Raw genomic sequence first — 144,179 nt, forward strand, 5'->3', positions numbered from 1 at the left:
TCTGTCTGTGCAGAATGTATTGACAGTTTGTTTGTGCACTAACAAGTGGTGTGAGTTTTTGTGTATGGCTATGCTGGTGGTAGTACATAGACACAAACTTAAACTACTCGATTACAAGAAAAAGGGAGTTTCCAACACATGAGAGACTAACTGAATACGACTCCACTTAGTGGGGACAACTATGATAATGAACTACAGATAATGAAATAACTGTGGAGAATGGGTATGACACAAACATTATAGGCAACTTGAATTACAAAAGTAAAACAAAAATGAATGGGACACACAAAAACAAGCAGATCACTACCATCATATGACCACAGCAACACAGAACACAAATCCACAGAAAACCTACACAAAACTACATGGACAAGAAGCATCCACAACAACAAGCAAACTTATAATAACAAAGCAGTTCACAAGATAGGTAACACATTCACCAAAAAAGGATTGAAAGTAACCTACAGAACAGATAACATAATACAATGAGAACTAAGGACAACCAATACCAACACAGACAAAGACAACATGCCTGGTATTTATAAAATGACATGTCAAGACTGCAATTCAATCTACAGTGCACAGAAATGCAGAAACTTCAGTGTTAGGTACACAGAGAGCTTTAAAAGGAACATCTGTCACTCTACACTCGCAAACAACATATGGATATGGACCACAGGCCAACAGGTATCAACATGGCCTAAAAATTCTAAACTACTCTAACAGCCCCCGCCCCCCTCCCCCAACAACAGCCAAATGCAGAAAGTCATTGCTGAAGGAAAAGGAATATACCTGCATACACCTACACACACAGTGTCAGATACAACTCTCCTCTCAAAGCTTAATATCAATACAAGATTCAAAAATTGCTGCACAGAACAGATTCAGCTGCTCGCCATCTTGTTTGCATAGCTTGTAAACAGTGACACAGTGCAAGTTTAAAAGCGCAGTTTCGCATTGAGGGTAGTGTTGAAACATATACAAGTAAGTGGAAATATGCATAAGAAACACAAACTTTCGTATCCACAGACACACATTTCTTACACATAGAATGAAATAATGTTAACGACAGCAAGCTAACATTTTCAGTTGTAAATTTTTGAAGCAAATAACTTTCTGCATTTTGTTGTCTATGGCTGCAAATAACAAGCTGTGAGGTAAATACAGTTATAGCCCAAAATACGAAAGGCCACAAAAGCCATACCATGTGCTAACAAGGTATATATAACAAAATTTTGTGTGGTTGCATATTTGTGAATACTTTACTTAAAAGCTGCAAGTCTATATTTACAAACGGTACAGATCAGTTTTCCCATTATTTAATAGGGAGAAAATAAAAAGAAATGCACATATGATGCTGTAAGTTCGGCGAAACATATATGGGTAAAAATGAGAAAAGATTGTGTTTGCTCAAGGTGGAATGTATTTAAAAACTCTATTTGTAAAGAAACATGGATATAAGAGTCAGCTTCAACTTTACTATGAATATACACTAAATCTATGTAGTTCTCTCCAATTATCCTGACTGGAAGACTTTAAAGTCCCATCAAACAACTACCAACAATGTCTGCATATATTTTAATGGAAAAACAGTATTGATGAGACGACTGGGTAGTCGAACAGCTATACTTTTACCTCGACTCAAGTTGCATCTGGAAGTTCTGGATTTTACCTCTCATTGGTGTCATATCTTTCATACAGTGCACTATAAGTAAGAAATTAGATGACATCCTATGTTGTTGGTGGGGTCACTAGAAGAATGTTACTGTTGCAGGGCAGTCTATAGTAGATAAGTCTTGTACAAGCTGTAGATAGTATAAATAAGTGGACAAAACTGTCGAAAAGGACCGATCTACTGAGAAAACTGCCGGATCACAGTGGGGCAGCCAAGTTGAAACCATCCGAATTTCTGCTACTCTGCTGCAGAGTATGCCTGTCTTGTTTGGCATAAGTCAACACTTGCCAGACAGGCGTATATTGCTCCAAACGGCACATGCAGAATTATAGCAGGCTGCTTGGAATCAACTCCAGTCTAATGGCTTTAGCACCTTGCAGGAATTGCACCACCTCCCATTCGAAGAGAAATAGCAGCAAACAGGGAAAGAACGAAACTGGAGCAGAAAAAAATGCATCCCACGCATGGGCAACAATCCTACCCACAACGATTAAGGTCAAGGAAAAGTTTCCTCAGAACAACAGAGAAGCTAAGTACCACTAATGAAGAATTCAGGCTGCAACTATGGAGGGGCTGAGATAACCCACCTTCCTGGTTGGAAAAGACTGTCAGTATCTTTACCCTCTGACCATGATGAGAATTTGCCAGTCTGGAAGTCGTTGAATAGGCTGAGGTGAGGAGTGGGCAGATCATGGGCTAACCTGGCAAAATGGGATATATTGAAGAAAACAAAATCCAATGTGACTGCAGGGAAAAGCAGACTCTTTAACATATGCTTCAGTGTCGACTGTGTCCAGCCGCCTGCATAGAAGAAGACCTTCACCAGGCAAAGGAAAATGCACTGGAAGTGGCCAAATTTTGGTCAAAATTTATATAAATTGTGTTGATCTGTCGAAAACGATATAAACTGTTTTTTATGTATGTTTCTGACACGAGAGTAATAATAAAAACGTAGACACAACAGCTTCTCCTATAGTTGTCTTCCAATTTCCTATGAAATACATCCACCTAGTGCTGACTGTAGTGCTTTGATCCTTTACTTTGCTTTGATCCTTTACTTTTTTGTTTCATAGAAACGCAGTTTTACATTTCTGAAAATTTATAGATAGTAGACAATCTTTGCACTACTTTTAAAGCTTAACTAGATCTGACCGAAAATGTGTGCATCTTCTTCTTTCAGACAGTATTTCATTACAGAAAACTGCATTATGCTCGAAAAATCTCTGGTTACTATTAATTTTATATACAAGGTCATTAACATGTAACATGAACAGCAAGGGCTCTAACACTTTTCCCTGGGGCACACCTGAAGTTACTTCTACATCTATAGATGACTCTCCATGCAAATACTCTGCCCTCCTCACCAAGAAATCCTCAGTCCAGTCAGAAATGTCGCTTGATACATCATATGATCATACTTTCGATAACAAACCTGTCCATGTGGTGATAAGTCAAATGCCTTTGGAAGTCAAGAAACATTACAGGTATCTGGCCATCTTGATGTATGGCTTTCAGGATGTCATGTGAGAAAAGGGATACTGCATTTCACATGATCAATAGTTTCATAACCCTTGATGGTTAGCTTGGAGGACTTCATTTTGTTCGAGATACCTACATCTACATCTACATCTACATGATTACTCTGCAATTCACATTTAAGTGCTTGGCAGAGGGTTCATCGAGCCACAATCATACTCTCTCTCTACCATTCAACTCCCGAACAGCGCGCGAGAAAAACGGACACTTAAACCTTTCTGTTCGAGCTCTGATTTCTCTTAATTTATTTTAATGATCATTCCTACCTATGTAGGTTGGGCTAAACAAAATATTTTCGCATTCGGAAGAGAAAGTTGGTGACTGAAATTTCGTAAATAGATCTCGCTGCGACGAAAAACGTCTTTGCTTTAATGACTTCCATCCCAACTCGCGTATCATATCTGCCACACTCTCTCCCCTATTACGTGATAATACAAAACGAGCTGCTCTTTTTTGCACCCTTTCGATGTCCTCTGTCAATCCCACCTGGTAAGGATCCCACACCGCGCAGCAATATTCTAATGGAGGACGAACGAGTGTAGTGTAAGCTGTCTAGTGGACTTGCTTCATCTTCTAAGTGTCCTGCCAATGAAACGCAACCTTTGGCTCGCCTTCCCGATAATATTATCTATGTGGTCTTTCCAACTGAAGTTGTTCGTAATTTAAACACCCAGGTACTTGTTTAATTGATAGCCTTGAGAATTGTACTGTTTATCGAGTAATCGAATTCCAATATTACATTTGAGCTAAAACATGTTTTATGGCTTTACAGCAAATGTATGTCAAAGAAATCGGGTGGTAGGTTTGTGGATCATTTCTGCTGCCCTTCTTGTAGATGGGTGTAACCAGTGGGTACAGGTTTTTCTCCGTATTGACCATAACTTTTAGTATTTGACACATTTATTTGGGAAGTGGGTGTGACGACTGCGACCCAGGTTAAGGTGCTATCTATGCATATTAACCAACAATATGCCAGGAACATGTAAGGATTAAGCTGCATTATTGTCCATAATTGTTTTTATTTGTACTGATTTTGCTAGTTTCCCATCAACGTCTACCACAATTGTTGCATCTCCATAAATAAGAATCTTCTTCTCAGACACATAGACCAACCACTGCTTGTGCTTTACCGAAGATCCACACGTATGGGACGCCCTTCAGCTTCATCCTAACCACCTTTGGTTTACTGTTCTGCAATCTGTAGAAGTACTTTGCCTGTCTCCTCGCCCCGTATGTGTGACATTGTGAGGTTCATGTTAAAAGTACAGGCGATTTCATCAGCTGAATCAGCTGTCTTCGATTTATTGAGGGTGACATAATAATCATTGTCGATGTGGTGGCACTGTTTACAATTATGCCTAGCAAAGAACCTTTGCACCTCAGTTCTTTTTAAGTGATGTAGCCGAGCTATTTAGGCAAACACTTTGTAACCTCCCCGCAAATATAAAAGTCAATGTTAATGTAAATGTGCCAAATGTTAACTCCCCACAAAATATCGTTAAGGAATGAAGATTGATCATAAACCAACAACAATATTAATTAAATAGTGGACCATGACCCAAATGGAACCTCTCAGCAGAAATAATAATATCTGGTAAATTTTATAAGGGCAGCAGCGCTGACCTTCGGCCCTGTGAAATAATTAAACCTGATAAATTTTATAAGGACAGCAGCGCTGACCTTCGGCCCTGTATTCTGAATAACAAAAGCAAAATTCTTACCTCAATAAACTGCATCTATATCTGTTCTTATCTATCGATACAGCTTCGTGCAATGCTGGCGTATATTTAATTTTGATTCTTGGAGGAAATGATTAGGAAATATTCTTTAAATTGAAATGAATGTTTTTCTTTAAAAGAGTTACTTTATAGAAAATTATTATTGGGGCATTTCTTATTTGAACAAATTAAATTACAGTTAACATACATTATTAGATTTGCGCAATGCTGCGTCTTTACCTTCTACAACAATACATATCGTCCCGAATCGTGACCAGAGTCGCGAGAAGAGCACGCCGCCGACGCATGCCGACTTCTGCTCGGTACAACTGTCCACTCGCTACTACTGTCGACTGACTACTCCCTCAGCCGACTCGCTACACACTAGCACTGTCGTCTCGCGCGGTCAAGCGCAGACTAGCAACGATAAATAACTCTCTGGTCGAAGATTCTGTTATGCTTCGCCCATCGCCGGCGAAGCATACGCCTTACATAACTCTCCACTGTGGGGGGCAAAAATTTGGCAGCGATGGTGAGTCAATTGGACTTGCCATGAGCAACAAATTTTTCATAATTAATTAAGTTTACAATCACAGAATATATACAGATATATAGGTGCAGAACATGAAGTAAATATAGTGCACATGCACTGAGTACAGAACATATCAGGCAATGACAAAATATATATACAATGAGTACGAAACATATTCACAAATGGCAAAACTGCACACTCACAGTAGTACAGAACATATCAGCAAATCACAAAAAATGTATATGCAATGAGTAGAAATCATGTTAACAAAATGACAAAAGTGCACATGCACTGTAGTTCAGAACATATCAGCAAATCACAAAATGTATAGGCCATGAATGATAACAAAATGATTTTTACTATGTTACAAGAATTAAGATAGGAAAGGGAAGTATTGCATCATGGTTGTAGCACTTTAGGTTGCACGCAGCTGCACTGAAATTCCATATCCTTCTGCAGAAGCACAACACCAAGTGAGACAATCTGAAGTTCTTTTCCCAGAAGTATTAATCAGTGTAGCCAAGACACTGAAATGTCGTAGTAATATTCCATGTTATCATTTTGGTAGTACATTAGGTACACCAAACAGTGGCACCATAATAACATCTCCATCGCTTACGGTGGTGGACAGCATGTAGTGTCAACACCACGTTCTTGTCTGGTACACCAACGTAGAGTTAGTGCAAAAACCAAATATAGTGCTCCATGATCATGATGATATACAGGACAAACAGATATTGCAGTAATTCCAGGTAATTAGGTTAGAAGATGAAGGACATTAAGTCACATACTAGTCTTCATTGAGAATTACACTAGTAATGGGTGGCACTCATTGCCCAGTTATTGAACATTTCTGTACCATGTATGTAGTATTACAGAATAATGTTCATGAGTCGTTTTACAGAGAACATTGGCACTCATTGCCTAATTACAAACCATCAGAAGTCATCATTGAAAACAGGAGCTAATAAATGACATAGTAATACAGAATAATGTCCATGAATTGTTTTTACAGAGAATATTGGCACTCATTGCCTAATTACAAATCATCAGAAGGCATCATTGAAAACAGGAGCTAATAAATGACATAGTATTACATAATAATATTCATGATACGTTTTACAGAGAACATTGGCATTCATTGCCTAATTACAAACCATCAGAAGTCATCATTGAAAACAGGAGCTAATAAATGACATAGTGTTACATAATAACATTCACGAGACGTTTTACAGAGAACATTGGCACTCATTGCCTAATTACAAACCATCAGAAGTCATCATTGAAAACAGGAGTTAATAAGTGACATAGTATTATATAATAATATTCATGAGACGTTTTACAGAGAACATTGGCACTCATTGCCTAATTACAAACCATCAGAAGTCATCATTGAAAACAGGAGTTAACAAATGACATAGTATTACATAATAATATTCATGAGACATTTTATAGAGAACATTGGCACTCATTGCCTAATTGTAAACCATCAGAAGTCATCATTGAAAACAGGAGTTAATAAGTGACATAGTATTATATAATAATATTCATGAGACATTTTACAGAGAACATTGGCACTCATTGCCTAATTGTAAACCATCCGAAGTCATCATTGAAAACAGGAGTTAACAAATGACATAGTATTACATAATAATATTCATGAGACGTTTTACAGAGAACATTGGCATTCATTGCCTAATTGCAAACCATCAGAAGTCATCATTCAAAACAGGAGCTAATAAATGACATATTATTACAGAATAATGTACATAAATCGTTTTACAGAGAACATTGGCACTCATTGCCTAGCTACAAACCATCAGAAGTCATCATTCAAAACAGCAGCTAATAAGTGGCATAGTATTACAGAATAATATTCATGAGACGTTTTACAGAGAACATTGCCACTCATTGCCTAATTACAAACCATCAGAAGTCATCATTGAAAACAGGAGCTAATAAATGACATAGTATTACATAATAATATTCATGAGACGTTTTACAGAGAACATTGGCATTCATTGCCTAATTGCAAACCATCAGAAGTCATCATTCAAAACAGGAGCTAATAAATGACATATTATTACAGAATAATGTACATAATGAATCTAATTATAGTAATCATTGGCAGACATTGGCCAGTTACAAAGCATTATATTTTCTTTTTTTTTGCTAGCAATGCATTGCGTTGGGTAATTACTGGGGAATGAAAATATTTGCTTTTCAGTTATTGCTGTAAATGAAGATGTGTAACGTCATTTGTCATGAGTCAGCTGTAGCAAGATTATGAAACAAGTAGAGTATATGTGATCACATTCATAAATGACATGGGTTTAATGAACAACTGCTTATAGCACATTAATTTCATAAATAATTTCTCCTGCAAAATATACAAAAATGGATTATTAAACTGAAAGAAGAAACGCATTTTATGCTGAAAACTAGTGAACTTTGAATTAACAGTTAGTGAAATGTGTATAAAAAAATATATGTGTTCCCTAGCTGTCCTTTCCAAAACCTTCAGTCATCATACTATGCAATATAACACATACTGTCAAAACAAACTGCAACAAATACTTAAATAACTACATAGCATAAATACATAAACTTCAACATCATCCTCATCTGTAAAGAAAAAACTTCATTATCCATATTATCATAATTCCATTATTATCAACACCTGTAAAGAGAAACTTCATTATCCATAGTAGCATATTCTTCAACATTATTCATCACCATTCATTATCACCTGCAAAAAAAAAATCACTTCATTATTCATTACACAACTATTCCTTATTTCTAGCATATTTCCTCACTAAAACTAAAATGTGTAGTTCTGTCTGACAGCCTGCATCAATCGCCTTGTATTCTGAAAGAAAAAATTAGTTAAGACTGCTATTCTACGATGTGTATAGTATATTCTTGTTAATGCTTGTTAATTCTGATCCATTTACTCTTTCTTCATGAGGTATTGCATTTTCTTTATTTCTTTCCGAAGGTAAATTCCCATTTCTGTTTAATTTATTTGATTTACACGTTATTTCTTTCTGAAAATGATGAACGAAGATTAATGTCTTGCATTTAATTCATATACCCATTAAATGAAAACTGGTTTACAGTAACATAATTCAGCATACAGCATAGCATGACAGAAAACGTAATATGTGAAAAACATAGACAGTGTTCAGAGGCAAAAATGTACCCAGTGTATCACAATGTAGCAGCAAAAAAAAAAAAAAAAAAAAAAAAAGTAAAATGTAAAATAGTCACGATGTTGAGATATCATAAGGCAAAAATGTCGAAGTCAACTGGCGTTTGCTATATCTTAACTATTTCATAGTGCATACAAACAAAACATGAAACAATCGTACATACATAAAAAATGATGACAAAAAATGTGACCTTCTTTGTGTTGAGCTTGTATGTTGTGTAGTTAATAGAGGCGAGAATTAAAGACTTTAATCGAGAGAGAATTTAATAAAATTATTATATCACTAGATAAAATTGCATAATTATTCATAAGATACGTAAATTTATCTGGAAAAATGTGCACGGTCTGATAAGTAACGGCAAGAAGAGCGACCTGCTAACCTTACCTTGCCGGGCACTTGCCAAGAAAAATACGACAATCTTCACTAAGTATTCATGTGAATATAATTGCATAAGTGGTCATAAAATTAGGAAATGGCACTACAGCATGTTAAATCATAAAGTATCTTCATTCAATAAAAGGTTTAATATTCGATATGTGGTGGTTTCCTTTGGATTTTCTGGTTCTCAAAGTTTCGACGTGTACAACATTGGGGTGAGGAATGTTGCGAATCCGATATGGACCTGCGTATAGAAGTTCAAATTTACTGCACCTACCTTTTATTCTGTTGGATAAATAGTGTGTACGTACTAATATCTTCTGTCCAATGTGAAAGTCACGGCGTGTACAAACCTGTTTTTGCTGTCTTCTCCGGCGCTCTGCGGCACGTTTGATGTTGTTCAGCGCAATGTCAATTATTTCATGGTGTCGTAGTCGACGAGATGTAGGAAAGTTTACTAATTCTTTAATTTTGTTAGGTGGTTCAACATTTTTCAGTATAACAGACGGAGATAGCATAGTAGATTCATTTGGTATGGAATTAATTGCATCCTGGAATGAGAGTATGTGTGTGTCCCAATCAATATGTCTTTTATGGCAGTATATTCTACACAGTTTACCAATTTCTTTCATTAATCGTTCACAAGGGTTCGAAGAAGCATGGTACCTGGATATATAGATCGGAGATATGTTTCTAGCTCGTAACATACGTGTCCATATAGCAGATCGAAACTGTGATCCATTGTCGGAAATTACTTTCAACACATGCCCTACATGAAATAGAAAATGTTTTATAAATGCTCTCGAAACGGTTTTAGCAGTAGCTTTGCGTAACGGAGTAAAGGTAACAAATTTGAAGTGAGTTCAACAGCGACAAAATGTAGCAAAAACCTCTATTAGTTCTGGGAATCGGACCAAAAATGTCTACAGCGGCCATATGTCTCAATTTAACAGGTACAATGGGATGTAATGGAGGAATATGTGAAGTCGTATTTGATTTAGCTTTCTGGCAGATTTTACATGACGCTAAAACTCGTCGAATACGTTTCTCCATGTTCGTAAAATAACAGTTCTGTCTCAGTATAAGAAAACATTTTCTGTCTCCGTAATGTGCGTAACTTAAATGAGTATACCAGATTAATTTGTTAACAAGTTCGTCAGGAATGCATAATAACCAATTGTTGCTGTCAGGATGAGAGCGGCGAAACAGAATGTTATTGCGTACAGTGTAATGGTTTCTAATGGTAACATTATTCCTATCTTGCCAAAGGTGTTTAATTTCTTTCCACACGTTGTCTTTACTTTGCTCTTGTGCTATGTCCTGTAATGACGACGAAATGAAATTTTCAAATGCGACTTGTTGAATGTACATGACGCTGAAATTTGCTTTGCAGAAGTTGGTTGCGATGTCTTGCTGCTTGTTACTGATAGAACGGGATAGTGCATCTGCTACAATATTTTGTGTGCCGGGAATGTGAACAATTGTGAAATTAAATTCCTGCAAATAAAGTTTCCATCTACTTAATCTGTCGTGAGTAAATTTAGCTGAAAGTAAAAATTGTATCGCTCTATGGTCTGTGTAAACGGTGGTATGTCTTCCATAAAGAAAATGCCTAAATCTCGTAAATGCCCAAACAACACATAATGTTTCAAGTTAAGTAACAGAATAATTTCGTTCAGCAGGTGACAGAATGCGACTTGCAAATGCGATGTTTTTAATTACTGTACAACCATCTTCTTCAATTTCCTGAAAAATGTGTACGCCTAAAGTGGTGTTAGAACTGTCGGTGGCAATGGAAAAATTTCTAGTAAGATCTCGGTGCGATAAAAGTGGTGCATTCAACAAAGCATGTTTCAGGTTCATAAATTCAGAATGTGCTTGCTTATCCCAGGACCAAATAGTGTTTTTACCTGTCAATTGACATAATCTGGGGGTATCTAAAGCAGAGTAATGAATAAATTTACGAAAAAAGTTAATTAAACCCAAAAAACTGCGTAGTTGTTTCTTCGTCGTAGGACCAGTAATATCACGTAGAGCTTGAAGTTTTTCCGGGTCAGGCGTAATGCCTTCTGCTGAAATTACATGTCCAAGCAATTTTATAGAAGTTTTACCAAAGTGCGATTTACTTAGATTAACTGTAAGTCCTTGTGCACGAAAAGTTTGCAACAGTTGTTCAAGAATCAAATTGTGTTCAGACCAGTTAGCTTCTGCAATAAGAATGTCGTCTACGTACGTTGTAATTCTGTCTTTAAGTTCTGTCGGAAGTATTGTATTCAAACCGCGAATAAAAGCTGCTGCAGAAATGGTTAAGCCGAACGGTAATTTACAAAATTGATAACAGTCACCAAAACAGCGAAATGCTGTGTACTTTCTGCAGTTAGGATGGAGCTGAATTTGCCAAAATCCCGATTTCAAATCTAATGTGGAATAAATAGCAGTACCATGAAATTTCTGTAGAAGTTCTTCTAGTGTCTGTGGCCGATCTGTTTCATTAATAATAATGGCATTGACGTGACGCGAATTAAGTACGAGGCGAAGTGAACCATTCTTTTTCTTAACAATATGGAGCGGGTTTATGTACGGACTAACTGCCGATTCAATAATTCCTTGGTCAAGCATAGCTTGGAATTCCTTCTTAACCTGTTCTCTGTGAATATACGGAATGGGATAATGCTTGGCTTTAAATGTGTCGTGCTGTTTAACTTGAAATTCATACATGAAACCGGACATAGTACCAGGAACGTTGTCAAAAACTGGAGCTTGCTGTAAAAGAACCTTGTGTAATTGCGTGCGTTCGTCGTCTGCATTTGCACTACTCTGTTTAACTTTATCAGAAATCATTTGCATAACGTTGTAGTCAGCTTCGTCTGGAGTATTATAGATATGTACGTACGTATCTGTGAACAATGTGGGATTACAGTCTATGTTACGCGATACGGAAATGACCTCTGTGCGATTAATTGTCTGTTCTTCCGCAGATAAAGAATGCTGAAATTCTAAAGCCAATTGTACATTTTCATCCTTTAACATTAAATAGGAATTTTGAAAATCAATAACTGCGTCATGTTGTACCAGAAAATTCGTACCTAAAATAACGTCTGTTGTCAATAAGCAAACAATCCAAAAATTTGAGTGAAAAGTATGACCTGCAATACAAAATGATAAATGTGTCTGTAATTTAACATCTACTCCTTTACTCGATACTGCTCCTTTCACTTTCGTTTTGCCTAATGGTAACGTAGGATAGGTATTCTCTTTGTTACACTCGTTGAAAGTTTCTTCATTTATAACTGACATAGGTGATCCAGAATCGATTACTGCCGAAAATTTCGATGATCCAATTTCAATTTCGATGACAGGGTGTGAAATGTTTTTTTGAACAATTGGTCTTTCCTGCAAAAGAGTGTCTCGGATGTCGTCAAAAGTAATAACATTTTCGTGAACAACATTCTGCGTGTCTAAAGTAGTGCTTGTGTTACTGGAAGATGCGACCTGTACAGTATCTAGTCAAATTCTATCTGACGTATTATTATTATCAGGAGGATTCTGTGGCATTTCTACTATTTCAACTGTTGTGTTATTTCTTCCAGACGTATTACGTTCTGGATGATACCTACTGTCTGGTTCATTCATGAGAATATGTTGTTGCTGATCATTTTGCTGCTGGTAAGACCAACTGTTATTAAACGTATGTTGATAATTGTGCTCATTGTTTTTATGTCTGTCGTGATAGTCATTTCTATACGGTGCATTGCGATAGGAATTAAAATACTGTGTTTTCTGTACGTAGTTATTTCCTTGCTGCCGTGCGTTACTATTTGTTGGAGCTGAGACTATACATGCACGCGGCGAAACATTAAAGCTTGGCTGACCTTGCACACTGCATTGTTGATTAGGTATGCTAACCGGCTGGCTTTCATGCTGTTGCGGAGAAAAACCTCTATTGTTACCAAAATGTGTTTGCTGTTGCTAATAATTTTGACGATACTGATAATTAAAATTTTGCCTGTTATTAAAGTTCTGGTGGTTGGCGTTCCTAAAGCGTCTATTACCTTTGCTATTGAAATTGCGTGGCTGATCGTAATTACTGTAAGTTTGTTGGCCTTGGTTATTATATGAAAAATTTTTGTTTACAAAGGAATAATCCGATTGCTGCAGTTCCAAAAGCTGTAACAGATCTCTGAATGCCGAAATGTTTTCCTTCTGCTGACCCGTTAAAAGTGACACTCTTAATGACCGTGGTAATTTAGAAATGCATAATTGTATAAGTGCAGATTCACTGTATGGTTCACTTAAGTACTGATTTTGTTGGACCATGTGCTCAAAAAATTGCGTGACACTGGGAAAATTTGAGTTCTCATAATTCGGCAAACTAATTAGTTGATCCTTAATTCCGCGCTGTGTCGTCTTCGACCAATATGCTGACAGAAAAGCATGCTGAAACTCTTCTACCGAACAGCATTGCCTCGCGATCGGTCTCATACGAGTTGCCGGTTCGCCTTCCAAAAAACTGCAAATAAATTCAAGTCTGTGTGTTACTGGCCAAGTCGGTGGAAAAGCAAAGCTAAGTTGTTGTATCCAATCCAAGGGGTGAATCTGTGTTCTGTCATTTTTAAATACTTTAAATTTTCTCATTGATAGAAAATGTTAGTAATCAAAATTATCGTCTCTGTACGTCGGAACAGGTTCAGGATTGTATGAGAATCTATTTGTCTGTGACTGTTCGGAATCTAAGTCGCGTACTCTCTGTAAATTACCCAAATTATACACGCTGCGTGAATCTGGCAAATGTTCGCAAAGTGGCGTCTGCTGTGATGTGTTAAACGCTGAACCATTTTTCCATCTCTGTTACTTCTTGCTGTAAACTTGACAATTTTCTACGTAATGTATTATTAGACTAATCTATCTCACTGATTGTCTGCTGTAGATTTTGGAATTCAGGTGTTTGGTTAAACGAAATCGGTGAAGTATCGTCTGATTTGCTGTCATTATTATTTTCAATAACGTCAATACGACTGGCCAATTCATATTTTTCAGTCAGTATTTTTACCTGATCATCGTTTTTAGTGTCTGAAGCATTAATTTGTTTTTGTATTTTACGTGTGGTTTCGTTCAGTTTCTTAACGTCAGCCTTGATGACATCGGAATCCTGTGTAAGTTCTAATTGTTCGAGTCTTTCGGTCACTGTTTGAAAATCTACTGTGTGTGTATCTGTTTTTGATTTAAGATCGGAAATTTCATCACGCAATTCGGTGTTCAACTGTTCGATGGTATTAATTTTGTCCGATACTGTAGCAATATTGTTGTCTACGTATGTTTTTGCTTTCGCAAACAATTTACGTTTATCTTCCTGTCTCTGTGCAGTAATTGTTTCCATTACTTGTCGCTTTACTTTATTCTGTTCCTGTATAAATGTACAGAAACGCGTATCACTATTTTGTAGGTGTTGATTAAAACGTTCGTCAATTTGACTGTTCTGTTGTTCGAATTTCGCGTCTATCTTTGCATCCATTGTGCGCGAAAGTTCTGCTGTCATTACTTTAAACTCGTCGCGTAACTGTGTTGCTTTTTCAGAGCACTGTTTACCGACTGCACTAATTTCGTCTCTAAGTGATTCTGTTGTAGCTGTTTGCATATCTCTTAATTCTTACGCAACAGATCTAATTTCTTCACTACTTTTCCTAGCACAAGCCTCAATTTCCTCACGTAATTGTTCTTTAGTATCATGACACTGCGCGGCAACGGCTGTAATCTGTTCACAAGCTGTGTGGAATTGGTGTCTAATTTTTCATTCAACTGTTTGGAATTGTTATCTAATTTTTCATTAAAGTGTTGTTTGAGATTTTCATTATTTTCATTAAGTTGTTGTTTGTTCTGTTCACTAAGTTGTCTGAAATTTTCACTAAATTGTTGTTTGAGATTCTCGTTTTGTTTTTCATTCTGTTGTTTGAAATTTTCATTAAGTTGTTGTAGCAATATTGCCATAATTTGATCCAAGCCAAAATTAGCATTTCTATTCTCTGTGATGTTTGATGGTGTACCTGCAATTGTCACGTTTTGTGTATCCATTTGGATATTCTGTGATTCTTGAAAAGGTTTGTTAATCGGATGTGCACTGTTAATCACTACACCGGAATTAAATAAATCTGTCGTATTCTGATTACACTGTTCATTTTCGTTAAAAAAATCTGTCCGTTCGTCACGTAAATCCTGCAAACCGGGTGTTTCAAGCTGGGCAGCGCTCATTGCAGCAGAACGCCCCCCCCCCCCCCCCCCCGTCATCAATTGTCGTTAAATTAACAGAGGACACAATTGAATTCGTCTGTTCATCACTAGGATCAAAATCATTACAAGTGGTCGGTACGCACTGATTGTCAGTAAACGGAGGATTGTCATCATTACACTGTGTGTTACATGTACTATCGTTCAAATTATTAGAATCGGCTATTTAATTCATTACACATCGCGATGTACTGTTAACACTTTTTCACGGCATTTTTCTCAAAACAAATTAATCACAAATGAAATAAGCACAATGCAAAAAGCAACAAACACAAATACACTAAGAGCAACAAATTGCCGATGATCTGTGGAAGAAAGATTGACAAATTAGAAAATGCGTTGCGCCAAATGCTAATTATATTAAGTAAATAAGAGCAGATATATGACTACTTCTCTGAAGATTCACAGAGAAATACGATCCTGGTCCGGATGTCGCCAAGTGTAACCTCCCCGCAAATATAAAAGTCAATGTTAATGTAAATGTGCCAAATGTTAACTCCCCACAAAATATCGTTAAGGAGTGAAGATTGATCATAAACCAACAACAATATTAATTAAATAGTGGACCATGACCCAAATGGAACCTCTCAGCAGAAATAATAATATCTGGTAAATTTTATAAGGGCAGCAGCGCTGACCTCCGGCCCTGTGAAATAATTAAACCTGATAAATTTTATAAGGACAGCAGCGCTGACCTTCGGCCTTGTATTCTGAATAACAAAAGCAAAATTCTTACCTCAATAAACTGCATCTATATCTGTTCTTATCTATCGATACAGCTTCGTGCAATGCTGGCGTGTATTTAATTTTGATTCTTGGAGGAAATGCATAGGAAATATTCTTTAAATTGAAATGAATGTTTTTCTTTAAAAGAGTTACTTTATAGAAAATTATTATTGGGGCATTTCTTATTTGAACAAATTAAATTACAATTAACATACATTATTAGATTTGCGCAATGCTGCGTCTTTACCTTCTACAACTTCCGCTTGGTACAACTGTCCACTCGCTACTACTGTCGACTGACTACTCCCTCAGCCGACTCGCTACACACTAGCACTATCGACTCGTGCGGTCAAGCACAGACTAGCAACGATAAATAACTCTCTGGTCAAAGATTCTGTCATGCTTCGCCCATCGCCGGCGAATGTCTGCTTATTTTCTGTACAACAGATCAGATGGACAGCGCCGCGACGGAAAAACCGTTACCTACAGCTCTTTATGGAGAATTTCGGTGATATTGCCTTAGATCATGCGCTATTAAAGCCTAGTTGTTTCCTCTGGTACGTCGGAGACATATTCGTCATTTGGACCCACAGACATGAAAACTTGACGAGTTCTTGGGCACATCAATAGCGTTAACAGCAACATCTAGTTCACCATGGAAGTAGAAAAAGACAATGAATACCTCTTCCTCGACGTCCTCATTCGCCGCGAACGCAATAAATGCCTTGCCCATAACAGTTACAGAAAAACTACTCAAACCGATCTTTACTTCCACACCATGAGCCATCACCAAATGGCACAGTACGGCCCCGTGTTACAAACATTGGCGCAACGTGCAAGAATGATAGATGTCGATAACCTGCTCCATGAGCTGAGCCACTCACACAAGCTCGTCAGGAAAAACGGCTAAAACGTTCACTAAGTAAAAGAAATGATCTCAAGCAAGAATCACATTAAGACCATCGAATAGGAGCAGAAAAAGAAACTTTTTTTCCGTTCTGTGGCTTTGTGTTGGGCAAGATAAGATACAAAATCAAACCAGTCTTAAGGCCTTTGACAAAAATCTGACAATTGCTGAGATCAGTTAAAGAAGCAGTAGGTCTCAGAACACTTGGTGTGAGCATGGACACCTTTTGTCGGAAAAGCAGTGTGCACTACACAGGGTGATTTTTCCCCACCGTGTACAAACTCTAGGGATTGATCGATGAGAGGATACAGAATAAAAAAGGTCTAATGAACTTATGTCCAGAAATGCATGTTTCCGTGCTAGAGGCTGTTTATTCAATAATATTTTGTTACAGAGACTGCTGTCTGATTTCCACTGCACTATGCAGCCACAGTTCCAGTATGCATGGTTTCTTCCTAGAGAGTGGTACTGTTTAAATGGTTCAAATGGCTCTGAGCACTTGCGACTTACCATCTGAGGTCATGTCCCCTAGAACTTAGAACTACTTAAACGTAACTAACCTAAGGACATCACACACATCCATGCCTGAGGCAGGATTCGAACCTGCGACCGTAGCGGTCGCGCGGTTCCAGACTGAAGCGCCTAGAAACGCTCGGCCACATCGGACGGCAGTGGTACTGTTCCTCACATGTCATGCCCTAGCGCTCTCTCCTGTCGTAGTAATTGGAATGTTGTGTCCAATTCATTTCTCTTGCAAAAAATGGCTCCGAGCACTATGGGACTTAACATCTATGGTCATCAATCCCCTAGAACTTAGAACTACTTAAACCTAACTAACCTAAGGACAGCACACAACACCCAGTCATCATGAGGCAGAGAAAATCCCCGACCCCGCCGGGAATCGAACCAGGGAACCCGGGCATTTCTCTTGCAGACTCATCTGGTAGGGATGTGATACATCGTTGTACACGATGGTTCCATATTCGAATCGAGAGCTTGGTGACATGTGTTTATTTATGGAAATTCAAATGGCAATAAGCGGCAGCCAGCGAGGTTGTATCAGGAGACCTATCGCCACTGACAACAACCACAGCATTCAATGTTTGGAACAGTGTTTCGCCGTTTGCCTGCGACAGGGTCGTTTCAGGAAGCAGGAAATCATGAAGGATGTACCCGAACTGTTTGGTCCGCAAACTTGGACGAAAATGTGATTACTTCTGTGGAATGCAATTGGCGTGTCAGTACCAGGCTGTTGACCCATCAGTACAGGGTAAGCCAGACAACTGTGTGGAACATTCTTCATGACAATTTTCACTATTCTTATCGCTTACAGCGTGTGCAAGGCTTACTAATGAGAGACGTTCCACATTGGGAGCAGTTATGTGGCTGGTTTCTTCATCAGGCAACCACAATTGTGGCATTTGTGTCAGCCATCCTATTCACAGATGAGGCCAATCTTACGTGGAGTGGTATCTTCAACTTTCATAACAGTCATGTGTGGAATAGTATGCAGAACCCTCATGGTATGGTGACAGCGAATCATCAGCATTGGTGCAGCCAGAATGGGTGGGCAGGGATAACTGACGACCATTTTTTGGGACCAGTCTTCCTTCATGTCGCCTAACAGGCTGGAGCTATCGGCGATTCTTTCAGGTGAGTTTTCCTCTCCTGCTGCCATTGATGATTCGAAAAGTTATGTGGCTGCCATGTGATGGTGCTCCAGCCCACTTCGCCGTTAACGTCTGGATGCATCTCAGTCGTGTCTTCCCTGATCTATGGATTGGAAGAAGGGGTCGAGTTGAATGGCCTGCTCGTTCACTGGATCTCATCCCGTGCAATTTCTGGTTATGAGGCCACCTCAAAAGTATCCCATTCCAGATTTGAAGTCACTGGAGCAGCTGTCTTTGACACTGTTTGGACGCAGTCTGGCCAATATGTATATGTGAGAAGGAACATGCTACAGCACATACACACATGCATTGAGGCACATGGAAACCATTTTCAACAGATATTGTAACTGTGGCTGCATTGTACAGCGTGTATTATATTGAAGCCTCTGTAACAATATATTATTGAACAATGGTCTATAACATGGAAACCATGCATTTCTGGATGTACATTCATCAGACCTTTTTTGTTCCACATCCTCCCATCGATCAGTCCCTAGAGTTTGTACAGGGTGGAAAAAAATACACTGTAGAACAATACAGCACCAAGCGAGGTGGCGCAGTGGTTAGCACACTGGACTCGCATTCGGATGGACGACGGTTCAATCCCGCGTCCGGCCATATTGATTTAGGTTTTCCGTGATTTCCCTAAATCGCTCCAGGCAAATGCCGGGATGGTTCCTTTGAAAGGGCACGGCCGACTTCCTTCCCCATCCTTCCCTAACCCTATGAGACCGATAACCTCGCTGTTTGGTCTCTTCCCCCAAACAACCAACCAACCAACAATACAGCAAGGAGCATGAGTGATTTTAACACCTTCATTACCCCGAGAAATTCGTTTGAGCTGAGGATGCTTGTAACCTCCCCACAGAAATCTTAAATGTTAAATGGTTATGGAGCCACAATAATATTAATTAAATAATGAACCATGAACCAAATGTAACCTCTCAACAGAAATAATAATATCTGGTAAATTTTGTAAGGACAGCAGCGTTGACCTTCGGCCCTGTATTCTGAATAAAACAAGCTAAAATTCTTACCTCAATAAAACTGCAATTATATATCTGCTCTTATGTATACATTCTTCGACACAGCTTCGTGCAATGCTGGCGTATATATTTTTTGGATTCTTGGAAGCAATGATAATGCATTGGAAAAATTCTTTAAATTGAAATGAATACTTTTCTTTTAAAAAAAAGGTTACTTTATATTGTAAAAATTATTATTGGGGCATTTTTTTTTAAAAATTAAATTACAATTAACATACATTATTAATTATGCGCAAGGCTGCTTCTTTACCTTCTACAACAATACTCATCCTCCAGAGTCCTGACCAGAGTCGCGAGCAGAGCACACAGCCTACGCATGCCGACTCCCGCCGACTACTACCGTCCACTCGCTACTAAAGCCGACTGACTACTACTGTATCTGACTGACTACTACTGCAGACTCGCGCAGACAAGCGCAGACTGACTTCTACTGTCGACTCGCGCAGACTAGCTCAGACTCGCGACAAGCAACAACTAACAATAAACTACTCTCTGGTCAGAGATTCTGTCATGCCTCGCCCATCGCCGGCGAAGCATACACCTTACATACTCTATTACAGGACTGACCAACATTCGCACTCTTGGAGGACGCCCGCACTCCATGAGTGCATCTGAGTCCGATGAGTGCTCAAGCTCCCCACACTAATGCGCTATTCTGATCAGGTGCATGAGTGAGATGGCTATATGCTGAAGGCTACAAACACAGTAAGCGTAGGGAGTCCTGTTTGCAAACACAGTGCAACTGTTTCTAAGAAACAAATATTTCAGTATACTGTTATAAGCAGGTGTTTACCACACATGTCAATTTTCAGCTTTTTATTTTTCCACCAAAGCAATCAATTTTATTACCTGATTAAATAAATACATTAAATAGTACTAATATTGCGAATTGAACTACAAAAAGGTATTACATACAGGCATTTAACGTTACGACGTGAGGTTTATAAACTTAAAAACAGTTTGATTTTAGAACATACAATATATCTGAAACTATGGTTCATGTTGTGAAACACACTGAGTTATGTAGATTTATGTCTGCTAAACCCGAACATTGGCGGGACGTCTTCAATTTCATAAGAGAAGGAAAAGTCTGCACACATTCTTGAATCCAATATTGAAATAAATTCAACTGCTTGTCTGCTTTTGGGGTGATATTTTATTGAAGTCTTGTAAATTCTTAGCTTGGGCTAAAAGGTACTTCAGCTGGGAGCTACACTGTACATGTATCATCTCAAGTTAGAAGTAATGATGTATATTACCAGCGAAAAGCGAAATTGTCTGACAAATAAATCGAAATCCATCTTCAGTCAAGCAGTGTCTTGGAATCAGAGAACTCATGACGCAACATTTCAATTACTGAAAGGTGTATGGTCATGTCTGATCCAGAAGTGATTGCCGTGAGTTATGGGAAATGTTTCATGTCATGAACTTGAAGCTGATTTTTCTATAGGATTAATTTTTTAAAAAGAATCAATCTTGTCCACACATTTGTTAGAAAATGATTCTCCCCTTGCATTAAGACACTTAATGAATGCAAATAATTTGTGATGTCAAGAGTAAAAGATTTTTTCACCATTCTACTTACCCTGAAATCAGTTTTATTGCCTATGGCCACCTTCAGTTCACCCAGCATTCACCATCGGTCATAAGAATTAATGTTAAGTGAATAATTTGTAAACTTAGTTGTAGTAATTGGGGAGCCAAGATGTTTGTACAAAAAACTCCTCCAAAGTGCTTAGTATACCCTCTAGGGGGTACTCCTTTTGTTTGGTAGAAGTCGGTTCATAAAGGCAGGTAGATATTGTCTTTAATGGAACCCTAAAAATAGTTACTGGACACATGAAACAAACACCTGTGAAGACGGTCTGCTGTCTGATAAGGATAGCTCATCAGAAGATTGTCTCTGATCTTGAAAGAAAGGAAGTTGTAGAATAAAATGTATCCTCAACATGCGTATAAAATAACAACAAGAATATTGAAGTCCAAATATAGATTCCTCGACTCGTCGACACCGAATATCCAACTACAAAAAATCGCAGAAGAAATTCCGGAATTAAGACTAAAATCATTTGTAACAGATGTTGATCAATTTACCCATGCCCTATAACAGTTTAAAAGTAGGTGTAAACAGAAACTGATTTTCTCCACTGAGCAAGCATTTTAATAGTAGAGTTTCATTACTCGTTTTGTACAGTTGACATGAAAGATCATTTGCTATTCAGTATAAATAACTACTGTTAGTGATTCTTTTGTTCATTGGTAAACTGTTGACACAAGTAATTATTTCAATCAGCAAGTGTTCCATCTCAAGAGAAAATAAATATGTGAAGGAAACACACTCTGTAAAATGAAATTCACTTGGAATTCAGTATTCAGCTAAGTAACACGAAATGTTTCAGAAGCATTCGTGATAAGCTCATAAACTATGGAAAGAGAACGCCATCAACCAACTTTCAGATGCTGTAGTATGGACCAAAACAAGAACAGATGCCCAGTAAACATGGGCTCTAAAATCAGTACCTTAACAGCTACGAGCACTTGCACATCTTCAATAAGTCACATCTCTATTACTGGAATGTCTTTGCCTTCTGTCTTATGGGAGGAGGTATTATGGACCAAAACAAAAAACAAATGTCAAGTAAACATGAGCTCTAAAATGCATGTCAATACCCTAAGAGCTATGAGCACTTGTTCATTAGAAGAGATGTGCTTCGCAGTAGTAAAGAAGAGGAAGCTCTTTAAGATACAGACTTGGAGCCCATATTTACAAGAACATCTGTTATTGTTTTGGTCCATACTACTACCTCTGAGTATATGAAAGCAAAGAATTTCTATAGGAGAGATGTTTCTCACAGCAGCAAAGATGAACAAGTGCTCATAGCTCATAAGGTATGTATTTTAGGTCCCATGTTTAGTAGAGATTTGGTTTTTGTTTTTTTCCATAAAACTGGATCTGAAAGTTTGTTGGTGAAGTTCTAGTTCCCCCAGTATACCTACTGTCCTTGAACCAATCGATACTGAAAGGGTTACTCACTAAATATTTTAAGAATTTGGATACTGTAAAAGGTAATGCAACCATCAACACATAACCGGATTTGAACATGACGATGTTTTACTGTGCTCGGCCCTATTTAATAACTATGGTTAATCTAAACATAACCTAAAAATTTATTTATCCACAAAGATATGAAAGAAATCCAGAGTTTAATGTTGAATAACCAAGCAGTAGCTTGTAATTTTCGTACACATAAAGTATTGTTGTGATGAAAGTTATGATTGGTATCAGTGAAAAAAAACTGAAGATCCAACGTCCAACTTTTGGATTTGTAATATGGCTCAAGCAGAGTCATCACATTACATAGTTAACATTGTCATCTTTTTTACTTTGCTTTACAAAGTAGGAAATATGGTAGAAAGATTATGTTTATCATCTTGTTGACACTGAGATCATCAGAGACAGAGTACAAGATCAGAATGTCTCAAGGACTGGGAAGGAAATCAGCCATAATCTTTTCAGAGGATCCACACCAGAATCCAGAGCAATTTAGGGAAATCATGAACAACCTAAATCAGAATGACCAAATGTAGATTTGAACCATCGTCCACCCATATGCAAGTCCTGTGTAATAGCAGCTGCACCACCTTGCTTGGAATGAAGTAGTCTACTTAATGCCTATTATGCCCCACATCTGTTATGTTATCTGTAAGGGTCTTTCATCAGATTTAAATCAATTATTTTGCTTGATTCACAGCATTTTGCAACAATTCTCTGTAGATATGCATTCAGTTTATTCATTACTTCTTCCTGATTTTCTTGTGTTCTACAAAAGCATTACGAAGCAAAGAAATTCAACTGTATTAATGCTGAATCAGCCAAATATGGAGAAACATTTATTCATTATAGACATATAATTGTTTACACTATATGTTTGAAACATAAAGTGATTTTATGTCAACAATCTTTGCAATATCTGTTTTCAATTTCTATGGCAAGTTACATGCTAGAATGTAATCAGCCACAGAATGTTTGCTTATAGAGGAACAAATGGGTTCTAGGAAAGGAAGTGCCACTTGCAGTGAGATACCTGATTTGTGGTGCCCCTGTATTGCGAAGCAGCCGTATGTTCGAGAAAACAATTAGCTTTCAATGACTTTGACGCCTCCTTCAATTTCATGATTTCTGTATCCCACACCATGCTGAGCTGCAGGCCACTGCCTCTATTAAAGAGTATTATTGGTGATTTTTGTTTCGATGCTTCTTTAATTACAGAGTCCCATTGTGAACCACGACGTAAGTTTGGTCAAATTTTATCCAGTGAGCATTTTCTAAAGCAGCCTGGCCAAACAGCGCTCTGTGAGGGCGAGCACTTTGGCCGTTCTCTTTCGTAGCGCTCCGAGCACAGTGGCGAGTGGGGCTGAGAGACAAGGAGGAAGAAGACAATGAAGGCTGCAACCAGACACCGCTAGATCTGCACAGTCGCCTTGTCAGATGCCAAGCAGTTTGTTGATAGTACTGCTTGCTTTAAAACTGATTTACATACTGCATTGCATATTTGTCCAAAAAAGAAAAACTGAAGAAGCCACTTGCTCAATGTCAAATGGGAAGTACTTTGTTTTTCATAACATTTAGAGGCCAAGCAAAGAGCTAATATGCTATCGCACTATTATGAGCTGTAAAAACATTTATTGGAACGTCATAACGTCAGCCACAATTATGATATGATGCCTTGGATTTGGCTTTGTGGAAGGTAATATCAAGATGTTTTGATGTAAATATATATTCTAATATAGTACGTAACCAATTTACGTCAAGCTACTAGTGTCATTTGTTGTGGAAGGCCCGAGAAGCTTTTTTCTTCTCTTTCAGCATTCTTCCTTTTTACCAGAACAAGGTCATTGCTATTAGGAAACTTCAACAGCTTCATCCTATGTTGGCCACTCCATATTACAAAATACCACTATATTATTGCACTGAATTAATGGTGCTTGTAGAAAACTGAAATCTACAAAAAGTACACAATGCAAAATTCAGAAGGATATACGAACTTAATTAACAGGTTTCAAATAAAATAGTTTTGGAATGGAAATAGGAAACGGAAAAAATGTCAAGAAGTTGGTAATTCATCACATTTCTTATCAATGTGTAAAACATATACAAATATAAAGTACTTGCCTCTCTTTTTTACAAGATAGGCATTCACACAATAGAATAACACTTCAGTCAAGATACCACAAACAGCATAAGTAGTAAGTCAGAAAATATACTTCCAGTCTTTCTGGAAACACTGCACTATACACAGGAGACACTGGTTAAGTTTTTCATTGAGCAACTCTGTTACATCAGTGAAATAATCGAAGAGAAAGTCTCCAGAAGCGTACCTAGATGATGAAGGGGTGAAGAGGGACTCAGAAACGAGGAGTGGGCAGGGAGAAGCAGGCCCATGAGAGTTTACAACTGACTAAGGTTAATTATACTAGCATAGTATTTTTTTTTGTCACTGTGAATGGAATCGGTAATTAAGTCATTAGCAGTTGCAGTCTGGATCTCTTTCATAAAATATGTCAACTATTATGAAATCTATAAATACGATCTTATGAAATTCGTTTTATCTTGTGTCAACTGCAAATTGTTGTCCTGATTTAACTTCTCATCTCAGACAGCATCTAGCTTGCTTTGGACTTTTGGGGTTAACTGTATGATGGTTTTGTTGGTTGCTAATGTCAGTTAACAAATTTCCATTATTTGTTTTCTGGACAAAGTGTTTCAGGAAACATTAAGGACATTTTTCTATGTAGAGGACAACAAGAAATTCATAAGTAAATTTCGTATCCAAATACGACATTACATGTACAAAAGATGCATCAGTACTTACAAACCTGCCCTTTCATGCATTACAGTAAAAGTACCAGAATGATGCAGCAGCTCACACATCACAAACATCGTGCATAAATATGGAATAACACGCAAAAAATGCACTTGATAGTGGAAACTATTGTCCGAAATGATCGCCCAGAAAATCAATAAAAGAAAATTGTGACTATAAAGCAGATTTTCTAACAAACGTAGTTTTTACCTTCGCTTGCTTACATCGACCATTTGTAAAGGATAAAATAAAATGAGCTGCACGAAATACGCATCCAGTTCAATACTTTGCCTAGCTTTTTTTGTGAGGGAGGGAGTGTGTGTGGGGGGGGGGGGGCGTCGGGCAGGGTAGTAGAGAAAATCGAGTCCTACAACTTCCTCCGGCATCCAGTGGATGGACGCGATCCTGCGTCATGGCAGTTATGCAGAGGCCATCAGGACTGCAGCGGCCGGCAGACCCTCCTGGCCTTGGCGCGGCATCCGCAGGAGAGGGCATCGCGCACATGCTGCGAGGCGGCGCAGCAGAGCAGCGGCCGCAGCGCAGGCAAAGTGTGGTGTAGCATGGCGAGTGCCAACGTGGCCAGTGGCTGCGGGCCCGCAGCCAGCGGCGGCGCGCTGAAGGCGACGGCTGGTGCCAGAGCCGCGGGTGTCGCCAGCAGCGCGCGCACCGCCGCCAGCGCAGGCCGCGCCAGCCCGAGCGCCAGCTGCGCCACCGCTAGTACGAGCGCCAGCCGCAGGCGCGCCGCAGTCGCAGCGCTCTCGCCTTCCGCATCGCCCTCGCCATCCGCGCCAGCCCCCTGGCGCTGGCGTCCGCGGCGCAGCGAGACCAGACGCACGGCCGCCGCCAGGCTGCACGCCAGCAGCAGCAGTGCCGGCAGCGCCACGCGCACCACGCCCACTAATAACTGTGCCAGCTCCTGCAACAGCCACATCAATTGGAGGTCGATTAACATTTGTCACACTTGACAGGATGGAATGGAGCGTCAGTACATCCACACTGTATCTCTAATGTTAGCATTCACACATGTCCTCAACAGAATAGAAGTGGGAAGCAACTTTAAGTTTTTTTAGGAAGAAAGTTTATATGCTGATATTAGTGAGATGTGATCATGGAGGTAGATGGCGCTATAGCCTTACGCTGTACGTTGTTTTGAAGCCAGTTGGCGCGGATTGCCGCCGTCTTGGATCCCCCAAATCATTAGCAGACGAGTCTTTACAATTCATTCTCGTTCGTTATTTCTGTCATGTGCACGCGATATTTGTTTTATACAGTAAATGTTACACTGTTTTAGTGAACAACACAGCATAAGGAACGCAACTTCAAACATTTCTCTGGTCTTAAATGTGTATTCGATACAGTAATACGACACGAAAATACGACGCTTCTGGCCTCAGTACTGTAATTCCTTTTTGTTTAAACACTTCGAATAACCGAGAAGAGAAGTATGTGCTATGAAAAGCATGCTTTCGTAATCTATTTCTATTCACTTTCATTGTGTTTGTGTCGATAACTGATAAAGCCAGAACTCCAAAGCGCAATAGTTCAGAGGTACCGATTTGTATTCATTGCATTTTCAAGTCAAATGCAAATTTTAAATGTTGAGGTTTGCAAGAAACTTGCCTTATTTCCTTTGGTGTCCCATAGATGTATGCAGTGATGATTTAAACAAGCCAGCTGTCATGTCAACAATGTGAAAGATTCGTTAAATTACGAAGGGAAAGAACGGAATTTAAGAATGTTAGGCCCATTGTAGTTTACACATCTGCTTTGTTTTTAAATTGTACCTACCAAGTGACATTCAGTGTGGCAAATAACAGCAGTTTACAGGGTAACACGACAACATAGTGATTCATGTAATGATCTAAATAGCCTGGACATAGATAGGGAACTTTGCTTTAACAAATATGTAACCCTTTAAGTACTGTACTTATAATTTAACCACTGTAACAGGTTACTGAAGATTTAATTAACTACGTGTAGTTACATTACTTTCACATTAAATTATCGCATTTTAAAACATTAGTCCCCATATCCAGGATATTTCTTGCCAGGACTTTTCAGTTACTTGGGAATAACCAAACAATGAAAACCAAGTGTATTGCTCACCTCCAGAGAGCTCTTCGCGTTGGACTGATAGAAAATCTAAAGTCTAATCACAGAAATAAAACCATACTGTACAACTTTACAGTGCATCAGAATTTCAAGTATATACAAGAAAATAGCGCTTAAATAAGTCCACTTACGAAGGAAATGTGGTTTGTTTAAACTTTACACTACAATCAGAACGATTAGTGCACAAGTAAGTGAGGCAAGCTGGCATTTTTGTATCAAAACACTTCACGACTACACGGAATAAAACTACCAGAAGCGAATGTTTTGGGGTAGCTAACATGGCGGATCTTCACTTGGGTCGGCTTCAAGTTTGTGACGTCATGACATCTCCTCTTATTTTTACCTCCATGGATGTGATGCTGTTATCTGCTAACACTGAAAATTGACCCATTGCCACCACACTTACATTTTGTGTTTCTGTTTCTTCTTATCGTTTATTTTATTATTTACTATGTTTCGTGACATACTGCAAATGTTCCATGATGACAACGACTTTTTTTCACGACTTTTCTTCCAAAAAGGAGGCCAGATATTTGAAATATGCGATACCTTCGTTATCTGGCCACACGGAAGAGATAAACTGTCAGACTTCCACACACATCTCAACTCCAGACACGAGAATAGTGAGTTCACCATGGAGATCGAAACGGATGGGATGCTCCCTTTCCTAGATGGTTTGATTAGAAGACGAGCTGACGGCACTTTGGGCCACAGCGTGTATAGGAAGAAGACGCACATTGTTTTGTAGCTACATACTGATAGCTGCCACCACCCAGCACAAAAGAATGGCGTGCTCAAAACTCTTGCACACAAAGCTCACACCAGGGACAGTCTCCAACAAGAATTCGACCATCTGAAGACCGTGTTTCGGAGGAACGGTTACAAGGAAGGGCAAATTTGGAAGGCTCTACATCCCACACCTGCAGCACCGGCGGAAACTGAGGATGAACCTCAGGAGGAGGCGGCCTTGGCTATTGTTCCGTTTTGTGGGGCCTTATCTGGAAAAATTGCACGCATTTTACGTAAACACCAAGTGAAAAGCATCTTCCGTCCTCCAAGCAAAACCAAGAGCCCTCTTGGTAGTGTCAAGGACAACTTGGGTCTACGTAAATCAGAGGTTTATCAGATACCTTGCCAATGCAGTAGTGTATATAGAGGTCAAACCATTCGTACCGTTGAGGACCGATGCCGAGAACATCAACGGCACACTAGACTGCAACGGCTCAGTAAGTCGGCAATCGCTGAGCATTGCCTGTCGGAACTCTAAATATTTTAGGCCTTGTAGCTACAAACAGGCCTAATATTATCAACAGTGTCAGAATAGAGACAGGAATCATGATGTCATCATAGCGATGATGATTACTAAAGTTAATATATCCATCAAGAAGGCCAGGAGAGTATTTTTGCCGGAAAGAGCGGAGAAGCAGTAGTTCGCTGCTCACTTAGAAAATTAAAGGACGTCATTTAATTCCAGTATGATAGTGGTAGAGGAAATTAAGGGGCAAAAATTGAACACATTGTAAATCGCACTATGGAGAAGTATGTGCCGAGCAAATGTATTAAGGACGGAAAAGACCCACCGTGGTTTAATGATAAAATTCAGGAAATTCTGAGGGAGCAACGAATGTTGCATTCTCAGTTCAAAAGACGACAAGCAAAATTTTATAGACATTCGTGTGGCTGTGCTATGATCGATGCGCGAAGCATACAACCATCAGCGCCATACCTTACAAGGGAGTCAGCGCAAGCTGCGTTCGCAATTGCAACAAAGTTTAGTTTGTGTGTAAGACTTTTACATGTACATCACAAATACGCGCAAAATATTTGCCATCGACAGTTTCACTGCACCTGACAATCATTTACATGTTCAGTCACTGAGTTCAAAACATGGGTTGTTGGTAGCTGTTGGCAAGAGATTACTGTGGTATCGATAGCTACGATGCCACAACGTAGTCCGCTCTGCTAGGTTGGCACTACGAGAGACACCGACGACAGCGCCCTCTAGCCGGTGCTATCGAGGTCTACGAGCTCCGCGACTGCTTCCGCCCATTTGATCAGGTGCAGACAGCCAGGACACTTCGCTTCAACTTCGCACCACCTTGCAAGTTATGTAATATGTTTGCATATGTCTATCCACTAGTAAAGGTGCCTTAACTGTATCTGCAGTACCGAGAGATTAGTACCTTTTCCTGTTCCTGTTCCTTACCCACGCGCCGCTTCCCAGGCGGGATACAAAAATTACGATTATGAACATGACCACAGAGTACAAAGTGCCGGAAATGCAGTATTCTGTGTCACACTGCGTTTGAACTCCAAAAATACGTTCGGACGGTGTTTGAAACATCTCTGGTCTGCGAAGACTGGAGAACTGATTGTGTAGAATACATATCATTTACGAAATTGAATTCTTCGACGACTGCGAGAACCAGCGCCGGCTTTAGGGTGGGGCGACTCGGGCGGTCGCCCAGGGCGCCGGGGCCCAAGGGGCGCAACGTACTAAACGCATGTAAAAAAAAATTACAATTTACAATCACCCATTTCGCGAAACTAAAATATTATTCAGTCTCATTCAACATACGTCGCTAATCTCACGAATGCGCGATGAATTCGGGGTAGCAGAAGAGAAATCATGCTGAATGCAATCTTCGTATTGTCTGCAACCATCCATGTTTGACGCGGGCTAGCACGGGCTCTACCAAAGCGCCTCTCTTATTTGTTTCAAGAACTGCAACAAGGAAGAGCCCATGCAGCCGCACCATCTCTCGTTTACAACAGAAACTACCGGTCGCACCAAATAAAAGAAAATACAGACTGTGAAATATACATTACATTATGATTTAATTAATACGAATGTATTTATATCGAATATTTGTGACTTAATGACTCATGTACATTAATTAATAGAACATGCAATGCGTGCACTGCATTCATAGAGAATTCTCCCCTAACTTACTGAAATAATACAGCGCCACACAATGTTTGTTAGACTGCATATGTTGGCAGCGCTACGATTTGCACCCGCATGTCAGTAACTGTCAGTAAGAGTCGGAGGCAGCGGTCATGTTTTCGTGGCTGAATAATTGTGAGTGAAACGAGTGTCGTGACTGTGTCAACATTTTAATTTTCTGGTAGGTGCGAAAAACATTTTTATCTTTCAGTTCAGGTTTTTTTCTAGTTACGTCTACTGGTAGGTGAATTTCTTTATTTGTTATAGATCGAATATTGTGGTCGCGAAATAGAGCAGTGTCCAAGCAATAATTTGTCAAATTATTAAATCATGCCAGAAGAGAAGGAAATGATTAAAAAAAAGCTTTCTGGTTCAGAAAATCGGAAAAGAAAAGCTGAAAAACAAAAAGTTCTTGAAGAAACTAAAAAGCACATGAATATTTATAAGTACCTTAAAGGAAATTCTAAAGCAAATACTTCAGATATTGAATCAAAAGTCCATGTATCAGCAAATATTTCTTCAGACTGTGAACAATTATACACAAAAAATATACAATCACCTTTTGAAGGTGATCAAATTGACCAGCGCAGTACATCTTTGCATGAATCCTCTGATATTTCTCCAAGTCAAAATCAACACATGACATCTGTGGTCGATGAAAGTATCAACGTTCTTGCAATAAAAGAATACAATGTTTCTGATGTAGGTACGTGGCCAAAAGTACTTAATGCTAGAGATATACACTCCTGGAAATTGAAATAAGAACACCGTGAATTCATTGTCCCAGGAAGGGGAAACTTTATTGACACATTCCTGGGGTCAGATACATCACATGATCACACTGACAGAACCACAGACACATAGACACAGGCAACAGAGCATGCACAATGTCAGCACTAGTACAGTGTATATCCACCTTTCGCAGCAATGCAGGCTGCTATTCTCCCATGGAGACGATCGTAGAGATGCTGGATGTAGTCCTGTGGAACGGCTTGCCATGCCATTTCCACCTGGCGCCTCAGTTGGACCAGCGTTCGTGCCGGACGTGCAGACCGCGTGAGACGACGCTTCATCCAGTCCCAAACATGCTCAATGGGGGACAGATCCGGAGATCTTGCTGGCCAGGGTAGTTGACTTACACCTTCTAGAGCACGTTGGGTGGCACGGGATACATGCGGACGTGCATTGTCCTGTTGGAACAGCAAGTTCCCTTGCCGGTCTAGGAATGGTAGAACGATGGGTTCGATGACGGTTTGGATGTACCGTGCACTATTCAGTGTCCCCTCAACGATCACCAGTGGTGTACGGCCAGTGTAGGAGATCGCTCCCCACACCATGATGCCGGGTGTTGGCCCTGTGTGCCTCGGTCATATGCAGCCCTGATTGTGGCGCTCACCTGCACGGCGCCAAACACGCATACGACCATCATTGGCACCAAGGCAGAAGCGACTCTCACCGCTGAAGACGACACGTCTCCATTCGTCCCTCCATTCACGCCTGTCGCGACACCACTGGAGGCGGGCTGCACGATGTTGGGGCGTGAGTGGAAGACGGCCTAACGGTGTGCGGGACCGTAGCCCAGCTTCATGGAGACGGTTGCGAATGGTCCTCGCCGATACCCCAGGAGCAACAGTGTCCCTAATTTGCTGGGAAGTGGCGGTGCGGTCCCCTACGGCACTGCGTAGGATCCTACGGTCTTGGCGTGCATCCGTGCGTCGCTGCGGTCCGGTCCCAGGTCGACGGGCACGTGCACCTTCCGCCGACCACTGGCGACAACATCGATGTACTGTGGAGACCTCACGCCCCACGTGTTGAGCAATTCGGCGGTACGTCCACCCGGCCTCCCGCATGCCCACTATACGCCCTCGCTCAAAGTCCGTCAACTGCACATACGGTTCACGTCCACGCTGTCGCGGCATGCTACCAGTGTTAAAGACTGCGATGGAGCTCCGTATGCCACGGCAAACTGGCTGACACTGACGGCGGCGGTGCACAAATGCTGCGCAGCTAGCGCCATTCGACGGCCAACACCGCGGTTCCTGGTGTGTCCGCTGTGCCGTGCGTGTGATCATTGCTTGTACAGCCCTCTCGCAGTGTCCGGAGCAAGTATGGTGGGTCTGACACACCGGTGTCAATGTGTTCTTTTTTCCATTTCCAGGAGTGTAGATCGCATTATAATATGTGGACCCTCACAAGTATGTCTAAATAACTTTCCAAAAGATGAAAATGGGCGTCATTTCTCTTCAACTCATTACACAAGAAAACTATCAAACGAAGAAACTATCAGACGACGGTGGCTAGTTTATTCTGTATCAAACGACAGTGTCTTTTGCTTTTGTTGTCGACTGTTTGATTTAAAGTCAACTACTAATTTGACTACCACTGTGGGTTTCAGAAATTGAAAACATTTAAGTGAAGCTCTGAAACTGCATGAAAATAGTCCTAACCACAAAAAAGCGTTTACTCAATGGACTGAAGCTGAAATCAGGTTTAAAGCTGGATTAACTATTGACAAGAAAGAACAAAAGCTAATTTCTAAAGAAAGTTTACGATGGAGCAATGTGCTTCAAAGATTGATGCACATTACTTTGTATTTGGCTGAAAATAATATGGCATTCAGAGGGTTATCACATAAATTATTTACCCCAAATAATGGAAAATTCTTAGGTCTTGTACAGTTATTGGCAAAGTTTGATCCAATCATGGAAGAGCACGTCAGACTGGCATTGAATGGTGATTTGGCTGACCATTATTGCGGCAAAAATATACAAAATGAATTAATAGAACTCATGGCATCACACGTTATGTCTACAATCGTAGACCTCCTATATATAAAAATCAATTGTTGTGTGTTAGTCTCACCAAAACAATGAAATGGCTTGACCAATTTGAATAATTTTTGTTTTGTTTTGTTCGCTTTAGTACAGGGGTGCTTCAGAAAAGAAAAGAAATATTTGGGATATACGAGCCTGTTTCAACCACATTTTACGCATCTTTTCTTTGTTTGGAACACGCAAAAACAATTTTCTGGAGTTGTTGTAGATGTACAGTGCAGTACTACGCAATATTTTTAGACAATTTCCCAAAACGTGAATGCCCAAACAATATATCACTGCTATACTGACTGTTACGGCAGCGACAGCAGCATGCTGGACTGACGTCACAGGCTACACAAGACTCACATGGAGCGTCTTAGCGGGCTTTCAGATTATTTGGATTTCATTTCCATTTAAAAAAAATAAAATACTCAAATTTACGATGGAAAAAACCATGTTATGATCATAAGATGACGCCATTAACCACTTAAGACGATTTCTAGAAAACAGTCAAATACCGTGTTGCAAAGCACTGCCAGGTTCGCTATTTATAAAATAAAGGGCGCCAACTGGACGACTCGCCCGGGGCACCTGGATGGCTAAGGCCGGCCCTGGCGAGAACACATAGTCGATAAGGATACTGTGATCTTCAATCCTCTTCAGCAACCCCTTGAACTGTCGGAAGAATAGCACGATAAGTGGGTGAACGTAAGGGGTGCACCCACGAAGGATGGTCTTGATTGTTTAAACCATGTTTTGCCTTCGGATAGCATCGATGCGAATCCTGTCACGACACGTCTCAAGCGAATCAACCAGAAGAAGAAACTCCTTCGCGCCATATAGGATTTGTTTCGTTATTAGGCCGGACTTCAAGGCAAGATGAATCAGATTTTGCGGTTTCGGCATGAGTTACACTGCCGGCCGCTGTGGCCGAGTGGTTCTAGGCGCTTCAGTTCAGAACCGCGCTGTTGCTACGGTCGCAGGTTCGAATACTGCCTCGGGCATGGATGTGTGTGATGTCCTTAGGTTAGTTAGGTTTAAGTAGTTCTAAGTCTAGGGGACTGATGACCTCAGATGGTCCCATAGTTCTTAGAGCCATTTGAACCATGAGTTACACTATTCGCATTCCATACTGGCACCTAGGTTCCTGGTAAATTACCAGTATCTTTGGAAGCACGTATCCATTTGCCGACGTAACGGGTTGGATTGTGTAAGAACGAGTTGTTGCATGATCACTCCACATCAACTTCTTATCGACTTCTATCCATTTAAACTGCAGAGTTCGTGATGTATGAAGTTCAGTCCATATACCACTTTGATTCGTATTATAAATGTGTAATACGTTCCATGGTGTTAATTAAGGGCAGTACCTCCTTATGAAACTCGTCACATCTTTCATTCAAGTCACCACCTGTATTCCAGGCTGTAGTGATTACACATTTTGTTATCACGCATGAGCCAAGATGGTGTCTCAGTTTAAACATCACAACCAATCAATAAATAGATTCAGTGAGTCTAGTCAGTCTTATTTCTCGGGCCTTTTTCAAATCACAAGCGCGAATATCCCAGTCATGAACATAAGCCTTTGAATAATTTTCGCCAATCTGACCTTTTTAGCTACATAATCGTCAAGCACATTAAGTTTCGAGCGCTGTCTTTCCTCCCCTTTCTCTAGCATATGATGAAAATATCGCAGATGACGTATGTCTTGCACCATACGATATCGTTTCTATACTATTTGGAAGCTTAATCTTTTAGTTTTCCCAGAATCCTGGAATTCAGTTATCTCCTTTGCCTTTTGAAAATATACATCACCTGACTTCCTCCTGATGGCTTGAGCTTGACAGATGAGGACGACTTGTTTCCATCACTTTGTAACAACGCTTCGTCACTATCAGGTTCAGGATCATCCATAAGTTTTTCACAATCAGACGAGTCTTCTTCTGCATATTCATATTTTTCTATGTATTTTATTTTCGTGATGTACATTATTATCATTGATTGCTACTGCTTCATCTACCACATTTATTATGAATGCAGCTGCATTTCTCTCCTTGATCGTAAATCCTGTACGAGTAGATCTTCTTCTTCTTTGTTAGCATTGTCGCTGTAGAATGTTTGACGTTGTTGGCGGAGCCACAATATCATCACTGTCAAAGTATAGTTCTCGAAGGTGTTCTTTAGCTTTTGGAAACAGATGGAAATCCGCTAGGACCAAGTATGGAAGATGATCGAGGGCAGTGAACCCAAGACGTCGGACTGTTGAAGATGTCAGAGCACTCGCCTGTTGTCTGGAACTGTCATGCTGATGGAGAGGCTGCTCCATGTGTGGACGGAGTCTTAGAATTCGAAACACGATTGCATTAAGCTCTTTCTTATGCACCGACAATTATGTTACACACCGCCATGCTACAATCTACAATTGGGAGCCCTCTAGTGGCAGAGGGCTGAAAATATGTAGGCATGAAGAATAAAGATGTAGAATATTGATAACGCTCGCTTTATTTAAAAATGCTTAAGAGTTTTCACATAAAGAATTCGGAGGCATTACTTCTCAGCTCATCTTCAGAGATTATACACATATAAGGTGAACATTAAAAAACCGATAAACAGCAGGGACAGATTCCTGACTGTAAATGGAGGAAAGAAGAGCCTATGAACATGTGTCCGGAAATGAATCGGTTCCGCGGTAGATGGCGCGGACGAATGAAATTTCCTCTGACCATGTCCGTGTGTTGTTTGTGTTTGCTGGCTATGTGACTGACGCAGCATACCGAAGCAGCAGAAAGATCTGGTATTCATGTCGGGAAGAAGCCGAGATGGTTTTTGTGTATGATCAAGCAGATGAAAACGGTCGAGAGGCAGAACCTGGACTTCGAAATCTAGTGTACGCACAGTCCACCGCCTCCCTGCACGTTCGTCTGTCTGAAAGGACTCATGGTCACACAAATGCCCAAAAAGGGCTTGAAATGTTGTGGTTGGTGTCTGTAAGGGTACTTGTTTTGATATAGCCGTCCTGTCTCTATATAGCAAAGCAACGAAACCAGAACAGAACACAATGGCACCTCCTACTTTACATAACACCTGTCAGATTCAAATATCTTCAATGTTTGTTGACACTGGAGAACAGTGTTCTGTTTTCTACTTTCCAAACATGGAGTGAAACACTGCTGAAACTTTCCCCTAATTCTGTAATGGTCAAACTTACATGAAGTATTACTTGGTCTTCACAGTCAAATGCTTTTGTTAAACCAAAGAAACGTGTGCTGTCCTCAACCTATATTTTAGCCCTGATAATGCCTCACGCACAAAAGAATACACTGCGTTATCTATGGGTACTTCTTTCCAGAAGCAAAACTGCGAGTATGACGGTAAAGTGTGAGCACTGAGTTATGCCACCACTCTCGTATATACTAACTTTTCAAAAAACTTTTGAGATCATTGTTAGCCAGTATCCGTCACATGATGTACAACTGATGTTTGTAACTGGCCTGTATCACAAGCCCAGTCTATACCAAGACTATTCCGAGCCCCTCTCGCTATCCTCTTTAGGGAAGTCCTTATATACAGTTCCTATCTGTTCTGTCACCTTATTGACCCCAGCACTTAGTTTAAAAATACTGGTGGACCTATACTGCACCTGTGACTGCTACCTAGTAGTAGAATCCTCTTTGTCTTAATGCTTGTTAGGCTTCCTAGCAACTTTGAGCGTCTGCTGCATCTTACCTGCCTACAACTACTGGAGGCTCCTCTCCACATGACTCTGACTGTTGGCTAAGCCTATTCTCAACATTCAAATTGAAACTGTCAGAGCGTGTTTTCTTCCTAATAGCTTTCCTGATAACTGCCAGTTCCCACTTCTTCACCTGCAGTCTTTTCACTTTTTGTCTGACATCCTCTAACAGTGCCAGAAGGGCACATATTCTCACTGCCAACTCCACTGTTAATCTGGTCATTCTGTGTGTCCTGTAGCTTCAAGAGAGTAACTCATTAAATTCCTCACTAGCTTTCTTACTACATTCACACAGTTGAAACCACTTGCTATAAAACTCACCATGTGCCCCACAGCTCACTAATTTATGACAACTGATGAACTTTTCACTCATAGTCAAATTTTATAATATCTTTTAACAAATACAGTGAAATAATGTGAACGTCACCAAGTCAATTCTAAAGCATCCACTGGACACCGACTAGCACAGTGCTGCAAAATGGCATCAAGAAAGCACTGACCTGTGCACCAATGGAAAGAGCAGGTAGTGCCACACCTCCAGGAAGACAGAGTTCAGCACGGCTGTCAATGCTGATTTAACCAACTGCCCATCAATGGTCAGGGCCAGTTCAGTCACAGACATTGAGAGCATCAGTACTGAGTAATAGGAAGACGTTACTTAGCCTGCATTCTTTAATGGTGGACATAGGAGGCACAAGAAATTGTTTGTTTTCTTTCTAGAAATAAAGTGTTATATTAGTCAGAATGTGATATATACAGATCATTTTGGATTCCTGCTACTGGCCATTGCAACTTCTCTCCTTACTTGTTTGTGTCCATGCTGACTCCCACAGTAGCCGACACAATATTAACCACCCATTAACTATGTACATTATCTTACTAAAATACAAAAGCTACATAAGAGCCACAGTTACAGGCTGACAAATGTAAACTATATGAGCACTAGGTATCCCAGAGAGAGAGAGAAAGAGAGTAAAGAAAGATATTTCCTCAGTGCCATTCTACCAAGTAGAGAAATTCAAATGAAAGGACTTCTGACATTTATCTGTTCTCAACGAAACCACTAAACACTTGAAACCACACAGGCCAAAGTAAATACACTTACACAGATATGCACTTGTTATGTCACTCCTATCCCACAGAAGAAGGAAATTGTATTAAAACTGATACCAGAATACTTCTGTTAAGAATGTCACACAGACAGTGTATGAAACAACCAACAAAATATCACAATTAATGACAATAACATGAGTGTTCTGGATACTGAGCAACAGTTGATGATATCAAATCAAATATTCCCGAGAGCTGATGTTAGAATACAACCCTGTGTTAACATAGATTTTGGGAGAAACTATTTATTTTAAATAGAAAATATTATTTGAAATTGATAAACATGAACTTTTTATATACATATTTAATATCTTAGTTCAGTATTGGCCTTTAATGAAAAGAAATTTTGTAGAGCTGGTTAATTACACTATACTAATGCAAATAACAGGAAGAAAACATTTGCTCTAAATTGAAATTAGTATTTGGAAATTAACAATATTTAATTTTTTTAGCTCTGTTTACTATACTATTTCAATATTTGCTTTGAATTTTAAGAAAATTTATAGAATTAGTTAATAACATTAACACTATATTGATAAAATATCAGTGGGAAGTGCTTATTTTAACCAGAAAATAATTTTTGGAAAAACAACAGGAGCAAATTTTAAAAGTTCTGTTTAGTATCTTAGTTTGATATTGGCTGTTATGTAGAGAAGATTTAAAGAGGTGTTTAATTAAATCATATTTAATTAAATCATAATACTAGGGAGAACACAGTTCCTCTAAATTGAAATTGTATTTGGAAGAAGTCCTAAATTTAAATTTTTCTAATGTTCTATTTATTATCTTAGTTCAATATTTGATTTCAGTTTGAAGGGAATTGGTAGTCCTGATTATGTATGCCAAACTGATGGAAATATCAGGGAAGAAATAATTATTATGAACTGAAAATAGTATTGGAAAATCAGTGATGTATACATGTTTTAAAAATGTATTTATTATCTGAGTTCAGTAGCGGAGTTTGATGTGAACAAAATTTATAGAGCTTAGATTGAATTAATAGTGATATCAGAGAGAAAATAAGGATTCTAAATTAAAAATCATATGGAAATGATCAACAGCAACATAAAGTTACATTTAGAATTAGAATTCAGAGTTGCCTTTCAGTTTAAAGAATCAGTATGGTATGAATGAAAAAATTATTATTCTAAACTGAAATTATATGGAAATGGACAACATTAACTTTTATTGAATTTTTTAATTTCTATTTATTTCTATTTAGTGTCCTTTTCATTTTTGTTGTTGTTGAAGTTATAGTCAGAGTCTTGATTCAGCATTGGATTTTAATTTAAAGAAAACTTATGGAGTTAGTTAAATATACTAACCTTACAATACTACAGACATTAGTGAGGAAATTATTATTATTATGAACTGAAACTAGTATTTAAAATTTGGAGAATTAATCTCTTTTAAACTTCTATTTCTTTTTACAATGGTATTGACCAACTAGGATCACCTTAACAACTTCAGTTCCTCTTCTTCCTTTGTTGTTGTTTCCTATTTTTCCAGTATTCCCTCATTTTCTCCCCATGAAGTCTCTTCCTTTCTTCTTATACATGTTGTTCCCGATTTTTTATTTCTTCTGCTTTGAAAGCCTTCCAAATTTAGTATTTTGTTTTTAAAATGGTTTCTTTCTGCTATTTCTGATTCTTTGGTGTTGTTTCTTTCAAGATCTTTTCTTACTTCTGTAATCCATGCTATTGTCGATTTCATCTTCCAGAAATATAGGAGTATTTGTTTTGTTAGTCTATTTCCATCCATTCCGTAGAGATGTCCAACAAAGGTTAATCTTCGTTTGGCCATTACTTCAGATATTTTCTCTATATTTTTGTATATCTCCTCATTACTTCTTATTTTCTTTTTGTTTCTTTCTTTATCTTTTAATTTTCTATTTTTGAAATTTCTGTTTAGTGTCTTTATCCAGTACTGGGTGTAAATTTAAAGAAAACTTACAGGGCTTGTTAGGTGTACTAAAGTTACAGTAATACAGATATCAGTGAGGAAATAATCATTATGAGCTGAAATAGTATTTGGAAGTTACAAGAATATATTTTATAAAAAATTCTATTTATTTTTTTAATTATTTCCCATTTATTTTCCTAGTTATTTCTAATTAGTATTCTATGATTTTTCTGTTTTTTATCTGTTTAGCATCTTATTTAATTTTGGATTTCATCATCATCATCATTTAAGACTGATTATGCCTTTCAGCGTTCAGTCTGGAGCATAGCCCCCTTATAAAATTCCTCCATGATCCCCTATTCAGTGCTAACATTGGTGCCTCTTCTGATGTTAAAACTATTACTTCAAAATCATTCTTAACCGAATCCAGGTACCTTCTCCTTGGTCTGTCCCGACTCCTCCTGCCCTCTACTGCTGAACCCATGAGTCTCTTGGGTAACCTTGCTTCTCCCATGCGTGTAACATGACCCCAGCATCTAAGCCTGTTCGCCCTGACTGTTACATCTATAGAGTTCATTCCCAGTTTTTCTTTGATTTCCTCATTGTGGACACCCTCCTGCCATTGTTCCCATCTACTAGTACCTGCAATCATCCTAGCTACTTTCATATCCGTAACCTCAACCTTGTTGATAAGGTAACCTGAATCCACCCAGCTTTCGCTCCCATACAACAAAGTTGGTCGAAAGATTGAACGGTGCACAGATAACTTGGTACTGACTTCCTTCTTGCGGAGGAGAGTAGATCGTAGCTGAGCGCTCACTGCATTAGCTTTGCTACACCTCGCTTCCAGTTCTTTCACTATGTTGCCATCCTGTGAGAATATGCATCCTAAGTACGTGAAACCGTCCACCTGTTCTAACTTTGTTCCTCCTATTTGGCACTCAATCCGTTTATATTTCTTTCCCACTGCCATTACTTTCGTTTTGGAGATGCTAATCTTCATACCATAGTCCTTACATTTCTGATCTAGCTCTGAAATATTACTTTGCAAAGTTTCAATCGAATCTGCCATCGCATCTAAGTCATCAGCATACGCAGGACTGCTTGTGTTCACATATCTTAATTTCACCCAGCCAGTCTATTGTTTTCAACATATGATGCGTAAATAATATTAACAACAGTTGAGACAGGTTGCAGCGTTTTTTTACTCCTGAAACTACTCTGAACCATGAACTCAATTTACTGTCAACTCTAACTGCTGCCTGGCTTTCAATGTAAAGAAAATTTATAGCCCGAGGAAATAATTATTATGAAATGAAACTAGTATTTGGAAATAAGGAAATGTATTTTTTTTCAGTTTCTGTTTATTTTTTCTATTATTTTTCTGATTCTTATCTGTTTAGTTGTATTAATTTTGTATTACCTTACTGTTGTTCCTGTTATTTTTAAGTTCTGTTCAGTAGTTTAGTTCAGCGTTGGTGCAGACGAATGGCATTTAGAAGCGGCCTCCGTGTGTACAGAGGTGTCAGCCAGACGGACAGATAGACAGACAGTGGCTTAGTACCTGGGGCGGCTGCAGGGAGCAGGCGAGCAGCCCAGGCCTGGGGGCGACGGCCTTCGCCTGCCATGCTAGCGGCGCCGCCAGCGACGCGGCCAGCAGCCAGGCGGCGGCGGCGGGCAGCGCGCCCACGCTGTTGTCCGCGGCCGGGCCGAGCAGCGCGTGCGCGCACACGCACGTCACCAGGTAGGCCGCCGCCGCGCCGAGCAGCGCCTCGCCGCCCACGAACGCCGAGCACCACGCCTGCAACCACAAAACGCGTGCGCTACAGCTGGCGCGCCTTTGAGCTTCAACAGAGGGCGCCGCAGGTCTACCGCATATAGAGAGCCTGTATACAGAGAGAGTGGCCATAGGTGAAGTTGCCCGTGATTGGTTGATTAGCTTTGGCAGAAAAATGGCGCCAAACGTCTCTCGTGCTTCCTATGTTCGCCGTGCTTTTGAGTTGAATTGAAGTTCAGAGGACTTTTCGAAACGATTAAAAGGTATTTGGATTATTGGCAGACTTGTTATGCGACAGCCAGGGGTCACGCATCGAGACGTGGAGCTAGAGAGCCTGTATACAGAGAGAGTGGCCATATGTGAAGTTGCCCGTGATTGGTTGATTAGCTTTGGCACAAAAATGGCGCCAAACGTCTCTCGTGCTTCCTATGTTCGCCGTGCTTTTGAGTTGAATTGAAGTTCAGAGGACTCTTCGAAACGATTAAAAGGTATTTGGATTATTGGCAGACTTGTTATGCGACAGCCAGGGGTCACGCGTCGAGACGTGGAGCTAGAGAGCCTGTATACAGAGAGAGTGGCCATATGTGAAGTTGCCCGTGATTGGTTGATTAGCTTTGGCACAAAAATGGCGCCAAACGTCTCTCGTGCTTCCTATGTTCGCCGTGCTTTTGAGTTGAATTGAAGTTCAGAGGACTTTTCGAAACGATTAAAAGGTATTTGGATTATTGGCAGACTTGTTATGCGACAGCCAGGGGTCACGCGTCGAGAGGTGGAGCTAAAGAGCCTGTATACAGAGAGAGTGGCCATAGGTGAAGTTGCCCGTGATTGGTTGATTAGCTTTGGCAGAAAAATGGCGCCAAACGTCTCTCGCGCTTCCTATGTTCGCCGTGCTTTTGAGTTGAATTGAAGTTCAGAGGACTTTTGGAAACGATTAAAAGGTATTTGGATTATTGAGAGACTTGTTATGCGACGGCCAGGGTTCACGCGTCGAGACGTGGAGCTAGAGAGCCTGTATACAGAGAGAGTGGCCATAGGTGAAGTTGCCCGTGATTGGTTGATTAGCTTTGGCCGAAAAATGGCGCCAAACGTCCCTAGCACTTCCTATGTTCGCCGTGCTTTTGAGTTGAATTGAAGTTCAGAGGACTTTTGGAAACGATTAAAAGGTATTTGAATTATTTAGAGACTTGTTATGCGTTGTGCATGCCCGTTCGATTTAGTACGTAATTATCGTTTGCGATCTTAAGTACGAGTTGAAATAATGAAGCGTTTTGAGATGAAGTCGGTAGGCCTATAAGTTTGAAGTAAACACGTTAGTAATTGTACAATATTGATCTTACATCTGTAATTCGTTCTGCAGACGTTCGTAAACGATGCCAGGTTGTGCTGCATTTGGTTGTTCCAATAGAGGGGAAGGTGGATTTCGCATGTTAGCATTTCCAAGAAGGACGAAAGCAGTGGGCAGTCGCAGTCAACAGGGCTGACATAAATCAAACAGGAGCCTTGTGGAAACCAACCAAGTACTCTTATCTATGCGAAGTAAGTCGTTTTTGCTTTTTAATACGTATAAAACAACTTGCAATATACGTAGTTAAATTTGAAAACAGACCTGTAAATTGGCTGTGTGGAAATTATTATAACACATTATTCTTATAACGAATGATTTCGCCATATTGTCTTGTGCTTTTGATTCGGTGAGTTTGTACTCCATTACTCTACTACTGACCATTCAAAAGTCCCGCCCGAAGTTTGGCAGAAAAATGGCCGCCGTATCGTTCGGTTGGCCACCCTCTCCCTATACAGGCTCTCTAACCGCATAGAGTAAATATCTCTGGGTTGAGCATTCACATGCGCAGAATACGTTTTGTGTTGTCATCATACACTGCCGGCCTGATCTCGTGTTCTCGGGACGACGTGTGTTTGTCCGTATAGCGCCCTGTATATTTAGAATGTCACTACATCCCTAGTACAGTCGGATTCTTTTCGTATGTGTCGTGCATTATTTATACAGGGTGATAAGTATTTAAACCGACAAACTCTGGGAGGATGTAGGGGACATCAAAACAAATATTTTCCCCTAATGTCATTTTTTCCTATTAGGATTCACACAACGAACCATTGTCTCGAAATTTGGTAGAAAATCCGAAGAAATTCTGGTCGTATGTAAAGTACGCAAGCGGCAAGACGCAGTCAATACCTTCACTGCGCAGTGCCGACGGTACTGTTACCGACGACTGTGCCGCTAAAGCGGAGTTATTGAACGCACTTTCCCGAAATTCCTTCACCAGGGAAGACGAATGGAATATTCCAGAATTTGAAACACGAACAGCTGCTAGCATGAGTTTCTTAGAAGTAGATACCTTAGGGGTTGCAAAGCAACTCAAATCGCTTGATACGGGCAAGTCTTCAGGTCCAGATTGTATACCGATTAGGTTCCTTTCAGATTACGCTGATATAATAGCTCCCTACTTAGCAATCATATACAACCGCTCGCTCACCGATGGATCTGTACCTACAGATTGGAAAATTGCGCAGGTCGCACCAGTGTTTAAGAAGGATAGTAGGTGTAATCCATCAAACTACGGACCTATATCATTGACGTCGGTTTGCAGTAGGGTTTTGGAGCATATACTGTATTCAAACATTATGAATCACCTCGAAGGGAACGCTCTATTGATACGTAATCAGCATGGTTTCAGAAAACATCGTTCTTGTTCAACGCAGCTAGCTCTTCGTTCGCACGAAGTAATGGCGTATTTCTAGGTTTCCGGAAGGCTTTTGACACCGTTCCTCACAAGCGACTTCTAATCAAGCTGCGGGCCTATGGGATATCGTCTCAGTTGTGCGACTGGATTCGTGATTTCCTGTCAGGAAGGTCGCAGTTCGTAGTAATAGACGGCAAATCATCGAGTAAAACTGAAGTGATATCAGGTGTTCCACAGGGAAGCGTCCTGGGACCTCTGCTGTTCCTGATCTACACTCCTGGAAATTGAAATAAGAACACCGTGAATTCATTGTCCCAGGAAGGGGAAACTTTATTGACACATTCCTGGGGTCAGATACATCACATGAGCACACTGACAGAACCACAGGCACATAGACACAGGCAACAGAGCATGCACAATGTCGGCACTAGTACAGTGTATATCCACCTTTCGCAGCAATGCAGGCTGCTATTCTCCCATGGAGACGATCGTAGAGATGCTGGATGTAGTCCTGTGGAACGGCTTGCCATGCCATTTCCACCTGGCGCCTCAGTTGGACCAGCGTTCGTGCTGGACGTGCAGACCGCGTGAGACGACGCTTCATCCAGTCCCAAACATGCTCAATGGGGGACAGATCCGGAGATCTTGCTGGCCAGGGTAGTTGACTTACACCTTCTAGAGCACGTTGGGTGGCACGGGATACATACGGACGTGCATTGTCCTGTTGGAACAGCAAGTTCCCTTGCCGGTCTAGGAATGGTAGAACGATGGGTTCGATGACGGTTTGGATGTACCGTGCACTATTCAGTGTCCCTTCGACGATCACCAGTGGTGTACGGCCAGTGTAGGAGATCGCTCCCCACACCATGATGCCGGGTGTTGGCCCTGTGTGCCTCGGTCGTATGCAGTCCTGATTGTGGCGCTCACCTGCACGGCGCCAAACACGCATACGACCATCATTGGCACCAAGGCAGAAGCGACTCTCATCGCTGAAGACGACACGTCTCCATTCGTCCCTCCATTCACGCCTGTCGCGACACCACTGGAGGCGGGCTGCACGATGTTGGGGCGTGAGCGGAAGACGGCCTAACGGTGTGCGGGACCGTAGCCCAGCTTCATGGAGACGGTTGCGAATGGTCCTCGCCGATACCCCAGGAGCAACAGTGTCCCTAATTTGCCGGGAAGTGGCGGTGCGGTCCCCTACGGCACTGCGTAGGATCCTACGGTCTTGGCGTGCATCCGTGCGTCGCTGCGGTCCGGTCCCAGGTCGACGGGAACGTGCACCTTCCGCCGACCACTGGCGACAACATCGATGTACTGTGGAGACCTCACGCCCCATGTGTTGAGCAATTCGGCGGTACGTCCACCCGGCCTCCCGCATGCCCACTATACGCCCTCGCTCAAAGTCCGTCAACTGCACATACGGTTCACGTCCACGCTGTCGCGGCATGCTACCAGTGTTAAAGACTGCGATGGAGCTCCGTATGCCACGGCAAACTGGCTGACACTGACGGCGGCGGTGCACAAATGCTGCGCAGCTAGCGCCATTCGACGGCCAACACCGCGGGTCCTGGTGTGTCCGCTGTGCCGTGCGTGTGATCATTGCTTGTACAGCCCTCTCGCAGTGTCCGGAGCAAGTATGGTGGGTCTGACACACCGGTGTCAATGTGTTCTTTTTTCCATTTCCAGGAGTGTATATAAATGACCTGGGCGACAATCTGAGCAGTTCTCTTAGGTTTTTCGCAGATGATGCTGTAATTTACCGTCTAGTAAGGTCATCCGAAGACCAGTATCAGTTGCAAAGCGATTTAGAAAAGATTGCTGTATGGTGTGGCAGTTGACGCTAAATAACGAAAAGTGTGAGGTGATCCAAGTGAGTTCCAAAAGAAATCCGTTGGAATTCGATTACTCGATAAATAGTACAATTCTCAAGGCTGTCAATTCAACTATGTACCTGAGTGTAAAAATTACGAACAACTTCAGTTGGAAAGACCACATAGATAATATGTGGGGAAGGCGAGCCAAAGGTTGCGTTTCATTGGCAGGACACTTAGAAGATGCAAAAAGTCCACTAAAGAGACAGCTTACACTACACTCGTTCGTCCTCTGTTAGAATATTGCTGTGCGGTGTGGGATCCTTACCAGGTGGGATTGACGGAGGACATGAAAGGGTGCAAAAAAGGGCAGCTCGTTTTGTATTATCACGTAATAGGGAGCGAGTGTGGCATGATACGCGAGTTGGGATGGAAGTCATCAAAGCAAAGACGTTTTTCGTCGCGGCGAGATCTATTTACGAAATTTCAGTCACCAACTTTCTCTTCCGAATGTGAAAATATTTTGTTGAGCCCAACCTACATAGGTAGGAATGATCATCAAAATAAAATAAGAGAAATCAGAGCTCGAACAGAAAGGTTTAGGTGTTCGTTTTTCCCGCGCGCTGTTCGGGAGTGGAATGGTAGAGAGATAGTATGATTGTGGTTTGATGAACCCTCTGCCAAGCACTTAAATGTGAATTGCAGAGTAATCATGTAGATGTAGATGAAGATGTAGATGTAGATTATTTAAACCGGTGGAGGCCATACCGGGGAGGGACACTATGAACATAGTATGGGACAATAAGTTGGGAATGTGGATCTCACGGGAGGCGTGCCAGAGATGAGTCCCTGCAGTCGCACTATCCCTTGTGTCCTCGGTGGCTCAGCAGGATAGAGCGTCTGCCACGTAAGCAGGAGATCCCGGGTTCGAGTCCCGGTCGGCGCACGCAGAGGTCGTATTACCGCATTGTCTCTGTTTGCTAATGGAGCGATACACCTGGAGTGAGTACACTGATATGGTTGGTGCGTACTACGTAGCGCACCACAACGGACGAGCTGCACAGCGGATTTATCAACAACAATATCCTAATCGCCGTATCCCGCATCATACGACCTTTGCTGCTGTGTCTTTGTGAGACCGGGTCATTTAGCAGATTACCTGGACAGGACGCCGTCGCACGGTAAGAACGTTGCAATTTGAGGAAGCTGTCTTGCAGCATGTGGAGCGGGATCCATCAATCAGCACTCGTGCAATTGCACTAACATGGGGACAAATCAGACGAATGTGATAACAGTCCTTTGAGAGCAATTGTTACGTCTATTTCACTTACAGCGTGCCCACAACCTGGAATCAGCTGATTATCCACCCAGAGCACAGTTTTCGCAGTGGTACCTGGAACAGTGTGAAATGTATCCTACATTTCCATCCTCTGTGTTGTTTACCGATGAAGCAACGTTCGGGCGTGATGGAGTCTTCAACATTCACAATTCGCATGTTTGGAATGGGGATAACCCACATGCCACAGTTACTAGCGCTCATCAAGTGGCGTTCTTCGGTAATGTGTGGGTCGGTGTTGTTGGGGACTGTTTAATTGGGCCATATCTGCTACCTAGGCCATTGAATGGCAGGCACTATTACAATTTTCTCGCCAGAGCACTGCCAGAATTTCTGGAAGACGTCCCGCTCCCTACAAGACAACGCATGTGGTTCCAACATGACGGGGCGCCGGCACATTTCAGCCGTCGTGTGCTTCGATTCCTGGACCGACGGTTCCCAGAACCGTGGATTGCCAGAGGTGGTCCTGTACTATGGCCTGCTCGATCCCCAGATATGTCTCCTCTGGACTTTTTCGTGTGGGGACAGATGCGAAACCTTGTTTACGCAACTCCTGTTGTATTAGAATGCAACGCAGGAAATTCATATCCTTCTATTTCCATGTATTGTACTATAGATTTTTCCTTATTTTGTTACCTGAAGATATGACATTTCTGTGTCTTTATATATATTAATTGTTTTACTATTTGTATATATACATACACTCCTGGAAATTGAAATAAGAACACCGTGAATTCATTGTCCCAGGAAGGGAAAACTTTATCGACACATTCCTGGGGTCAAATACATCACATGATCACACTGACAGAACCACAGGCACATAGACACAGGCAACAGAGCAGGCACAATGTCGGCACTACTACAGTGTATATCCACCTTTCGCAGCAATGCAGGCTGCTATTCTCCCATGGAGACGATCGTAGAGATGCTGGATGTAGTCCTGTGGAACGGCTTGCCATGCCATTTCCACCTGGCGCCTCAGTTGGACCAGCGTTCGTGCTGGACGTGCAGACCGCGTGAGACGACGCTTCATCCAGTCCCAAACATGCTCAATGGGGGACAGATCCGATCTTGCTGGCCAGGGTAGTTGAATTACACCTCCTAGAGCACGTTGGGTGGCACGGGATACATGCGGACGTGCATTGTCCTGTTGGAACAGCAAGTTCCCTTGCCGGTCTAGGAATGGTAGAACGATGGGTTCGATGACGGTTTGGATGTACCGTGCACTATTCAGTGTCCCCTCGACGATCACCAGTGGTGTACGGCCAGTGTAGGAGATCGCTCCCCACACCATGATGACGGGTGTTGGCCCTGTGTGCCTCGGTCGTATGCAGTCCTGATTGTGGCGCTCACCTGCACGGCGCCAAACACGCATACGACCATCATTGGCACCAAGGCAGAAGCGACTCTCATCGCTGAAGACGACACGTCTCCATTCATCCCTCCATTCACGCCTGTCGCGACACCACTGGAGGCGGGCTGCACGATGTTGGGGCGTGAGCGGAAGACGGCCTAACGGTGTGCGGGACCGTAGCCCAGCTTCATGGAGACGGTTGCGAATGGTCCTCGCCGATACCCCAGGAGCAACACTGTCCCTAATTTGCTGGGAAGTGGCGGTGCGGTCCCCTACGGCACTGCGTAGGATCCTACGGTCTTGGCGTGCATCCGTGCGTCGCTGCGGTCCGGTCCCAGGTCGACGGGCACGTGCACCTTCCGCCGACCACTGGCGACAACATCGATGTACTGTGGAGACCTCACGCCCCACGTGTTGAGCAATTCGGCGGTACGTCCACCCGGCCTCCCGCATGCCCACTATACGCCCTCGCTCAAAGTCCGTCAACTGCACATACGGTTCACGTCCACGCTGTCGCGGCATGCTACCAGTGTTAAAGACTGCGATGGAGCTCCGTATGCCACGGCAAACTGGCTGACACTGACGGCGGCGGTGCACAAATGCTGCGCAGCTAGCGCCATTCGACGGCCAACACCGCGGTTCCTGGTGTGTCCGCTGTGCCGTGCGTGTGATCATTGCTTGTACAGCCCTCTCGCAGTGTCCGGAGCAAGTATGGTGGGTCTGACACACCGGTGTCAATGTGTTCTTTTTTCCATTTCCAGGAGTGTATATTTATGCATTTATGTCGGTGTATAATTGGTTTGTTTCGTAAATACTATTTGTATTTTTACGCTGGGTCTTGCCTAGGGAAAACTATGCTATGGAACGAATACATCGATAGGTCGTGTGGAGAACCAAAGTGTTTAGGATCTTTGGTAGTGTTAACTCTGCCACGTGGAGCGCGGTTCAAAAATGGCTCTGAGCGCTATGGGACTCAACTGCTGTGGTCATCAGTCCCCTAGAACATAGAACAACTTAAACATAACTAACCCAAGGACATCACACACAGCCAAGCCCGAGGCAGGATTCGAACCTGCGACCGTAGCAGTCGCACGGTTCCGGACTGCGCGCCTAGAACCGCGAGACCACCGCGGCCGGCGTGGAGCGCGGGCAGAGCAGACAGAGTCTGGCTGGATGAGGGCGGTCGAGCAGGTGTGCTGAGTGACGCTCCCGCGAGCTGCCGCGCTTTCGGGGTTTGGCAGCATGTAATTGCGCTCGACTTGCTATGTCGACACGGTGTCGCGGACGGGAAGCATTAGCTGGCGCACATCAAGAGCCCGTTTCGGCTTGAGACCGTGTCGAGAAGAAGGCGCGCCAACATCCAGCTTCTGCAACAGCGACGGCCGACAATGAGTGACTGTCGCCACCTCCTCGATCGACGACTTCAAACCTTCAATCAACCAACAAGGAAGACTGGTAGCACGTAAAGTTTTAGAACTGTATGGCAGACCTCAGCTTTTCAAACTGTTAAATTTTTCTCACTAAATTACAGCAACGTAGCATGAACCTTTGTTGCTCATTGTCCCAATTGCATTACCAAGCAGGGTCCCTTCCTTTTCCGGAATGAACCCGAGTGTCGTTAAAATTCAAACGCCAGCATTAAAGTGATATCATTCGATTTCACTGCTTTAATTTCAAAGTTCAGTTAAGGTATTCATAGCTGGCTACAATATTTAGATTACACAAGCACAAATTAAGAGTGCGAGTTTTGTTACCGTATTTTAGCTTACCTGTGACTGCAGCTCAGCTTGGTACATACTAAATTTTACTATTGTTAATTGTTCAGAATCATTTAATTCATGTTCAAAGTTAAATCTCTTATTTCTAAATTGCGTAGATTCAAGTAGCTTTTGAAATGATTGTTGAGGTAGCCCAAGACTAACCGTATTTTACTGAATTTCGATGTGCTTCCGAAACAAAGCTCACTATTAATTTCAGTCACTAAATTAACTTTCAATTTTCCGGTTTTATTAATTCTTTTGCTAAATTAAGTCAGAGTGTAGAGAAATTTATTACTTCTGACAAACTTTCAGTTTTCACACTACACGTGTCAACCTTCAGTTGCCACGCTTCTAGTGCTAATTATATGTATAATAACTTTTCTTTTTCAGTTACTATAGTAATTGTCCATAGGACTGGCGACCGTAATTTCCCCCAAACCTCAAATATCTAATTACCACTAGTTAATTGTTAACGCAACGGCCGCACATTTACTTTCTTTATTAACTTTACCCCTTTTCAAAATTAATTTCCACCAGTTTAATTTGCATTTTTCCTTTCATTTAGATGTAACCCTTTCCTCCCTCTTTACCGACAGATTAACTTTGGTGACGATTGCTTTTCCCAAATTTCCATTAAGTACACGCGGTTTAATTTTTCACTGTCATTAAGGTCGATAAGTGAGGAGGAGGTTACAAGAAGAGGATCTGGTTGTTCAGATAGTAGCAGCAGCAGGAACAATTCAGGATACTCCTAGGGTTTTTGCCCGTGTCAGACAGAACATGATCCGACGGTGTAACCTTTGTTACTGTGTCATTGGAGGCATTTTTAAAATCTACTGTAATTGAAACTGGGTTGTGTTAATCTGTTGTCTCTTGGTCATAAAAAATGGAAAAGTGTTTGTTGGTTTAATTGATTTGCCGCCAGAGAAATCTTCCTCTACTGGTTTAAATACTTCTCATAGGAAAAAATGACATTAGGGAAAAATATTTGTTTTGATGTCCCCTACAACCTCCAAGAGTTTGTCGGTTTAAATACTTTTCACCCTGTATATGTTGCGCAGACATTTTAACAGTATCCATTTGATACCGGGAATAAACCAGCTACGTAACTTCTAAGGGTAAGTGATACTGCATTCTGCTTCTTTGCGATAGCTGTCACTGTTCAGATACACTCGATTTTTGGTAGTTTTCGGTATGATACGGCACTTTATAGTATTAAAGAGCCTGACGTACATTTTTGCAGTGATAGTCTTGCAAAACGACTTGACAGTACGCTAGTACTTTTGCAAGTGTCCGAAAAACACCGAATTTGCCACACCTTAGCGATTATATCCCTGCTAATTCGTCCTTTTTTTCTGCTACTTCTGCATATTTATTTTCTCGTTTTTGCGACCTAAAGCACAATTTTTCTTACTGGTGACACTTTTAAGTGTTTATTTAACGCATTTTACGTACTTGCTCCCAGTTTATTAAATAAATAGTAGACTGAGTAATAAGGGGGGAAAAAGGCGATCGGAGAATAAATGTACTGTAAAGCAAATAAGTTGGTCATGTAACAGTCAACCCATATAACACCATTGAGGGAAGTGGAAAGTCGCACAAATGAAAGAGTTTGGGGACATGTTTACTAATATTTTACGCTTCTTAATCAAATGGTGAAGAAAACAAATTGAAGGTAAAATACACCAAAGAAGATGAATGTGTACTTTGATTAGCTACACTATTGTGTTTTTTATTTGATTTGTGCAGAAAATATATTTAAGCTGAATGCAGAAATTTCACACAACACAACATACAATATCTACAAATTCCAATCACTCATAATCATTCTCCATGTCCTAGACACACTTAACATGGTCTCCTACTGTAACTTTATAGCAAACAAAAAGGTTTGGACACACATATTATACGAAGACAATTACAGACTCCCACTCTATTGAATTTATGTGTCTCTCGTCTTTCAAATCTATATACATAATCGAAAAGTCACTGATAAATGCATGGAGGATAGTATTTGCTTAAACAACTAACCATTCCCTTTCCTGCTCCACTAGCAAATTTACGAGAGGAAGCGATTGTTTGTAAGCTTTTGTACGAGCCGTAGTATCTATTATACAGTCATAAAATCGTAGAAAAATAGGTCTACAGAATCAAGCCTTAGTTATAATGCGTCTCGAAATTTTTGAACATATACTGTGTCTCTTACTAATATGATAACTATAATTAGAGCTACATGGTATGTACCCATGAAAAGTTACTATCCATCCTTTCACATATTTTTCTTTACATCCGTAGCAACAACAGTAATTCACCATAGCTATTACACTATCAACAAACGGTGAAAACACAACAAAAACTCTTGATATTATAAACTTCAAACTCTGCGGAAAGCACACACGCACAGCGAAGTCCCGAAAACACGTGACAATTCTGGTTTAATGTTGACAACATGCGCAGAATGCAATGCTCACTCCAGAGATACTTACTCTATGGTTTACCGTCCAAGCAGTTTTTCTCGGAAACGATGCATTTAAACTTTTTCCGCGGAAATGCATTTTCGGCACACTGATATGGCCAAACAGACTGCAGAAAATTGCAGTGTCTGGAAATTGCTAGAAAATGGAGAAAACGAAGTCAACTTCAGATTTTCAAGTGAAACATAGGACAAAGTTACAACTTGGCCACTGAAAAATGTCACTTCAAGGTCATTCAGCAAGTGCAGCTTAAATACGCATATTTAAGAATTTAGTTTGAAAGGTCTCTGTTGGATTCCTTTCATGTTTAATTTCTTAAATCTGTTGTCATTTACGGCATAAATTCCTCTTCTAAATTTACTGTGGCGTTTCTGACTATCTGGGAGGAGACTGAGTAGTGGAACGTGTTACTTTTACACATAAACAAGAACGATCTGTCACACTACTACACTTTAAAACACAGTTTATATGCAATTCATGTCACACAGTCTCATACGGAACCTACATCCGCTTTGTTTTATATACTGTATATGATAAGATACTGTCATCCCCCTTCCCTTCTGTGTGAGAGGATGAATGAGCAAATGTATTTCTAGTTGCATGCTTGAGGGTAGCAGACAAGGCTGTCTGCTAGAGAACAGTAGGACCAACGTCGGAACAGGTAGCTACGCTTTCTAAAAGCAAAGAGGTTTCTATCCTTAGTATGGTCCTGTCCGTCCGTTGTCATGTTGGTATAGGAAGCTGCCCCTCTGGCCACTTCCGTTTGTATTTGTGAGCCACCCCTCAGGAAGGGACCAGGCAGTCTGTCCGTGGCGAGCGTCTGAAGTGGTAAGATCTCCGGCTAAACGCGTGTCTGCTAAGTCCGTAGGACAATGGATTTCTTAAGTTCAGCCTAACTGAAAATTTAATCACCTTTATTTCAGGTTTAGCTCTAAAATACCTAATGTTATCTTAAATTGCAGCGCAGTGTAATTCTCGTGTGAAGTTCAGAATATATTCCGGTAGTTGCTTTGTCACTACTTTGTGAGTAAAGTGGAACCACGTGTTGATCAGTAACTGTAACTAAGTTCATCAATCTTAAATGCGAATGTGCGTGAGATTATAACGTCTCGTCTTGACAATAATTTTCAATATAGCAACTTTTCTTTATGTTCAACCCACGTGGGGTGTACTTTGTGAAACCAGTACCACGTGCTTATACAATTGTTTGACCCATCAGGTTAATAGTAAGACGATAGTAACCAGTTCGAGGTTTTTCTTTTTGTAAATTGCTTTTCGATCTAATTTATTTTAATTATCAAAATTATTGTGGAGTTATACGCTTTGTGTAAACCAAGTTGACCACGCGAAGCATGTGGTGTAATCATCAAAGTAGCCCTCAGCTATTCTTTTTGGGAAGATTTCACAGAGAGTTAGTATGAATTTAGTATACCAGTGTGTGGTAATTACATGACGGACAGGATTGTGCTACGAACGTAATTTCTTTGGGTGAAAATTGAATCGGTTGGTAGTGGTTAATTTTCTGTTGCATATGTTTCAACGTTCTTTGTGTGTTGTTTTATGAATGCAGTGTTGTATGCAGTCTCCCAATCTTGGCTCCATATTTGATGTGTTCCGTAAGATTACAATCTCACATTTTCACAATCCTAAATAAGGCACCAGTTTAGTTAGGAATCAAGTTTAATATGCTGAGATTTCAATGATCAATGTTAAAATAAATTTCCAAACATAAACTGATTTATTTCTTTTTATTTAAATTCTCTTTTATATATATATATATATATATATATATATATATATATATATATATATATATATATATATATATACGACAACTATATATATATATATATATATATATATATATATCACCGGTTGTCGTATGACTATTAAAAGATTATAATTAATGTTAGTCTGGTTGGGAATTTGGTAAGCTAGAGTGGATACCTGGTGAAACAGTTGCGCAGTAATGCTAGGTTAACTTCCCCACATAGCTCACAGCTTTTAACCCACTTTTATGGTCTTGTCTATCAGTTCCGCATACACCACAAATTAAAGTAACAACGTTACAAGTTAAAGCGTACCTCTTAAATAATTCATACTACAAAGTCAAGGATAATTTATGTAATACAGAGTAGGGAGCGATAAGAAGTTAATATCATTTAATAATAAACAGTTGCTACTCTACAGTACACTGTCACAGCTTAATGATTATTACTGTAAAATCCTATTCTCAGGATTTGTAAGTACAGTTTTAACATTAGCTCGACATCGCATTGACTGTGGTGAGTTGCTGACTCAGATGGGCCAAGGAGACAACACAAGAAAATCAATAGCACGGCGAAAGTATCAACCGCTCCTGATGCCATCCATATACAGTGAAGAGCCAAAGAAACTGGTACACCTGCCTAATATCGTGTAAAGTCCCCGCGAGCACGCAGAAGTGCCGCAAGAAGACGTGGCATGGACTCGACCAATGTCTGAATTAGTGCTGGAGGGAACTGACAACATGAACCCTGCAGGACTGTCCATAAATCCTTAAATGTATGAGGGGGTGGAAAGCTCTTCTGAACATCGCATTGCAAGGCATCCCAAATATGCTCAATAATGTTCATGTCTGGGGAGTTCGGTGGCCAGAGGAAGTGTTCAGATTCAGAAGAGTGTTCCTGGAGCGACTCTGTAGCAATTCTGGACGTGTGGGGTGTCGCAGTGTCCTGCTGGAATTGATCAAGTCCACCGGAATGCACAATCGACATGAATGGATGCATATGATCAGACAGGATGCTTCCGTACGTGTCACCTGTCAGAGTCGTATCTAGACGTATCAGAAGTCGCTTATCACTCCACCTGCACACGCCCCACACCACTACAGAGCCTCCACCAGTTTGCACAGCCCCTGCTGACATGCAGGGTCCATGGATTCACGAAGTTGCCTCCATACCCGTACGTGTCCATACGCTCGATACATCCGACCAGGAAACATGTTTCCAGTCATCAACATCCAATGTCGGTGTTGGCGAGCACAGGCGAGGCGTAAAGCTTTGAGTTGTGCTGTCATCAAGGGTACACGAATGGGCCTTCGGCTCCGAAAGCCCAAATCGATGAAGTTTCGTTGAATGTTTCGTAAGCTTACACTTGTTGATGGCTCAGAATTGAAATCTGCAGCAATTTGCTGAAGGATTGCACTTCTGTCTCGTTGAACACTTCTCTTCAGTCGTCGTTAGTCCCGTTCTTGCAGGATCTTTTTCTGGCCGCAGCGATGTCGGAGATTTCGTGTTTTAGCGGATTCCCGATATTCACGGTACACTCGTCAAATGGTCGTACGGTCAAATGCTCATTTCACGGCTACCTGGGAGATGCTGTGTCCCATCGCTTGTGCGCCGACTGTAATACAACGTTCAGACTCACTCAAATCTTGATAACTTACCATTGTAGCAACAGTAACCGATCTAACAACTGCACCAGATACTTGTTGTCTTACATAGGCGTTGCCGACTGCAGCGCCGTATTCTGCTTGTTTAGTGTGTGTGTGTGTGTGTGTGTGTGTGTGTGTGTGTGTGTGTGTGTGTGTGTGTGTGTTTGTGTCTGTGTGTGTATGTATGTGTGTGTTTGTGTCTGTGTGTGTATGTATGTGTGTTCGTGCAGTGCAGCGTGTATTTGTGTGTAAAGTAGGCAGTGACCAGTGATGTGACACAAGTGAATAACGGAAAAGAAATTTTTTCGTGAAAAATAATGGTCCGTGCACGACAATGCATGGTTCTAATAAGTATCAAAAATTGCATGCGCTAAAATGCGATTTTTCACAGGGTCATATCTCGGATTCTATTGATGACAGAGAAGAGTCGTTTGTTTTGGATAGTCCTTGGCCTAGCGACCATTTGTATACCGGTCAGAAGAACGGGCATATTGAAGCTATCCTACAGTCAAAGTAAAAATTTAAACATTATGCACTTCTTCCACCCCAGGTACATTGCACAAATCCCTTAGTTACTTCATATTCATGTGATCTGTAGAGAACCTTAGATGGCTTATGGCCGGTTCCTAGGAAAACCGGAAAAACCATCATTTTTGTTTACCAAACGTACCAATTGTGGAGATGGCCACTTCTATAACTTCTGTTTACGATAAGTCGTCAAAATTTTTACTATATGTTCTTATGCCGATGGTCTTGGGGAACTTCGAAACTGTTTTCGGTATCACTACCCGTTATCGAGATCTAGAGTTCAAAGTTACCATAAATATGCGGAAAACCGCAAAAATATGTTCTTAAGATATTTATTTAGAAGCGCCATTTTCCAGATTTCGAAAATCTTTACTCGTCATCAATATACTCCCAAAAAACGTTGATTTTTGGGTACCAAAAATACCAGTTGTGGGATAGCCACTCCTATAATTCCTAAGCATGGCAAATCGTCGAAATTTTTACCTCATATGGTCTTAAGATGACGTTTTCCGGGAACCTTGAAAACTTTTCCCATCCTATTAGCCGGCACCGATATACAGAGGTTCAAAGTTACCTTACTTATGCACGAAAAATATGCACAAAACACCCGGTCAGAGGCGTAAATATAGTTTTACTTGACGTAGTGAATATATGGCAAGGGCTCTGGGATTATCGAAAGGGTTTTGAGGTCACCAAACTATGTTTTTAATCGCCATTTTTTCACCAATAAAACCTCATAAAGTGCTGTCTCTTTATGATGGACACTTCACACTTATACAAGCTATAGGTGTGATTATTCGATGGTGTCACTTGACGGCGTAAGCACCTAACAGAAAATTATTTTGTAAAGCGAAATTCTTTGTACCTGCAGATCAGACACCACATTTTGTGGTACACTGTAGATGCATTTTTATGTAACGTAGTGCAAAGCGGAATTTCACTGGATGTGAGACAATTTTGTGTTAACCTTACATTATGCATACTTAGTTCACCTGTTTGTTGTTTATTTGTGTCAAAGTATGTAAATATGTCGAAGTGTACAAAGTGTCGAAACTTTACTGACCTAAAGAATTTGATTTATTAAAGCAGCACACCACGCTGTAACAGGGAAAAGAAGGGAATCAGCTGAAAAATGCTACTGTCGCACCACAAAAAAGGCGAATATGCCCGTCTTTAAAAGACTCTCACAGAAAAGTGTGGAAAACAGCGAGAGAAAGATGGATGGAGATAGTCTCAGTGGCAGCAAAAGAGAGAGAAGACACTGCAAAAGAAAAAGAGACATGAGTGGAGACCATACATAGGCTTGGGAGGTCTGGAACTCCTCGCCTCTCAGAAGACCTGCCAATTTTAACACGAAAGATATTCAAACTTTCCCCCAGTTTCTTGTAGCAACATGTTCAAATATCCCGGTCTATGGTTCAAAACCTGAGCAAAGCATCCCCAAGGACGTGTGGACAGGAGACAATGATGGTTGAAGAGAAAGATAGCAGACTGTAAACATGAAAGAAAGAGACAGTGGCAGTGGCAGAGAAAAAGAATGGGACAAAGACAATGAATGTTGGATACAGAGAAAGTGAATTTGGCAGAGAAGGAGACAGTGGTAAGGCAGAACGAGAGAAAAGAATAAAGACAGCGATAGTGTGATAGATAGACAGGAGTAAGTGCCAGTGAGAGAAAAAGGAGACAGTAAGAAAGAGAGATACAGATAGTGGCAGTGACAAGGAGACGTTGAGTTTGAACGGTCCATTACAAAGAGAGACTTAGTAAAAGGATTTAGAATGTTTGGTGTTACCTTTTTAAGTTAAAATGGCGTGTCCGATACGACTTTGTAAACGATCTACGGATCCAACACTAATCTTCACTTTTTCAGCTTCATTCATTTCTGTGGAAAGCGAAGCAGTATAGACAGGTGATGTGCTCTAGTATCTGACTCTCTCCAAACTGGAAGATTCTCACGAACCAGCGGCACATCAGTGGTGGTAGGAAGCTGCTATCCTCAAGGTCGCCGGCGCCTGTTAAGAAGTGCCCATAGCAAAAGCTTCGGAGATGACTCAGCTGCACCGCTCGCTGCAAGGTGACCACATCCCTGCGGCTGCCGCCGCACGAAGATTCTCGTGTTACGCTGTGAGTCATACAGACGGAAGGCAGCCGAACTACCCGATAACGCGTACGACTGTGGACAGGCCGTTTTTGTCTCCCTAGTCGCCCCAGCTTGTCAATCGAGAAGAAGAGGATGACAGATGAGAGCTTTCTGTATGAGAATCTGTTGGCGTCTATACTAAAACGGAGACACATGAAAGTGAACAGGCACACATTAATTTGCGAATATTCTGTTGGAACTGGAAAATTTAATAAACAGTGAGTACACGAAAAAAAGTGAACTCTTCTGCGTTATTCTTGCTTGATATTTAATCTGTCTCAACAAATTACAGTAAATTCAGCATGCAGGGCAGTAATCCAGAGTTATGACATCTACCTTTCGAATTTTTAAAAAGTAAGAAAAAATGTCAAAAAGAAATACTATGTTATAAATACACTGATGTCCAAAATTAGAGCAACAAACGGAAATTTTGCAAGATTGCGTTTATTCTCCCACAAAACAATAGAAACAGGTGATAGTAAACTGGAAATATCGTTCTTGTGCAACACAGCTTGCTCTTTATTCCCATGAAGTACTGAGTGCTGTTGACAAGGGATCTCAGATCGATTCCATATTCTTAGATTTCCAGAAGGCTTTTGATACCGTTCCTCACAAGCGACTATTAATCATATTGCGTGCATGTGGAGTATCGTCTCAGTTGTGTGAGTGGATTCGTGATTTCCTCTCAGAGAGGTCAGGTTTGTAGTGATAAACGGTAAATCATCGAGTAGAACAGAAGTGACATCTGGCGTTCCGCAAGGTAGTGTCAGAGGCCCTCTGCTGTTCCTGATTTACATAAATGATCTAGGTGATAATCTGAGCAGCCCCCTTAGATTGTTTGCAGATGACGCTGTAATTTACCGTCCACTAAAATTATCAGACGATCAATTCCAAATACAAAATGATCTAGAGAGAATTTCTGTATGGTCCGAAAAGTGGCAATTGGCACTACACAAAGAAAAGTGCGAGATCATCCACACGGGTACTAACAGAAATCCGATAAATTTTGGGTATACGATAAATCGCACAAATCTAAGGGCAGTCAATTCGACTAAATACCTAGGAATTACAATTACGAGCAACTTAAATTGAAAATACCTCATAGATAATATTGTAGGGAAGGAGAAACAAAGACTGCACTTTGTTGGCAGAACACTTAGAAGATGTGCCAAACCCACTAAAGTGACAGCCTACATTACACTTGTCCGTCCTCTGCTGGAATATTGCTGCGCGTATGGGATCCTTACCAGGTAGGATTGACGGAGGACATCGAAAAAGTGCAAAGAAGGGCAGCTAGTTTTGTGCTATCACGCAATATGGGTAAGAGTGTCACTGACATGATACGCGGGTTGGGGTGGCAGTCATTGAAACAAAGGCCGTCTTCTTTGCGGCGAGATTTATTTACGAAATTTCAATCACCAACTTTCCCTTCCGAATGCGAAAATATTTTGTTGACACGCACCTACGGAGGGAGAAATGATCATCGTAATAAAATAAGAGAAATCAGAGCTCGAACGGAAAGATTTAGGTGTTCCTTTTTCCCATGCGCCATTCGAGATTGGAATGGTAGAGTGTTATGAAAATGGTTCGATGAAGCCTCTGCCAGGCACTTAAGTGTGAATTGCAGAGTAAATATGTAGATGTAGACGTAGAAATAATGTAAAGAATACAGAACGTAATGAGTAGGTGGCAGCGCAATGCACCTAACATGAAAATGTATCTAGCGGTTCTAGGCGCTTCAGTCAGGAACCGCACGAACGCTACGGTCGCAGGTTCGAATCCTGCCTCGGGCATGGATGCGTGTGATGTCCTTAGGTTATTTAGGTTTAAGTAGTCCTAAGTTCGAGGGGACTGATGACCTAAGATGGTAAGTCCCATAGTGCTCAGAGCCATTTGCACATTTGGAAAATGTATGTTTTTGTGGGTGCCCGGATGCTTTTGATCACATAGTGTATGTGTCACTCAAGCTGGGTTCGACTCGATGCACATCCGGGTTGGAGCCGCTGCTGCTCACAGAGATGGCAGGTCCGTGTCCTGAATTTCGCACGATTCGAAATCACCTAGATATTTAATCATCTTGCTGTACTTCACACATCAACGAAAACGTTGCATCACGTGATATGTGATGCAGGTGCGGTGCTATTGTGACTTCTCCAGTACCGCTCGAAAAGTCACCCCTTACAGTGTTTCTAATATACCCACACACCATTTGGTGTTCTTCTTGGTGTTGAAGTTGTAATGGATAGAAGTGAATTTTTGGAGCTTACAAGCATCGGAACCCTTACGGGGGTAGATTTTCTCATTAAGGAAACCGTTCGACGAGCATCACTTTAAAGATGTCGCAGTTGCTCGCTTTTCAGCTGGCTGTAAGTGCAAACGTCTAAACCACTCGTAAGGCTAGAAGAGCTCAGCAATGCCGCGTGCTTCTATTTGATACTGCCCGGCTAGTCTCGGGATATCTCGGTACCAGATGGACCTGTGCCTAAGCTGGAAAGCTGGAACAGTGCACGAGGCGCCACGAGACTGCACCTGCCAGCTGCGTATCTGTACGCTGCCGCTGTGCTAGAGATCGACAAAGTCGTTCATCCTTGGGAACTAGTTCACTGGTGATCGCTCTTTTTTGAGAACCGTTCATTTTTACTCATTCACCGTTCATTGTTCTTGGAATATGGTTCTTATGAAAAATTGAAAATTAGTAGCATAGGTGACTGAAGATGGAAGGCGCCAAGAGGGGGCACTTGCCTTCCCCCTTGCGTACAGAGTTTCTATTCATAACAGAATTCTCACACACTTGTAATTTTCGTGATTCTGCAAAACTTCTCGTTCACCCAACTGCAGCGTTATGTGGCTGATCGCAGGGAAATAATATAAGGTGGCGCACAAAAAACCGCTCCCGAGTACAGATTGCTAGCCAATTACGGACGATTTGTTGACCGCTACGAGCAAGATAGATAAACATGTAATAATTAGGCAGTGAAGAAATAACAAATAAGGTAATGCAAACAAGTCTGAAACAACAGATGACGGTTGGTAAGCGACAATGAGCAGTCTAATACTCGGGGCCGATTTTTCGTGCGCCACCCTATACCACTGAAGTAATATCGTAGGTGTTATCATATTCTCTTTATAAAATGCGACACTATGCACTCGATTACGAAGCGCGGGCTTCACTCGGTTGTAAGTCGGTCTGCATTCCATAACATTGGACATGCTCTTTTACCTTGGATCAAAAAAAGACGGAAAATACCCACTCATGTGTGCCGTGCCGACGCCCTTTTCATGTGTAACAACAAAAAATCTTGCCTTTTATTTCTTCTGCTGTTTATCGAAATAGTGAAGTAAGCTGATTCGCCGTTTTGTTACCTGTAAAGATGTATGTACGAGGGCGGTTCAGAAAGTAACCTCCGATTGGTCACAGTGCGGGTTGTGGGGGGAGTAGCGACGCCATCTGTGCGTTCACGCACTCAACAGGTCAGTCGGCATCAAGCCGTGGTCGAGTGAACGTCGTACCTGCACTAGTTTAGTTTTTGTGGCAGTTTGAAATGTGTGCTGAAATAGAAAACCCCGCCAAATGTGAAGTGCGTGCTGTCATAAGGTTTTTTACAGCCAAAGGATATTCTGCAGCAGCTATTCATCGTGAGCTTTGTGCCGTGTACGGACCAAGAGTTATGAGTGAAGGAGTTGTCTGTGAATGGGTACGTTTATTTAAAAGTGGACGAGAAAACGTCCATGATGAAGAGAGGAGTGGTAGACCATCATTGGTGACTGACGAACTCGTTCAGACAGTTGATGCAAAAGTTCGTGAAAATCGACGTTTCTCAATGTCGGAGTTGTCTACTGGTTTTCCACAGATTTCTAAGACTCTCTTGTACGAGATAGTGACAGCAAGATTGGGTTACCGTAAGTTCTGTGCACGATGGGTGCCCAAAATTCTTACCGACCACCACAAAACTCAAAGAATGGCCTCTGCATTAGACTTTCTGTCAATTTATGAGGACAAAGGAGAACCATTATTAAACAGAATCGTGACCGGTGACGAAACCTGGATTAAGTACGTGAACCCTGAGACAAAAGAACAATCAAAGATGTGGGCACATTCAAATTCGCCTACCAAACCAAGAAAAGCCTCGCAAGATTTTTCTGCCAGACAACTGATGGCAACGGTGTTTTGGGATGCCAAAGGGGTGTTGTTGGTTGAATTCATGGAACGTGGTACGACCATTAATCAAGACGTGTACTGTGAAACAATAAAAAAGTTACGACGGGCTATACAGAACAAACGCCGTGGTATGCTGACTTCCGGTATCGTTTTTTTGCACGATAACGCCCGTCCTCACTCTGCTCGCAGAACAACGGCCCTTCAAGTGGGACGTTATCAACCATCCACCTTACAGGCCAGACCTGGCGCCAAGTGATTATCACCTCTTCATGCATTTGAAGCAATGGCTCGGGTCACAGCGGTTTGATGACGACGAAGAGCTCAAAGATGCGGTCACAGGCTGGCTCCAGGCACAAGCGGGTGATTTTTATGCAGAAGGAATTTCAAAGCTTGTGAAGAGATACGATAAGTGCCTCAATCGCTATGGAGACTATGTAGAAAAATAGTGCAAAGATGTAGTTGTAAGATGTATATATTAAAATATTTTTATTTAACTTGGTGTATTTTTTTAAATCAACCGGAGGTTACTTTCTGAACGGCCCTCGTATTACATACCACGTAATTTTTATGTAATTTACATAATTATAAAATACATTTTAATTACCGGTCGAAAAGAACTAGAAGTTCAGAGTTCAAAATAGGTTTGAAACAGATCTAGAATGGGCGTGCGAAGCGAACGAAACGAACAACTCTATACTGAACTAACTATGAGCAGTCGGCAGTGGAACTGCGACGAGTGGCCACGCGAAGAAAGACGAGTCCGGCCGAGCGAGAACGAGAACGGGAGCGGGACCGAGGCTGGAACGAGACAGGCCGAGGTGCCATTCGGGAACGAGACCGGCCGTTTCCCGTTAGAAAGCCGCGACCGAAGTGAACTATGAAAGATCGTTCCTTAGAATTCGTTCCTCGCTCGTTCCGTTCATCTTGGTGAACCGTTCCTTTGGACCCGTTAGTTCGCGAACGACCCATCTCTACGCTGTGCAGTAGACGATGAGTATCTGTTCCTTCCTTGGACCGCAGGTACCAGCGGTGGCACACATTCTCACATCACGTCTACTTTATACAGAACTCGTAACTATCGCGAAAGGGGCACTTGGTGTATGGTACCGATCGTGGGAAAGCTCGCACATGACCACAGGCCAAAAGTTATCAGGGATTCACCCATTCATTCCCGAAATACTTTCAGAGTGACGTACAACATCAATAATAACAATGAGAAATGGAAACGGGTGTTATCCTGTAGACCTCAACAGAATCAACCTCTCCATATTACAGAGTTCTTCCTTCAGAAATGCCAGATATGAACCGCCTACTGTGCTACGCCACTCGGCAGACCAAACTCTATAAGAAAATCATCAAACCGGGAATATCCCTATCCTACAGCCAAACACCGATGTCCACATCGCAGGACTCTTGCAAGACACGGGCATTCATCTTTAAATGTCGAGGTGTGAACAGACTGAGCACAGGAACCGCGCTACGTCATGGACTCCACAGGTGTACACCATTAACTAATACCAGAACAGTAATACATATGCACACATTTCGATAACTGATTATCTGTGTACACTGCTGATCTCCAGTCCTATTAAATATTTATTTTCAACGATGAACTACATGAAACTTAAACAATGAATGAAAACGACTGCCAGTTGTTATCATTCTCAGCATACGAATAAGAAAGTTTGTATGTTTATGTTAAGTCGAATGATAATATGTAATTAAAAATGCAAAATTGTTGAGGCTTTCGTGGCCACTTGTTGACAAACTGCCTATTGGCTTCTGTCTCGGGTTCTTCGGCCGACGTTCATCTAATGATTTTTCTGACGTTTCGCCAGCACGAGTGGCTGGCATTGTCAAAGCTTCACCCTCCATTGCCGGTGGTGAACTGGAGCCGAGCTCGCGGGCGCAGACTATATGTACCTGGCACGCCAACGTCCGAGGGCTTCTCCGCGGTCATTTCCGGTGCGGTTCTCCTCTTGCTACCTGCGACGGTCGTTCGCTGCAGTACGGGAAGCCAGGATCCGTTGACCTTAAGGCTTTCCTCTTTCTTGTTCAAACTGTTCGCGTGTTTTTGTATTTCTACAGCTTCTCTGAACAAGCGCGTGTGATAGTGGTTCTCTACAGCCAGAACTTCCGTGTCGGCGAATTTTATAACGTGGTCGGTCTCATTCAGTGCGTGTTCTGCCACGGCCGATTTCTCCACCTGCCCCAACCTGCAATGTCGCTTATGCTCCTTGATCCTGGTGTTAATGGATCGTCCAGTCATCATTAGATGAACGTCGGCCGAAGAACCCGAGACAGAAGCCAATAGGCAGTTTGTAATTAAAAATGATTTGTATTGAAAACTCAGCGCAAATATAACAAATGAACATGTAATTGTAGACATATTAAATAATGACGTAACTGGCTAAACAGCTGGGCAGCTACAGCCCAAATAAATACAATTATAAAGAAACATCACGTCCGAAGTGTTGCGAACATTCTGACTCTTGCAGACGCGTGAAATGTCCTCGCTGAAATTAAATTAATTGCGCAAATTGTGCTCGTCAACGCTGTCCCGGCACGCACACGGTGTTAACTTACCGAGGATGACACTCGAAACGCCGTCATGGGAAATAAAGTTATTATCTGTTCTGTGTTTTCTCTTAACTGCTCTTACGTACTCGACGTACATACGGTGTTTACCCTTAAATGTCTCTATTTTTGATTTTCGTCGACCATATCTTTGCTGTTAAACCTTGCCAGTTTTAATAGATTCTCGTTTTTAACGAACGTTTAACCAAGGTGATGTAGAGGAACATAATCACATCTGTGTCTCGCTGCCCTTTCGAGTACATTTGATTTACAAATGCAAGTAAATATACTTGTATTTGCGATCCTATTTGGAACCAATTTTTTAAGTTGAAAATGAAATTGTACATATTTTCACAATGTAGACAAATTTCATTTTAAAATCTAGTTATCACATTCAAGGCTAACTGGTGGGTTATTTATACACTGGCTAGATTAACACAAAGGGAGAAGGCATTACATGCAAACTACGCCGTATTTCCAAAGACAGCTAAAAAAAGAGTAATTACTGAAAATATATCGTTCTGAAACATAATTCTATGATTTTGTTATTATTAAGAATCACAGTCATGTAGAACTATTTAAATGATAATGCTTTCGCACTTGATTGTTTTTTCGTTGCTTCTGTATACACTTTCTTAATTTCGGTTTCGGAGCCATTGTCAAGTGGTCCATTATTGGACGTTTCTAAATGTGTTCATCATTTCACCATACTGACTGTGTATTGATGGCACTTAAGTCAGACTACAAATTGAGAGTGACATGTTGTTGTTGTGGTCTTCAGTCCAGAGACTGGTATCATGCAGCTCTCCATGCTACTCTATCCTGTGCAAGCTTCTTCATCTCCCAGTACTTACTGCAACCTACATCCTTCTGAATCTGTTTAGTGTATTCATCTCTTGGTCTCCCTCTAAGATTTTTACCCTCCACGCTGCCCTCCAATACTAAATCGGTGATCCCTTGATGCCTCAGAATATGCCCTACCAACCGATCCCTTCTTCTAGTCAAGCTCTGCCACAAATTTCTCTTCTCTCCAATTCTATTCAATACCTCCTCATTAGTTATGTGATCTACCCATCTAATCTTAAGCATTCTCCTGTAGCACCACATTTCGAAAGCTTCTATTCTCTTCTCGTCTAAACTATTTATCGTCCACGCTTCACTTCCATACATGGCTACACTCCATACAAATACTTTCAGAAACGATTTCCTGACACTTAAATCTATACTCGATGTTAACAAATTTCTCTTCTTGAGAAACACTTTCCTTGCCATCGCAAGTCTACATTTTCTATCCTCTCTACTTCGACCATCATCAGTTATTTTGCTCCGCAAATAGCAAAACTTATTTACTACTTTAAGCGTCTCATTTCCTAATCTAATTCCCGCAGCATCACCCGATTTAATTCGACTGCATTCCATTATCCTCGTTTTGCTTTTCTTGATGTTCATCTTATATCCTCCTTTCAAGACACTGTCCATTCCGTTCAGTCGCTCTTCTAGGTCGTTTGCTGTCTCTGACAGAATTACAATATCATCGGCGAACCTCAAAGTTTTTATTTCTTCTCCATGGATTTTAATTCCTACTCCGAATTTTTCTTTTGTTTCCTTTACTGCTTGCTAACATCGGGACCGAGCGAAGTGGCGCAGTGGTAGCACACTGGACTCGCATTCGGGAGGACGACGGTTCAATCCCGCGTCCGGCCATCCTGATTTAGGTTTTCCGTGATTTCCCTAAATCGCTCCAGGCAAATGCTGGGATGGTTCCTTTGAAAGGGCACGGCTGAGTTCCTTCCCCATCCTTTCCTAATCCGATGAGACCGATTACCTCGCTGTTTGGTCTCTTCCCCCAAACAACCAACCAACCAATAACATCGGGGATAGGCTACAAACCTGTCTCACTCCCTTCCCAACCACTGCTTCCCTTTCATGCCCCTCGACTCTTATAACTGCCACCTGGTTTCTGTAAAAATTGTAAATAGCCTTTCGCTCCCTGTATTTTACCCCAGCCAGCTTCAAAATTTGAAAGATAGTATTGGAGTCAACATTGTCGAAAGCTTTCTCTAAGTCTACAAATGGTAGAAACGTAGGTTTGCCTTTCCTTAACCTATTTTCTAAGATATGTCGTAGGGTCAGTATTGCCTCACGTGTTCCAACATTTCTACGGAATCCAAACTGATCTTCCCCGAGGTTGGCTTCTACCAGTTTTTCCATTCGTTTGTAAAGAATTCGTGTTAGTATTTTGCAGCCGTGGCTTATTAAATTGATGGTTCGGTAATTTTCACATCTGTCAACATCTGCTTTCTTTGGGATTGGAATTATTATATTCTTCTTGAAGTCTGAGGATATTTCGTTTGTCTCATACATCTTGCTCGCTAGATGATAGAGTTTTGTTAGGCCTGGCTCTCGCAAGGCTGTCAGTAGTTCTAACGGAATGTTGTCTACTCCCGGGGCTTTGTTTCAACTAAGGTCTTTCAGTGGTGTGTCAAACTCTTCACGCAGTATCATATCTCCTATTTCATCTTCATCTACATTCTCTTCCATTTCTATAATATTGTTCTCAAGAACATCGCCCTTGTGTAGACCCTCTATATACTCCTTCCACCTTTCTGCTTTCCCTTATTTCCTTAGAACTGGGTTTGCATCTGAGCTCTTGATATTCATGCAAGTGGTCCTCTTCTCTCCAAAGGTCTCTTTAATTTTCCTGTAGGCACTATCTACCTTACCCCTAGTGATATGCGCCTCTCCTTCCTTATATTTGTCCTCTAGCCATCCCTGCTTAGCCATTTTGCACTTACTGTCGATCTCATTTTTGAGATGTTTGTATTCCTTTCTGCCTGCTTCATGTATGGTGTCAATAATTATTCATAACAAAATCGTTACCTTAATTTCATACCCTGACATCTATACATAGTACAAAATTAAGGACCACTGCCGCGTTTTTCTGTCTAAATGCGAAAGTTAATCTTAGGAACTACGATGGTGATTGTGATATGGTTTTCACTAATAAATACACTGGTTCATGAGGAACGTTTATCTTTATAATTTATGATTATTATAATGATTAGTGTGTAACATATATATTGTTATGCTTTCCATATTTAATTGCCCGTATGGAGTGACATTTCATGGCAATGATGGAAGCTACAAGCTAATGAGTTCTGGCGGGAAAAGTGGTAGAGTAAATAGCCGTCGTAACTCCAGAGCTCAATGAAGCTTCACCAGAATCCATAATATCTATCTATATCTGCAGATAATATAAATTAAAGGCCCCAGCAGCGTTTTCTGTCTGTACGTGAAAACTAATCTCGGGAACTATCATTTGACAGAAGATGCTGTGCAAAGCTGGGGAAGGTCACTAGTACGATATAAGGGGTATCAACATCACCGATCCCTGTACTGTCAAATTGTGAATAGGATATTCTTGAGACTGACTACGACATGCAATGTAACTAGCGTAGAAATGACAATACTGAATCACTTGACAATAGTTAAAAGCCGAAATTACAGTAATGTATGCAGAAGTATCAGAATAACGGTCAAAAGGCGAAGGCGTTGTCATTTAGATGAGACATAATTGCAGATTAAAATTTTGTGCCGGATCGGGACCCAGTCCCGGAACCTTGTATTTTGCGGTAAGAGCATTGCCTGTAAATGGAAAGCTTCTGGTATCGAATACCGGTCCGCCACACTGTACCACACAGTGTTTAATATGCCAGGAAGTTTCAAAACAGCGCAAATTGTGCTGCACAGTGGAAGACTCGTTTTAGAATTACTTTTCATTAAACTTTTCGAATTCGCTCATCAGAATCGAGCACACATTAAGTGACAAGGCTTTCTTATAGGTAATTGCAGTGTTAGTAACACTCAAGGCAGCTGGTCAAATGAAATTACAGTTTTGAGTGTGTGCCCTAGCACCTGAAGATTGATAATTAACTAAGCTGATTAGGAGGAAAAACATAATTTCTGGTTTTCTTCTTTACTTGTGACTCGCGAAAGCCTGTAAGACCAAATTTCGGTTTATTAACTTTTCTTCAAGGGTCCGCAGTGTAGGATCATACGTTGTAAAATGCTAAGGATGAGTCAATGAAGTTGTTCAGTGTTAAAAATCTGTTCGAATGAAATAGGTGCAAGGTGTCGGGGATCGAAATGCTGTCATGTCTCATAGCCCTCAATCCTTTTGGCGAAAAGAACAATTTCAAATGTTTAAAAAAATTGTTGCATATGAAAGCAGGCAAAATCTGACAAACAAGATTCTTTCTACTTCTGTCGATGACGAATTATACTCATATAATCTGGTAATCATCTTTAATGATCCATTCGAGCACGGCAATTTCATTCCTAATTCCACTGCACAGCACTATTAAAGGATCACCTTTTTTTAAAACTCCGCAATTGTCTCTCATTTCAACGCAGAAGTTTTAAATCCGGTACAAAGGCGCCTCCAACCTTCTTTTGGAATGTTTCAAAAGCGTGGCGCCCTGCGGCGTCACCCTTGCGCTCACCTGCAGCAAGGTATCAACATCTTTGAAAAAAAGGCAAGAGTTCGAAAGTTCGTGCTGGGCGTAAGATTGGTTAATGATGTCACATTGGCACCAAATTTCAGCAGAATTCTGCCAACGCGACCATGGACGTGTCACATGGGAAAGTCGTCACCCTCCCCACTCCTCTTACATTTCTCCCCTTCCCTTGACCCCCTCTGCGACAGAGGCCAGAACCGCGCCGCTCAGCATTGAAATCCCATGGGTTTCTTATGGGTGGCAGAGTAGAAATTTTGACACACACCGCCTCCCATAATCGACACGAATAGACCCCATGAGTTGCCATAAAGTGCGTCAATGGAACCACCCCCTCTCTGGAGGTTCATTTCCATTCATTTTGCGGTCGAAATTGACAGTTTGCAGTGTGACGACCTTTACGGCATCCTTTGAGACTGCTGGAACCACTGGAAGAGCCAACCTTTCTCTAAGGACTTGTAACGCTGCAACTCCTTTCGAATGTGATCTGACCCCTTTGGAGTGTAGCGCGCCGCAGTTTTTGGTCTCGTATACAGGATGGAAACACAAGGTACCATTCAAATTCGACGAAATTTGAACGTGATCCGAAGCAGCAAAGTATGTTTATGCTTTTTGAGCTCTCATGTTTCGTGCCCTCCTGTGGCATGATCATTGATTTGGGGGGGGGGGGGGTGGAGGGAGAGGGGGGTCGTGTAACATTTGAACATGCATGAATAAAACTGCAAAGGGTCCCTGTAGGACTTCCCCCCCCCCCCCCCCCCCCCCGTCCCCGCACTCATTCGGTAGCATCCTTTGTCGCACCCGTGCATCTTCGTTGAGCACTTTAAAACTGCACTGATACAACAGAGACTCAGCTGAGAGATGCTCCATTGCTGCTCGAGCGCCTACAGGCAGGCAACCCCTTCGACACAACATAGATTCTGCATGCTCACAATCAGGAGCTAGAGCGACACTCAGCTGAACAGGTGTCCAAATCTCTGATCTCTGTACAAGCACATTTTCAAAATGTTCAACGAAGGTGCACGGGGTGCAACGATGGCGTTGCAGAACTTGAACTCTTCGAAGTCTGTAGACACCTCTGAGCCAAATTTCAAACCTCTGCGTCGCAATGGGAGACAAATACAAGGTTTCAAAAAAAGTGACTCTTTATGGGTGTTGTGCAATGTGTACTGAGTGTGACAAAACTGTACGGTGAAACTTCCAGGACACACTCCTCACATACAGAAAAAGTTTAATTTTCACGGTTCCACAAATGACTTATTTCCGTGCCATAACACATTTTCAAGCAACTCTACATAGTACATTAATATACAAAACTTAGAGATAAATGCAGTATTTTTTAACTTCCGAAAAGCACCTAACTCAATACCATACCTATGCTTACTGTCGAAAGTTTAATAGTATGGGGCATCAACCAAAATTTATAACTGGATTTTCCGCCTCCGCAGCATAGCGGTAGCGTTACTGCCTACCACGCAGGAGGCCCGGGTTCGATTCCCGGCAGAAGACTGGGTGTTGTGTGTCTTTCATCATCATTGACTCGCAAGTCGCCGAAGTGGCTTCAACTACACTCCTGGAAATGGAAAAAAGAACACATTGACACCGGTGTGTCAGACCCACCATACTTGCTCCGGACACTGCGAGAGGGCTGTACAAGCAATGATCACACGCACGGCACAGCGGACACACTAGGAACCGCGGTGTTGGCCGTCGAATGGCGCTAGCTGCGCAGCATTTGTGCACTGCCGCCGTCAGTGTCAGCCAGTTTGCCGTGGCATACGGAGCTCCATCGCAGTCTTTAACACTGGTAGCATGCCGCGACAGCGTGGACGTGAACCGTATGTGCAGTTGACGGACTTTGAGCGAGGGCGTATAGTGGGCATGCGGGAGGCCGGGTGGACGTACCGCCGAATTGCTCAACACGTGGGGCGTGAGGTCTCCACAGTACATCGATGTTGTCGCCGGTGGTCGGCGGAAGGTGCACGTGCCCGTCGACCTGGGACCGGACCGCAACGACGCACGGATGCACGCCAAGACCGTAGGATCCTACGCAGTGCCGTAGGGGACCGCACCGCCACTTCCCAGCAAATTAGGGACACTGTTGCTCCTGGGGTATCGGCGAGGACCATTCGCAACCGTCTCCATGAAGCTGGGCTACGGTCCCGCACACCGTTAGGCCGTCTTCCGCTCACGCCCCAACATCGTGCAGCCCGCCTCCAGTGGTGTCGCGACAGGCGTGAATGGAGGGACGAATGGAGACGTGTCGTCTTCAGCGATGAGAGTCGCTTCTACCTTGGTGCCAATGATGGTCGTATGCGTGTTTCGCGCCGTGCAGGTGAGCGCCACAATCAGGACTGCATACGACCGAGGCACACAGGGCCAACACTCGGCATCATGGTGTGGGGAGCGATCTCCTACACTGGCCGTACACCACTGGTGATCGTCGAGGGGACACTGAATAGTGCACGGTACATCCAAACCGTCATCGAACCCATCGTTCTACCATTCCTAGACCGGCAAGGGAACTTGCTGTTCCAACAGGACAATGCACGTCCGCATGTATCCCGTGCCACCCAACGTGCTCTAGAAGGTGTAAGTCAACTACCCTGACCAGCAAGATCTCCGGATCTGTCCCCCATTGAGCATGTTTGGGACTGGATGAAGCGTCGTCTCACGCGGTCTGCACGTCCAGCACGAACGCTGGTCCAACTGAGGCGCCAGGTGGAAATGGCATGGCAAGCCGTTCCACAGGACTACATCGAGCATCTCTACGATCGTCTCCATGGGAGAATAGCAGCCTGCATTGCTGCGAAAGGTGGATATACACTGTACTAGTGCCGACATTGTGCATGCTCTGTTGCCTGTGTCTATGTGCCTGTGGTTCTGTCAGTGTGATCATGTGATGTATCTGACCCCAGGAATGTGTCAATAAAGTTTCCCCTTCCTGGGACAATGAATTCATGGTGTTCTTATTTCAATTTCCAGGAGTGTAAAAAGGACTTGCAATACGGCGGCCGAACTCCCCCGAATGGGGCCTCTCCGCCAACAATAACATACGCTCATTTCATTTCATTATAACTAGATTGAGGTTTCCTTGGCAGCAAAGGCACAGTATATTATCTTGGATTGAAATTCATCAATAAGTGTAGAAGTAAAGTCAGGTGTACCCCAGGAAAGTGTATTGGGATACCTGCTGCTCATACTGTGTTTCAGTGACTTGGCAGATAATATTGACAGAACCCTCAGCCTTTACGGAGATGATGAAGTTATCTATAATAAAGTCTTAAGTAAAGTCTTATAAGAGATGTACAAATATTCACCTAGGTCTTTTTATGATTTTAAAGTGGTTCAAAAATTAGTAACGTACTTTAAATGTTCAGAAATATAAAATTATGTCCTTCCTGAAGGAAAAAGACTTAGCATACAATGACTACAATATCAGTATTCAAAATTAGAGTTAGTCAACTCACAAAAATACCTGGCTGTGACAGTATGTAGTTATATGGAGTGAAATGATTACACAGGCTAAGTTGTATGTAAAACAGGTGACAGACATCAGTTCATTGGCAGGATAATGAGAAACTGCAGTCTGTCTACAAAGGAGACAATCTGCATCTCACTCTGCGTCCGATATTAGAATACTGCTCAGGTGTGTGGGATCCATACCAGATGGGACTAGGCAGAGGTACTGAACGTATACGGAAAAGTGCAGTAAAACGGCCATAGGTTTCATCAAATGAAACTGTATGGTTCCAGAGATTCATTCGAGTCTCAAACATATATATAGAGTGGTCTATTGATCGTGACCGGGCCAAATATCTCACGAAATAAGAGTCAAACGAAAAAACTGCAAAGGACGAAACTTGCCTAGTTTGAAGGGGGACACCAGATGGCGCTATGGTTGGCCCGCTAGATGGCACTGCCATACGTCAACCGGATATCAACAGTTTTTTTTTGTAATAGGTACCCTCATTTTTTATTACATATTCGTGTAGTACGTAAAGAAATATGAATGTTTTAGTTGGACCTCTTTTTTCGCTTTGTGATAGATGGCGCTGTAATAGTCACAAACATATGGCTCACAATTTTAGAGGAACAGTTGGTAACAGGTAGGTTTTTTAAATTAAAATACAGAACGTAGGTACGTTTGAACACTTTATTTCGGTTGTTCCAATGTGATACACGTACCTTTGTGAACTTATCATTTCTGAGAACGCATGCTGTTACAGCGTGATTACCTGTAAATATCACATTAATGCAGTAAATGCTCAAAATGATGTCCGTCAACCTCAATGCATTTGGCAATACGTTTCACGACATTCCTCTCAACAGCGAGTAGTTCGCCTTCGGTAATGTTCGCACATGCATTGACAATGCGCTGACGCATGTTGTCAGGAGTTGTCGGTGGATCACGATAGCAAATATCCTTCAACTTTCCCCACAGAAAGAAATCAGGGGACTTCAGATCCGGTGAACGTGCGGGCCATGGTATGGTGCTTCGTGAAACATCTTGTAGCAACATCGGTAGAACATCACGTAGGAAATCAGCATACATTGCACCTATGAGATTGCCATCGATAAAATTGAGGCCAATTATTCTTCCTCCCATAATGCCTCACCATACATTAGCCCGCCAAGGTCGCTGATGTTCCACTTGTCGCAGCCATCGTGGATTTTCCGTTGCCCAATAGTGCATATTATGCCGGTTTACGTTGGTGAATGACGCTTCGTCGCTAAATAGAACGCGTGCAAAAATCTGTCATCGTCCCGTAATTTCTCTTGTGCCCAGTGGCAGAACTGTATACGACGTTCAAAGTCGTCGCCATGCAATTCCTGGTGCATACAAATATGTAGCATTCTCAACACCGACGTTTTTGAGATTTCCGATTCTCGCGCAATTTGTCTTCTTCTGATGTGCGAATTAGCCGCGACAGCAGCAACAACACCTACTTGGGCATCATCATTTGTTGGAGGTCGTGGTTGACGTTTCGCATGTGGCTGAACACTTCCTGTTTCCTTAAATAACGTAACTATCCGGCGAACGACACTTGCATGATGTCGTCCAGGATACCGAGCAGCATACATAGCACACGCCCGTTGGGCATTCTGATCACAATAGCCATACATCAACACGATATCGACCTTTTCAACAATTGGTAAATGGTCCATTTTAACACGGGTGATGTATCATGAAGCAAATACCGCCGCACTTGCGGAATGTTACGTGATACCACGTACTTATACGTTTGACTATTACAGCACCATCTATCATAAAGCGAAAAAAGTGGTCCAACTAAAACATTCATATTTCTTTGCGTACTACACGAATATGTGATAAAAATGAGGGTTCCTATTTAAAAAAAAACGCAATTGATATCCGTTTGACCTATGGCAGCGCCATCTAGCGGGCCAACAATAGCGGCATCTGGTTTCCCCCTTCAAGCTAGACGAGTTTCGTTCTTTGTAGTTTTTTCGTTTGATGCTTATTTCGTGAGATGTTTGGCCCGGTTGAAGCGACGAATCAAAATTTATACAAAGGCCAGGATTCGAAGCCAGGTCTTCTCCTCACTAGGCAGACACACTAACCACTACGCCACCCAGGAACAGTGGCTTTGCACAACTACATGGACTATCCGAGCACGCCTCTCTTCTCAATCCATATTCCCATTCACGCCAACACTTGGTATTCCCTCTAATCTCGAACAGCCTTGCAGAAGCTCTCCAACCGTTTTGGGATAATGCCTCAGCATCGAAACAAACGGGGGATCCTGCCTCAAACCCAGGCATAGGCGCTTCCATCAAATGAAACTATATGGCTCCAGAGATCTTTTCGAGTCTCAATCATATGTTCGAGTTTAGGGGATATACCAAGTTGGCTGAGGTGTGACTGGGAATTTGAATCGAGGAGAGAGGCGAGCTAGGATGGTCCACGCAGCTGTACAAAGCTGCTGTGCCAGAGTGCCATAGTGGTTACCGCATTTGCCTAGTGAGCAAAAGACCTGGATACGAATCCTGAGCCGGCCGGTGTGGCCGTGCGGTTAAAGGCGCTTCAGTCTGGAACCGCGTGGCCGCTACGGTCGCAGGTTCGAATCCTGCCTCGGGCATGGATGTGTGTGATGTCCTTAGGTTAGTTAGGTTTAATTAGTTCTAAGTTCTAGGCGACTGATGACCTCAGAAGTTAAGTCGCATAGTGCTCAGAGCCAGCCATTACGAATCCTGGCCTTGGTACAAATTTTCATTCGACGCTTCAGTCTGAATATATACGGGTCACAGTTTTGTTTGACTCACAGGAGGTCACGGGAATGTTGAAAATCATGAACTGATAACTGAGATGTTGAATAATCGTGTCTTCTGCCGATTGTTCGCTTCATTCTCGCACGATATTTCGTGGCGCGACTCGCTGTCGCTGAAGGAGACAGTGAGTCACGGCGTCGAAATATCGTGCGAGAACGACAAGGACAGTCGGTAGAAGACCCGATTATTCAGCATGTCAACATATCGCCGGAAAAGCCTGAAGAATTATATGAAAAAATGGTTCAAATGGCTCTGTGCACTATGGGACTTCAGAGGTCATCAGTCCCCTAGAACTTAGAACTACTTAAACCTGACTAACCTAAGGACAGCACACACATCCATGCCCTAAGCAGGATTCGAACCTGCGACCGTAGCAGTCGCGTGGTTCCAGACTGTAGCACCTAGAATCGCTCGGCCACTCCGGCCGGCAATTATATGAACTGATAGTCTTCAAGATAGACGCAAATTACCCGCGAAAGGCTACTCACAAAATGTCAAGAACCGGCTTTAAAGGATGACTCTAGAGAAATTCTGTAGCCCTCTGTGCAAAAGCTCCCGATGGAACAGTGAAGACAAAATTAAATTAATTGCAGCACACAAGGAGGCATTTAAGTAGTGATTCTTCCTGTTCTCCACACTCCTTGGAACGGGAAGGAATTCTTAACTTGTCGTACCGTGCTAAGTATCCTCTGCCATGCTCTAAGTTGCAGTACCACGTTAAGTACCCTCTGCCATGCACTTCACAGTGGTTTGCAGCGTATACTTGTAGGTGTAGAAGCAGAACAGAACATGTCAGCTTTCCGTAAGAAACATCATATGAGAAAGACGTCTGACATCTACCACTGTGATAAGTAGACATGAAAATGGAAAGCCGGCCGGAGTGGCCGAGCGGTTCTAGGTGTTACAGTCTGGAACCACGCGACCGTTACGGTCGCAGGTTCGAATCCTGCCTCGGGCATGGATGTGCGTGATGTCCTTAGGTTAGATAGGTTTAAGTACGAGTTCTAAGTTCTAGGGGACTGATGACCACAGCAGTTAAGTCCCATAGTGCTCAGAGCCATTTGAGCATTTTTTGAAAATGGAAAATATGAAGACTTAGGTGCACGTCACACATTGATATGCTTAATACAAGGCCACTGAAGTGAATCTTATGGCGTATGCAGAGAGTTACTTCTCGCAAAGAATGTGATCCGCCGCAAACAATGGCCAGATTTCATTGATGGCCTCCGTACAGGGCTATGAGATGCAGAAGACCGGAAAATGGGCGGTTGGTAAAGCTTCAGAAAGAATGTTTGGGGGGAAGGTTGGACGCGTGCCGGATTGCTTGACGCCGGTGCGCGAGAAGTCACATCAGGTAGAAAACAATGGATACGCCAAGGTATTCAGTCGTTGTCAATCGGCTCTGAACAATACAAGCAGCAAAAAAGGGGGAACCATTCTCAGAAAAAACTGGAATAACAGCCACCGTATGTTGCGCTGGAACTGTGAGGGAGGAAGGTGGATGTGGATTTAACGTCCCGTCGACGACGATTTCATAGAGACTAGAGCACAAACCATTTTTTCCTTTTCAGAGGAATCAAACTTACACTTCCTTGAACCAATTTAGGAAATCATGAAAAAACTGAATATTGGTGGACGGTTGGGGATTTGAACCCCCATCCTCTCGAATGCCGGTCTAGTATTTAGCCACTTGCACCACCTCGGTCGACGAGCCATTTGCGGACATGTGGAAACTTCATTAGAGAAACGCCAAAAAAGGCAGGTCGTGACAAGTATAAATATCAATAAAATGTCAGCCTAATAAATCATGATTGCAAAATACTTCCTCGAATTACTTATAGAAGAATGGAAGAATTGGTAGAAGCAGAATCGGGGGAGATAGATTCCGGAGAAATTAAGGTCAAACGTGCATTTGTAGAATTTGTAGATTTAGAGGAAGCGTTTTACATTGTTGGCTAGACCACACTCTGAACTTCTGATGGTAGCAGAAATAAAACACAACAAGTGAAATATTATTCTGAACTTCTACAGAAACCAGACTGCATTTATAGGACTCAAAGGACTTGAAAGGGAAGGAGCAGTTGAGAAGGGAGCCAGACAGTGTTGTGACGCATCCCCAACATTATTCGTTACGTACATGGGAAAGCTGTGAAGGATACCTAGAGGGAATTTGGAAAAGACATTAGAGTTCACAGAGAAGAATAAAAAACTTTGAGGTTTGCCAATGAGATTGTAATTCTATAGGACTCGGCAAAGAACTTGGAAGAGCAGTTGAATGGAACGGGTAAAGAACAGAGGATATAAGATGAACACCAACAAAAGTGAAACAAGGATAATGGAATGTAGCCAAATTAAAATGAGGAGATTACATTCGAAAATTATATACTAAAAATAGTAGTTCAGTCTTGCTATGTGCGCAGAAAAATACTTAATAAAGGTCGAAGTATGGTGGATATGAAATGCTGACCGATTATAGTAAGAAATTTTCTGAAAAAAGAAGAGCAGTTTGTTAACATCGAATGTAAAGTTAAAAGTTAGAATGTAGTTTCTGAAGATATTTGTTTAGAGTGTAGCTTAGTATGGAAATAAAACATGTATGGTAAATAATTTATATAAGAAGAGAACAGTAGCTTTTGAGATGTGGAGCTACAAAAATGCTGAAATTCAGATACATACAAGGTGATTATAATTAAAGTTAAACTTTCAAAACGCTGTAGAAGTAACACCACCGGTCAGATCGACGTCAAATTGCAACGGAATATAATCGGAGAAGGGGAAATACGTATGGCAGAAGAAAAACAATAGTGTGAAAATTGATCACAAGATGGCTCTGTATGTGTCAGAATACATATATGAAAACACCTGTCATGCGCACGCCATAGAAGTTGTGACACGCTCTGCTTGTAAAGATGTATTACAAGAATGATGACTGTGCACAGGTCGCTCTGCAGAAGTTCCGGACACTGAAGGGTTTCAAAAAAGGCGTTGGTTCGACGACTGTCGTGGGTCTGGAGAAAATGATTCGGAAATTCGAAAAGACGAGTTCTTTTGGTCTGCAACCTGGTAGACGGAGGAAACGAACTAATTCGACGTCAGTGGAAGCAGTGGTCACAGCAATGCAGGAGGAGACGAGCGGTGGTGTGCAAACGTGTAGTGCAGGGAGAATTGTCCGAACATTGAACATACCCGTGAGCGTAAAATCCTACGAAACATCCTTCTTTGCTATCTATTCAAAATTACGCATTTGCACGAGTTGCTTCCTGTTGACCTGCCAGCAAGAGAGACCTTTTGCTTATGAATTTCTTGCTCGCATGGAAATGGACAATGATTGGCCGTGGAAGATTTTGTGGACAGACGAAGCCCACTTCCATCTGACAGGATATGTCAATAAACAGAAGTGTCGAATATGAGCAACGGAAAATCCACACGCAAATCAACCAGTACCACTTTATCCTCAAAAGGTCACTGTGTGGTGCGGGTTCACGGCATCATTTATCATAGGGCCATATTTTTTCGAAGAGACAGGTGCTTCCGGTCCTGTTTGTTACCTGTACAGAAACTCGTAAGGGCTATGAGTGTCTTTTGCGCAATCACGTCATTCCAGCTCTCCGACAGCGTGGATGTGTGAATGGGATCATTTTTATGCAAGATGACGCACCTCCGCACATTGCAAATCCAGTTAAGCAGCTGTTGAAGCGCCATTTCGGAAATGCTAGAATCATCTGCCGCCATTTCCCTACATCCTGGCCGTCCCGATCACCTCATCTTAATCCGTGTGACGTCTGTCTGTGTGGCCATTTGAAAAATGTTGTGTTCAGTGTTCTGATTGCAAACTTTGTTGCATTGAAGACACGAATTGCGCAACACATTCTGAACGTGGCCCCGGAACAGTTGTGGAACGTGCTGCTTCTCGATTTCAACTTGTTGCAGTAAACGGTGGACAGCATATTGAACATGTTTTGCGCCAGTCACACGGAAATTCATAATCCGATTTGATTTTGATTGATGCTTTATGCTGTTTTTGGGCTCAGGACAGTTAAAACCGATGTGATTGATGCTTTTTTTGCAGTTTTTGGCATCGGCACACTTAATAACCCATTTTTTCCCATCTGATGTGATATAACCTTGCTGTGGTGGATGGGCTTACGTAACTAACAGTACCACACCTGTACACTATTTCACATTGAGTAATAAAGTTTGTTTAACGCCAAACGTACACCTCAGGCATTGTTGTATGATTCATTTGTCATTTGTAGTCGACCACTATTAAATTATGATGCTTACAGCACCATCAATTGCATTTTGAAACTATTTATTTTTCTTCTGTCATACGTTTCCCCCCTTCTCCGATAATACTCCGTTGCCATTGACGTCATTCTGACCATTGGTGTTATTTCTACAGCGGTTTGAAAGTAACTTATATTATAATCACCTTATATATCGGATAACTAATAATGAGGTACTTAATCTGAGGAGGAAAGAAAATTGTGGTAAAAATTGATAAAAGTAGTGAATCGCTTGACGGGATACTTCCTGAGGCAACATGGTTCCTCAGGTTGGCACTGGAAGGAAGTGAATTGGACAAAGACTGTAGAGGGAGACCAAGACTCGAATACAGGAAAACCATATTCAAATGGATGTAGGTCACAATAGTTATACAGAGAGGAAGAGACGCGCGAAGGATAGACTAACGTGGAGAGCTGCATGAAAGTACCGTTCAGACTGCAGAAAAAAACAACAACAACAACAAACACATCGCCACAGAAACATATCCATCCATCGACGTTGGGAATTCTAGAAATTTTTACCAGCTGTTCATGCCATGTATCAATAACGCTTAATCTAAATATGCGTCTTTAACTACTAATCTAAAGCTCCCAGCCTCGATTCCAGCTAACGCTGCAGATAAGAATCTCATGAATAATGGCGTTTGCAAAACTTCCGATAAAGTTAGACACGGTAAATCTCCAGACGATCATTTCAGCGAGGGCAGAGGAGCGGACAGTTCAGAGTGCCCTCCCGTCCCTAGTAGTGGAAAACAGTCCTTAGAAAAGTCATAACTGTCAGCAATGAAGGGCAGGGAGACGCAGGTATTTACGAGGTTTACTACATTAAAAAAGTAGACATGTACTCTTCAAAAAATGTACTCTCTTGTCCTTTATAAAAACAAAAGTTAATAAGGTCAGGAGTGGGAGATCGGGAGGTGGATGACCATGACCTTCTACGACTGTTGGCGTGCAACTTTAGAAATTTGTATGTTGTTAGGAAGCGGGTAAAACTGAGAAGAAAGATGGAGCAGCTAAAGTCAGACATGATTCTGTGAAGTGGAATGTGACAGGGATAAAGAGCTCAGGTAGGCAAGCAAAGGGTAAAAACAACAAATCGGCGAATAGTTTAGCAAGTGTTGGGATTGTTACGCTTATGAAGTGAGTTATTTACAGCGACACAGAGGCAGAATCGTTGTTCATAAGTTTGAGAAGAAATAAACAACCATCGTTGTGCAGGTTTACACCTCCAATTGAAGAAGGTGAACACCTGCCAATTTTCGGTGACGTACGCTGTAGCAGGGAAGAAAGAGGAAGAGAGGACTACAGGAGGATACGGTCTAGAGAGGAAGAAACTAGAGGGCTCAAAGGATTTTAGCGTTCATCCAAACGTTTCATTTAGTTGTAACGAAAAGTTACTACCTCATCCAAAATCAAAAGAAACATATACCGCGTGGTTATAATAAAATTGCAGCTACTCATGGACGTGCAATGTGGGTTGTAATTATCGTATGGCAGAGAAGCTTGGTAAATATGATAATGCGTTAATGAGGGAACGATTTACGCTGAAAAGCAGGTTAGTTCCAGTTGTGGCCACCAAGTGCAAATCTGGCGCTGTACATTGTCTAATGGTATAATATCCACACTGGCATTTGAGTAGCCATAACGTGAGTGAACAGTATGGCTATCGAAAAGAGAGACCATGCGCCGTTAGTGAAACTGTTTTACGTGAATGGCAGCAATTACAGTGCTGCGTTGAGACAGGATCGCCGACTAGAAGGTCTGAGGAGCTTCCCGATGTCATTAAATGGTTTAAAGAAGATGACAATGAAATTCAGAAACACGGGTGAAGCACCTGGACGAGCAAAGAATCCTATCCCGGTGGAGGTAAGTGACGAGACTGCTGTTGCTGCAACTGACCATGCAGCATGTGCCCTGACCCTGGGCAGTGCTGCTGCTCGTGCAGTGTCACGAGAATTGTCCATCCCATGGTCAACAGTTCAGAAAATTTTGTGTTCTATTTTACGCTGGTATCCGCACAAGATCCAGACGGTTTAGCAAATGAAATGTCATGATCTGCAGCAACGTTCTGAATTTGCTCTTCGGTTTCTGGCACAGACCAAGTTCATGACATGTGGCCAGTAATATACTATGGAGTGACGAGGCACATTTTACTTTGCAGGGTGCGGTGAATACACAAAATTGCCGACTTTGGGGTATTGTTAAATCGCGTGTTATGCTGGAAGAGCCACTGCACTCGCAGTATGTGACTGTGTGGTGTGGACTCACAAGTGCTTTTACTCTCGGTCCGTTCTTCTTCGAAGAGAATACGAGGGGCGTTTGAAAAGTCCGTGCAAAGACCGAGAGATGGTTCCATCGGTGCACATCGATGTCATGTTTAGTTAGTAGCATCTTTGGAAAGAACGCACACCAATTTTCATTCATATTGGTCTATTTCTTTGTGTTTGGCATTCGTGTGGATCAAGGAAATCTTGTTATTGTCAGAAAATAGACGAAAAAGAATTTAGTGTGGTGATTAAACATTACTTTATGAAAGGCAAAACGCCTCTGGAGACTAAAGAGAAGCTTGATAAACATTACGGTGACTCTGCACCTTCGATGAGAACACTTTGTAAGTGGTTTCAAAATTTTCATAGTGGCCATATGGGCACAAGTGACGCTGAACGTTCTGGACGCCCTGTAGGGGTTATGACTCCAGAAATCATTGCTAAAATACATGGTGATGGATGACAGAAGAGTTAAAGTGCATGAGATTGCTAGTGCTGTGGGTATCTCGAATGAACGAGTACATAATATTTTGCATAAACATTTGGACATGAGAAAGCTATCCGCAAGATGAGTTCCGCGACTGCTCACGCTTGATCAAAAACGGAATCGTGTGAAGTGTTGCAAGGATGGTTTGCAGCTGTTCAGTAAGAATCCGCAGGACTTTAAGCGTCGTTTCGTCACTGTGGATGAAACATGGATACATTGGTATACTCCTCAAACCAAACAATCTAAACAATGGGTTACCAAGGGAGAATCTGCACCAAAAAAGGCGAAGACCATTCTTTCGGCCAGAAAGGTTATGACGACAGTCTTTTGGGATTCGTAAGGGATAATCCTCATCGACTATCTGGAAAAGGGTAAAACTATTACAGGTACATATCGTTATTGGACCGTCTGAAAACCGAGCTGCAAGATAAACGCCGGCGATTGGACCGCAAAAAAGTCCTTTTCCATCACGACAATGCACCAGCACACGCCTCAGCAGTTGTGGTCGCAAAATTATTGGAAGTAGGATTCCACCTCGTTTCAGATTTCCCCCCCCCCCCCCCCCCTATTCTCCAGACTTGGATTCCTCGGACTACTATTTGTTCCCCAATTTGAAGAAATGGCTGGCGGGACAAAGATTATATCAAACGAGGAGGTGACTGCAGCAAGTAATAGCTATTTTGCAGACTTGGACAATTCCTGTTATTCGGAAGGGATCAACAAATTAGAACAGTGTTGAACGACGTGTATAAATCTAAAAGGAGACTATGTCGAAAAATAAAAAAGATTTACCCAAACATGCAAGTAGTTTTCATTTTTACACGGCCTATTCAAACGCCCCTCGTACACCCAGAGGACCTACACCATGTCCTCTGCATGTTATCGAGACCTCCGTGTACGGCATGTGACACCTGCTTTGTCACTTGTTTCTCAACGCCAGGTATGCTTATTAATATTTCATCCATGTGGGAATCTATGCGACAGTCAAACGACGATCCATCTGCGTAAATGATTTTTAAACGCAATATTTAAAACTTCAGCTTTCACATGTTAACGTTCGCAGACGGCATGGCTCTTCTGGCCAGAGGTAAGAAGGAAGATTTGTTGGGAGGTGTGGACGGTTTGCTTGGCGCTGAATGTTGCTCAAGGATAAACGACTGTCTCTGCATCAAAACTGGAAGCCACATAGCAGTGGAAGAAGTTAATTAAGTCTTTTATATAGGAAAGAAGAGTATGTAGGATTGCCAAAGCAAACAGGATATCAAAAAGTATATTCAAGTTGGCGGAGAAAGGTTTCTTCAGTAAAAGAGCTCTGTTGATATCAAATATTCATATGGAGTGAGGAGGAAATTCCTGGCCGGCCGGGGTGGCCGAGCGGTTCAAGGCGCTACAGTCTAGAACCGCGCGACTGCTATGGTTGCAGGTTCGAATCCTGCCTCGGGCATGGATGTGTGTGATGTACTTAGGTTAGTTAGGTTTAAGTAGGTCTAAGTTCTAGGGGACTGATGACCTCAGAAGTTCAGTCCCATAGTGCTCAGAGCCATTTGAAGAATTTTTTTTTTTTTTTTTAATTCCTGAAAGTGCACGTCTGGAGCAGAGCAGTGTCTGGAATTGAAATGTGGAAAACCAGAAATATCAAGGAGAAGGAACTGGAGGCATATAAAAAGTGGTGCAATTGAAGAATGTGAAAGGCATCTGCTGTTGGACACTGTTCATGCCACATATTCGTGCACGTGTAGCACTTATCTCTCTCTCACAGAGCTGCAGTCACTTACCTGTCTGCTGAGGTGCCACATCTCTGTATGGGCATTGTAAGCTACGTCTCCTGCGAGCTTCGACGGGATTCAGCCAATAATGAAGCTGGCGGCAGAATTGTTTCTTGAGGTTTCATTGCCTTCCGCCTGCTGCCATGACGTCGATGTGCCAATCCTACGCTTTGTTTTGTGACAGTGAACTGGTCGCTCTGAATTATGGTCAGATGGTTACTAGCTTGCATGCTTGCGCTGCATTTATGTGATTGTACTTTTACGTGGTTTCCCCGAATGCAGAGAGTTCGATTTCTTTCCGCGATACATTTTAGAGTCGAGTTTAACGTGGGAATCGTAAGGTCTTTGCTCGCACATTCAACTTTTCCCTACACGTCGGACCAGTGTCCAATTTTATCTTAGTCATATCTCATTCCTCTTCCACCCATGAAATTAATGCTAACACGTGGAGATTTTCTTTTGCCGGTTGTGTCAGATGGTAATGTAAAGGACACGGTCCGTTATACTGGATTTGTATGTAAAATATGAGATCCTGTACACAAGCATTGAACATTATAAAAAAGAACATAATTTGGGATTATTACGACTTTATTTTGATTTTCCATAGTCTGTGTCCAAGTTAACGTTCCACGTGTTCTATACTCTACATGTGTGCACTAAATCACAGGATTACTTAGGAAATGGTTCAAATGGCTCTGAGCACTATGGGACTCAACTGCTGTGGTCATAAGTCCCCTAGAACTTAGAACTACTTAAACCTAACTAACCTAAGGACAGCACACAACACCCAGCCATCACGAGGCAGAGAAAATCCCTTACCCCGCCGGGAATCGAACCCGGGAACCCGGGCGTGGGAAGCGAGAACGCTACCGCACGACCACGAGATGCGGGCACTTAGGAAATAACCTGCTTGAAGCAGAGGTTACAGTTTTATTAAATAAAGTTTTCAGCTTTATGGTTAAGTTCATGATACTGTTAAGTTTGAGACAGGAGACAGCGAAGGCTGAGACATAAAGGTGAGCTCTGTTACCACATCAGCTCACGATTTTCAAATATTAGGCGTTTTAGGACAGAGCGATCGAAAACATTTGCATATCACGAATTGTATAAGATGCAATTGTTACACATGTATAGTTACTAGGTTCATGTGGTCTATTGTAAGCATTAAAGTTCCAGTTTTGCCTTGGTTAACTCTTTTTAAATTCTCTTTAATTATTCTGTTGCCCTTTGCGGAAGTTCTTCACTGCACGAAACTTAAATCGGGATTAGTCAATTTGAATTTTTTACATAGAGGAATGATTTTATACAAAGAGGTAAAACGTTTCAGGGCATATAAACCAGGATCAAGGTCTATTATGAACTCATAAGTTAAAGTGAACAGTAGTTTCAGGCTTTCAAATGTAAAACCAAAAATGAAAAAATGTAGCTGTATAAAGAAAGTACGAAATGAAAAAGTACGGAAAAGAATATGTGAAGAGAAAATTGACGGACAACCCCTACTAGAAGAAGGGACAGGTAAGTGGAACATCTGCTACTGCTTCCAGGAATCTGCACTGAACGGAGTAGAAGAGTGGACAAAACAAAATGGCAAACTAAGACGAGAATATGTTAGGAAAATTACAGAAAACTAAACCCACCCCAGGTAGCACTAAGTCTCTGCGGCTGGGCAACTTGTCTAATGTAGCGGTATTTGTGTTAATGAGCAAGTGTTGGGTAACTGAATATTACTTTCATATAATTTAAATACAGGGTGTTTATAAATGAATATCGGGGCTTTAACGCTTTATAATATTTATTACAGTAAACTTACAGTTATAAATGATATGTCAAATGAAAGAGCAACTGAAACAGTTGTGTTTGGCACCAGTGCACATGCACAGCGCGCTATGTTTCTGCCGCAATCCGCTATACAGCGGTAGTAGCGAAGATGGCGACTGGTGAACAGAGAGCGTTTTCTGTTTTGCAGTTAGCAAAGACCGAATCTGTAGTTACTGTGCAACTTGCATTCCGGGTGAAGTTCGGTTGTGATCCTTCAAGTGTTAACAACATTCGTAGATGGTATCATCAGTTTGAAGATACCAGCTGCCTTTGTAAAGGGAAGAGCACAGGACGACCAAGAGTTAGTGAAGAGACTGTTGAGTGAGTGAGAAAGTCCTTCACTTGTAGCCCAAAAAAATCAGTCCGGAAGGCTAGTCGTGAATTACAAGTTCCCATGTCGACTGTTTGGAAAGTTTTAAGAAAACGCTTACAACTATGTCCTTACCGTTTTCAGTTATTACAGGCTCTAAAGCTGGTAGACCATGGATTACGTGCCAACTTTGCAAACAAAATGTTGTTTCATGATGATGAAGATTTTCTGGATCATGTTGTCTTCAGCGATGAATCGACCTTTCACCTTAGTGGACATGTTAACACTCACAATGTGCGCATCTGGGACTCAGAAATTCCTCACGAGGTGGTACAAATGGAACGAGTTTTTTGTGCCGTATCCTGGCGGAAAGTTAATGGGCCTTTCTTTTTTGGTGAACCTACTGTAACTGCCACTTCTTCCCTTGATACACTAGAGCAGTGGCTCTTCCCTAAGTTGGAAGAAGATGAGCCAGAGAACTTCATTTTCCAGCGAGATGGTGCGCCACCTCACTGGCATAGCGAAGTATGCGATTGGCTGAACTTCAATGTGACCAAGAGCTGGATAGGCTGCAAGGGGCCCAATGACAGGGCTTGCTTTCCATGGCCTCCACGTTCATCTGACCTAACGCCATGCGACTTTTTCATTTGGGGCTTCATCAAGGATCGTGTGTACGTGCCTCCACTACCAGCAGACCTCCCTGAATTAAGAAACCGGATTGAAACAGGCGTTGCTACAATCACTGAAGACACACTTATCAACATTTGGGAAGAACTCGGCTATAGACTTAAAGTGTGCCGTGTGACAAATGGTGCTCACATTGAACATTTATAAGGTTCTTGGTAAAATTGTTTGAGTTGCTCTTTCATTTGACATATCATTTATAACTGTAAGTTTAATATAATACATATTGTTGTTGTTGTTGTTGTGGTCTTCAGTCCTGAGACTGGTTTGATGCAGCTCTCCATGCTACTCTATCCTGTGCAAGCTTCTTCATCTCCCAGTACCTACTGCAACCTACATCCTTCTGAATCTGCTTAGTGTATTCATCTCTTGGTCTCCCTCTACGATGTTTACCCTCCACGCTGCCCTCCAATACTAAATTGGTGATCCCTTGATGCCTCAGAACATGTCCTACCAACCGATCCCGTCTTCTGGTCAAGTTGTGCCACAAACGTCACTTCTCCCCAATCCTATTCAGTACTTCCTCATTAGTTATGTGATCTACCCATCTAATCTTCAGCATTCTTCTGTAGCACCACATTTCGAAAGCTTCTATTCTCTTCTTGTCCAAACTATTTATCGTTCATGTTTCACTTCCATACAAATACTTCCAGAAATGACTTCCTGACACTTAAAGCTATACTCGATGTTAACAAATTTCTCTTCTTCAGAAACGCTTTCCTTGCCATTGCCAGTCTACATTTTATATCCTCTCTACTTCGACCATCATCAGTTATTTTGCTCCCCAAATAGCAAAACTCCTTTACTACTTTAAGTGTCTCATTTCCTAATCTAATTCCCTCAGCATCACCCGACTTAATTCGACTACATTCCATTATCCTCGTTTTGCTTTTGTTGATGTTCATCTTATATCCTCCTTTCAAGACACTGTCCATTCCATTCAACTGCTCTTCCAAGTCCTTTGCTGTCTCTGACAGAATTACAATGTCATCGGCGAACCTCAATACATATTATAAAGCGTTAAAACCCCGATATTCATTTATAAAAACCCTGTACTTTAAGCAGTTCACATTAGGAAAGTTCTTAGGAGAAAAGAGTGTTATCTGTTCCATATTTAAGTAGCATTTGGAGTGACAACTTACTGCAAATGATGGGAGCTGTGATATACATTGCTACAATGTCCAGCCAACTGCAGTGCCAGTTCAGTATGAAACTTGCCTGCCGCCCAAATCCAGAAACAATTCGGTCTGGGTTTCGCTTACTGTGTGAAATAGTCAGACATTTCGCAACGAAATGTCGTTACAAAGCACCCTCTGCCATGGAACATCGCCAGTATGCACCTTCTGCCACACAACATTGTTATGATGCACCCTCTAACCATGAAACATTAACACATAGCACTCTCTGCCACACAAAATCGGTTCGATGCACGCTCCTCCACGCTACCTGGTACAAAGCACGCTGTGTGATGGAATACTGGTATGAAGCACACTCCGTGGGGCAACACTGGTACGAAGCACTCTGGGCCAGGTAACATTGTTACGGAAAGCCCTCTGCCACACACCATTGGCGCGGGACACCCTCTGGCATGCCACAGCAGTAGGATGCACACTTTGTCCTGCAGCATTGGTAGTACGGAATCTATGCCAAGCAGCATTGGTAGGCTGCACCCGTTGCCGTGCAACATTGGCATGAAGCATCCTCTGCCACATGACACCGGTATGAAGCACCTTCTGCCTAGTGACACTGGTTCAAAACACTCTCTGCCACGCAACATCGGTACGAAACATCCTCTGCAATGTAACACAGGTCAGAAGCACCCTGTGGCACACAAGAGCTTAGTTGTGCGTTTCATTTCGATAAGGTTCAAATGGCTCTGACAAGGGAACCTCCCCATCGTACCCCCCTCAGATTTAGTTATAAGGTGGCACAGTGGATAGGCCTTGAAAAACTGAACACAGATCAATCGCCGGCCGGTGTGGCCGTGCGGTCTAGGCTCTTCAGTCTGGAACCGCGTGACCGCTCCGGTCGCAGGTTCGAATCCTGCCTCGGGCATGGATGTGTGTGATGTCCTTAGGTTAGTTAGGTTTAAGTAGTTCTAAGTTCTAGGGGACTGATGACCACAGCAGTTAAGTCCCATAGTGCTCAGAGCCATTTGAACCATTTGAACAGATCAATCGAGAAAACAGGAAGAAGTTGTGTGGGATTATGAAAAAAATAAGCAAAATATACAAACTGAGTAGTCCATGAGCAACATAGGCAACATCGAGTATAGTCTGAGCTAAGGAGCGCCGTGGTCCCGTGGTTAGCGTGAGCAGCTGCGGAACGCAAGGTCCTTGGTTCACGTCTTCCCTCGAGTGAAAAAGTTTACTTTCTCTATTTTCGCAAAGTTATGATCTGTCCGTTCGTTCATTGACGTCTCTGTTCACTGTAATAAGTTTAGTGTCTGTGTTTTGCGACCGCAAGGCACAACCGTGCGATTGTTATTGAAGTCGCGAGCTATATTTGCTGGATTCATATTGCCCACGGAATACATCTCATGTATTTTTTTTCAAAAAAAATGGTTCAAATGGCTCTGAGTACTATGGGACTCAACATCTGTGGTCATAAGTCCCCTAGAACTTAGAACTACTTAAACCTAACTAACCTAAGGACATCACACACATCCATGCCCGAGGCAGGATTCGAACCTGCGACCGTAGCAGTCGCGCGGTTCCTGACTGAGCGCCTAGAACCGCTAGACCACCGCGGCCGGCTGTATTTTTTTTTTTTAATCTCATTTTGTTCGCTTTTCTTCGTTGCATCTTCTTGGGGCGGACGTCGTAAGACATCCATTGAAGTTCGTTGTTGATCGATGAACTCAGTTTTTTTTTATTACAGAGGGCACGTAACCCTCTGACCGAACACGCTGAGCTACCGTGTCGGCATATTTAACGCACTCTCGTCCAAAGTAGCGAACAGTCAACTGCCAGCCAGGGAGCCTCGTTAGCATGAATACTCTCTTCCGTGCGCTGTAGTCGACTGACGTCGTGTGTTTCGATGTTTGTTTAGGTGTAGCGTCCCCATACTACGGCGCAGTTACCTCGCATCGGACGGACGGACGGACAGATAATAATTGTCTGAAAATAAAAAATTAAACTTTTCACTCGAGGGAAGACTGGAACCAAGGACCTCTCGTTCCACAGCTGCTCACGCTCCTTGATTTTGCATATCTTGCACATAGACTACTCAGTTTGCATATTTTGCTTATTTATTCATAGTTCCACACAACTTCTTCCTGTTTTCTCGATTGATCTGTGTTCAGTTTTTCAAGGCCTATCCACTGTGCCAAGTTATAACTAAATCTGAGGGGGGTGCGATGGGGAGGTTCCCTTGTGAGCACTATGGGACTTAACTTCTGAGGTCATCATTCCCCTAGAACTTAGAACTACTTAAACCTAAATAACTTAAGGACATCACACCCATCCATGGCCTAGGCAGGACTCGAACCTCCGACCGTAGCGGTCGCGCGGTTTCAGACTGTAGCGCCTAGAACCGCTCGGCCACCCCGGCCGGCATTTAGGTAAGGAAAATTGACGACATTGGCAGGGTCGCTTTATGGAAACTTGAAATACGTGCAAGGCTGTCGGACTGCAGTGCCAGGCTACAACAGCTACTGTGATTCCAAGGAGCTGTGCCATTCACCGCCAGATGGCAATGACATAATTTTCACAGTGTTGAGGAACTTTAATTCATCACACAATTTGCAGGAAATATTTATAAATTATATACAGAAGCCTTCTTCATCAATCGGTCTATTTATTAGTGAAATCCGTATCATAACCCTTACAGTAGTTCCTGAGATTATCCGGCCAGGTTGGGAATTTTCTCTGCCTGGGGACTGGGTGTGTCTTCTCTCCTCATCATTTCATCATCACCGTCATCATTAGTGATAGTGGATAGATTGGACTGAGTGAAACATAGGAGTGTGAAAAGATTGGGACTTTGTACGGGCGCTGACGACCGCGCAGTTGAGCGCCCCACAAACCAAACATCATCATCAACATCATCCTGAGATTAGCCCGAACATACAGATAGAATTTAGGCATGTGGCTTCAATTTCTACTACGTGTGGTTCGGTAGTTTTGCTGCACTACATAAATGACGTAGTAAATGGTAGGATTGCCCGTAGTATTGGTAGCTGTAGTAGGGAAAGAAACATGAATGAATGGGCGAGAGAGAAACTGGGACCGACGAATTTTCTTTGTCTTTTGTTTGTTTGTTTCTGTTGCACAGAATTAGAACAGCACACCCTTCAGAGATATTCCACTCCGTATTTTAAATCCTTTCAAAATATACAAAATATAAATTGTAATTTATAAGTAATCAACATTAGTTGATCAAGTAGCAACAGCGCTTTTATGTAACTAAAGAAATTACATTTAGTGCAAGTACAGTTTAAATGCAGAAAAATAAAAAAAATTATATAATTATTGTTATATCGTACTCAGCAGAACATTCTTCATCATGATCAAAGGCAAGAGTTTCCGGTCATTACTGATAAGTGTGAAAGTGTTTATGGGTAACATAAACATGTTTTCTATAAGCAAGATGAAGTATTGAAGCGATGTTTGAAACGTTTTTGTTTTGAAATTTTTAAAAATTTTACCTTTTCTTGAGGAAATAGCGTATTCTAGCACTATATGATAAATCTGCATTGTTTTATTTTTATTTTTACAGCACCCCTCGGTTTCACCAGGTTTTAAATTGTAAGACATTTCCAGGTGCAGATGAGCACTCTGACCACAATCTATTGGTTATGAACTGTAGGTTAAAACTGAAGAAACTGCTAAAAGGTGGGAATTTAAGGAGATGGAACCTGGATAAACTGACTAAACCAGAGGTTGTACAGAGTTTCAGGGAGACCATAAGGGAACAATTGACAGGAATGGGGGAAAGAAGTACAGTAGAAGAAGAATGGGTAGCTCTGAGGGATGAAGTAGTGAAGGCAGCAGAGGATCAAGTAGGTAAAAAGACGAGGGCTGGTAGAAATCCTTGGGTAACAGAAGAAATATTGAATTTAATTGATGAAAGGAGAAAATATAAAAATGCAGTAAATGAAGCAGGTAAAAAGGAATACAAACATCTCAAAAATGAGATCGACAGGAAGTGCAAAATGGCTAAGCAGTGATGGCTAGAGGACAAATGTAAGGATGTAGAGGCTTATCTCACTAGGGGTAAGATAGATACTGCCTATAGGAAAATTAAATAGACCTTTGGAGAAAAGAGAACCACTTGTATGAATATCAAGAGCTCAGATGGAAACCCAGTTCTAAGCAAAGAAGGGAAAGCAGAAAGGTGGACGGAGTATATAGAGGGTCTATACAAGGGCGATGTACTTGAGGACAATATTATGGAAATGGAAGAGGATGTAGATGAAGATGAAATGGGAGATACGATACTGCGTGAAGAGTTTGACAGAGTACTGAAAGACCTGAGTGGAAACAAGGCCACGGGAGTAGACAACATTCCATTAGAACTACTGACGGCCTTGCGAGAGCCAGTCCTGACAAAACTCTACCATCTGGTGAGCAAGATGTATGAGACAGGCGAAATACCCTCAGACTTCAAGAAGAATATAATAATTCCAATCCCAAAGAAAGCAGGTGTTGACAGATGTGAAAAAATACTAACACGAATTCTTTACAGACGAATGGAAAAACTGGTAGAAGCCGACCTCGGGGAAGATCAGTTTGGATTCCGTAGAAATATTGGAACACCCGAGGCAATACTGGCCCTACGACATATCTTAGAAAATAGGTTAAGGAAAGGCAAACCTACGTTTCTAGCATTTGTAGACTTAGAGGAAGCTTTTGACAATGTTGACTCCAATACTATCTTTCAAATTCTGAAGCTGGCTGGGGTAAAATACAGGGAGCGAAAGGCTATTTACAATTTGTACAGAAACCAGGTGGCAGTTATAAGAGTCGAGGGGCATGAAAGGGAAGCAGTGGTTGGGAAGGGAGTGAGACAGGGTTTTAGCCTCTCCCCAATGTTATTCAATCTGTATACTGAGCAAACAGTAAAGGAAACAAATGAAAAATTCGGAGTAGGTATTAAAATCCATGGAGAAGAAATAAAAACTTCGAGGTTCGCCGATGACATTGTCATTCTATCAGAGACAGCAAAGGACTTGGAAGAGCAGTTGAACGAAATGGACAGTGTCTTGAAAGGAGGATATAAGATGAACATCAACAAAAGCAAAACGCGGATAATGGAATGTAGTCGAATTAAGTCGGATGATGCTGAGGGAATTAGATTAGGAAATGAGACACTTAAAGTAGTAAAGGAGTTTTACTATTTGGGGGGCATAATAACTGATGATGGTCGAAGTAGAGAAGATATCAAACGAAGACTGGCAATGGTAAGGAAAGTGTTTCTGAAGAAGAGAAATTTGTTAACATCGAGTATAGATTTAAGTGTCAGGAAGTCGTTTCTGAAAGTATTTGTATGGAGTGTAGCCATATATGGAAGTGAAACATGGACGATAAATAGTTTGGACAAGAAGAGAATAGAAGCTTTCGAAATGTGGTGCTACAGAAGAATGCTGAAGCTTAGATGGGTAGATCACATAACTAATGAGGAGGTATTGAATAGAATTGGGGAGAAGAGGAGTTTATGGCACAACTTGACAAAAAGAAGGGACCGGTTAGTAGGACATGTTCTGAGGCATCAAGGGATCACAAATTTAGCATCGGAGGGCAGTGTGGAGGGTAAAAATCGTAGAGGGAGACCAAGAGATGAATACACTAAGCAGATTCAGAAGGATGTAGGTTGCAGTAAGTACTGGGAGATGAAGAAGCTTGCACAGGATAGAGTAGCATGGAGAGCCGCATCAAACCAGTCTCAGGACTGAAGGCCACAACAAGTGTTTCACACTACAGATCAACTATTTGCAAATAAAATATGAACTAAACATTGACAGTTTCAATTTTTCTACAAATACTGCCTGTTTTTAAGTAACAGACAGCAGGGTAACTATTCAGAACAAAAATTCTTCATAGGTTTCGTGGCCCTTTTCATATCCTTACTCAGCTTCTAGACGTTTCACCACTTCCGATTTTTAGGGAAATCTAATAAGACACTGATTGCATAGGCAAACAAAGCGATCGACATTAGGTAACGCCCGATTGGTATCCAACTCACCTAACGTACAGGTAACGATGTTAACAGACCAAAGGTATAGGAAACTACCGTAGTGTACGCTCTACTTACGACAGTCTACCATGGTCTACGGTAGCTGTGCAACTCTATGTATAGAAGGCAGAAGATTTCGGTCTTACGTAATATCACCTCTAGGCCCAACTATGATACCAGATGACGACGTGGGTACCAGGTATTCGCTATTGTATACGTCATATACACTCCTGGAAATGGAAAAAAGAACACATTGACACCGGTGTGTCAGACCCACCATACTTGCTCCGGACACTGCGAGAGGGCTGTACAAGCAATGATCACACGCACGGCACAGCGGACACACCAGGAACCACGGTGTTGGCCGTCGAATGGCGCTAGCTGCGCAGCATTTGTGCACCGCCGCCGTCAGTGTCAGCCAGTTTGCCATGGCATACGGAGCTCCATCGCAGTCTTTAACACTGGTAGCATGCCGCGACAGCGTGGACGTGAACCGTATGTGCAGTTGACGGACTTTGAGCGAGGGCGTATAGTGGGCATGCGGGAGGCCGGGTGGACGTACCGCCGAATTGCTCAACACGTGGGGCGTGAGGTCTCCACAGTACATCGATGTTGTCGCCAGTGGTCGGCGGAAGGTGCACGTGCCCGTCGACCTGGGACCGGACCGCAGCGACGCACGGATGCACGCCAAGACCGTAGGATCCTACGCAGTGCCGTAGGGGACCGCACCGCCACTTCCCAGCAAATTAGGGACACTGTTGCTCCTGGGGTATCGGCGAGGACCATTCGCAACCGTCTCCATGAAGCTGGGCTACGGTTCCGCACACCGTTAGGCCGTCTTCCGCTCACGCCCCAACATCGTGCAGCCCGCCTCCAGTGGTGTCGCAACAGGCGTGAATGGAGGGACGAATGGAGACGTGTCGTCTTCAGCGATGAGAGTCGCTTCTGCCTTGGTGCCAATGATGGTCGTAAGCGTGTTTGGCGCTGTGCAGGTGAGCGCCACAATCAGGACTGCATACGACCGAGGCACACAGGGCCAACACCCGGCATCATGGTGTGGCGAGCGATCTCCTACACTGGCCGTACACCACTGGTGATCGTCGAGGGGACACTGAATAGTGCACGGTACATCCAAACCGTCATCGAACCCATCGTTCTACCATTCCTAGACCGGCAAGGGAACTTGCTGTTCCAACAGGACAATGCACGTCCGCATGTATCCCGTGCCACCCAACGTGCCCTAGAAGGTGTAAGTCAACTACCCTGGCCAGCAAGATCTCCGGATCTGTCCCCCATTGAGCATGTTTGGGACTGGATGAAGCGTCGTCTCACGCGGTCTGCACGTCCAGCACGAACGCTGGTCCAACTGAGGCGCCAGGTGGAAATGGCATGGCAAGCCGTTCCACAGGACTACATCCAGCATCTCTACGATCGTCTCCATGGGAGAATAGCAGCCTGCATTGCTGCGAAAGGTGGATATACACTGTACTAGTGCCGACATTGTGCATGCTCTGTTGCCTGTGTCTATGTGCCTGTGGTTCTGTCAGTGTGATCATGTGATGTATCTGACCCCAGGAATGTGTCAATAAAGTTTCCCCTTCCTGGGACAATGAATTCACGGTGTTCTTATTTCAATTTCCAGGAGTGTAGAACACAACATATCGATGTCAGCTTTTTTGAACCTTCTTTCCAGGTTATGGTGTCTTTTCGAGACCAAAAGCTACAAATTTGGCAGATTTGGGGCTTTTAATTTGACGGAATAGGAATTAGCCACCGGAAGACATGCTGAGACTGAAACTACACTGGTCGAAAGAAATGCACACCAAGATAACGACACAGCCCTTGACATAGTCTATTACCGTTGTTGAGTAACCCAAGATACAGGGGAAAAGTAGGGAGAAGAAGGGCATGGGGAAAATAGGAAAAACAAGAAGAGACGAAATGTCCGTTCAGCCAGAACATTATGACCTACTATGGATATAAACTCGTCCAAGCGATAGCAGCATCACCTAACGAGGAATCACTGCTAGTGCGCCATACTCACGGTGTGTGTGCTGTGTAGTATCAGTGAGCATGCCGTCCGTGTGTAGAATGGGGAATGTGCGCGATCTATGTGAGTGTGACCGAGGGCAGATTGTGATGGTTCAAATGGCTCAGAGCTCTTATAGGACATCTGAGGTCATCAGTCTCCTAGACTTAGAACTACTTAAACGTAACTAGCCTAAGGACACCACACACAACTATGCCCGATGCAGGTTTCGAACCTGCGACCGTAGCAGCAGCGCGGTTCGGGACTGAAGCGCCTAGAACCGCTCGCCCACAACAGCCGGCGTAGATTGTGGTGGTCCGGAGGCTCGGCTCGAGCATTTCGGAAATTGCACGACTTGTCGGGTGTTCGAGGAGTGCGGATGTGAGAGTCTTCAACCGTTGGCGAAACCAGGGTGTAACCTCGTCCAGACATTTTGGGGCTGGGCGGCTACCCCTCATTACAGGTGTCGGGCGTCGTATGCTGGACAGACCGGTAAAACAGGACAGGCGGCGAACTTTGGCGGAATTAACGTCAGACTTTAATGCTGGGCAGAGTAAGCGTGTCTGAACACACAGTACACCGAACACCCCTACCGATGGGCTTCCGCCTGTACAGTGTTAACACCACGACATCGGCAACTGCGAATGAAATGGGCATGTCACCATCGGCACTGGACGTTGGCGCAGTGTGAGATAGCTCCATGGTCTGAAGAAACCCGATATCTTCTCCATCATGTCGATGGGAACAGCTCCTTGATATCCGCACTGCGAGACGGAGACAGGCTGGTGGTGGATCCGTTATGCTCGGGGAACGTTCGCGTGGGCAACATTGTGTCCGTTTATTCTGAATCTGGGGAACTACGACCACAACCATAGATGGAAACATAAAAGACCAAAAGACATACTTGTAAGGACCTAACATCTATGGCCAAGCACACGCAAACACAACGGTACAGGTGAGCCCCTCTTAATCAGACGCCATTACTGGATATCCAGCTGGAATACACTGCCGAATAACTGGCACCACGCAGGGAAGCCGTACCGTACACTGCATGCAGACAAGCGCCACACATCCCCCACACAGTGAGATGATCTATGGCCGATCTCCCACTACTGTATAACGATCTTGATTGTTCCAGGAATGCAGCGGCTGCAGCAACTGGGATACATCGCCATCGCTTGCCACGGTAATGATGCATGCTACCCATACTAACAAGCTCAACCTTGCATGAACTATCGCAGCTAGTAAGCCACTACTGCTCTTACTACCCATCCCACTGTCGCAGAGCTTTTTTTTCCCACGGCACGAGCCTTGGCACTTTTTTCCCTCTGCTCTTCAAATCGCTACCCTCACTCGCGTTTCGTCCACTATCTATCACCTGATGGACCGTGTTAATGCGTAGTCTTACCCAGACGCACGGATAACATCACAGCCCAGCATCCTGTGATCCACTTACTAGATAACTAACATGTTTACGGAGGTGACAGTAGAACTTTTGGTTTGGTCACCATGTTGGTGCGGGCGTGGAGGGGCCCCATCTCTGAGTAACCTGGCGGCAGTTGTCAGCAGGACTCATCAGGAGAAGCAGCATTTTTCTGAAGATGCCGACCAGTTGGATCGCCGAAATATCGAGTCAAGTTGATTTTAGGATCCGGCAGCAAACCCGAAGAGACTTTCAAGCTGCTCATAATGTTCTTCCATTTTATGTACAGTACGTAGTGCAGTAGAAGCAAAGGAGCAGTCAGACGCCGGTGGCGAGAGCGAGCGGAGACGCAGCACGTACCTCAGAGAGCGGCCAGGCGCCCCTGGCGGCGAGCACGAGCAGCTCCGCGGGCGCGACGGCGAGCAGCGCCGCGGCGTCGGCGACGGCGAGCTGCGCCAGCAGCAGCAGCTGCGCGCGTCCCTGCGAGCACCGGCCGTGCCGCCACGCGCAGCCCGCCAGCCAGGCGGCCAGCAGCGCGCCCAAGCCGCCCACCGGGCCCGCGAACGCCCACACCGCCCACGCCGGCGCCACCGGGCCCTCCTCCGCCGCCGCCGTCCAGTTGCCGTCGGCCATGGCGACCGTCACCTCCTCCTCCGCCTGTCCACCCGCATCGGGGTCAGCCCCGCCAACTGGCACACTGGCCTAACGGGAAGCGCCGCGCTGCGCGGACACTTGTTGCAGGCTCGCGGTGCGCTGGGGTCGCCGGTAGTCCCCGCTTCCTCGTCCCCCTCGGCCGGCGTTGCAGCGTCTCTTCTGACCTCGAAATCGAGCAGGAAACCGCGGAGAACCACCTGTTCCTCAGGAATAATCGTCACGGTGCACACGTACAAGTTTTCACTTTTTTACTGTCTCCAAATGCACATATGTCATTAGTTGGACGTATTTCTACCATAAAAATTCAAAATTGTTGGCAAATTACGAAATCTTAGACTGTTGGTCCAAAAATGTCGGCCGTCACTTCATACAACGCAGACGATCTACACTGTTATCACCGCGATCGACTCCTTCCTTCACGTATACTTTGAACCACTGGTTCTACAACGTCGTAGCCACTAGTGTAAATTCGAGATCGAGCAGGAAAGTACGGAGAACCACCTGTTTGTCGGGATTAACCGCCACGTTGTCACATACACGCTTTCACATCGCTATAGTCATCAAAATCACATATATCAAGCACTAGTTACATCTGAAGTATTCCTACTATAACAATTCACAAATTTTGAAAAATTACGAGTTTCTCAGTCTGTTACACTAATATAAAAACCCCACTGTCAGTCCAAAGAGCTCAACGAGTCTTTTACAATATTGGAACCGTGATCAACTTGTCTGTCTCAGAGCGTTTCGTTCTATAGTAGTAAACCTCTGTAACTGGCCACAAGAAGAAGTCATCCTCCAGTTGGTAATAGAGCCTAATACGGCGAAAACATCTGTTAAGCTATTAAGAAAAAATAGTTGTTGCCTCACCCCTGGTAAGTCTTCACTTTCCCATCACAGCTTCACTACAAAAATCCCTAGACTTTTCCCAGCCGTTGATTTGTTGTCACTACACGATCACGCTGAAACCTGCTAATGGTTTTGATACGTCTGAGAAACACCTTGTATCTATTTCCCTATTCTTAAAAGAAATAATGGTAAATACCTGTCGGCCGAAACGTGTAACTGATTATTATCAAATTGCGATCCGGACTGAACTGTTGTATAAGTAGTGCACGATCAGTTTTCTGTCAATTTTTTTTTTTTACAAAATCAAGATAAGTTTTCTGGCACACGTGTTTTACAAAATATTGCAGAGCTGATTTAGCGTTTCATTCTTTAGTGTCAAATATCACTACGTGTGATGCAGTCTTTCGTGACTCAGACTGAACAAGACCATTGGTCCGTTTTCTTGAAAAATCTAATAGTACTTGGTCCTACGATAGCCAACATTTAGAGTAGTGGAATGAACGTTACGTGTCACACACTGTCTAGAACAAGTCAAATGGAAACCTCCAGCGGAATAGTCTGGAGAAAAAGAAATGGCCTCTTTGCGGCTGTTGTTGTATCACTTTGTAATATCACTGCTCCTACACAAATTTACTACTTAAAATGAAGAAGTCTGACAAAATACTAGTCACAAACTAAACACAGATTTGTTTTTTTAGGTAATTCAGAGATGCTGATGAAACTCAAGTCACTCACACTAATTCGGTAATGTCAAAAGAATCTGCTGCATGCCAATTAATGGCAAGTGAGACAACCTTGTTATCACCAACAGTGGGAGATCTTGCAACACATTTTCCTCTTCAAGGGCTGAAATGATTTGAAGCTGGATGACTGGAAAACGTGCTTCCACTAGAACCCGCGCAGATCATGCGAAAAACACTTTGGTAATATAAACAATCGTGTCTTCGCAACGTGCGTTACGTAATGTGAAAAGAGGATCAAGACAGGACACACGTGTCTCCTGCGAAATGTTGCACATCATCGAGAACGATCTTCACGCTGTATTTAGCTGCAGGTGTTCATGTCATTCTGTGGCTAGGGCACACGGCATTTCGGTGCGCTGATTGTAAGCGCGCCATTGGCAGCAGCACTTTGGAGGTTTTTACGACACGCAGGTGCACGCATTCTGCCAGACCGCTGGGCGACGAGCCAGCATCCCAGTGTCGCGGAGCAGGTGACGCAGACAGCGGCCAGCTGACGCGGCGCCGGCTAACTGGAAACACGTGTGTCGGCAGCGAGCGCAGCTGCAGCCGGGAAGAGCGGAGAGCGGGCACCCAGCGCTGGGGTCCGACTGCCACTGTGCGAGAGGCGGCGGCTCCTGCTGCTGCGAGGGCCACAAGGGGAGGGCGGGAGAATTAGACGGCGCGACGTTGCCGCTGGGATCGCCGCGGGCGGCGGCACCCGTGCTCCTGCGGCTGTCACAAAACCCGCACCTCTCTCGAGGGCTCCTCTCCCCCAACAGCCCCTTTGTATAGCTAGCCGCCTCGCCGCAAAGACGCTATGCAGTAAAACGTAACCCTCGTACCAGACTGCCAATGGGTCCACTATCACGCGACAAGAAATCCATATCTACCGGGTGATCAAAAAGTCATTATAAATTTGAAAACTTAATAAACCATGGAATAATGTAGATAGAGAGGTAAAAATTGACACACATGCTTGGAATGACATAGGGTTTTATCAGAACAAAAAAAAAGACCAAAAAAAAGGTTCACAAAATGTCCGACAGATGGCGCTGGACAGCTACCGTGATGGGTGAGAGGTACGCCGATATGTTACAGAATCGCATCATCCCCAGCCTGGCTGATAAACACCTGCTGGAACGTAGGATGTTTATGCAGGATGGCGCTCCACTCCATATTGCTAGATGCGCGAAAGATCTCTTGCGTGCTTCGTTTGGTGATGATCGTGTGCTCTTCCGCCACTTTCATCATGCTTGGCCTCCCAGGTCCCCAGACCTCAGTCCGTGCGATTATTGGCTTTGGGGTTACCTGAAGTCGCAAGTGTATCGTGATCGACCGACATCTGTAGGGATGCTGAAAGACAACATCCGACGCCAATGCCTCACTATAACTCTGGACATGCTTTACAGTGCTGTTCACAACATTATTCCTTGACTACAGCTATTGTTGAGGAATGATAGTGGAAATATTGAGCATTTCCTGCAAAGAACATCATCTTTGCTTTGTCTTACTTTGTTATGCTAATTATTGCATTCTGATCAGATGAAGCGCCATCTGTCGGACATTTTTTGAACTTTCGTAATTTTTTTGGTTCTAATAAAACCCCATGTCATTCCAAGCATGTGTGTCAATTTGTACCTCTCTATCTACATTATTCTGTGATTTATTAAGTTTTCAAATTTATACTGACTTTTTGATCACCCGATACATACGATGAGAAACGTTCTTTTCGTCCTTGACCCGTAGCTTCCGTAGGGTCACGGGAAATCACACACTACGTCCCGCTCTTAGCGATGTGTGGCGCGCGAAGCAAATTGCGCGACATATTGCTCCGCGTATTTGATGGAAAGCTTTAATGGAGGACCAGGATTAGACCTCTGGACTGTTACACATGTGAAATCGATATAAGTAATGGTCGCCACCCTCACTTTAACCAGCGAGACATGTTTAAACCTCTCACCGCTCCAAAGTCTGTAATTAAAAGACCCGTAGAAATCCAAATATTTTCATAAAGATTTCCGAGAGTCGTCCACTGGACTGAAATATGTTCACCGCTAATAGTTGATACACCGTCTCCAGTTGGATCTTAACAACAGCCGTCGATAATCTGTACACAACGAAACTACAATACTGGCCATTAAAATTGCTACACCACGAAGATGACGTGCTACAGACGCGAAATTTAACCGTCAGGAAGAAGATGCTGTGATATGCAAATGATTAGCTTTTCAGAGCATTCACATAAGGTTGGCGCCGGTGGCGACACTTCCAACGTGCTGACATGAGAAAAGAAATGGTTCAAATGGCTCTGAGCACTATGGGACTTAACATCTGAGGTCATCAGTCCCCTAGAACTTAGAACTACTTAAACCTAACTAACCCAAGGACATCACACACATCCATGCCCGAGGCAGGATTCGAACCTGCGACCGTAGCGGTCGCGCGGTTCCAGACTGCAGTGCCTAGAACCGCTCGGCCACACCGGCCGGCGACATGAGGAAAGTTTCCATCCGATTTCTCATTCAAAAACAGCAGTCGACCGGCGTTGCCTGCTGAAACGTTGCTGTGATGCCTCGTGTAATGAGAAGAAATGCGTACCATCACGTTTCCACCTTGTTAAAGGTCGGATTGTAGCCTATCGCGATTGCGGTTTATCGTATCGCGACATTGCTGCTCGCGTTGGTCGAGATCCAATGACTGTTAGCAGAATATGGAATCGGTGGGTTCAGGATAGTAATACGGTACGCCGTGCTGGATCCCAACGGCCTCGTATCACTAGCAGTACAGATGACAGGCATCTTATCCGCATGGCTGTAACGGATCGTGCAGCCACGTCTCGATCCCTGAGTCAACAGATGGGGACGTATGCAAGACAACAACCATCTGCACGAACAGTTCGACGACGTTTTTCAGCAGCATGGACTATCAGCTCGGAGACCATGGCTGCAGTTACCCTTGACGCTTCGTCACAGACAGGAGAGCCTGCGATGGTGTACTCAACGATGAACCTGGGTGCACGAATGGCAAAACGTCATTTTTTCGAATGAATCCAGGTTCTCTTTACAGCATCATGATGGTCGCATCCGTGTTTGGCGACATCGCGGTGAACGCACATTGGGAGCGTGTATTCGTCATCGCCATACTGGCGTATTACCCGGCGTGATGGTATGGGGTGCCATTCGTTACACGTCTCGGTCACCTCTTGTTCGCATTGACGGCACTTTGAACAGTGGACGTTACATTTCAGATGTGTTACGACCCGTGCCTCTACCCTCCATTCGATCCCCGCGAAACCCTACATTTCATCAGGATAATGCACGACCGCATGTTGCAGGTCCTGTACGGGCCTTTGTGGATACAGAAAATGTTCCACTGCTGCCCTGGTCAGCACATTCTCCAGAGATCTCAGCAATTGAAAACGTCTGGTCACTGGTGGCCGAGCAACTGGCTCGTCATAATACGCCAGTCACTACTCTTGATGAACTGTGGTATCGTGTTGAAGCTGCATGGGCAGCTGTACCTGTACACACCATCCAAGCTCTGTTTGACTCAATGCCCAGGCGTATCAAGGCCGTTATTACGGCCAGAGGTGGTTGTTCTGGGTACTGATTTCTCAGAATCTATGCACGAAAATTGCGTGAAAATGTAATCACATGTCAGTTCCAGTGTAATATATTTGTCCAATGAATACCCGTTTATCATCTGCATTTCTTCTTGGTGTTGCACTTTTAATGGCCAGTAGTGTATAATGTAGTTCAATGTCACCAAAAGAGGAAGTCACACAATAATACCATGCTCGAATCTGCAAGACAAAAAATTTAGTTTATTAGCATGAATTAACACTAGCCAAGTCCGTCAGTTGCATCCAGCCCCACCACTACATTTACATCTAAGTACACGTGGACGTATACCCCGCACCGTTTTCCTGTTCCATTCGTGAATAGTTCGCAGGAAGAACGATTGCCGGTAAGACTCCGTGTGGGCCAGAATCTCTCTCGTTTTACCTCCATCGTTTTTTCGCGACATATATGTAGAACGAAGCAATATATACGCTTTCGGTACTTAGTAGTGGATATAGCGGAAGGCCTCTCTAGGAGCGTCTGCCACTTAAGTTGGCTGAGCATCTCCATGACACTTTCGCGCTTACTAAATGACCTCTGACGAAACGCGCTACTCTTCTTTGGGTTTTCTCTATTTCCTTCATCAAAGTTATCTAATACGGATCCCATACTGACCAGTAATTTCTAATATAGCTCCAACCAGAGTTTTGTTAGCTACCTCCGTTTCTGATAGACTACATTTCCTGAGAATTCTTCCAGTGAATCTCAGATGAGGAAGGCCTCAGACACGGCCAACCGATACGGATCGGATTTGGCAGGATGCTTGTGTACAACCTAAAACGAAGGACTCTATGATATTTTGAAATTATTATTAAATCAAGACTCTAAGCTGTCAACAGGCATTGATATTCATCAACGGAGACAGTTGAAAATGTGTGCCCCGACCGGGACTCGAAGCCGGGATTTCCTGCTACATGGCAGACGCTCTATACATCTGACCACCGAGGGCACAGAGGATAGTGCGACTGCAGGGATTTATCACTTGCACACAACCCGTGAGATCCACATTCCCAACTTAATGTCCACGCACTACATTCGTTGTGGCCCTACCCATTACACTCAATACTCGGGGCCGACAATCTTACCGAGTCCAGTAAGAGTTCGGGCAATGCGTGTGAATCCAGCACAGAAGAAGAAGGTCAATGGCCAGTTAGCCTTAACTATATGAAGATGGTATCTGTTCTTTCGGACACGTCCGAAAGAACAGATAAAATCTTCATATACTAAGATATTTTGGCTCAACACACCCCGGTAACTCAGGGTGTTCGGTCACAGGATTAGCTGCCCTCTGTAATAAATAAAAAGAAAAAAATCTGAGTTAATGGATGAACGATGAGCCTGAACAAGCTTCATCATGGGACGTCCACCACGAACAAATAGATGGAACAACAACGAACCAAATGAGATCAAAAAAATAGCGCAACGGCCAAGGTACCTGGCTGGGAAGCCGAGAACCGGGGTTCGAATCTCGAGCAAACTGTACAGTTTTCATTTTTTTAAATTGTAGTTTTTCGTATCAACAGGGAATAATAACAGTAATAAGGGAGGCAAACTAATTTGCCAAACGACATGAATTAGTAAAGAACTAAACTAAGCCTTGCCACATGAAAACACTCCGAGTAAGAGAGCTGTGAATTCCTCACGGGGGGACCACAGATAGCCAACCACGCGACGCTTGTTTACAGAGAGACACGGGACAGAATGCACGCTGGGAGATTTATGTTGTCCCGGTTGCACCTTCGTCATATCATAGTTGTGAATCTCGAAGAATGAGGGTGTCCGGGACGAACCTTATAGAAGTCAATCGGAAACAGTTGTTTTCCGTCATGAGGCTGCCTCAGGATACTTCGAGGATACATGTAATGATTTTTCATCGTTAATCCGCCGAATAAAATATGTTTTATGAAAGAAATACAGTGATTCCGTAAGTAACGTATTACTTGCTCTGTATGTAGTTTGCAGTAATTAGCTTTTCTGGTTATGCCGTAGTAATTAATTATCATTTGTTGTGTCATATCTTTCAGTTGCATAATCTGAATAATGGAGGATGTACACCCTTTGACCAGCTGCTGGAATATATAGTTGGGGGCTTGTCACAGACGACGGCAAGCGGGAAGTCACCGACGCTGTGTTTTGGTTTGTAAAATGTTGCAAGACAGATGTATTATCAATGGACTACCGGAAGCAGGCAGTTCTGTTTCTCGGCGTTCCAGACTGATATGGCATTCGTCGAGCGATTTTTGGAGCTGACGAACGAAATGACTTTTGTTGATACTGAGGAACTATACCATGAAGGGGAAGCAGAAGGTGATTCAGAGGAAGATATCACGACTAGTGAATCGCAAAATAGCCATAACACTTTGGAATTGTCCACGTCGCAGGCAATCTGTGTCTCATCTGTTCCCGATGAGTATTACGAACCGGTTACTAAACGTCTCAACTGCGGCGCTATACCCCTTGAAGGCGGTAGTGCTAGCCAGGAATCATCCAAATTGGAACCTCCAAACACTGCAAAAGAATGGAGCAACAACAGCCCTGAAAAGGAAGCAGAACCTAAAATGAGGGAAAATGATATCGTTAAAGGAAGGACAAGATACGACAAATGCCAGGCGATAAATAAGTGAACATACGACCGATTTGTCGAATCTCGTCGTCGTCGTAACGAGAATGTAACAACGAGAATACTCCAGGTGCAGCGCTTCAGTATACGACCAACAGGGATTTTACGTTTGCTGCGTCATTATCTTGGACAATAAATTTCAAATCGGAATATAAAATCCGTCAACGGCACGTCACTAAATACGTCTCCCGCAAGGACGCAGAAAATATAGAAGATGTAAAAGAAGTGGTGGCTCTTTTCAGGAGGCAAACGGCGTCACTTATCATTGGTTCTAATAGTGATTTCGTGATCAACACCGATCAATGTGAATATCGGGTGAACATTCGACGCACGTTATCGCATAAGGGAGAAAAACGAACCTGAAAGATCTCTTTTGGATTCCTTTCATGTTTAATTTCTTAAATCTGTTGTCATTTACGGCATAAATTCCTCTTCTAAATTTACTGTGGCGTTTCTGACTATCTGGGAGGAGACTGAGTAGTGGAACGTGTTACTTTTACACATACACAAGAACGATCTGTCACACTACTACACTTTAAAACACAGTTTATATGTAATTCATGTCACACAGTCTCATACGGAACCTACATCCGCTTTCTTTTATATACTGTATATGATAAGATTCTGTCATCCCCCTTCCCTTCTGTGTGAGAGGATGAATGAGCAAATGTATTTCTAGTTGCATGCTTGAGGGTAGCAGACAAGGCTGTCTGCTAGAGAACAGTAGGACCAACGTCGGAACAGGTAGCTACGCTTTCTAAAAGCAAAGAGGTTTCTAGTCTTAGTATGGTCCTGCCCGTCCGTTGTCATGTTGGTATAGGAAGCTGCCCCTCTGGCCACTTCCGTTTGTATTTGTGAGCCACCGCTCAGGAAGGGACCAAGCAGACGGTCCGTGGCGAGCGTCTGAAGTGGTAAGATCTCCGGCTAAGCGCGTGTCTGCTAAGTCCGTAGGACAATGGATTTCTTAAGTTCAGCCTAACTGAAAATTTAATCACCTTTATTTCAGGTTTAGCTCTAAAATATCTAATGTTATCTTAAATTGCAGCGCAGTGTAATTCTCGTGTGAAGTTCAGATTATTTTCCGGTAGTTGCTTTGTCACTACTTTGTGAGTAAAGTGGAACCACGTGTTGATCAGTAACTCTAACTAAGATCAATCTTAAATGCGAATGCTTGTGTGATTATAACGTCTCGTCTTGACAATATTTTTCAATATAGCAACTTTTCTTTATGTTCAACCCACGTGGGGTGTACTTTGCGATACCAGTACCAAGTGCTTATATAACTGTTTGACCCGTCAGGTTAACAGTAAGACGTTAGTAACCAGTTCGTGGTTTTTCTTTTGTAAATTGCTTTTCGATCTAATTTATTTTAATGATCAAAATTATTGTGGAGTTATACGCTTTGTGTAAACCAAATGGACCACGTGAAGCATGTGGTGTAATCATCAAAGTAGCCCTCAGCTATTCTTTTTGGGAAGATTTCACAGAGAGTTAGTAGGAATTTAGTATACCAGTGTGTGGTAATTACATGACGGACAGGATTGTGCTACGAAAGTAATTTCTTTGGGTGAAAATTTGAATCTGTTGGTAGTGGTTAACTTTCTGTTGCATACGTTTCAACGTTCTTTGTGTGTTGTTTTATGAATGCAGTGTTATATGCAGTCTCCCAATCTTGGCTCCATATTTGATGTGTTCCGTAAGATTGCAATCTCACATTTTCACAATCCTAAATAAGGCACCAGTTTAGTTATGAATCAAGTTTAATATGCTGAAATTTCAATGATCAATCCTAAAATAAATTTCCAAATATAAACTGATTTCTTTCTTTTTATTTAAATTCTCTTATATATATATATATATATATATATATATATATATATATATATATATATATTACCGGTTGTTGTATGACTATTAAAAGATTATAATTAATGTTAGTCTGTTTGGGAATTTGGTAAACCTAGACTAGATACCTGGTGAAACGGTTGCTTAGTAATGCAAGATTAACTTCCCCAGACAGCTCACAGCTTTTAACCCGCTTTTATTGGCTAGCAGTACCGCTTTCATAGCAAATTAAAGCTACAACATTACAAACCCTTGTCGCAGTTGGCAGTAAAAAAAATTAAAACATTCGTACACGGCGCAGTATGCCATCACAGCCTCAAGAAAAGTGTTGCCTAAGATTTTTCTGTGTTTACAAGAAACGAATGTTACATTTGGTCTTCGGGCTGTAGAAGAGGTCAATCGCTTAACCGACACGTTGTAAAATGTTTACATTACTTGCTCCAAATCCGGAAAACTGACACATGCGATTTACAGAACATTTCTTGAGAATGTTTTAAAACCATACGTTGCTGATGACAAGTTTTGTCTAATATTGGATTCCTAAGGTGGACAAACTAATACTCTAATGTATGACACCAAGTTTATAGATGACGAGGGGCAACCGACGTGCGCGGTAAAAATAATACCGCCAAACTCCACACCTATGTGCCAGCCGTGTGATGTTTATTTCTATCGCCAGGTTAAAAACTTTATTTCGAGGCTTCAAAATTGCAGCGTGCTTCTGGAAACGCAGCGGGAACTGCACAACCCCATGGATGCAATAACTATTCACAGCATAATTCAGAACCAACTTTCAGCACCGATTTTTCAGGCAATGATATCGTATGCATTGTACACATCAAAATTAATTTTCGAAAAAGACATATTTTTAAATGTAAACCAAGTTTGTTTTCCGCCGACTCTTCGGAAGGAACAGCGTAGTTGTCGAAAGATTGCAGTCATTCTTGGTGCCGCGAGTACATTTGTTTCGAATGTTTATATGACAAGTACCACCCATCTAGTTATTAGAAGAAAAGTGAGGACACGTAAAAGAGACTGGAAGAGCCATTGTAAAGTGACCAGGAGTAATATTTTACTCGTTTACTATCCCAAGAGGTTCGAGAAATTTATTTGCCTACCTTTTTATCATTCCTTATTGATTGACTTACGTTATTAACCCTCCAAACCCTATCAATTGAGATATGGAAAAATACAAACGAAAAGAATAACATCCACTAGGTTGCCTCGAGAGTCGAATCCGGATTCTCCGCTTCCGAGCCAATAACCTAGGCCGTTGCGCTCTCGGCGGAAAGCGGCTACCACGTGAGTACATAAGCGGCAGTTGTAAAAGTTTCTTTCCTAGATTTATGGAAAAGTATGCATTTGTGGACCCCACATATGATGATGAGAAATGCTCTATTTATCTATCGATACCACCAATTTTGAGTCGATTGTTCGTCATAACATTTAGGGGCGATTTTCTCAAAAACGGGAGGGTGTTGAGCCAAAATATCTTAAGAGTCGAAACTTCCTGGCAGATTAAAACTGTGTGCCGGACCGAGACACGAATTCGGGACCTTTGCCTTTCGCGAGCAAGTCCTCTACCAACTGAGCTACCCAATCACGTGCTTGGGCACGAAGGCCTGGCACGAAGTCGCCGTTCCAAAACATCCCAAAGGTGTTCTATAAAATTCAGGCCAGGACTCTGTGCAGGCCAGTCCATTACAGGGATGTTATTGTCGTGTAACCACTCCGCCAAAGGCCGTGCATTATGAACAGGTGTTCGATCGTGTTGAAAAATGCAATCGCCATCCCCGAATTGCTCTTCAACAATGGGAAGGAAGAAGGTGCTTAAAACATCAGTGTAGGCCTGTGCTGTGATAGTCCCACGCAAAACAACAAGGGGTGCAAGGCCCCTCCATGGAAAACAGGTCCACACCATAACACCACCGCCTCCGAATATTACTGTTGGCACTACACACCCTGGCAGATGGCGTTCACCGGGCATTCGCCATACTCACACCCTGTCATCGGATCACCACATTGTGTATCGTGGTTCGTCACTCCACACAACGTTTTTCCACTGTTCAATCGTCCAATGTTTACGCTCCTTACACAAAGCGAGGCGTCGTTTGGCATTTACCGGCGTGATGTGTGCCTTATAAGCAGCCGCTCGACCAAGAAATCCAAGTTTTCTCACCTCCCGCCTAACTGTCATAGTACTTGCAGCGGATCCTGATGCAGCATGGAATTCCTATCTGATGGTTTGGATAGATGTCTGCCCATTACACATTACGAACTTCTTGAGCTGTCGGCAGTCTCTTTCAGTCAACAGACGAGGGCGGCGTGTACGCTTTTGTGCTGTACGTGACCCTTCACATTGTCACTTCACTATCACATCGGAAGTGTGGAAATATTGCGTACAGACGTATGACACAAGTGACACCCAATCACCTGACCATGTTCGAAGTCCGTTAGATCCGCGGAGTGCCCCATTCTGCTCTCTCACGATGTCTAATAACTTATGAGGTCTCTGATATTGAATAACTGAGAGTAGGTGGCAGCACAATGCACCTTGAAAAGCAATGGTCTTATAACTCTGTCCTGGGGAACGCCCAAAGTTACATTGGTCTGAAGAGTTCTCCTCGTTCAGAGTGACGTACTGTATTCCGTTTGCCAGAGACTATTCAGTCCAGTCGTACAGTTGGTTTCATTATCCATAAGGTCGTATTTTGCCCAGTAGATGGCAGTGCAGAACTGTATCGAATGCCTTTCGGAAGTCAAGGAACATGGCATCTACATGGGCACCTGTATCTACTGCTTTATGGGTCTCTTGGACCAACAGAGCGAGCTGGATTTCAAACGATCGTTGTTTTCGGAACCTATGTTGGTTTCTACAGGGCAGATTTTCGGTCTCCAGAAATGTCACAATACGCGAACATAAAACGTTCCGAAATTCTACAGCAGACCGTCTTCGAAGATATAGGCCTACAGTTTTGTGCATCTGTTCGACGACTCTCCTTGGAAGTGGGAATTAGCTGTACTTTTTTCGAATCGTCAGTTAACACTTCGCTCTTGCAAATAGCAGTAGTGCACTGCTGCTAATTGAGCGGCAATTTCCTTCACATACTCTGTGTAGAATCGAAGTGATATCCCGTCAGGTCGAATGGCCTTTCCTCTGTGAGCGATATCTTTTTTTTTTTTTATTCCTCGGTCACTTATTTAGATACGTCATTTTTTCGTTATTGTGACGATTTAAAGGGGGAACTACAGTGACATATTCCTATGTGAAAGGGTTCTAGAAAAAGACGTATAGTATCTCGGCATTTTCTGTGTCTTTCCAGCTAGCTAATGGGTCCACGCCAAGTTCTGAGGCCCATTTTTACCGAACAAGTCCGCGGTCACGAGTCCTCAACACTCGCTGTGGAAAACAGGTGAATACCTGAGTGGAATTTCCTCACAATGGAACGCAGTTTCGTCTCGTAGGCTTTCCGTTCCGGTGAAGCAGCGCCGTTGATCAGGAAGGATCACTGACTCCAGACTTTCGAAACGATAGCCGCTTTAAAACACAAACTCCATCCAGAGAGACCACAGCTTGTCGCCTCAACCCCACGAGGGCTGCGAACTCCAGACCACTCCACTAAATTATTTAACCTTCAGGTATTCCTGCCAATTCAGATCAGGAGCAGAAGCGCAGGCACTATCTTTAGCCACTTGCTGCTCCTTTTTAAGAGCGTTTCTGTAAGGTTCTGTCTCCTGGCATGACATTACGAACATTCCCTGCAATGAGTGTTGGCAAGACTGGCTAGTGTGGTGAAGTTACTCCCCCTGTAAGGCCTCCATGTAGGCTCTGGACAAAGCCCATTTAGGGGGATTTGGAAAAGATTGGCGCATCAGCTCCAAGCTGAACAAAAACCTCCTTCCCCACTGTATCTGGATACTGCCCGAGGAAATGAACGCTACAGGGGATCTTTGTAAAAGTAGTAACGTTTTCATCCGACGAGCCTGGCAAATTTCCCCCTCCCCTGCCGCCATGTCATAAACACAATCGCTGGCGCCAGTATGACGCTAACAACGAGCGGGAACGGTGGTACACGGTTTCTTTGTGCGATTTTAAGTTGTCTGACAAAAATAACGATAGAAGTGTCTACAGCTGTTAGATAATTAGAAAAAAGCATATTTGTGCCCTCGGCTGTACAACTGTATGTTTATTCCCTACCGGGGTCCATCATTACAATCATCTTCACAGGAGAAAAAGCTGTACATCAATGGGACAAACATACATTTTCGTCAAATATGACCCAACTAAATGTACAACATATATAGTTGTCATAATAGTCTGTCTTAAAAAACTCCGTATAAAAACGCGATGTGTCTTGGCACAATGGCAGTAGTGCACATTTGGTGATAACTCTATTCTACGTTTTACCAGGGCACAGAGCGTTTAACAGCGAGGTGACAAAAGTCGTATGGTAACCAAATGCACACACACACACACACACACACACACACACACACACACACACACACACACACACACACACACACACATATATATATATATATATATATATATATTGCAGTGGTATCGCGTTTTTTTGCGTCCCCAATTAATTGCTGGACGTATTATAATCTCCGTCTTCTTCTACACTGTTCACCCTCTACAGCTACCTCAAGTACCATGGAAGTTATTCCGTGATGTCTTAACGGATGTCCTACCATCCTGCCCCAACTTCTTGTCAGTGTTCTCCACATATTCCTTTCCTCGCCGATTCTCCAAATAATCATCTCGTTCCTTACCTCATCAGTGCACCTAATTTTCAACATTCTTCTGTGGCACTATACGTCAAATGCTTCGATTCTATTCTGTTCCGGTTTTCCCACAGCCCATGTTTCACTACCACATAATGCTGAACTCTAAATGTACATTCTCAGAAATTTATTCCTCAAATTAAGGCCTAAGTTCAGCACTTAGATTTCTCTTAGCCACGGATGTCCTTTTTGCCAATGCTACCAATGCTTAGTCTCCTTTTTATGTCCTCTCTGCTCTGCCAGTCATGGCTTATTTTGCTGCCCAGGTAGCAGAATACCTTAACTTCATCTACCTCGTGATCACCAATTCTGATGTTAAATTTCTCGCTGTTCTCGTTTCTGCAACTTCTCAATACTTTCGTCTTTCTTCGATTTACTCTCAAGCCATATTATATACTCATTATACTGTTCATCCCATGTCGCAGATCCTGTAATTATTCTTCACTTTCACTCAGGATAGCAATGTCATCAGAGAATCGTATCACTAATATCCTTTCACCTTGAATTATAATCCCATTGCTGAACCTTTTTTATTTCCGTCATTTCTTCTTAGATATACAGATTCAATTGTAGGGGTGAAAGACTACATCCTTGTGTTACGCCCTTTTTAAACCGAGCACTTCGTTCTTGGTCGTCCATTCTTATTATTCCCTCTTGGCTCCTTTACATACTGTATATTATCCGTATTCCCTAAACGTCACTCCTATTTTTCTCAGAATTTCGAACATTTTGCGCTATTTTACATTGTCAAACGCTTTTTCCTGGTCGAAAAATCCTATGAACATGTCTTTAGTTTCCTTTACTCTTCTTTCCGTTATCAACCGAAACGTCAGAATTGCCTCTCTGGTGCCTTCACCTTTTCTAAAGCCAAACTGATCGTCATCTAACAAATCCTCAATTTTCTTTTTCATTCTTCTGTATGCTATTCTTATCAGCAGCTTGGATGCATGAACTGTTCACGTGACTGTGCGATAATTCTCGCTCTTGTCGGCTCTTGCAATCTTGGGAATCTTATGGATCATGTTTTTCCGAAAGTCAGATGACATACCACCGGTATCATACATTCTACGACACACCAACGTGAATAATCCTTTTGTTGTCACTATCCCCAATGATTTTAGAAATTCTGGTGGAATGCTTCTGCCTTATTCGATCTTAAGTCTTTCAAAACTCTTTTAAACTCTGATTCTAATATTGGATTCCCTATCTCTTCTATATCGACACCTGTCCCTTCTTCTATCACGTCATCAGACAAGTCTCCCCCTCATAGAGGGCTTCAATGTACTCTCTTCACCTATCCGCTCTCTTCACCTATCCGCTCTCTTTCCATTTACCAGTGGAATTCTCAATGTTACCACCCTTATTTTTAATTTACCAAAGTTTCTTTTGACTTCCCTATATACTGAGCCAGTCCTACCGACAATCATTTATTTTTCTATTTGTTCACATTTTTCATGCAGCCATTTCGCCTTAGCTTTCCTGCACTTGCTGTTTATTTCATTTCTAAGTGTCTTGTTCATGTTATGTGAAAATGTGTGTGGAAACGCTTTGCTTCCGCATTAGAACTCATTTTCTCCAACTCGTTAAGCATGGGGAACATGCACGAACAGAAAGCACCAGCATACCACATGCAACTCTTCCTCACAGGTGATGTTCAATGTGCTCCCCGTGAGCATTGATACATGCATCAACCCCCAGTCGTAGTGAATCTCGGATGTGCTGATGTATCCTTGGAGTATTGCGTATGGTTTCGCAGCCTTCCATAATACGGGCACGATGACTCTGAGCATCTTGTACTGGGGTTCCATACATAAGAGCTTTCGAGTGCCCCCACGAATAAAAGTCCAGTGGGTTTAGATGCGGAGAGCGTGGAGTCTAAGCAACTGGTCCATCTCTACATATCCATCTGTCACAGAATTTGCTCATACATACCGCTAGTGGAAGTTTATTATCCGATCTCGTTGAAATGACGCCTCATCTGTGATCAGCACCGTTGCCCTAAGACTGGAGTTGCAACTTGTTGAATAAACCATTCACAGAAAAGTACCCGTGCCGTAAAATCAGCTGCCGATAGCGCCTACACGCGCTTAAATGGTACGGATACAGCAGGTTGTCATGTAACACTCGCAATCATGTGGTCAACATTCAGTGTTGCAGCTACATGTTTTGTACTGACACTAGGGTCGTCGCCAATTGCATGAAGAATTGCCGCCTTCCGCTGCTGTGACGTCGTCTTTCTAGGCCTCTCCTGGTCGCAAGTATCAGGCTTAAATGCCCCGTGTTCCCTAAGTCGACGATCAGTGGCTCTAAACGTTTCCTGTGGGGCACCTTCGTCCTGGAAATCTATCCCGTTACAAACGCTGAACGCGAGCATCACTGCCACATCTAATCCGTACGTCAAATGAGCTTCTGCCATCTCTGTATTTGTGTACACTGCCACTACACCAGCCATGTCTGTGATTAACTCTATGTAGTGACCCGTGTGCTTGCAACGGTCGTACTGATCGCTGGAACGGTTGATGTGACCTGTAAACAAGCAATGACTTACGTCGCATGGCAACAAGAACCTGTGAAACAAAACACTGGCCATGCACAACGTAACCAGACATCTCCAAGAGAGCATATTCCCCATGATTCTAACGTTCTGTTGTTGTGTGTTTCCCATGATTAATGAATTGGAGAAAACATGGTAACAAAGCTTTTCCAGACCCATATTCATTTAACATAATTTCTTCGTCTACGTGTGAAGAATGTGTCCTGCAATTTGTGTCGTACATTATTGTTACATCCTGTATAGTCATTCACTGGATTTAGGACTAGAGCAGATTTCAAAGAAAAAACAGTGAAGTGATCATTGCATTACAGTGTCACGTTTACTCTTCACACTCAGGCTAACGTAATGTGTAATTTGTTTGAATAAATTATTTGTGGATTGTTGTTAGTCCTGTAGACTTTAGTTTTGCCCTAATTGCCTAATCCCATTTGAACCTGTGACGACGCTGTGCACTTGCTGCTTGGACATGAGAGCAAGCGACCTCAATGACAACTACGAGGAGCGTTCAATAAATAATTTTCTCGGCCAATTTCCGTTGAAAAATTTCCAAGTTTGTGACTGGACGTCGTGGAATATTCCCGCTTCAGCTTCTATTGTTTCATGAAGTTCCGATAGGTGCTGGCGCTATACGTAGCCTTCAAAATGGCGTCTGTAACGGACGTGTGTTCCAAGCAGAGAGCTGTCACTGAATTTCTTTTGACGGAAAACCACAACATCACAGATGTTCATAGGCGCTTGCAGGATGTCTATGGAGATCCGGCAGTGAGCAAAAGCGCGTTGAGTAGTTGGGCGAGGGGTCTGTCATGGTCTCAACAAGATCGCAAATCTGACCTGTATCCCACATGCTGGTCGGCAGCATCTTGGAACGTGCGGACGCTCTCATTGGAGGTGATCGATAGATCACAATCAAACACCTCGCTGTACAACTGGTCGTCTCTGTTGGCAGTTCATCCACCATTTAGCGTAAAGAGGTGTGTCCGTTGAGTTCGTGGCCACCTTACGGAAGATCATAAAGAGCAACGAGAGACTATCTGTACAGAACTGCTTGCGCGTTACGAGACTGATCGTGACAATTTTTTTTTGTCGAACGTCATTTAGGTGACGGCGGTGGTCGTCGTGTGACTAGGGCCTCCTGTTGGGTGGATCATTCGCGGGGTGCAAGTCTTTCGATTTGACGCCACTTCGGCGACTTGCGCGTCGATGGGGATGAAATGATGATGATTAGGACAACACAACACCCAATCCCGGAGCGGAGAAAATCTCCGACCCAGCCGGGAATCGAACCCGGGCGCTTAGGATTGACATTCTGTCGCACTGACCACTTTTTTTTTCTTTTTTTCTCCGAGTCTCCTTCCTCCCCTTCAATCCGTCCTTTACGCTCTCCAGTTTTTGCCTATTCGGCCCGGCTTCTCCGCCTTTAAAGAGAGAATACAACTTGATGATGTGGAAACTCGCTTCGTCTGAACGGCAAACTGAGTATGCCCCTTCTGTTGCCTTTCTTTGCAACATGGCCTGAAAAAAAAATAAATGTAAATTCCATTGAGAAGGCATTCACATAATTGTTATGGAAACGTAACTGCATCTATAAATTTCTTTATCCGTGCATGGAAAAACGGAAAGAAGCAAACTCATTATTGCTGATATGCAAAATTTTCTTCTTCAGAAAGGTAATGAACTAAAGTAGGTTTCTGCCGTTTTATTTTACACATAATTAACATAAATATGTCTTCTTGTCAAAAGAAAAGGAAAGAAAGAAGCCGGCCGAAGTGGCCGCGCGGTTCTGGCGCTGCAGTCTGGAACCGCGAGACCGCAACGGTCGCAGGTTCGAATCCTGCCTCGGGCATGGATGTGTGTGATGTCCTTAGGTTAGTTAGGTTTAACTAGTTCTAAGTTCTAGGGGACTAATGACCTCAGCAGTTGAGTCCCATAGTGCTCAGAGCCATTTGAACCATTTGAAAGAAAGAAAGATGGTTCAAATGGTTCAAATGGCTCTGAGCACATCCCGCAACATCTTAGGTCATAAGTCCCCTAGAACTTAGAACTACTTAAACCTAACTAACCTAAGGACATCACACACACCCATGCCCGAGGCAGGATTCGAACCTGCGACCGTAGCAGTCCCGCGGTTCCGGACTGCAGAGTCAGAACCGCACGGCCACCGCGGCCGGCGAAAGAAAGAAACTAAATGAAGGGTATTTACCAGTTTTATCACTGTGTTGTATGCTTCCCTCAAAACACAGTAATATATTAGCATAGGCTTAACTGGTCTATACTGATGATCTTCTCTGATTACTTCCTGTTGGAAAACCTCCTCCTGCTAGGTGAAGTACAAACTTTAACCAAAAATCATTCGTCTAATATACGAAATGTTTGGGTGGATAATGTAAATTACTCACTTATATTGGTTACAGTATTGTTTTAGTTAAAAAATTTGCGTAATTTTCTTTGTATTTTTAGTACACATCAACTTGTGGTGCTCAGTTGTAAGGTATACCCAGAAGTCATCCCTATTGGCTGATTCTCTTGTTAGGATGTAATGCACCGTTTGGCCTTTCAACCAGCTGATTCCGTTTCGTTTTGTTTCGGGTAGGGTATACTGTCTGGGTTTAAAAATCAGCAGGCGTAACGGCTTTGGCCGTGGTTCTGCCGACGCTAGCAATTTTTTGTCTTATGTAGAGCCATATGTCTTTTAGCTTGTCACACAACAATCTATGCTCTTCGGTATCTGGTATATTACATAACGTACACAGCGGTGACTCGGCCAATCGAACAGAGTGAAGTTTAGAGTTCGTCGTAATTTTCCTGTTGACAGTGAAGTACCAGGTCGATTTGACATACAATGGCAGGTTCCGGCAGTGAATATTTTCCCACATTGTTTCCCAGTTACTACAAGGATACTTTTGTTCTACAACCACTCAGCTACCGGAGGCGGACGTCTTAGGTGATGAAACATGGGTTTATCATTTCGAACCGGAAACAGAACGCCAATCCATGGAGAGGCGCCACACCACCTCTCCACCGAAGAAAAATTTCAATGCAGCACCCTTAGGGGGTTAAGTCATGGCGACCATGCAGTGGTTATTCTGTTTGATGTCCTCCCTCATGGCGCAACTATCAACTGTGAAGTGTACTCTGCTAAGGTAATTGAAGAAAGGACTTAAGCGAATTCGGCGCCTCAAAAAGGCAAACGAACTTGGCCTTCTCCGTGACAATGCAAGGCCTCACACAAGCCTCCACATCCGAGAGGAGTTCACAAAATTTCGTTGGATACTTCTTCTTCATCCACCCTACCGCCGAGATTTCGCTCCTTACGACTTCCATCTGTTTGGCCCAACGAAGGATGCACTCCGTGGGAAGCAGTCCGTAGATGATTGGGAGGTTACTGATGCAACAAGACGTTATCTCCGACGTCGACCAGTAGAGTGCAACCATGCAGGCACATAGGTCCTCCCAGTAAGGTGGCGCAAGGCCGTTGCATTGAGCGGAGATTGTGCTAAAAATAGGGTTTTGCATCTAAAAGAGTGGGGAATAATATGACGGACTGGAACCCTGAGTACAACCAACCTGCTTTCGTGAAAAAAATGAGCTGCATTACTTACTGAACTCCCCTCGTAGCCCGCATCTCGTGGTCGTGCGGTAGCGTTCTCGCTTCCCACGCCCGGGTTCCCGGGTTCGATTCCCGGCGGGGTCAGGGATTTTCTCTGCCTCGTGATGGCTGGGTGTTGTGTGATGTCCTTAGGTTAGTTAGGTTTAAGTAGTTCTAAGTTCTAGGGGACTGATGACCATAGATGTTAAGTCCCATAGTGCTCAGAGCCATTTTTTCCCCTCGTACTTTCGGTGGAAAAGGCTTATTTTCCTTTTCCTTTGTACTTGGCGTGTTTTTTTAAGTAAGTACCATTTTGAAATTAAAAAAAGACGTGCTAAGGTATCTCAATAATTTTATTTTTGCAGGAAAGCCTGTAACTGAATACTTTTCTACATAATTTCCATCAATATTGAGGCACTTGTCATAACGTTGTACCAGTTTTTGAATACCCTCCTCATAGAAGTCTGCCGCCTGACTTGTTAACCACTGCATCACCACTGTTTTGACTTCGTTATCGTCTTGAAGACGTTGACCGCCCAGGTGTTTCTTCAAGTGCCGGAACAGATGGTAGCCACTGGGCGCAAGATCGGGGCTGTACGGAGAATGATCTAGAATTTCCCATAGAAAAGATGTGATGAGATCTTTGGTCTGATTCGCCACATGCGGACGGGCATTGTCTTGCAGCAAAACGATGCCCTTGCTCAACTTCCATGGACTGTTGCTTTGATTCTGGTGTGACGTAGGCCACCAATGTTTCATCGCCCGTGACAATTTGGCTAAAGAAATCATCATCGTCGTTGTGGTACCGCTCAAGGAAAGTCAATGCACTGTCTAAACGTTTGGTTTTGTGCACATCCGTCAACATTTTCGGTACCCAACGTGCGCACAATTTTCGGTAATTCAAGTGCTCGGTCACAATGCCATACAAAACACTACGAAAAACATTAGGAAAGTCATCCCGCAAGGAGGAAATCGTAAAGCGTTTGTTTTCTCTCACCTTATTGTCCAATTCCTGCACCAAACTTTCATTAACGATCGAAGGACGCCCACTCCGTTGTTCATCATGCACATTTGTGCGGCAATCTTGAAATGCTCTCACCCACTTACTTACCATTCCATCACTCATAATGTTTTCTCCGTAAACTGCACAGATCTCACGAAGAATATCGATCGCTTTTAGGCCTTTAGTACTAAGAAATCTTATAACAGCTCGTACTTCACAGTCGGCGGGACTTACGATTATCGGAGGCAAACAAGGAAGAATCAGATTGTAACGGCGTCAGTGCGTAGATTAAGGTACAGGCTTTCATGTAAAAATAAAATTATTGAGATATCTCAGCACGTCTTTTTTTAATTTCAAAATGCACTTTAAAAAACACCCCTCGTATTTGGTGAATAGGACATAGATAACTAAAGTTTATGGAAATGCCATAAATGATGCTTCAGTTACAAAATGATGCATCACGTTTAACGGCCGACGAAAAAAGATTCATGATGAAGAACGATCAGGCCGATCTCTAGTTGTTACTGACGATTTCTTGTCAAGCGCTAAGGAAAAAATTCAACAGGATGGATGTTTTACTGTTGATGGACTGAGCTTGTGCTGTGTTGAAATGTCACGATCAGTTCTTTATCAAATTTTTAGTGGGGATTTGGGCTGTAGAACAGAGTGTCCCAAGTGACTTTCTCAACTTCTGAGAGATGAACGCAAAAAACAACGAATGTTAGCAGTACTGATTTTTTTTACTCAGAACGACATAGATGCATAGGAATTTTTGAAGCACATTGTTAATAGTGACGAGAGATGAGTTTCGCACAAAAGTCTAGAAACAAAGCACCAAAACCAAAAAGAGCGAAACAAATGCTGCGCCTTAGAAAGATTAGGGTCAGTTTCGGGATCGAAAGAGCGCCATAGTCATCTACTTTATGACAACAGGAGAAGCCATAATCACAACTTCCTACTGTGCAGTAGCATTGTGCTTCTTCACACAATAACGCTGGCCCGATTTCTACTGCGATAGCAAAAAATTTGCTTCAGCTGTTTAAGCAAGAAGTTGCCTTACACCCAAGACTTGGTACCGAGTGATTACAATCTTCTTGCCAAATTGAAGGTTTCTTTGGGTCGAAAGCACTATGAAAATAACGAACTGTTAAAGGACGATAGTGACTAGCTAAACAACTTGGTGGTGCCTGAGCGAGCAGAAGGCGTAGGAAAGCCTCTAGTACGCTCCGACGGATGTTCAAATTTAGACACGCACCCGTAGAAAAGAAGCGAGGATATCAGGATACTTTTTTTAATGAGTTTTCCTTTTCACGAATAAGTCTGAAGAAACAAACTTTATATAAATCCAGAACAACCCACGCAGTCACTCTGCAAGCCATAGTTCAGAGCATGGAGGTGATGACTTTGTACCAAGGTTAAGAAGTTGACAAAAATATGTAATGAAGTACAGGGGTGGACAAAGCGGTGGAAACATTAGGAGGAATGCTTTCTCGAACATGCAAGTGCCAGCCAAGCCATCAGGCTGCATTTTTGTATTTACATAAGGAGATTTTCACTCTGCAGCGGAGTGTGCGCTGATATGAAACTTCCTGGCAGATTAAAACTGTTTGCCGGGCCGAGACTCGAACTCAGGACCTTTGCCTTTCGCGGGCAAGTGGTAGGTAACTTGCCCGCGAATGGCAAAAGTCCCGAGTTCGAGACTCGGCCCGGCGCACAGTTTTAATCTGCCAGGAAGTTTCAATTTTGTATTTGATGACGAACGGTACCAGTGCGGCGTCCTCAAAATGTTGCAAGTCTCAATTGTGGACAGAACAGTGTTCTGTGTAGTTGGGAGCGTATTATACGGGTGTTCAGTGCATCCGAACGTGAGCAAATTGTTGATGCTCGTGCGGTGTGTGCTTCAGTAACCAAGATAGCCGAAAGTGTTTGGTGTTTCAAGGGGAACAGTACCGAAGATTTATATCACCTACAGGGAAAGAGAGAAAACATCATCCTATAATTCAGAACGCAGACGAAAGTGTGCGTCGAGTGATGGCGATAAACGGTCATTGAAGAGGATTGTGACGAAAAGTGAGAGAACGATAGCTGAAGAAGTCATGGCAGATCTGAATGTCGCGCTCGCGACACCAAAACAAAACAGAGTGCTCCATAAGCAGCGAATAGCAGGCGAGCTGGAATTCCAAAACCACATAACATTGATGAAAATGCCAGTAACAAGAAAACGTTGTGCCGAAACCATAAAATCTGGAGAATGGGGCAATGGAAGAAAGTCGTCTAGTCCAATGATTCTTTTTTCACACTGTTTCCAACTTCTGGCCGAATTTACACTTCAAGGGTGAAACAAGGTGGGGGTTCAGTGATGATTTCGGCAGCCATATAGTGGTATTCCATAGGCCGACTGTTGCTCTGCAAGGTCGCATTATTTACAAGAATTGTGTGACAATTGTGGCTGATCGGGTCCATCCCATCGAGCAATGTTTTTTTCCCCCATGGTGAAGCTGTGTTCCAAGACGACGTGACCCCTGTTCACACAGTCCGCACCGCTGCGTTCAAAAACCGAATAACATCTGCATTTTGTAAAGGTGTCATTTGTGTTGGCCAAAATTCTCATTATTGATTTACGACTGACCGCAGTTTGATGCAAGATGCGGCGATTACTGCTCTCCAGACGACACCAGAACAACACAACAGTATTTGATGTTGTTTAATCCACAGACGTTTTCGATAGATTAGCTTTCTGTTTGCATGCGACAAAGCAAGTCACACAAAATTTCGCTCTGTGGGTAATGAGTGGTCCGTCTGGATAGCGTTGGTTGAAATTACCTGCAATGACACAGGTGCTCCTCTCTCCTGATATAAAGACGCTCTCGGAGCGTTCGGATCTTGTTAACGCCGTCAGCTTTCACGTCACCTGTAAGGAAGAAAAGTCATTCATAAGTCGGGAATGAATAAAGTTATGCTCGGATGAAAGATACTATCGTGTGTTTATATGCTTGATATGGTACATTGACCCCCTTTCCATTCGAAAATTGCGAATTACGTCCTTGACTGCGGCTTCTGAAATGGACAACACGTTGGTAATTAAGCCTTAAAGGTCTTCCCCCTCCCATCTCGTAGTGTCATAAAGACTTTAAATTTCTGTTCATCCACTTATTTTGGTTTTATAAGCGTGATTCCATACGTATAAACCACACTGTATTTAGAAGTTATGCATAAGAATCTCTGAAACAAAAGAACTGCTGACTGAAAAAATTGTATCGTACGGGCATTGACATTTCTTAGTCAAACATGTTTTAAGAGTGGTTAATAACGTTCAAAAAGTTCTGCGCACACGTAGCTTCTTTAACATAAGTTCATTAAGTTGCATGCTCCAACAAATTTGGGGAAATACGTTACTGATCCCTCCAGTGACCCTTTGTACAAAACCATTCAATTTTATAAACTTTCGTTTATGAGGTTGCTGAAAAAGAAACATTTTTCTGTGTTCGAAGATAACCATTAAGAGAGTCATAAATCTACTGAACGAATATACTGCCGTTTTGTTAATGGCTCACAAAGAGTCCTTAGAAGAAAAACGTCGCCCCTCCACTTTCTTCGCACCCTCGACGTTTATAGCATCCGGCTTCTCTTGTGCTAAAAACGGACGTAGGGGTGACTTGGGACGAAGAGGAACTTATGTAGGGCGGAGTATTTGTCTCTGTTTCCAGCTAGCAGTCATTCTGTTGTTTTTCCATCCACACATACGGTACGGAAGAGTCTCTATGAATACCAGTAATGTACATGCTAATAGCTGCCGACGCATGCAGTAGAATGCTTGATAAAAATGGAATTAAACGGAACGAGAAGGAGAAAAGAAAGAAAGAAACAACAAAGGAGATCCCATTACACGCTCCGTGCACCAATAAGTGTTCTGAGGAAGAAATGTGTCTCTCAGAATATAAGATTAAACATCGGTGTAAGTGACTGTTGCCAGATACTTAATGGTTGAAGCGCAAAGATAATGTGAGAGGCAGTAAAGACAAAAGTGTTTGAATAGGGCAACGCGCTTCACATACTTGGATAGTTCAGTTCGTGGAAGTATCGTTTCCGGAAGACAAAGGTACGGACTCGAGTCTCGGATTAGCACACAGTTCCCACGTGTATGAAGTTTCGTTATAGCGTCTGCTCGGCTGCAGAACGAAAAATTGACACCAAAAGAAAACTCTGACTATAAATTGTTACTATTAAAACACATATATTACATAGGCCACCACTCGGTAAGTAGTGGTGGGTTTTTAGTGTACCGCTATTATCCCCCATCCATTGCTATTCCACCCGCGCTCGAAGAACGATTGTCGATAGGACCCAGATCCGTATAAAGCGTGTCTAACTTTACGGCATGGTCATAATGCGAGAAATGCTGGGTTACTTTCAGACATAAAATTATATACACTAATGAGCCAAAATATAATGCAAATGAGCGTTTGGCGTCATTGGCGGGGAGGCCCCTTACGGGGTAGGTCCGGCCGCCTTGGTGCAGGTCTTATTACATTCGACGCCACATTGGGCGACCTGCGCGCCGGATGGGGATGAAATGATGATGAAGATAACACAACACCCAGTTCCTGAGCGGAGAAAATCTCCGAACCAGCCGGGAATCGAACCAGGGCCTCTCCAGACTGAAGCGCCTAGAACCGCTCGGTCACTCCGGCCGGCTTCAACATGGTAGCGTTGCTGTCAGGGTTCCTCTGAGCCATACTCCATAGGTAGTGGTCATCCACTGCAGTAGTAGCCCTTGGGCGTCTTGAACGAGGCATGTCATCGACAGTTCTTGTCTGTCTGTATCTCCTCCACGTTCGAACAACATCGCTTTGGTTCACTCTGAGACGCCTGGACACTTCCCTTGTTGAGAGCCCTTCCTGGCACAAAGTGACAATGCGGACGCGATCGAACCGCGGTATTGATCGTCTAGGCATTGTTGAACTACAGATAACACCAACTGTGTACCTCCTTCCCGGAATGACTGGAATTGATCGGCTTTCGGGCCCCCTCCGTCTAATAGGCTCTGCTCATGCATGATTTTTACATGTCTGGGTGGATTTAGTGACATCTCTGAATAGTCAAAGGGACTGAGTCTGTGATACAATATCCATAGTCAACGTCTGTCTTCAGGAGTTCTGGGAACCAGAGTGATGCAAAACCTTTTTTGATGTGTGTATATCTAACAACAAAATACAACATAGGTCAGTCACAAAACACATTGTTAAACTTGGGATTCCGCAGGAGACGACCTGGTGTGGTCCTATGTTGACACAAACACATCGTCAGTTACGATTGCTGTGGCACTGGATATTCGAGATTGGACCGTGAATCAACCGAAACTTGGCGCCTGATACGATTATTCTCTTTTCTTGTTATACCAAGTCGATCGATGTGTATGGATATGCCTCCGTCCAGACAACCGTTAGTTCTAACCATGCGCTGTGGACGCAGACAAGTGGGGGCAGTCTTATGCTATGGGGGGACATTATCTTGCGCTTCGTTGGGAACTATGGTAGTAACAGAAGGCACAATGACGGCTGTGGATTACGTGAACACTGCTGCGGATCGCCTGCATCCCCTCATTTTTGGTGTCTTCCCCATGGGCGTGGCATCTTCCAACAGGATAACTGCCCGTGTCAGAAGGCCACGGTGGTTTGAAGAGCATAATAGTGAACATATTTTGATGTCTTGGCCATCAATTTCGCCTGACACGAACCCAGTGGAACACATGTAGGACGCTATTGGGTGCCAGCTCGGCGCCTACAAGCCTCCGGTCCGCAATTTATTTGGATTGCGGGATCTGCGCGTAGACATCTGCTGCCACATGTCTCAGAAACCTACCAAGGACTTCTTGAATCCAAGCCACGCAGAATCGCTGCTGTATTGCGTTTCCAACATGCTACTCTTGGCGGGTGTAAAAAGAATGTTCGCAACGGAAAATAATAAACGCTACAATGATGATTTAGCCCTGTCTGACTACCCCCTGAAGTAGATATTAAGGTCTTTAAATTCCATAAATTACAATCTAAACATAAATGAATGATGAAGGCAACTAATACTACTAAATGATAAACGTTGTTTCTTATTATATGTTTACTGCAGATTAAAAAAACCTTTATGACAAATGTCTATATTTCCTCAGTAAAATTATTAATGAGTTACCCAACTCTGTCCACTTGTATGGCCACGCGATCTAACATAAATAACGCGAAATGACTGACATCATCTACGTACCAAACAGTAGGAGACACTTCTTTCAAGATGACCTACAGTGGTGTGGAAAATCGCTGGAAATAAACTAACGTGATCACAGCTGTTTAGCTTTGTAGCCCTAATAAGCCGAAGCAATTTGCGATATCACCGTATGTACTGCGTCCGGTGTGTCGAAGTGATGGTTCTCGTACTCGTCTGCGTCGATGGAAGAACTCCAGCCACAAAATAAAACTCTTTCAAACACTACGACGGCAGAAGGCGGTCCTCTGACTACTGTACTTTAATACTGTCTTTTCTCTCTGTGTTCTACAGACGAGAAACGCGAACTCCCAGCCACAAGGACGGAGTTCAGATAACGTCTCAACGTTTGCGAGGAAAAACCTATACTCGTACAACGGTACGCTTCTGAATAAAAATCCGCGGAAATAACCCAGCCTGCGTGATTTCCAAGATGACGCTTCCTCGTTCCTCTCAGCTGCGTCCGAGATTGTCGTAGTTTCGTAAGTATAATCCTCCCCTTCCGGCTACAACACCGTCCAGTCGCGACTCTATTGTGCTCCACACTCTGGTGTCCCAACGTCCGTCTTGCTACATTCTGTGTTTAAGCAGGACCAAAACACCTGTGTGGGCCTTCCACCCAGAGCTTAAGTTCTGTAAGTAGGCTGTTTAGGTTTTTTTATTGATAACGCCACCTCAGTATGAAAATCACCGGCTGTGCCGTGTGCAGTCTGTGGCTGCTTTGCATTGTTGTAATACTCAACCATTGTAGTGTTAGGCAGCTGGCTGTGAACAGCGCGTAGCGCTGGGCAGTTGGAGGTGAGCCGCCAGCAGTGGTGGATGTGGGGAGAGAGATGGCGGAGTTTTGGAAGTTGTCATGAACTGCTCTATATATATATATATATATATATATATATATATATATGATGATATAAAGGTAAATACATTCTTTGTTCTCTATTAATATCTTTCATTTGCTAACTATCCCTATCAGTAGTTAGTGCCTTCCATAGTTTGAATCTTTTATTTAGCTGGCAGTAGTGGCGCTCGCTGTATTGCAGTAGCTTGAGCAGCGAAGATTTTTGGTGAGGTAAGTGATTTGTGAGACGTATAGTTTAGTGTTAGTCAGGGCCATTCTCTTGTAGAGAATTTTGAAAGTCAGATTGCGTTGCGCTAACAAAATATTGTGTGTTGAAAGTCAGATTGCGTTGCGCTAAAAAATATTGTGTGTCAGGTTAAGCACAGTCGTGTAAAATTATTCAAAGGGGACGTTTCATATGTCGACCCTTAGCCTAGGATACCTCACTGGAATCTTCTGATTTTTTCTTGTAGTTTGTGTAATTAGTGTAGATTTTGTTTATTGCTAGCGCGTAATTGTAGAGAGAATTTCCATTGTAGTTGTAGTTTTTCATTGTTGTACAGTAGAATAGTTGTGGCATGCATGTAGATTTGCACCAAGTATTTCGCAGCTGCAATTAACTAGATATTATTTTCAGTGTTATGTTAATGTGTTCTCTTATTTTTGCTCTTCAAATTGAGTTTTTCTGTGTTGTCGTGTGAAATACTGTGACAATAATGGCGTGTGAAAAACGCAACACTAGGCTCCAAAGTAAATTGAGAAATGACAGTGAAGACGAAAGCAATATGTTAGCGCCGCAGAATAATGAATTAACTAATGTTAAAAGTAGTAATTTGGTAATTGCGCATAGGGAAATGGAGCGGGTTGCAAACAATGGTGTAGACAGCGAAACAATTAGAGAACAGGGAAGCATTATCGATCGATCGGTCGGCAATAGCGCGGCTCAGGAATCCGAAATGACACGAGACGATCTCACAAATACTGTAGATTCAGGTTTTGGATCCTCACCGTTTTCTCAAATAAGTCAAGACACATTTTCTGCTTGTCAAAATGTGAATGTTTCCGGTGCAAATTCACTGCCGAAAAGCACTGAGGAACATGTTTCAGACACCAATGCATTGTTATTACAATTAATACAACAAATGGGACAAACACAGCAAAAGCTTCAAAAGTTAGACACAGTGGAACAAAATCAGAGACAAACACAGCAACAGCTAGACACAATGGAACAACACCAGAGACAAACACAGCAACAGTTAGACGCAATGGAACAAAATCTTCAAAAGTTAGACTCATTGGAGCAAACTCTTGAACAAACACGTGAGGATTTAACTACTGAGTTACATCACATTGAATCGAAATGTCAAAAAGTCTGTAATGACGTAAAAACACAAATTTGTGAGCATTTCCAACCTATTTTTTCGCGTCATGAAAATGCACTACAGAATCACGAAGCAGCCATAAAAGAACTGCAAACTACTGTTCATGAAAATCATGAGACCTTGCAAGCTAAATTTGACTCAGTTGCATCTAGCGATTCGGTTACGCAACTTGCAAAAACTCAGGAAAACCTGAAGGACACAGTAGATTCGATTTCAACACAAATGGACACTCTGAAACTTGGTTCAGAAAAACACACTGAGGAAATGTGTTCACTATCGGAGAAAGTAGCCGAACTTTCGGATCAGGTCACTAACTTATCTACAAAGGTAGATGATGATCTGAATGACACAAGACCTGTAGCCTTCACTGACACAGAAGAGTATGAACAAATTAGAAAATTCAAACAAAATCAAAATCAAATCAACACACAGTACAAAAGAGAAATCCGGGAAGTACAAGATCATTTGGCACAAGTAATACAAGAATTACATATTTCAGAGGACAATCGCGCTCCAATACAGGAAGAGGGACATAGAAATACGGAACAACCACAAAATAATAACACAGGACACTTCGGAAATTATAAAAGAAATTGGCAAGGCACACCGAATTTTGAGATGGAACCGCCGACACGACGTAACAATGACCGATATGCGACTCGCCGACATGATGACTTTGACTATAAGCTGTTCATTACTACACGTAAATTCAAAACGTTTAAAAATTCTGCCAACGACATTCATCCACAAGCGTGGCTCCATCAATTCTCTCATTGTTTTCCCCCCAACTGGTCATTAGAACACAGATTAGAATTTATGTGTGGCTATTTAGAGAATGAACCAGCTGTAAGAATGCGTTCGGTCATTCACGATTGTCATAGTGAAGGAGAATTTTACCATGCCTTCCTCTCAGCATATTGGTCTCAAGCCACACAAGACCGAGTAAAACATGGCATCATAATGATGAAACATTTCGAACAATCTGAATTCTCCAGTCTTGTGAAATATTTTGAAGACATGTTGCACAAGAATCAGTACCTGTCAAACCCATACAGCCCCTCAGAACTCATCCGCATTTGCTTAATCAAACTGCCTGAACATTTGCGACATATTATTTTGGCAGGACGTTGCAAAGACGACATTGAAGCATTTCAAGGACTCTTACAAGAACTGGAAATTGACACTGACAATCGCGGAACGCACGAGCACAACAATTACAGATCACATCCGTCGCAATTCCGCGATGAAAGAAATAATAACTGGACGCGACAAGGCTATTCTCACAACACAAATCGTGACCGAAACAGACACCACCCGTATAACAACCGTTGGCAGAGTAGTAATAATTACAGGGAAAGATCACCTCTCCGCGGTAATGACTATCACAGAGACAATCAGAGAAACAGACAATATGGGAACCAAAACAATTATTATTACGAGGGACAGAATAACTTTAGACGCAACGGTCCAGCGCGCAGTTACGATTCAGGGAGAAATTCTCCACCACTTAACCGACAAGAAAGAAACCACAGAAACTACCAACATGACGACAGACGATGTGATCGTAACGACAGACCTGAATTGCATCAGAACTGGCGGGATTTAAACAGGGCAGGGCCGTCTCGTCACGGTGAATTCGTAGAAATTAGGTCTCCAAACCCCAATAACGACGCGCGCCAACAAAGAGACAATAGGCAGTGACTCATACAGCTGGCAGCCACGAAACGTACGTGTGACACTAACGACGCAGCTGCCGTAGCAAGTAATTACGTAAAAATGGAAGACATTAGGGACATCTTACTCCAAGAACACGACGTAAAACATAACAACATTGCATATCCTGTGATTCACATTACAGTAAATGACGTAAAATTTACGGCAGTACTTGACTCTGGCAGTCCCATTTCAGTAATTAGTGAAACAGCTTTTAGAAAATGCAACATATCGAACGATTGCCCCACACTTCCGTTACGTAAGATTAAATTACAAGGTGCAATCTTTGGAAAAAGTGTAGATGTACGCCAACAAACCAACTTAGAATTCTTTTGTCAAAGCCACAGTTTCTTTATGAACTTTCTTATTGTTCCATTATTGTCGACGGAAATTATATTGGGAGTAGACTTTTTGAATGAATACAAAGCAATCTTAAACTTTCACGATGCTGAAATAAGTTTAGAAAAAGAAGGTAAGTCACTAGCTTTGAAATTTGAAGATTGGCTCTCAAACCATGACGAGGAAATTAATCGGCTTTACCTTCTGTTAGACAACAGTTCGGAATTTTCTACGGAACTAGACACTAACAATCACTCTGCAAGTACTGACAGGGGTGATATCGACGGCGCATTTGATACTTATGAGTTAATTCAGAATAAAATTCAAACAATTGAGAATTGTAATGACAATGATAGGCAAGACCTTTTTGAGATTTTACAAGCACATTCCACAGTTTTTACTCATAAAACAGGAACAATCAAGGGATTTCAATACCAATTTCGTGTTCGTGAGCATACTAAATTTTGTGTTAGACCATACGTAATTCCGGCGCATTATAGGGACCGTGTTAGAACAGAAATACAATCTATGCTTGACGAGGGCATTATTGAGCCTGCAGTAAGCTCATACAACAATCCATTACATGTTGTTGAGAAGAAAAATGGATCAATCAGGCTTGTCTTAGATTCGAGACAAATTAATACTATCATTATTCCTGAAACAGACAGGCCGCAAACGTTGGAAGAACTTCTTCAAAATTTCAATGGTGTAAACGTGTTGTCTTCCATTGATCTCAGATCCAGCTTTTATCAGATCGAACTTCATCCAGAATGTAGAAAATACACAGCTTTCCTTTGTTTCGGCGTTTGTTATCAGTTTCGGAAACTTCCTTTTGGTTTGAACATTTCTTCAGCAGCATTCATTCGCGGGCTAAATTCCATATTACCTGAGTTCTTAAAACGTCACATCACCTTATATGTGGACGATATTCTAATAGCAGAAGCTTCATGGGAACAACATAATCGCATCCTCAACAGTTTGTTACGTATTTTTGCAGAATCTGGAATTACAGTTAACTTGGAAAAGTCTGAATTCGGTAGGTCAAAGGTGAGGTTTTTGGGACATATTATTTCTTCTGAAGGCATTCAGCCGGATCCTGAAAAGTTAGAAGCAATCAGAGCCATTCCAGTTCCATCCACAAAAAGACAAGTCCGCAGTTTTCTAGGTCTCGTAAATTTTTACCGTCGTTTTCTGAATATGCAAATTCTTGTTACACCAAAACTTTGTTCTCTCACTGGAAAAAATACTATTTGGAACTTTGAAAGAATCGCTACTTAACGCGCCAATTCTAGCTCATCCGGATCTGTCACAAGATTTCTGCCTTAGCACGGATTCTTCTAAAGTCGGTCTTGGTGCCCATTTATTTCAAGAAGCCACAGAAAATGACACTACTGTTCAGAAAACCATTGCTTTTGCTAGCCGAGTGCTAACAAAATCTGAAAAAAATTATTCCGTTACTGAATTAGAAGCTTTAGCTATCGTTTGGGCATTTAACAAATTCCGTTTCTTTCTTTCTGGTAAGCACGTAAAAGTATACAGTGATCATCGTGCATTACAATTTCTTATGTCTTCAAAATTAAATCATGACAGGTTAAAACGTTGGGCATTGTTTCTGCAAGAATTCCACTTCACAATAGTCTACATTCCCGGCAAAGAGAACATTGTTGCGGACGCACTGTCACGCGCACCGGCTGGGCTTGAGAAAAGTAACACAGAAGGCAACCTCAAGAAAAATTTCAGTATTCTTTACATTCAGAAAGTCGCCTTTGAAAACTTCATCACCACATCTTTAAAGGACATTGCTCATGAACAAGATAAAGATCCGATTTGGAAAGATATCAAAAGCAAATGGCATGAAAAGACACACACACAGATTCGGCATTATTATCTGGTTAGAAACAACATACTGTTCAAACGCTGCACTGTTGATGACAAGCTATGGGTACTTTGCATTCCTGACGATTTTGTTAATAAGCTCATTTGGTACATTCATTTCAGCTACGCACATTTTGGTCCACGAAAATGTTATCATATTCTTCGAACGACTTGTTATTTTAACAATATGGAAAAGAGAATTCGAAGAGTCTTGTCTATTTGTAAACTTTGTCAAAAGGCGAAACCATCTACTGTCTCACATTGTGCTCCGTTGTTTCCTATTGTTCCTTCTAAATTAAAAGAATTTGCTGCAGTTGATCTATTGGGACCCCTTGTCAGAACATCGAATGGATTTTCGTACGTTCTAGTCGCTGTTGAACTTACTTCCAAATTTGTTTCTTTCACTCCGTTACGTAAAGCCACTGGACGATCTGTATCCAACGCCTTTGTTAAAAATTTCTTACGTGAAGTTGGCCACGTTGCTAAAGTCATTTCAGATAACGGACCGCAATTCAGATCTGCTGTTTGGTCTCGCATGCTTCGCAACCATAAAATCAAACCTGTTTTTATTTCATTGTATTCACCACATTGTAACCCATCCGAACGGATTATGAAAGAAATCAATAAGCTTTGCAGACTTTATTGTCACAGAAAGCATCAGCATTGGGACAGATATTTACACTTATTTCAAAACGTGCTGAATGAAATGCCTCACGACTCCACTGCTTTACCACCTACTCTTGTACTGAAGAATGAAAAACCACCGAACAGAATCAGAGAGCTTGTACCTTTCCCGAATACACGTAAACTTCGACACAAAGACATAATTGATTTGGCTCTTAAAAATATAAAATCTGCAGCAGACAAAAGGAGAAAACTACACGGAAAAGCAAATGCAAAGAAATTGTATATGGGTCAGAAAGTTCTCATTAAAGCTCATTCATTGTCACATAAGAAGAAACACTTGAGCCACAAATTCTTTCTAGTTTACAATGGACCTTACAGAATCCGACGTATACCACATGATAATTGCGTTGAAGTTGAAACTCTGCGTACTAGGAAGAGTAAAGGTTTACACCACATTTCACATGTAAAACCGTTTATTGAAAGATAATCTGCTTTTTTTTAATGCAACATTTTGGTTTACTTGCAAATACATTATGGATTCAAGGTGGTTTCTGAGAGATACCAGATGATACAGTGGTTAGTTTATGTGACAGCTACACGATGTTATCACGACGCTACTAATGAGTGACAGTTTACAATGTTGCTTTTGAGGTGTTTCTGTTTTATATTTGCACAGTTTTCTGAATTCTTTTGGAAAGTAAAACATGTTTTAGTATTTAACTTTTGTGGTATAGCAACAATGAGACAGCCTTTTCCGTGGCACAACAATACGTCACAGCACAGTACTTTCCTCATCACAACAATAAGCGTAATAACTAAGATATCTATACGCAAAGCATTTCACTTTTGTTTATCATCAGGTAAGTACATTGACTTCTGCAGAACTTAGCTTTCGGAGGACGATAACTACGACACTTCCACAGAGATTATCTTACAACATGACGCACAGTTTAGCGCTACAGGACACGTATTTGAGTGATTAATTTTGTACTTCAAACATTTATTTTTTTAGATTTTTAAATTGCAAAGAAAGTTTTCCGTCATACATTTCATTCCATTGCTGTAATTTGTAACACCTGAGGGTATAATTACATTTATCCTCAGGGGGGTACACGCTTACTTTGTGTACCATGTGTGTGGCAACCACAAGGAACCCTAGCTAATATGGTATTTGCTTATGCAACTTTACACATCGGTACCCTATTTCTCTAACACACAAATTACACAGCTATCTGATCATGTAACTGAGAGATAAACATTTTTTTTTTACTACATCAGTGACAGATGTTTACGTAATTACACAGTTGGATAACTTCACTCTTACGAAATTGTATTTTGTATGTACCTTGTGAACTCTTCATATTTTTTCAGAACCATTGTGATACTATGAGAGCTTTGAATGATGTATTTGGTAAGGGAGCATGAATTTTAAAGTACGTTTGAGGTAAATGACACTACTGACATGAGCAGAGAATTTTTTAGGTTTTGAAATTATTGCAGAAAGCTACGACGTTTTTGAGATTTGAATGAGGTGTTATGATGTTATTTTGACGACGACGATATGTTTTATGCTGCTGAAGTATGTTTATGGTCAAGAAGCTGATGCTATATGAGGAATTTGATTATGCTACGTATTTCATGTAATGAAATATTAAAGAAGCGTCGACGAATATATATATGTATAATAAGGTAAGGAGTAATGAATAGTGATTAGGGCACTCTGATTTGTGGAAAACGTTGTTGGAAACCAAGATCGTACTTTAAAAGTTATGAAATGTGTGTAAATGCGTGAATGTATCACAATGCCGACGAAAATTTTTTTGGACACTGTTATATCAATAAGATTTTGTTTCTACAGATTTGCAACGCTAATTCTTGACCTGTGAAACATTTTTATATAAGACTGCCATTGTAGCAAACTGCTGTCGTAAATATTTCCGTACGAAAGTTAAGTGACCACCTGCACGTAATACGTCGTGGGCACACAGCTGTGTCAGACACCTGGGCGACGGCCGCCCGGAAAAAAAAAAAAAAAAAAAAAAAAGCCATTAGCCTTCCAGCAGCACTGAACGACACGGACGAACTTGAAAACGATGAGAAACATTTCACGGCTATTGTCGTGCTAGTTGAGAGAAATGCCATATGGCGACAGAAATGCCTAATGAAATGACGAGAAATATTTTTATGTCTATACACCTGATTTTGACTACTGTCTCTCTAGTTCAGAGATTTTTCTACTAACTTATGAAATACCTCATGATTACTGAATGATATTTTTATGCTTTGCTTTGTACATAGTTGCTTATTTCATTTAATATCTAGTTTCTAGCTGCACTGCAGCATTGGTAAAAATAAAATTTTATAGATGTATTAATGTAAATATTTTCTGTCTACAGATCGAGTAAATAATAATTTAAAAAAAATGAAGAATGAGGGAGCAAAAAAAAAATATCATTTAGCTTCACAGGAACTGCATACATAATTTTCTTTTCTAGTACTTAGTAATCTTTTCTAGAATTAGTTTTTGTGGTGCACCACTTTAATTACTTAGACATTAAGATGTGATTATACATTTCCCTTATCTGCATTGTTATCTTTAGTGTACTATTTTTTCTGCTTGAGCTATGTCATATTTAGGTATAAGTTGCTGCTGTTTGCCAGGCATAGTGTTATTGAATTTGACTTTGTATTATTCTGTTAAGCCAGTTTTACTAATGATTTCTTGTTATTATTTGTTGCACATTGCCTTAGATTAGTTGTAATATTACAATTGCTTTGCTAATTTCTAAAATGCTGCTTCCTTTGCAAATCTGCAATTTTTGTCATTGCTGTTTGCGTTTATTGTTTTATGTGTTGCTGCATTGCCTCGTCCCTTAGTTTAATGTCTGAGCTCAGTAGATTTAAGTTAGCTTAAGAGGGGGTAGACTATATAAGAGACTGCGTTGTGATGAATTGGAAGAAATGCATTTAGAAGTTATACGAAAAAAATACAGAAAAGAGGTACAGATAGGACTTTTTGGGAATAATGACGAACGAAGGGAGATCTCCAAGAACAAACAAAAGGTTTTGTTCGCAAAATACTGCAGTACCAAAAGTTACACTGAAAACGAACCCTGTCCTTTCCATTGTGTTATCCCCCTATGTGTTTGTGTTCCCTTGTGTATTTATGTTTTTCCTGTATTTATATATATATCTGATAAGACTTATGTTGTAGAATTTTTCTAATACTAAGCTACATTCACTATGATGAGGAATACTGTTATCCTCAAATATAATTTGCATTGATAATATGTTATTTACTTTTTAAAGATGTTAGACATTAGTAATTCTGTTCTATGTTAATGCTTAGGTGTGAAGTTGATGTTTCAAAAGTTATTCTGATCTTTATGTATGTACTTATGTCATTATTTTTGTAACACTGATGTATATGTTTATTTCTATTCTTTTGTAAAGCCTGTTTTACTACAAATGTTATCTGTATTATTATGTTTTTAATGATGTATTTTGTACCTTTGTAATTGTATTCTTATGTTATAAAATTGTAATTGACACCAGGTCTTCAAATTAAGTATATTTTGACTGCACTCGTTTCTGTTGGTCATAGCATATGCACAATATGTGAGAAGTAGGGAGTGATAGTGTTTGCACCTGTGTTAATAATTCAGCAAGGGACTGGATAACAGCATTGCTGGTTCTAAGGACAATTCCAAAAACTTTGTGAGTGCACAAGTGGTGGTTATGGACTTGCTATATTATCCGCAAGACTCTTCAATGGTGATTGTGCACCTGCACAGTCACAATGGATGGCTGCTGGCCATCTCTACAAGGACTACAGTGGGTCTGCATCTTTGATGATCCATCAATACCATTATTTCTACCAGGACTACAGTGGGTCTGCTCTGTGATGACCTACCCACCAATACTCTTCAAAACTTCGACTGACTCCACTGTGGGTTTGCTCTGTTGTGGCCCATTACCTGTCAGCATGTCAAGAGTCAGCACTGTATTTCCGTCGGAAGGACAACGATACTTCTTCAAGACTGCATGGAAATCCACTACTTCCGTGTGCATTTTCTTTTACTGCTCAGACTTTGAGGAAAACACTGCAATGTGATGAATGATCAGGACTGTCTTTATGGACTGTGAGAAAATTTTAGCTTTTGACCAACATTGTATCAATAAGTGTGTGCATTTGATTTCTTAGTTATTGTAATTATGAAAAATTTTTTCAAATCTGTATTGGGCACTGCCCAACCCAATTTGTAAAATTTTTTGTGGGGAGCATGGGGGCTATGTAAGTAGGCTGTTTAGGTTTTTTTATTGATAACGCCACCTCAGTATGAAAATCACCGGCTGTGCCGTGTGCAGTCTGTGGCTGCTTTGCATTGTTGTAATACTCAACCATTGTAGTGTTAGGCAGCTGGCTGTGAACAGCGCGTAGCGCTGGGCAGTTGGAGGTGAGCCGCCAGCAGTGGTGGATGTGGGGAGAGAGATGGCGGAGTTTTGTAATTTGTTATGAACTGCTATATATGATATTAAGGTAAATACATTGTTTGTTCTCTATTAATATCTTTCATTTGCTAACTATCCCTATCAGTAGTTAGTGCCTTCAGTAGTTTGAATCTTTTATTTAGCTGGCAGTAGTGGCGCTCGCTGTATTGCAGTAGCTTGAGCAGCGAAGATTTTTGGTGAGGTAAGTGATTTGTGAGACGTATAGTTTAATGTTAGTCAGGGCCATTCTCTTGTAGAGAATTTTGAAAGTCAGATTGCGTTGCGCTAAAAAATATTGTGTGTCAGGTTAAGCACAGTCGTGTAAAATTATTCAAAGGGGACGTTTCAGTTCCACCTGCCTTTTCATTTCCACTGTCGTTCCAACCTCTACAACCTATCACATGATACCTAATTGTTCTTGTAGATCACGGAAAGTGTGTGGGTGAGTGCTTGTAAGGTGCAAAATTATAGCCACCTTACACGTTTCGGAGATGCACCAATAGATCATTAATGTTTTGGCTCATCACTGTAAATTGTAAAGAATTCTAATTCACTACTTCGAGATAAGAGACTGAAGGTTGGAAATGAATGTTCTAAGTTTTACATTACGTTTTTACAGTATCCTTATTCGTATTCCATAGATGCACCCACTCCCTCCTCACCTTCCCCCCAAAAAAATGATACACATATCTGCCATCACCTTCACATTTAACAAGCCACAAATTCCTGGGATTTTAATAATAATAATAAACTGAATAAAATGATTTAATATGATCTTAAAAATTTGCTTACATAAGTAGTTAATATAGGGATTCTCCTTCAAGGAGCCCGATGGGAGGTGTGGCGTGAATCATGACGCTCCTCCATCCCCCCTTTCCCCCCTACGCTCTCCTCCATAAGACGCAAGACGCTCCCCTTGGATCTGCAACTGACAGGATGCTTTTCACTGACATACACAACTTACATTTGGTTTACAGCAACTGTTCAAAGTGACTACTGCCAGGCTCAATGCATGCCGCCGCAACGCAGCATGCGTTTTTGTGGCACTCACTCACAGACAGTTGCTATTCATTGTACTCTACAGCAATGCAGACAGCAATGAACCTATCGAAAAGTTTCTCTTCAGGTTCTGTTAACGTTCTACTTGGCTTCAGTTTCTACACCGACGACTTCATGCAAGCCCGTAGGAGAAAAGAAATCCAATGTTAGTGAGATCTTGCTACCATGCTGGCCATCAGGACCACCCCTTGCAGTCCAGCAATGAGAATATCTATTGTTCACCTGTTCACTGACATTAGTGTCGAAAGGGTATGTGTTGGAAACACATGCCCTAGCCGACGACAAGAGCTCGCAGCCCTTAAAACATCAAAATTCGACATTTTTATATAAATTGATTCCCAGTTAGCTGTAAAATATGTTATTTAACTCGTGCTTGTCGTATTTTTAGATTACAAACTTGTTTCGGCTAGTATCCCATTTCAGCTGTACCTGTGATGTGCGACGACATTACCAACGTCTATGTATGAGTATGTTTTATATCAAGTTGTTTTACAATTTTACTTACTTCTGGATGGAGTGACGTTCATAATTCACCTTGGAGAGGATATTTGTGTGGTGACAAGTTGTAAGAATAGATTAATTTCGTCAGTACAGAATAATATTTTTGACATATAAAATGACAGTTCTCGCTCCTGCTGTGCTTTATATTAACAGAGTAAATCGTATCTCTGAATGTCAGAGATGACCGTTGTATATCATAGATATTAGAATATTGTTGTTCACTATAATTTAAGATTGTATATTGTTTTTTGTGTGTCACACGTTTTTTTCGTTTTCTTTTTCTAAATTTTCAGTAAATATTTCTACATAATTTTTATGCTTCAGGTCAGTTTGTTCGTTGAAGATGTCGTTGGGATACTTGTTCGTACACGAGTAACTTTTCAATTCGTCCAAAATGTTTATAATAGAGCCTTTAGCCATTATATGTAGAATTTTTAACTCGTTTCGATGTGTTCTGCTGTGTGGTTTTAGTTCGTTAGGTGCAATTGGAAACTTGACTAGTTGGTTTCACAGTTTCTCATATGTTTCCAGAATTACCAGCAAGTTTCTTCTGGTATGTTCTTTAAATCGAATTGTAAATGTTACTGTCTGCCCAATGTAAAAGTTAGTGCCGTCGTTGCATGAAATTTTATAGGTGCCTGTGTTGGAATGTATGAGTACTGTTTTTGGTTCTGTGTGTCGTTCATGTTGTCTGAGCGCTGTGTCGTTTGATTACAAACCCCTAATTCCCAACGAGTCGAAAAAAAAATCGCATATACAGGGTGAGTCACCTAACGTTACCGCTGGATATATTTCGTAAACCACATCAAATACTGACGAACCGATTCCACAGACCGAACGTGAGGAGAGGGGCTAGTGTAATTGTTTAATACAAACCATACAAAAATGCACGGAAGTATGTTTTTTAACACAAACCTACGTTTTTTTAATGGAACCACGTTAGTTTTGTTAGCACATCTGAACATATAAAAAATACGTAATCAGTACCGTTTGTTGCATTGTAAAATGTTAATTACATCCGGAGATATTGTAACCTAAAGTTGACGCTTGAGTACCACTCCTCCGCTGTTCGATCGTGTGTATCGGAGAGCACCGAATTACGTAGGGATCCAAAGGGAACGGTGATGGACCTTAGGTACAGAAGAGACTGGAACAGCACATTACGTCCACATGCTAACAACTTTTTATTGGTCTTTTTCACTGACGCACATGTACATTACCATGAGCGGTGAGGTACACGTACACACGTGGTTTCCGTTTTCAATTACGGAGTGGAATAGAGTGTGTCCCGACATGTCAGGCCAATAGATGTTCAATGTGGTGGCCATCATTTGCTGCACACAATTGCAATATCTGGCGTAATGAATGTCGTACACGCCGCAGTACATCTGGTGTAATGTCGCCGCAGGCTGCCACAATACGTTGTTTCATATCCTCTGGGGTTGTAGGCACATCACGGTACACATTCTCCTTTAACGTACCGCACAGAAAGAAGTCCAGAGGTGTAAGATCAGGAGAACGGGCTGCCAATTTATGCGTCCTCCACATCCTGTCAAGGGTCAGCCTAGTGTTAATTGCGGAATGTGGATGCTGATACCACATACGTCGACGCGTTTCCAGTGGGACATTTTCGAGCAACGTTGGCAGATCATTCTGTAGAAACGCGATGTATGTTGCAGTGCTCTCCGATACACACGATCGAACAGCGGAAGAGTGGTACTCAAGCTACTCAAGCGTCAACTTCAGGTTACAATATCTACGGATGTAATTAACATTTTACAATGCAACAAACGGCACTGATTACGTATTTGTTTATATGTTCAGATGTGCTAACAAAACTAACGTGGTTCCATTAAAAAAAAACGTAGGTTTGTGTTAAAAAACATACTTCCGTGCATTTTTGTATGGTTTGTATTAAACAATTACACTAGCCCCTCTCCTCACGTTCGGTCTGTGGAATCGGTTCGTCAGTATTTGATGTGGTTTACGAAATACATCCAGCGGTAACGTTTGGTGACTCACCCTGTATATTTGTATCGCTAATTACAAGTTAGAAATGAAATTAGTCCCACATTGACTACCACGAAATTTCGCTTCTAGTGACATATGTTACAGCAGAACTAGCAAGCCGTTACCCTCGGAAATTATTCCTTATTGAATCAGAGTCCTGCTCTCGCGGAGGAAATTACCAACGTCACCCTTTCGCTGTGGATTCGCAAACCCTTATGCGTCCACGCGGGATACACTAATTCAGCGAGATGAGCTCATTTATGTCCTCCCCCAGGCAGGAAGATGCAGCCGGTGACGAATCAAGTTTTCTTATTATAGTAATGGTGAGAAGACGTCATTTCTCTAATTACAATATCTCGATGCGCTGCAGGCTGTAGCGTCCATCCTCCGGTGTTGCACAGCTCGTTTTCATATACACAGTTTGTAAATGTCATCCTTTTAACATGAGATTATTCCTCTTAATAAGTAGATTATGGCTGAATTTATTTTCTTTGATTCGGTCAGTGATTATGTGAAATGTAAATCAAGTTTTTGTTGTCCCTGGACACTGCCAGAGAGGCAGCCCGCAACTGGTATTGGATTTCGCGTTTCGGGATGGTCTCTTAGTAGATATTTCTACTAATAAAAAAGTCAGTCTTTAGTGGAAGTTTTCTCTTTTCGCTTACGAACATAACAGTTGAATATATAAATTTAAGAAAATAAAGAACATAAATTAGGTATTAAAAATATCTAAAGCCAAAGAATAATTATTTCAAGTTCTTGTGCTTCACTGCAGGTCGTGCTGGCCAACTTCATTATGTACACGGTCATCCAAACATCGAAAAGCGGTGTTGATTCTATGTAATTACTTAAAGAGAGAAAGGGTATTGAGGCACTATGTGTGTACACAGTAATTCAGTTATTTAATGACTCCGTTGCCTCGCTCAGTAACAAAATCAAAAATTCATTGATATCAGCTCCATATCCGTGCAAGGGCAAGTGCGTTTCACCTTGACTTCGTATGTGTTATCACGAGCGAACAATGTACTTGATGTCCAGTTCCATGGACAAGTGGTTTCGACTTAAACGTAACTAAGGAACCTGTTGTTCTGGTCTTCTCTCTGAGGACTGGTTTGATGCAGCTCTACACGTTAGTCTGTCCCACATAAGCCTCTTGATCTCTGCATAACCACTGCAACCTACATTCATTTGAAAAGCTTGGTCTCCCTCTAAAAGTTAACCCAAAGCAGTTCCTTCCATCGCCAGTCCTCAGGATGTGTCCTACCAAACGATACATTCTTTTAACCATAAATTTCTTTTACTCCACGATTCTATATAATACCTCTCCATTAGTTATTCGATCTGTCCATATAATCTTCAGCTTTGGACTACAGCACTACATTTCGAAAGCTTCTATTCTATTCTTCGTCTGTACTATTTAGCGTCCACGTTTCATTTGCGTACAAGGCTACACTCCAGACAAATACTTTCAGAAAAGACTTCCTAACACCTAGATTTATATGAGGTGTTAACATATTTATCTTTTTCAGAAAAGCTGTGATTGCTATTGCTACTCTGCATTTTTCACCCTCTTTGCTAAGGCGATTGTGACT

The 144,179-nt window shown here is 42.3% G+C and overlaps 1 protein-coding gene across 1 annotated transcript; it reads right to left on the bottom strand.

The window, feature by feature from the left end:
- Positions 1-25,979: 25,979 nt before the first annotated feature.
- LOC126260430 (resuscitation-promoting factor RpfA-like) lies at positions 25,980-120,533 on the bottom strand. The gene is made up of 5 exons (XM_049957758.1): positions 120,511-120,533; positions 101,934-102,207; positions 99,617-99,913; positions 41,731-41,967; positions 25,980-26,462 (listed from the first exon to the last, which is right to left on the bottom strand). The coding sequence occupies exons 1-5, from the start codon at positions 120,531-120,533 to the stop codon at positions 25,980-25,982; spliced, it is 1,314 nt and encodes a 437-aa protein (XP_049813715.1).
- Positions 120,534-144,179: the final 23,646 nt, after the last annotated feature.

This window comes from Schistocerca nitens, chromosome 5 (assembly GCF_023898315.1).
Source record: "Schistocerca nitens isolate TAMUIC-IGC-003100 chromosome 5, iqSchNite1.1, whole genome shotgun sequence".
Lineage (NCBI taxonomy): Eukaryota > Metazoa > Arthropoda > Insecta > Orthoptera > Acrididae > Schistocerca > Schistocerca nitens.

What these genes read in the sequence shown, in the direction of transcription:
- LOC126260430 (XM_049957758.1), bottom strand. Translation starts at nt 120,533, where the DNA reads ATGCGGGCTACGAGGGGAGTTCA. An exon ending in CGGGCTACGAGGGGAGTTCA is followed by an intron (nt 102,208 to 120,510) that starts GTAAGTAATGCA and finishes TGACAGCCGCAG; the next exon opens with GAGCACGGGTGCCGCCGCCC. An exon ending in GCTCCCTGCAGCCGCCCCAG is followed by an intron (nt 26,463 to 41,730) that starts GTACTAAGCCAC and finishes TGGCTGTTGCAG; the next exon opens with GAGCTGGCACAGTTATTAGT.